We start from the raw sequence: 144,179 nt of genomic DNA on the forward strand, positions 1-144,179 counted from the left end.
AAATGCCTACATCTTTGACTGAGTGCATGAGAGTCCCCCTGGTCCTGTAATAGAGTGTCTCAGCTGATCTACAAGATAGTGCATCAGAACTTCTGTGTGACTGTGACTATGTGCATGGCACTGAGTGGTTTTCTGAGTGACTGCATGGAAGTATGATTGGGTCTGTGAGCGAGTGTGTAACAATGTAGGTTTGTTTCTGAGTAAGTACATGAGGGTCTGAATGGGTGTGTCACTTACTCCATGTCACTCTCACTGCATCTTTGAGAGGGAGTTAGTGTGCAACAGTCTGATTAGGTCTCTCGGTGAGTGTGCAACAGTGTCAGTGAGACTATGAGTGAGTGCATAACACTCTGGGTTTGTGAGAGAGTAAGTAATCATCTTGGTGGGTTTGTGAGTTAGTGCTTGAGAGATTCACTGGTTGTATGAGTGAGTACATAAAGGTGTCAGTGAGTCTCTCACTCAGTCCATTAGGGTCTGAGTGGATAGGCGAGTGAACACATGAGACTCTGAATCAGTCTTTGAATGTGTGCAAACAAGTTTGACAGTCTCATGACCGACATGTTCGTGGTTGTACCGCCAACAGTCTGGCAGGGGAGACTGCCAAATTATGACATAGCGGTCTCCCCAACAGAATACAGCCAATCCACCACTGGTACCGCCAGTGCTGGCAGGCTGCCACAGACGACAGTAGGCACCTTCAGGCCAGCAGAGACCATGTTCCCGCTGGACAGATTACAAGGCTGCATACCACAAATGTTTCAGCGGCGGTCGCACCACCACGGAAACCATGGTGGAAACCGACTCTATAAAAGGAGACACTCACATTCAGGAACACATACCAGTCTCGAGCTGCCGTGGAACCTGAGCTGCACATCTTCCCGCTGCTCCTGCTTGCCCAATGATTCCGGAACCACCGACGACGACAGCAACCGTGAGTACGCACACCTACCTGTCACCTTTGCACAATGACAATGTATCTAAGAACATACAACATATACATCCTAAACGTGTGGCGATGGTGCACACATGTACCCTCATACTGACACACACATACATACTACACACACTCCAGCCAACACACACACACACACACTACAAAAACACACACCAACACCCAGATACACAGCACTGGCACAGTCAAACACTATAACACACAACACAACCAGATGACACAGCAATACTATAACCACAATACCTCAAAAGCACTGTCATTCATCCACAATACATACCTCCACTGGACAAATCATACATACACCACAAACTTAAAACACCAGAGAACCAACACACACAATTACACATCCATACACCAAGGCATACATCATACCCCATCAACACACAACACAACAGATCTGACATACCAATTACAAGACACACACACACAGTACAACTACACAAGGGCACACAACACTCCAAGAACACATACATGCCCATCACACAATACACAGCCATCACATCTGGACAAAAGCAATGCACACACCCACACATGCTGGCATGACACTAGTAGCACAACCACCAGTCATGAAATGTACTCACACAAACACTAAAGCAGCCAAGACCTAAACAGCCATAAAAAATGAAGGGCAGGACAACAATGTAACTTTGGAACCAACAACATGTTGGCCCAAATGTATGGCAATAAATAAAGAAATAGATTTGTAGAACTGTGTATAGGAGGCCATAGGCCAGTACAAACACATATGTTCTTCAGGCACAAATGGCACATTCCAGTGCCCCTACTTGACTCCTTACTGCAATACAACCTCCACAGGTAGGGGCATCAAGAGGGCAGACAGGAACCGCAAGCAATGGGGGGATAGAAAGGGGGTTTGGTTTGGGTTTGGGAGGTAGATCTTTGGGCTTGGGAGGGAAGGCTTAGGTCGAGGCTTAGGGGATGGCTGGGAACTCTTGGGAGGGGTTGACTTACTGGCGGGGGAAGGGCATGGCTACCTGCTGAGGGCCTGGGGAGGACTTGGAGGTGGAAAGGGAGGGACACAGATCTTTTGGGGGTCAAACGAGGTGGGAGAGGAGTGGGGAAAAGGGACAACTCAGAGAGGAAAAATGTATTTGACACATGGGCACGGTCATGGCAAAAGGGTTTGGGAGTGGAGAGAGAGGAAGTGGTTTTAAGAGGTGTTTTGGTGGATGTCTTGGGTGCATGTGTGTGCGAGGTATGCTTATGTGTGCTGGGTGTCTGTTGAGTGGGTGAGTGTGGGCGTTTATGTGTCTTGGGAGGAGGAGGGGCAGAGGTGCTGGAATATGCCGTGGTCGATGGGTGAATGTTGGGGTGGTGACTGCAGGTATGGTGGATGTGCTGCATGCAGGCCTGTCTGTGGCTGTGGTATCTGTAGATGTGGTGATTGGGGTGGATGTCTGCAGGTCTGCTATTGTGGTGTCTATGGGTAGGATAGGAGTTGTAGCTATATCGGTGAATGTTGGTGTGGTGTCTGTGCAGTTAGGGGTGCTGGGGGAGTCAGTGCAAAGAGTGAGTGTTGGTGTGTCTGCAGGTGGGTGTTGTTTTGTGCATGCCGGTGGTGGGTCTTGTGGTGCTTTTGTCTGTCAGAGCTACCCTTGGATGTTGAGATGGATGCTTTGGCTCAGATGAAGAAGAGGGGTATGAGATTGGGAAGAGGAAGGTGGAGGGGGGAGGGGGGATGGAAGACAAATGGTGACTGGCTGCCATCAATGTGGAGGCCAGAGCCTGAAAAGAGTTGTGTATGCCAGCCAGTTCACCGTGAATGCCCTCAAGGAATGTATTGGTCTGCTGGACTTGAGTTGCCAGTCCCTGTATGGCATTCCCAATGGTCGACTGACCAACAGAGATCACCTCAGGTGGTCAATAGCCTCCTCACTGAGGGTAGCAGGGCTGACAGGCACAGGGGCAGCGGTGCATGCAGTGAAGGAGATGCCCACCCTCCTGGGTGAGTGGGCACGGACAACTGGGTGGTCAGCTACAGGGAAGGGGGTGGGAGTGGACAATTGTGGTTCTGGGGTGGTTCCAGAAGGGTCCACCACCACCAGGGAGTGCCCACTGGAGAAGGATTCTGAAGATGATGATGCTGATCTAGTCTCCCCCATGGCACTCCCCTCGTCATCTGGGCCACTGGGTCCCTCGCTATCGGTGGTATCAGCACTCCAGGTCCCGTGGCCAGCAGCATCTCCACTCACCTCTGCACTGTCTCCTTCGCCTGCTGATGCTGATGCACACAAATAGAGAGAGAGGAAGGGAGAAGAAGAGAGGGAGGGAGAGTGTCATCACATTCTTCACATACACACATTATAACATGCCCAACTGTAGGTATACATCTCCTGGCTAGGCCATGCCATTTAGCCATCCACATAACGTACATCATGTCACAGCATGTTACTCCTATCCACCCCTAATGTCTTCCCTCTCACTCACATCATGATCCAATGAAGGTAGTATGACTGGAGCATTCCAAAAATTCACCTGTAAAGCTATGTCAGCATGCTCATCATGCCCTGGCTGAAGCAGAAAATCTGTCCTAATCAGTATCATAACTCTCCATACTCCTATAACTTTTAGGAAAAGCAGTTGACTGGTCACAACATAAGATGCATGTACTAATCTACACCTGACCAGTCCATGTCCATAAGTAATGTCCCATGAAAGTTAAGAAAAATCAATTCACAGGCCACACAGCACCTGCCATTATAATCACATGTCTTGCTGAACCCTCTGTACATATATGCCATAATGGATACAATCACTGATGTTGCAACAACATGAGGCACTTCATTACAGGTGACATCTGATGTGTTGAAGACATGTCTGGAAAACAGCAATGTCACTACATGTACCAAATCCCAGAGGAACATCTGCAGACACTGAACACAGATACACCACATCACGTTGTACATGCATGTGCTGCTACAGTGGGCTAAATAGCACACATGAGATATCCGCTGGCAATCACTGAGTGAAGTGTAAGAACACCTAAACATTAGCCAGCCACGAAATACATCATAGGACATCTAACATTCCACCTGACATGCTGGTACAGTTCTACCACATGACTACATGAGTAATGCATCACCTTTCCTGACAAATGATTACCTATACCCATGTCTAGACAACACACATACTCCACTGAAAAGATATGCACACATGATGTACACATGGAACCGCACAACTGCCATTGCAGTGTCAACATATCCCACACCAACACCTATATCTGAAAGGGCAGTACAGCTAAAACATTAAAATCTGAAATTAGAAGTCATTCAATAACAATTGCAGTCCAAACTGCCCACATCAGCTAGGCTAAGGGTAGCAATGACTGACCCACTCTATTACATGTGCCCCCAAGTAACCATTGAGACATGATGTAGGCAGATAATAACATATGTGTCACTGTTATTTGGTAGGCCATTGGCACTCATAGCATGGAAATTGCATATTGTTAAAGGGTAGCTCTGCCTAGCCTCTCACCACCTAAAGAACAAATCCATTGGGATAATTGGGATTTGCCTATATGACAATGTGATTGAAATGCATGAAAATGACAAATAGACAAAACTAAACACCCAAAGTAGCTTAGCTACCTTCACATACCCCATTGTATGAAGATGATGGGACAATGGGAATACATCTACAAACCTATACGTACTGTCCTACACTGGCCAAATTTGTGGAGTGATTGAGATGCCTTTCTCACATGGAGTCAATAACTGTACCAGGACAAATGTTACATCGCCCCTGTTAAACACCCAGACCCCAGTTGCAAATACAGGTGATCAAGACAGATGGGAGTGCCCAGACACCTTAGGGCTACTAAAGCACATTTGCTGATGGATGGAACAGGACATACTCTATGGGTAGGATGAAACAGCAGCTCACATCCATAAATATGTCTGGATGGAGTCACACATGTTGCATTCATCTGTGCATCTCCACATGCAGTCATATCTATGTCTTGAAACAGGAGATCTAAACGTACACATAGCAAAACATGAATGCCATATCTACATCTAATAGTCAGGTAATGTGGATACTACGTATTCCCACTAATCGACATACATGTAGCACCTACAACACTCTCACAGCTGCTACAGTGTCACTGCAAACAACATACAACCAGAGCCAAGTACAAGGATACAGTCAGTACTTACCCCCTTGGGGCTGCTGTGCTGCCCTCAAACACCCATCCACCTCAGGATAGGGTCCAACGAACACTCCTGCCTCATTGGGAGGACATCACCAGCTGGGCCTCTGAGGTCTTCCGGGCCCAGCATCTAAGGTCCTCCCACTGCTTGGGACAATGGGTGCTCCACCAGCTGTGGACCACCAGGGTCTGCACTTGCTTGGCAATGGCATGCCAGATACCCTTCTTTGACCTGCATGGATGACACAGACAAAAGGCATGGATATATGCACCATACCAATAGGAGTGGTCACTACACATCTGTCATTGCAAGTAGGCACACATACCTATCCTCTCTGCTCACATACCTTCATAATATGCCATCTGCATGCATCTACACCCTATCCAGTTCATATGCCCAAATAAATGTCACACACAGCACCTATCACACATGGCTAGGTCATTGAACTTACCTGCTTCTCTGGTGTCCCATACAGTTGTCCATACAAGGGTAAGACCTTCTCCACTAGCTTATCTAGTTCTTCAAGGGTGAAGGCAGGGGCCCTATCCCCTGCAGGGCATGCCATGAGGGCTCTGAGAGGAAGTACACAGTACCTCACATTGTGTAGGTCTTTCTGGCAACAGTGTCAGGAGTAAAGTGAGCAAAACTGCAGAAAACGGCGGTCATGGACACCACCTACCGGACCGTCACTGCCGATTGCCATGCCCATTGGCCCCAGTCCGCCAAAGGCAGCAATGTTAACCAATGTGAAGTTGCACGCTGGTTACGACTGGCTACCACCATGAGGACTTCCGCCAGTGGACTTAGTCACTTCCAACTGTCCACTACAGTAGGTCAGGTACCTGCCATTTTGCGCACATGTAATCAATGGATGTGCTAAAATATCAGCGTCAGTCACTTTCTCCCCCTATTTTCAGTGTAACCGTATATTGAAACATCCTGGTTATGCAACAAAATGTCACAATCATTACACAATGACGTGTTCAGGCTGTCTATATGTTGAGTACTAAGTAAAGTGACTCTGAGGTACATAGGCAACAGCTAGGGGTAGGTATAGGTAGAAACCAAAACATATGTGTAATGAGTCCATGACAGCAAAGTCACCCGCACATGTACGATGATATATGTTTCATATGTACATTCCAATTTGCATGTAAGCCAATGTGGAGCAATAAGGGTGCATTAGGTAAATATCTATTATTTGTATTTTAGATGTCAATAGTCCTATGCCACCTCTACAGATGTTAGGTGTCAGGTAATACAGAATGTGTTGGTGATGTGTGCATACTGCATAACACATTGTACATTCTCTCCTCTCAACATAGTTATTTTGTCATGAGAGTGAGACAATCACCAGTGTACTGTCCACTAGTTGACCTGGCAACCATGGAGGACAGAAATGTCATCCAGACTTCTCGTCTGAATTGTCATACCATCATGGATCTGTGTACACAGTTGGAGCCAGATCTGATGCCAGCCATTTGCAATCCTCTTTCCGTTCAAGTATTGTCAGTGCTACACTTCTTTTTCACAGGGTCCTTTCAGAATACTGCCACCTTGACATCAGGGATGTCTCAGCCAATCTTCAGTTTGGTGTTGAAGTATGAAATGTGTGCATTGTTGAATTATCTGGACACATATGTCAGGTTCCCCCAAAGGGAGGATTTGGTGTTTGTGAAGGCAGACTTTTATGAGAAGGGACACATTCCTCATGTGGTCGGAGCCATGTAGCCATTGATGGCATTCCAAGTGCGAATGAACAGGTGTATAGGAACAGGAAGAACTACCACTCAATCAACATACAAGTGGTTTGTCTGGCAGACCAGTACATCTCACAAGTCACAGCCAAGTTTCCTGCATCAGTGCATGATTCCTAAATGATGCGGAACAGCAATGTCCCCCATCTGATGGTACAACTACAAACAGAGAGGGCCTGACTGCTTGGTAAGTATGCATTGCATTGTGTGTTTCAGTGTTACGTCACCTGTCATCACATAATAGCCAGCCGCTGAAGCTATTTATGTTTTGTTCTACCATTGTGTTCACAGGTGACTCTGGCTATCCAAACCTTCATTGGCTGTTGACACCAGTGAGTTACCCAGCCATGCCATAGGAACTCAGTTTCAACGAGGTCCACAGGAGGATAAGGCATGTAATCAAGCAAACATTCTGGCTCCTGAAGGCAAGATTCAGGGGTCTGGACCTTTCTGGAGGTGCACTCCTCTACTCATCTCACAAGGTATGCCAAATAATTGTTGCCAGCTGCATGCTCCACAATGTAACCCTTAGATGTCAGAATCCATTGATAGCAGATGAGGGGGAGGCAGCTGGACCAGTGGCCAGTAATGCTGATATGGCAAGTGATGAAGAGCCAGGGGAAGAAGGAACAGCTGACTCTGGGACAGACCTCATCAATCATGTGAAGTGGACCTTTACTACTGTTGAATCTACAAAATTTGATGTTTGATGGCTTCTATAACACCTCCTGGCCTGATTCATTAGTGGTGGTGTAATGAGCTCCAATGCCTATATGTGAGTTATGGAGGCAGATTGGTAGATTGCAAGGTTTACAGTAATAGAGGATCAGCTCAAACATGTATTGTAACATTTGATCCTAATGTTCACTTCTGGAAAAGACTGTTTAATATTGAGATATGTTTCTTGCATTCTCCTATCCTCTTTTCCTTCTACTCATTGCAATTGCAATTTCCAGTTTTCCTCTGCAACCTATGGCTTGAGGTATTCATTTTCAGTAGGCAATGGTAGTAGATGACAGACATGAGAGTTAAGCACAGATAGCAGGTACATTTGATATGGTTATAGTGGGATTAATACTTGTTTCTACTCCTTTCAATAATGATGAAATGTGACAGCTTTGTCCTTTCCTTTTACCAGTGGGGTTGGGGAGATGTTAAATGGTATAATTTAGGTCAGTTAAAGTATGTGGCACTGGTTTGAAGAATGGATCATGGCCTCTGGCTACACAGTGGGTAGAATAACTTGTGATGACCATGGGGCCTAGCTGTGTTTGTATTCTGAAATTGTTGTCCAAGGTGCAGATAACTGTATAGTAATAAAGCAGTAAGAACGTTACTCCAGGTATAGGCTCAATGTTTGTGTATGGCTAATCTAGTGGGTCCCCTGCTTTGTAGGTGGGTTGCCATGACTTCTGCTACCTGTATTTGTGCATTGTGTGTGACCAAGCCTTTCATCCTGATAGTACTCTCTGTCATGCTCTATTTGCAGATTGAAATACTGACTATATTATGGTGTTGGTGTGGATTGCAACATTTGGCAAACATGGCAATTATTGATGCATTATTAAAGGCACATATACAGTAGCTGTGCTGAATTGTGATTTATTGTGCATATCATGACGAATAAGGTCAAAATCAAAGTGGTTAAAAAAGAAAAGGGGTGATGAGTTGGGTCATGGTAGATGGATTCATAAGAGTAGCAGCTATACAAGTTGATTACACAGGTCCACTGTCCTTGTACCATGGGAAAATTGAGTCATGTCTCAGAACAGTCTACAGGTTGTCTCAGTGGCACACAAGAGTGACATATCAGGAGAGGTTCACTTCTTGGCATCTGCTCCAGCCAGATGTCTGGGTGGATGTCCATATTTGCGGGGGTGGGTTATTCAGCTACAGAGGGAGGGGTGTCTGAGGCTTGTGGTTCCCCTGGCAGGGCCTCCATTCCACTAGCTGCCACAGATGTATATGGGGAAGCTGTCAGGTTGCTAGTGTAAGGGGCCTGATGGTGTGTTGAGGAACCAATGAAGGTGTCATTGATGTCCCTCCTGCCCCCTTCACTGGTAACCATAGTGACATTATGTGCCTTCCACTGCTGCATGACATCCTGGTGGTATTCCCTGTACAGCCTTTGATTCTCCCCAACAGGGTGATAATTTGGCGGATCCTGTCCTGGAAACTTTGATATGCTCCCAGGACTTAGGTGATAGTTTCTTGGTCAGTGGAATCCCTTTGAGACTCCATCCTCTGGCCCACAGCATCTCTCCCATGGACCCTAGCCCCAGCTGCCTGTGCCCCTGGCATGGTGGGTCTACTCCCAGTGGTTGCAGGGCCATCATTGTCAGGGATGTCAAGGTTCAAGTCAGGTCCCTGTACTGTGGGGCACACAATAGATTGAACAGACCTTTGTACACATGTTTGGGGGTAAATGGTTGCTTTTGATGTGGTTGTACCAGGGATGGGGTATGTTGATGTGGGCAGGGGGAGGCAAGGAGTAGTTGACTGACCAGGTGTCCCAAATGGGCCAGGTTGTTGGGGCCTTCTTCCTGCAGGGGGGCTGGCAGTGTCTGGTATCCTCTCCATGGTGGCAATGGCCGGGTTACCTGTGGAGGGAGTGAAACACAGAGTGCAGGTTGGAATGTGTGTTTGATTACCTCTTAATGACATACATGACAGTGGCTCTAGATGATTCCCTGCAATCACATTGACAGATGCTGCACAGCATAACTTTGTTATACATACTACTCTGTGACTTGATTGCCATACTCCATGTTGGGAGCTCTCAATCAGGTTTGGTACAGATTGCACTGCAGATGTGTTCAGTTATTGTCTGATCATTGACATTACTGTTCACCTTTGTTACCTAGTCATGTATGAGGCTTGCTAGATGTCACAAATTATAGCTGTACAATGCACAATTGTGTCCTAGTGGGAACACAGTATGTGAGTATGCTAGATGTTATGCATGTGCATCGGATCAGACATCTTACTTTCCACCCCAGGTCAGTCTATTCCTGGCTTGGGATATTTGTTCTGTGGCTATTAGGAATGGTCACTCAGCTGTAGCTGTATGTTGTTTTGTGTGCTAGTGTGAGTGTGCCATTGCATTTCTGTCATTGCCACGTACTTGTCCTCACTAGGTCAATCTAGATGGCGTAGCTAGTACTTTAGTTGTACATACATGAAATGTGATGTGTTGTGCAGATTCAAGATATTCAAAAAGTTGTGTTAGTGCATACTGGGAGCCGCAGTGATTTGATTTGCCAGTCGTTAACCTGTCATTGCCAAGGGCTGTGGGGCAATTGGGCTGGGTGGAGTGGTGGCATGTACAAGAGGAGAATTAGGTGAATAGGTGGGAGGACCATTGGGGAATTTAGTTAATTAAGGAGTATTTGGGTGGTGAGGAGTCATGCAGGACACTACAGTTGTGTGGCATGACTGTTGTGGGTACTTACCAGACTCCAGTCCACCAGGTATTCCAGTCAGGTCCTCAGGATGTAGTATGTCCAAAACCTTCTCCTTCTTGATGTGAACTGTGCAGAAGGAGGTGGGGGCCCACCGCCAACCACTAGTCTTGTGCACAGGTATCTGGTGGCGTGATGCCATGGAATCCCCAGTAGGGCATTCTATCTCTTCCTGATTTCATCCCTTTGGCATGGCTGTCTGTCTGCTGAGTTGACCCTGTCGACTATCCTTTGCCACAACTCCATTTTCATGGAAAGCTATGTTTCTTGGACCTGTGCTCCAAACAGTTGTGACTCTACCCTGACAATTTCATTCACCATGACCCTCAAATCCTCAACAGGGAAACGTGGATGTTTTTATGGGGACATGGTGGTGGTTGTGTAGACGGTGTGGGGGGTGTTGTGAATGTAAGAGTGCAGTGTTGGGTAATTGGTGAGGTGTGGGTGGTGCATTGTGAGGGTGAGACTTGTGGTGTATTGTGTGTGTGTGCTCATTATGTGTGCAATGTGTTAGTTGTGCTGGTGTGTGGTGTGTGCTGAGTGAGATGTGCATGTGCACCTACGGTGTAATAGTGCTATATCTATCTTTTTTGGCTTCCCTGATTATGTGTGTGATGTTTTGTTTGCAAAGGATTGTGGGTTGTGGGAGGTATGTTTTATAGTGCAGTGCGTAGGTTTGCCAGGTGTGTGGATGTGTGTCAGGTGTAGGATATTCAGACTATCCAATGTTGTGTGGTGTTATGTCTGATGTGAGTTTTGACTGCAGTCTTCCGTAAAGACTGCCAAATTCATAATGAGGCCCTGTGAGTGGGTTTCTGAGAGAGGGCATGAGCTGCTGAATCAGTGTGTGAGTGAGTGTGTAAAAGTCTAAGTGCGTCTATCCTTCAGTGCATACGGGTATTAGTGAGTGTCTGAGTGAGTGCATGATCATCTTATACAGTCTGTGAGTGAGTGCTTGAGGGTCTGACTCAATCTGTGACTCACTGCATCAGGGTCTTAGTGTGTCTCCCATTGTGAGGATCAGTATCTGAGTACATCTGTGAGGGCAAGCATAAGTGTCTCACTACTGCTATCACTAAACAAAACTATTTGACACTTCACAATTTTTTTATTGTTGTCGCCGTTATTTGTGAATTTGTTGTGACGTTACACAGGGGCAAGCTGAGCATCACAACATATTTGCAAATATTGCATGGCATCCCCAAAAACATTTTATCACATAATAACTTCACCTACAAACACTTCCATATTATGGCCCAGAGGTCAGACTAACTCCACTCTCCATTATCCATTATTTGAATTTTCAAAACCACTTTCTTAGCCCCAGGGACTGTGCCCCAGTATATAAAATGGTGGCCATAACATTCTGGTCAGGTTGCAGCCAGCCAATCAGAGAACTCCCTCGGGCACGCATATTCGCAAATACTTCAGGGTCTCAATAAAATAGTTGTAAAGTTGCAGCGGCCAGAGATATACTAATTTAGTTTTCTTTACATTTTCTTTAAATATCTCAATAACTACTGAACAGATTCAGACCAAATAACCAAAAGTGTGATTGCATTCCGATAGCTAACTTTCTGCCAAATTTGGTGTTATTCTGTTCAGTGGTTCAACCAGTAGTCGTGTCTAAAGAATCCTACAGAAAGTAACATGAGAAACACAACCTTTTTTGAGCCCCCTTTTTCTCTGTCCCTGCCTGATGGATCAACCCAGAACCTTTCCATGCACAACAAGATCACCACAACACTTTTTTGGGAAAATGTTGTGAAGATTCATCAAACGATGGCAAAGATATAAGAAAGTGGAAAAACTCTTTTCCTATGCAAATATAGTCCTAGCTATAACAGCCTACGGGTGACCACCAGTAGGTTTTGTATATATATATATATATATATATATATACATATATATATATGTCAAAGCAAATTGGTCAATGCCTCAATGCATATATAAACCATGACGACAGCAATAAATGGAGAATGACAGCTGAAACCGATTGAAAAAGATGGATTGTCGAAACGCGTCATGGCATGCTGTTAAACCAATAAATGGAGTTTATTATACAAGCTCAGGGAGTGCAGCGGTTTCGCCTTGGATTACATATTACGAGGGTTGTGATCTCAACTCTATCGCTGGCACCAGCAGTGTGAGTGCATCGCTTCTTTGACCAATTCAACGCCTCAATGCATATATAAACCTTGACGACAGCAATTAATGGTGAACGACAGCTGAAACCACTTGATAAAGATGGATTGGTGAAACACGTTGCAGCATATTGCTAAATCAATAAATGGAATTTATTATACAATAAAGTACAGCGGTTTTTCTTTGGATTATGTATATATATATATATATATATATATATATAAATATATATATATATATATATATATATATATATACATATATCCTTTAAACATTGTCCAAACACCACAAGATATAAATCCCGCGATAAAAAACAATGAGCCGTGACTCCAGGCAAAAGCGTGTTTTTACTTAAACAAAAGAAAAGAAATCCTAACTAGTATTTGGGAGCCCTGAGTATTGGCCACTAGAAAAAAAAAAATATTCTCAATTTCTCTAACAATAGGAATGATTGTGTTTCATTCACTTTGGCCTTCATATGTAGCACAATCCTACTATAAATAGCAATGGAGCCCAAAATAGAAATTAAACTGCATATGTAAAGTTTAAGATATACTACATGACAAACTGAAAGACCCATTTATGGTCAAATGCTAATGGAAACCTATAAACACATAAATAACAAACAAAATACATCTTAACCCCTTCGCTGCCAGGCCTTTTCACATCAGGAGCCAGGCCTTTTTTTGGCTATTTGGGGCAGTTCTTGCTTAGGCACTCATAACTTTTTGTCCACAAAAGCTACCCATGCCAAATTTGCATCCCTTTTATCCAACATCCTAGGTATTCTAGAGGTACACAGACTTTGTGGGTTCTCCTGAAGGAGACCAAGACATAGGCCAAAATACAGTGAAAAAGACTTGTGTTTTTTTCCCCCTGAAAATGGAATCAACAAAGGGTTTGCATTGCTAAAATCACCTGCTTCCCAGCTTTCAGGAACAGGCAGACTTGCATCAGAAACCCCATTTCCAACACAATTTTGGCATTTTACTGGGACATACCACATTTTTACAATGTTGTGTGCTTTCAGTCTCCTTCCAGTTAGTGATATGTGTGAAACTAGTGCTGGATCCCAGAAAGCTAAACATTTATGAAAAGTAGAAATAATTCTGAATTCAGCAAGGGGTAATTTGTGTAGATCCTACAAGGTTTTCCTACAGAAAATAACAGCTAAAATAAAAAAATATTGAAACAGAGGTGAAAAACTCAGCCATTTTCCTCAACGTTTTACTCTGTAACATTTTCCTTCCAGGTCAGATGTTTGAAAGCAATATACCGTTACGTCTGCTGGACTCTTCTGGTTGCTGGGAGATATAGGGCTTGTAGGTTCATTAAGAACCCTAGGAACCCAGAGCCAATAAATTAGCTGCACCTTGCAATGGGGTTTTATCCTATACCGGGTATACAGCAATTCATTTGCTGAAATATAAAGAGTGAAAATTAGGTATCAAGAAAACCTTTGTATTTCCCAAATGGGCACAAGATAAGGTGTTGATAAGAAGTGGATATTTGCACATCTCTGAATTTCGGGGTGCCGATACTAGCATGTGAATTACAGGGCATTTCTCAAATAGACTTCTTTTTTACACCCGGCTTAACATTTGAAAGGAAAATATGAAGTGAAAGACAAGGGACAATAACACTTGTTTTGCTATTCTGTGTTCCCCCAAGTCTCCTGATGAAAATTATACCTCACTTGCGTGAGTAGGCCAAATGCTCGCGACAGGAAAAGGCAACATGGACACATCGCATTTTTACATTGAAATCTGACGTGTTTTTTGCAAAGTGCCTAGCTGTAGATTTTGGCCTCTAGCTCAGCCGGCACCTAGAGAAACCTACCAAACCTGTGAATTTTTTTAAACTATACACTAAGGGGAATCCAAAATGGGGTGACTTTTGGGGCTCTCACCAGGTAATGTTACCCAGAATCCTTTGCAAACCTCAAAATTTGGCCGCAAAACCACGTTTTACTCATATTTCCGTGGTAGAAAGTTCTGGAATCTGAGAGGAGCCACACATTTCCTTCCACACAGCGTTCCCCCAAGTCTCCCAATAAAAATGGTACCTCACTTGTGTGGGTAGGCCTAGTGCCCGCGAAACAAAATGCCCCAAAACCACATGTGGACACATCACATTTTCCCAAAGAAAACAGAGCTGTTTTTTGCAAAGAGCCAAACTGTGGGGTTTGGCCTCTAGCTCAGCCAGCACCTAAGGAACCCTACCAAACCTGTGCATTTTTTAAAACTAGATAGGGGAAGCCAGGATGTGGTGACTTGTGGGGCTCAAACCTGAAAATTCGGCAAAAAAACACTTTTTCCTCACATTTCTGTGACAGAAAGTTCTGGAACATGAGAGGAGCAACAAATTTACTTCCACCCAATGTCCCCCAAGTCTCCCGATAAAAATGGTACTGCACTTGTACGGGTAAGCCTAGTGCCCGTGAAAGGAAATGCTCCAAAACACTATCTGGACACATCAAAATGATCAAATACAAAACTACCTGTTTTTGCGTGGGGCACCTGTGTTTTTGGCCCTGGGCTCAGCAGCCATATAGGGAAACCTACCAAACCCAGACATTTCTGAAAACTAGATACGCAATGGAGTCCTGGGAGGTGTGACTTGCGTGGATCCCCTAATGTTTTCTTGCCCAGAATCCTCAGCAAACCTCAAATTAAGCCGAAAAGCTAATTTTTCTCACATTTCTGTGTGGGATCACCACACCAGGACAAAGTTTCTACCACCCAACGTTCCCCGCAGTCTCCCGGTAAAAATGATACCTCACTTGTGTAGGTGGGACAATGGGGTTGAGAGGCAGAGACTGTATGGACAGAAGAGAACTCGGTGATTCGGGAACGTGCAATTTTATGGGTACAGTACATTGAAGACCTGTTTTCCATCTGGGAAGGAGATCAAAGAGTCTTGAAACTGTTTATCTCCTTACTCAACAACAACCCACAAAAACTTAAACGTACCCACAAAATAAATGCAACAAGATAAACTATTTGGATGATGGCACTTATATAGAAAATGGCTAAACATGTACTAAGATTTATAGAAAACCAACCAGTTGCAACAGTATCTTTCATGCAAACAGTGGACATCCACACGCAGTCAAGTGGAGTGTACCATATGGTGTACTCTTGAGAGCCTGGTGCATCTGTTTTGAGGACAACACAAATGAAGTACCGGCTGAAGACATGTACACAAGATTTATTCATAGAGGCTACCCCAAATCTTTATTAGATGACACCCTAATGAGAGCTAGAAAGTATAAATGAGAGGTACTGTTAGTACCCAAAAACCCAAGCTCAACAATTGAAGCCAAAAGAGATATACAATGCAATTTGATGCCCCTGGCCAACAAACCAGCCAACAAAGTAAGGAACTCCTAAAAGAATTGGAAATTGTTGTTAATGGATGATACTCTCAAGTAGACCTGTCCTTCGAAGTCATAATCGGCCCTGTAGTCTCTATGTACACCATTAATTTACTTTGCACATTTGTAGTGTGCAATTTCCACATAAGTGCCTATTATTAGCACTTTGTAACACACAATTTGCACATAGGCAGATGCACTGTATAAACCTCACAATTGGGCTGGACAGTCTGGAAGGGACTGAATTGGCAGGGTAAAAATAAGTGCTTTAGCGATGACGCATTAGACACTTTAATGACAGCAGGGAAGAGGTCATGCTTTGCTTGAAATTGAAAAAAATTAAATATTTACATACAGAGGCATTTTTACCTGTGATTTTAACTATGTGGATGTATCTTTAGCAACCATATAAACACCAGCACTTTATCTTTTTGACTTTTGCACAATGGGCTCTGTGATTTAACATCCACCCTTGGAAGTGCTTGGGTTGCTCATTCAGTAACTATACAAGTACCATCACTTTATCCTTGCTGTTTCTGCACACTGTGATTTGTGTTTAACATCAGCCATTGGAGGTATTCGAAATGCTCAGAAATGTCTGTTTTCCATAATTTTTAACATTTTGAAATAGAACTTTGGGAACAGATGTGTAGGGTAAAACAAGTGATTTATAAACAATGCATCAGCCATCCATTTTGTCTGTGCTAACCAACGTGGCTCTGTATGAAATATTATGAGCTTAAGCATTTACTTACAGGGTTACCTTACCAGGCATTTTCATCATCTGTTCAGATGCATTCTCTGCAATCCCCAGGATTGAACAAAGCACCTGCACTTTTTCAAACCTTTTGAATGATAATGGTGTTCAGTGAACGTAATATGTGAGATTTGCTTAACTTCTCACTTCAGGGCTGAGGTACAAATATCCTTACCCAGTGTTAGTTGTACTCTGTGCATTTTTTTCAAATGCAATCTCTGATCATACACAGATGGTATTGAGCACAAGAACTTTGACAGTGAATAGAAATATGACAACATGCAGAATAAATATATTGTTATTAAGATAAAGATGTTGTTACTAAGAACTCAGATTTGCAAGTCAAAGAAGGAATGTTAGTGCATAATGAACATTAGGGATGAAAACAACACATGATATGGTCACCCTTAGAAAATGATATATCACAATATGAACATCATTTGCATCAAATTGTACAAGGTGGTTCAGGCAGCCTTTACAGAATTATGTGCTGTGATTTTTTACATTTGTGTTATGAAACATTTGGTTATTGAAAACTGTTCTGCTCTGTTGTTACTTTATTGGATATTATTGTTTCCAGTACTTTACCAATATATCAGCTCTCTAGAATGTTATGTGTTTGCATGTTTCATGCTTCAAAGTTTTTGATGATGATTATTGTTTTTATAATGAATGAAAATGGTGACAATAATGGAGCACAATGCCTGCAAAAGGTTGCAGTCTAGTCTTTTAAGATGATGGTGGTAGGTATGGGCAGTTTCATGTTTGTAAATGAAAACTCTACAGCCAGTTGAAGGCTCCAGCGGAAACATGTTGCCATTATTGCACTCCACACTATATGGGCTAAAAACTAAAATAAAACTTATTGCATCCGAGGGCTTGACAGTGCTTCCTGCTTTATCCATTGCCTCCAGTTTGACTGTTACTGGAAGAGTTGGCATGGATGAGCTCTTGATTGTCCATCTCCTCTTGGTAAGTGTGTGAGATTGTCTGTAAGGGTGTGAGTAGGCTCCTTAAACACATAGGCGGTGATTCTAACCGCCGCCGCCCGCCATGCGGTTACCGCCAAATGACCGCACCGCGGTCACAAGACCGCGGCGGCCATTCTGGCTTTCCCGCTGTGCTGGCGGGCGACCGCCAAAAGGCCGCCCGCCAGCACAGCGGGAAAGACCCAGCAACGATGAAGCCGGCTCCGAATGGAGCCGGCGGAGTTGCTGGAGTGTGACGGGTGCAGTAGCACCCGTCGCGAATTTCAGTGTCTGCTAGGCAGACACTGAAATTCTTTTCGGGCCCTCTTACGGGGGCCCGCGGCACCCCCTACCGCCATCCTGTTCCTGGCGGGAGACCCGCCAGGAACAGGATGGCGGTAGGGGGTGTCAGAATCCCCATGGCGGCGGAGCACGCTCCGCCGCCATGGAGGATTCTCACGGGCAGCGGAAAGTCGGCGGTACACCGCCGACTTTCCGTTTCTGGCCGCGGCTGAACCGCCGCGGTCAGAATGCCCAGCGGTGCACCGCCAGCCTGTTGGCGGTGCTACCGCGGTCATTCGCCCTGGCGGTTTTTACCGCCAGGGTTAGAATGACCCCCATATTGTACCTGTGCACTCTCAAAACATATCTCTTTATTTATTTTACCTCCTGCAAATCTTCATCTCTAAGTGAGTGCATATCCCAATCTTCGACCCAATTTCATCCGAAGTGGAGCTTGATACCAGTATTATACCTTTCTATGTTCTTAATCATTAACTACAACCCATTTTATATGAATATATATATATACATATATATATCTACTGAGTTTTCACATCAATAATTTTACAGCAAATGTTGCAGTTGTAACATTAATAATGTCATAGAAGATGTTCTGAGTAATATAATATGTAATCACATTAATGCACAAGTTATTTTTACTTAAGATAACTCTAACTCTGCTGGTAAATGTGAGTATTTTTTAGAGTTTAAAACGTAACTTTGTTACTGAACATTTCCCCTAACAATAATGTTATTTCAACCTTTGTTTTTTTTCCAGTGAATTTCTAAGGTTTTTTTTAACGTAAAGTAATATTTAATTACCATACGTAAATCAAACTCCCCACTAAGCATGACTTCCGGCTATGTGTGGTGGGGGTTGTCTGCTGGGTGTGGCCTTCGGCTAGGCCCTGCAGCCAACCCCCCACTTTCAGTCAACATCTGTAAAGGCGGCCAATACCACACTGCACAGGGAGTTCAGTTGTACATGGCGGTGGTTAGCCACAAGGCCTACACCAATCCCCACACATGCATAACATTTGGCTGGGCACAGTGATGGGGCTGGCCAGAAGGCCTGGACTGTGGTCAGGGCCCTCTTGCCTTCCCACCAAAGGCAGCCAAGCCCACTCTGCACATGGCCTTTGGCTGTGTGTGCAGGAGGTTGGCTCATGTCCTGATCCTGGAGACCACATTGCCCAGGGCCTTTTTTTAAAAAAGAGGAGGGAGGTTGTGTGCCCCCCCCAAACCTATTCTGACCTTTGAGATTGTATCCCCAGGGCCATGTATATTTTAAAGGGGAGGTGGGCCATATGGCCCCTTACCTGAGCCTCCTTAGGCCCTGGGTACCATATCCCCCAGGGGCTTGCATATTTTAAAGGGAATGGGCCAAGTGGCCCTCCTCCATAAACCTAGGGGACCCTGTCCCCCAGGGCTAATTTTTTAAATAAATGGAAGGGGACAAGCGCTCCTTGGGGCTGATTTCTGCCCTGATAACCCCATCCCTTAGGAGCCAGTGCATATTGCCGGGGTGGGGTCATGTGGCCTCACTCTCTGGTCTGCTTTTGGCTTTGGGGACCCAGTTGCGAGGGCCCTCAACCTTTAACTGTGGGTGCCCTGATACCTAGGCAAGGCACCCACCGTACTGTCTTTAGGGGTCACTGGGAAGCCTCAAGCCTCCTCCAACCCCAGAAGGCTCTGTGCATGCAGCTTGAGCCAGCACTGCTCCCTCCCACAGGTACCAGTTCCTAATGCTACTCCCAGCGGGAGGGAAAAATATTTAGATCACTCCATGACTACGGGCAAGTAAATAGATCTAAAGTCACTCCCAATGGGAGCATTTTTTAAAGCTACAGCCAGCTGGGAGTGGACTTAGGCGGTCATTCCGACCCTGGCGGTCATTGACCGCCAGGGCCGGGGACCGCGGGAGCACCGCCAACAGGCTGGCGGTGCTCCCAAGGGCATTCTGACCGTGGCGGTACAGCCGCGGTCAGAAACGGAAAACCGGCGGTCTCCCGCTGGTTTTCCGCTGCCCTGAGGAATCCTCCATGGCGGCGCAGCTTGCTGCGCCGCCATGGGGATTCCGACCCCCTCACCGCCATCCTGTTCCTGGCGGTCGTGACCGCCAGGAACAGGATGGCGGTGAGGGGTGTCCTGGGGCCCCTGGGGGGCCCCTGCAGTGCCCATGCCAATGGCATGGGCACTGCAGGGGCCCCGTAAGAGGGCCCCTAAAAGATTTTCAGTGTCTGCATTGCAGACACTGAAAATCGCGACGGGTGCTACTGCACCCGTCGCACTCTTCCCACTCCGCCGGCTCCATTCGGAGCCGGCTTCCTCGTGGGAAGGGGTTTCCCGCTGGGCTGGCGGGCAGCCTTCTGGCGGTCGCCCGCCAGCCCAGGGGGAAACACAGAATAACCGCAGCGGTCTTCTGACCGCGTAGCGGTATTCTGTTGGGGGAACTTTGGCGGGTGGCCTCCGCCGCCCGCCAAAGTTAGAATCACCCCCTTAGTGGTTGTTCCTGCTTGTCATAAGTTCTAAAAATGCTCCACTGTGGGCAGGGAAATAGTTGTGTTCTTCAGGTGCTCTCTCCAGGACATAGCTTGCGAGTCGGCATAGGGGGGTGGGGTCAGGGAGGGAGCTGCATGGCCCCCTTCCTTGACTTTCATTTTGCAGCCCCTGGGGTGGGTTCCCCAGGACTTTTAGAGGCTTGGGGAGGGATACTATTCAGCCTCTGGTAAGAAATATGCCAAACATAAGAATGGGATCCCTGGGGCAAAATGTAGCCTGGGGATGGAGAACAGTTGCAACACACCCCGTCAAAAATACACCAGACCTTGAAGGATGGGTTCCCTGGGGCCAAAAGTGGCCAGGGGAGGGGGACCACAAGCATATATTTTAAGTCACTGCACTGAGGCATTCTACCAGTCACTAGAAAACCAATATTGTGGGTAAAATAGACAGGTGTTGACAAAGCCATTTGGCTTTGGCTCTAGAATCCTTTGGGTTTGCCAGTTTTTTTTTTTTAAAGCATAAGTATACATTGCTAACAATCATGAAATGTGTTACCAGCTAAAACAATGGGTTTACTATCTAAACACATCCCATTCCAGGATGGGTGCTGGTGTGCACATATGTGTCATGACCCCCTCTTGCTCCCTCTGGACAGTGGGTCTAGAGCACAGGGCTCATGTTTTATTTCCCCTGTGGCATTTCATGGCCTCCTGCAAACCATTATAAACACCCCTCATGCCTCATGGTCCCACTACACTCAAACTCCTTGGCAGACCCCTTCCCAGACCAGTAAAACATTCTGGTAACATTGTTTGTTTTTCGGTTTGCACACATGCATCAAATAGACATATGTTTCCTGTTCGTTGGTTCAAATTGCTATGCACTATTGACTTCTCCTGCTACTATTAATTGATGCCACCTGCTTCTGTTTATTGTTTCCTACTGCTATGACCTATTGACTCCACCTGCTAATGTTAATCGATTGCATCTGCTTGCATTAAAAGTCAAAACCATTGGAACCTTTTTTGTCTTCCATATGAGCCACGTGCCTTTGAGGAGACAAAAACACCTATAGAATATTTAAACCACACCCAAATCATGAGTTGTTGCTTGGCCTCGTTCCTGGCCAGAGCAATCATCATTCCTGCACGCACCTCTTCAGTCGACAGGATTCCTCCAGCACTCTAGTCTTCTTCGGCCTAAGCCTCACTGCAGCTCCTGTGATCATGACGCCATTGATGCTTTGGTCATATTTGCTTCAATTGTGGTGATTCCTCTTCAGCTCCCTGTGCTGCAGCTACAAAGACTTCCTCATCATTCCAGTTTTAATTAGGAGAGACAAGGCTAAGTACTTGATCACAGGTTAGTAGGCACTAATCCTTATTTTAAGCCTAAAACTATCTACAAGAGCTAGTACTGAATAGAGAATGTTTGCCTTTTGAAACTCACACACTACCTTTGTTTCAACAGCTTTAGCACTCTCAACTCTTTTACCTCTAATCCTTGTCTTGCTTGACCCCGGTATCGAAGTCCATTATGTACACTAAATTGGACCTGCATGGTGCACACCATCTTATTCACCAATAGAGGATGATGAGTGGAAAATGGCCTTCTGAGCCAAGTGCAGACTATTGGAATACACAGGCATGCCATTTGCGTTATCTAATGCCCCAACAGCATTCCAGTAATTTATAAACAAAGTTCTGCAAGATGTATTGGATAGTTGTAAAGTTGTATACATTGATGACATCCTAATGTGTTCACAAAACATAACAGAACCCATGGTCATGTCACCGAAGTACTACAAAGACTCCAGGTACACACTCTTTTTGTTAAGTTGGAAAAATAAAATTTCATAATTAATCTGTAGAATTCCTGGGATACATCTTGGCTCCAGAAAGGGTAACAATGGATAGAAAGAAGGGTCAGACAATATTAGAATGGCCCACACCAACCACAGTTAAGGAGGTACAAAGTTTCATGGGTTTTTCAAAATTTTACAGACAATTTGTCACTCATTTGTTCTGACATTGTAAGTCAAATTACTATACTTTTAAGAAAAAAGATACTGTTTGTGTGGTCCCAGGAAGCCAATGATGGATTCAATCTACTTAGAGAAAGAATTAACATGGCCTGATACCCAGACATACAGTTCCCATACAGCCTTACTTTGAAGAGGCAGATGCCTCTCAGGTAACAGTTGGAGGTATTCTGTTGCAACACAATTGCACAACTGGGCACATTTCACAGTCATGCAGCATTGTTCTGGCAGCTGATACCTGATAGCGGAAGTCCATTGCGGGACCACCTCAACATTGTGCAATGTCTGTGGCCATTGGATGGATGCATGCAGCACACTCTTGATGTACATTGGCCAATTGTGAACATCTGCATACCACACTATAAAATATACTCCATTTTAGACCATGATCCTTTGCCATTCTACTGCAGAATACCATTTTGCTGCTGAATTTGCCACTCAGAAGTCAAGTTATTTTATAATTTCTAGCCCCTCTGTTAGTTTTCCTTTGTCTCATTTTGTAATGCTTTTCATTAAGTTGTGGCACACTATTTCAATTATTTAGAGTTACTCATAAAGGCAGGGAGGAAACATTCCTAGAGGAAGAAATGCTAGTCATGGTGGGTGAAGTCAATAGAGTAGCCCAAGTAAAAAATACAAATATGTCTCAGAAAAAGAAAAGGTAGGCCAGAATAGTTGGCAGAGTGAATGCTGTAACAAACAACCTTTGCACGCAGGAGACAATTATGAAGAGGTGGAGTGACCTGTGGGAGAGAGTGCATTCACTTGCTTTGAAGGTAGACTAATGTATGTCTCACTAGACATAAAAGTAGCTTTTGCTCTTACATTAGCTGTACATAATGTATATTCCTACTTTGTAAAACATATAAGTACACTTTTTAAAATCACAAATCTATTTTCATCATCTAATTATTAGGATTATAGCACCATCACTCCTTTTACTACTGGTCAGTATGAGTGATCAATATATGTGTTGCTCTTCACTGATCATTTCTTGTATCTGATTGTTTGCTTGAATGTATTTTGTTGCAGTTAAGATAACAGGTTCAAAACCCCATCCACCAGGTATGGTGCTTGTAAGTCTGTTTTCACCTTTTAACAAATTTCACATATGTCATAATGTTGAAAATGTGTGTACATCCTCACTGCATATGTTTTACTAGAAATGTTCAACTTACAATTTTCCTAGTGTTGGCAATGTCAAATTGAAAGGACTAATACTACCTAATGGTGCCTTGTTTTTTCCATCTGGAACATATGTTTTCAATGTGATACTGGTCTTTCCCTCTTTACTTGCATATATGCACATATGTCAAGTTGTCAAGCACTTCTCAAACCACATTTTATGAAATGATTAAAAGGTATATTCATTCATGTAATTTTGCCTGTTGTCAATTTAGTGTCATTTCTTTAAATATATGTAATTGGTTTCACAACTGAAAGTATGTTGACGTAAAGATTTTATATAATTGTATGTTGTATGCAGAATATAAGTAGCAATGAAAATAACTTTAGTTTGTATAGTCCATTTGATCACTAATCCCATTAATCCTACTAAGCTGCATAATAGTCTGAATTTTTGCCTGTTAGGCCTTGGAATGGTTAACTTCTCATTTCTCCTCTATTCTGAGTTGGGTTGAATATTTGGTTTTATTTATGTATACTTCCTAAGCAATCTTTTTTTCTTTTCAGGACATCTCTTCACATACTTTTTGTTTTAAATTTTCATGTGTGTAATTTATAATGATTGGTTAAAAACCAAAAACTACTGAAAGGTCTAAATCTACTATAAATACTAATTTATTCATTTGAGTTTGAGACATTCGTAGCTGAAAACACATTTGATGCATCCAGACTCTGACAATTTTTTTCTTGTAATTCATATTATGTCCTACACCCAGAGTACATGGACAACGATCTGCCATTGAGAATACCTCCACTCCGGACCAGGATCAAGTCTTCAGTGAAGACTCCTCTCCTTCAAGTACAGATGGTGAGGAGCAGCCTGGTCCATCTGGTCTGTCTGGGCAGACTGCTTCAGTGAATCTCACTTGGCCCACGCCTATACCTCCCATGGCAGCTGTTACAACAACTCAGCTTATGGACACCTCAACTTCTTGTGTCCAAAGGAACATCACCACCAATCTTGTGTCCCCCAGTCCTGCCTGCTGTTGAACAATCACCACCACCTCCAGTTCAGCCAGAACCCATCGGGATGGGGCACACTGGCTCAAGGGACAAGGGTAGTGGGGATAGAGTACAAGGGAGGGAATCTTGGGCCAACAACATGAGGCTGCTGCCCAGACCACAACTGAGCAATCTTGCGATCCTTCTATCAGTCCTGAGAAATTATGGTCAAGGTCCATTTGGAACTCCAAGACATCAAGCAGTTGCAGAGGGAGCAAAATGTAGAGATGTAGACTCTAATCTGAAAGATGAACTCCCTTACTGGGGTGGTGTTTGTCATTTATCACCATATGTGCGGGGCTTTCCCATCACCAACAACCCCTTTCTGTGGCCCTACACCATCTAGGCCCAATACATCTCCCTCAGCCACAGAAAGGGAGGCTATGCCATAAGTACAAACTCCTGCAACCACCTCAGTCCCTGAAACTCTGGAGGGGACATTCACCCAAACCAACAGAAGAGGATGGCAAGACCTCCACCAGCAAGAGACGAAGAACCTAATTTCCTCCAGGGTGTAACTACTATTCACTCGGTGGACTAGATTCTAGACACATTTACCTTTTAGATGCCAGTTGTATTATGTACATTGGACTTCAAACAATTGTGCCCTAAAATAATAGTTTCATTCACCATGATTGACTCTTTTTCTGGTTTTCCACTTTGTCATTTAGTATACATGCTGTATCAGTTTGTGTTTGTAAAAATAAATTCTAAAAACACAAAGTCAAGGACTGGTGTTGTATTTCCTGTGGTATTTACTTTTTTATTTCTTCTTTACATCATTATTTTCAGTGTCTGGTGGTATGTTACAACCAACTTTGAGTGGTGTACTAGAAAACATTATTTTTAGAATGATGAGACACATCAACAGCTTCATTCACTTAACACAAAATGAGGATTTTGAAATGGGAATGGAGCTGAGTATGCTATGGGTCAACTTCAAAGATAGTGAGAGGAAGTTAAGCAGCACCTGTTGCTGTGGTGGCAACATTCATCAGAAAACAAGCTAAACTTCTTTTCAATCGCTCTGCAAGGTGTCTTTGTACAAGTTATGTACATCCAAAGTGAATGTGTTTTTTACAGGACCAACCCATGTTCCCTTTGTACTTTGCAACAGCAACATATAACAGCAGATGATATGACTTTGGAATGTACAGATGAAGATGACATGGGAAATGATACTAAAACAAAGAAACAGAAAGAAATGTATTAATTTGCACGGCAAAATAGACAAATTACAAATAATGATGACACATTTACTCAGGACAATCAAAGATAAACAATGTAAATTAACACAGTAGTCAATGTGTCAGTAATGTCATCAACAAACATTTTTGCCCTAGAATTTCCTATATTAACCCTTCCTAAAAATATGTCCTATGCAGACTGATATCCTCTTTATATTACAAGTTCTTTGGACTTTGAATGTAACATTAGGTAGAGATATACTTGCACTCAGGTGAAGACGTTGTCAGTGACACCTTGACGTACATGAGCTCCTTCCTCTTCACTACTATCATCTTAATTTGGCATTTCAAGATCCTCACCCAGTGGCTCATCATGTTCTCCATCCTCATTAATGTATGGGATATTCAGTTGCAGGGCTCTGTTGGGCAACATGCAGCAGACCATGGTGATTTTGCACACCATATAGGACGAGTAGAGGAGAGCTCCACCTGTTTTATCCAGACAGTGAAATCTGACCTTTAGGAGCCCAAAACCTGCTCCACTGGCCTCTGTGTTCTTTCATTGGCCTCATTGAAGCAGACTTTCCCTGGCCTTGATGGATTCTTCAGCAGCGCTAACAACCACAGTCATTTAGGATAAGCTGACTCTCCTATCTAAAATAAAAAATATATGGAGCAAAACTGACTAATCCCATTGTACATTCTTAAACTAGAAATCAAGTAAATAATCATATTGACAGATTACACTTGCTAACAATCTAGGCCCTCTCAGGTCCACGTTATGACATTTGCAGGTCTATGCTGCCTGTTGTACTTTAAATTTCGGAACCACACTGGAGGCATGGCCCTATCATGCCGATTTTAGTATCAGAGAGCCGCAAATGGCAAATACGATATGTACGAGTGTTTTTATCGCGTTTCATCAATGGAATGACCTTGTATATGATACTGCATATTGTTCCATTTAAACGACAGCCATTTTATGATTGCCCTCACATAGGCCAATGTCTAATGCTGAAAACGAGTCTGAAGGACACGTACATCTTTGCTGACTCCTCTGTGACCTGGGCAAGCTGACTCCAGTGCCTGAAGCCAAACCTGTTCGGCCAGTTTCTTTCCCAGTGGCCGAATGAGATTAGTATCAAGGCACAACACATCATAAACCTTTCATCACACACAAACCATGCCTAATCTTACACACACCTGTCCCTGTTTCCTGCTTTATGGCTTGCTTTACGAGGAGGAGGTGCCCGGTTTTATTGGGGTCTGCTGATATCTGAACCCTCGTGGGTAAATAATTGGAGGCTGTCCTAGCTGAAGTGTGGGAACATCATCATGGCTCTGTTTTTGTCGTTTGTAGTGAAATATGTGAATGGTCAACTGTAATCCTGTTAAAACCCCAAAGGCTACTCACATGTTGCCTCTCTAGGTTTTCTCATTTGTTTAGGAATGTGACTGGTACAGCCCCCTTGCATGCCTAGGGCATAATAAATGATATAAAAGGTCTGAGCTAAGACCATTTCGGGAGACTGCCTCTTTCAGTTGCTATAGGTCAGCTTCTGGGAGACGTAGTCTCACTCATTTGAGTTTAATAAAGATGTCTTTTCATATTTCAGCTTCTTTGCCAAGTTCTTTGTTATATTACCCTGAGAATGAAAATCTCTAGTACTTCAAATGGCGCAGCCAACGCGGGGCTCATCAGAGAAGTGACTTTCTGTGGGAGTGATCTTGTCAGGAGACTGAAATCTACTGAGGAGGACAGAACAGGATTCTACCAAGAAGGTACTCTGTGCGCAGGGATTCTGGAGATTCTTTGATTATGCAGCCCAGTATATTTCTGATCTTCCTGATTTTGATCCTCCACATGAGGTCACCCCTGACTGAGAACCTTTTTGGCGTAAGTAAAAAAAAAAAAAAAAAGACTGTTAGGTCATTTAGAACTTGGCAATTAGAATTTGGACAACTATTTGTTTGGTATAGCTTTGATAGGTTTGTATAGGTTTGTATACGCGAATTGCAATTTGTGTAGGCAGGTAATGAAGAGACTTTTTCTCCATCTGCTTTAGTTGAAGTATAAGTGGGTCGCTCCCAGTCCTTAGTTCTTTGGTCCTTTGGTTCTTAGTTTTTGGTTCTTGGTTCTTAGTATTGGTCCTTAGTTTTATTTGAAGATTGCAATTTTCAAAAACCAAGGGTCTCGTACATTTGCGAGTGTATCGATAGAGATAGCCCCTTGAAGTTTGAAGTTTCGGTTAGTGAGCGAAGATGCCTAATCGTAGCAAATTTGGTACTTGGTTTGGTTTTTGGTGGCAACAGGGATTCCCGATTGGAGGATTCATGTCTGATACCTCCGATTGGAACTCCAACTTATGAGTTCTATTTTAAACACGGCATGGGCCCCATCACGTTTAATAAAGTATGGGTCCGCTATTCTTGGAAATAAATGTCTGTGAGGCTGTTTTTGCAGTTTTTTGGAACACTATTGAGAAAAGTTTTCTTTTCTCTTGTAAATATGACTTACAACTAGGATCTGCAAACGGTTCTGTAAGTAAATTGCTACGGCGCTATTTATGAAAAATGGCTAAAGCGCGCTGTATTGTGTGTCCTGAGTGTTTTCTGTTTATATCTGAAATGAGCTCAATGTGTGTTTGTGGGTCTTCTTGATGTTTTCAGTTTGTTAAGTAAAATGTTGGTTAATTAATATTAAGTAGAAACTTAGAAAAAATCCAGAAATGAACCATGTGATGTGCTAACATAGCTATATGTTGCTCTTTAATTTATAGAATGAGCAATTGTGCACATATACAAAACTGCCGTTAAATGCATAATAAATTAGAAAACACATTCAATAGATATAAATAGGGCCCCAAAAAAAACAAAACAAAATTATCTATTTTTGCAAAAAAATAAATACATTTACAGCATTTTTCTTAGATGCATTGTATTAGATGTTCACAAGCAAACTTTTCAGCTGCAGTATATTTGATAGGAATGTTCAATTCAGCCAGCACTTTCCCAGTTAAACACGGGTGGAATTTTGCATAACCTTCCTTTTAAATGAAAGTGGCGCAAAAATGTGACGCATTTCAAGTTAGGCTTATGCGCTTAGGCTTGTGAGTTAATGTATCCCAAATAATAGGCAAGGGATGCAGCTTGCTTTTATATGTGGAATTATCACAAAAAAAAGAATAATTGGGTTTTTTTTAAAAGAAAAAATTATTAATTATGGAAAAATTATTTAAAAAAATAAGTGCCTTTCAAAATCGTTTTTTAATATTTATAAAGCTTAATACCTATACTATGACCTCCTAGCATTAAAATTTAATTTAAGTTATGTTGCACCGCTAAAATGACATTTGTATGTGCAATTTTCCCTTGGCGCAGGAGCAAACAAGCTCATTTCTATAAAGTACAAGTTAATATTTTTAATGGCTGACTCATGGATTGTGTAATAGACATTCTGGTAATGCATATTATGCAAGAAAATTGTAGGATATTGATTTTTTAATGCCTAAAATATCAAAGTCGATTTTGGGCAAAAGCACTGTTTAAACTGCATTTTCTTTCATTCGGAGTACTTTTTAAAGTGTCTCAGGCTTCAGTAAATGCATACATTTAGGTTTGATATATATTTGCAGGTTGTGCCTTCTTATGATTCAATGAGTCAATGTGCCAGTACAAAGGCTTGTTTTAATATCAAGGTTGAAGGTTCTAACTTCAGCTGGGCCTACTGAGACGTTCATTCATTCGAGGTTGATGAAATATCTACCATTGCATGGGATTGCAACAAGCATTTATTCTAACAACTGGTATGTGTGTTATTAAGGTTTGTGAATTATTCACAGTAAATGTAGTTTAATAATCTGGAAATAGAGATAAAAAAGTTTAGCGCCTAAAAAGGAAAAAATTTTTTTTTAAATAGAGTGAATTATTGCAGGTTAGAAGGAAAATAGGAAGGCCTACTGTCTTTGACAGATTCAGCGTGGCAGAGGCTAGGAGAGCTACAGAGGCTGGCTCAAGTCATGCTGCTGAGATGCTATCTTTAGTTTTCCCATAAACAATGGAGGAGGCTGTCATGTTGACACTTGTGACCTTTTAAATTAGGGCCTTGTCTCTGTGAAATGCAGAATGACCCTAGGGCCTCTAAAAGTGGGATTTCTGGTTTCTCCAGAAGAACATCAATACAATTAAAGAACTTAATTCCAAAGGGAAAATATAAAAAAAAGGGGTTTCTTCTAAGGTCCCAACATCATGTTAAATGCTCTGCAGAACTGATACATTTGTGTCTCCGCTCTAAAAAAATAAAATGATGCCTGCTAGTTGCTTTTATTTGACAGAAAACGAAGTGTTGCATTAAGTCTTAGACAGAAAATAAGATGCAGCCCTTTTCTAAAATTTTAAAGGCTACATGCTTAATGAGAACGATTTGCCAATTAAGACTTATTTTTCACAGTGGAAATTGTAGGTGCCAAATTAATTGGGAGTGTCAGTGTAACAATTTTTACTTTTAGAAAGGTAAAACTAAGGTGGCTTGATGTTGCGAAGTAACTGACAAGAGGGTAACAGTTAAGTAATGGAAATTTATTTTCGTGTATTTGGTCCTATCATGAATTGTTCTTGCTGGTCCTGTATGTTAGAAGAGAAACAGTAAAGTTATATTTGACAGCAGATTTCCATTGCCTGGTGATCTACTGTCAAAAGGAGGGTAAGGATTTTAAACCTGACAAATTAAACAGGCCCAAATATTGGGTTTTGGGCTGCAGGTTTACAGTGCATAAAGTACATGACATGGTGTTGTGTGTCACCGCTTATTCACACATGCTATTGTTTTGTCTATGCTTTTTGTGCTTGATACACAGCAAGTATATCTGATGGCTTGACGTTTTGTGCGTTTTTATTATTTTTTATTTGTTTTTTGCATGTTTGTTGCTGCTTTTGATACTATTACAAGCTCCCCTGTGTTGTGAGGGGATGGTCATGACGATGCCCATCGCTACGCAACAGTTGGTTGAACTTGTTCTGGTTACTAAATTCCACAGATAATGATATTTCATGCTGTGAACATAAGAGACAACACTTCACCAGTGCATGGCTATTTGGCTATAATGGTATTGAAGGAAAATAAAAAGAGATATACAGGATCAAAGTGCGTCACCTGCAGTTAGTCACGTTACTGCCCCTTCCCTTAAAGGAAAAGGCAGCCCTACATTTATGTAGCCTTGATTGGACCTAAGGATGAAATTATAGATCTGTGACTCAAGGTGGCCTAATTTCTATATTACATTAGTTAATGATGTTCTGTTTCCTAAGTAGCATATGGCTTTTGTTCCTTAAAAGAAAACCAGGTTTTCATTTTTTCCTGAAGAAGGAACTGAAACATTAGCTAGGAGTACCGTATATGGTGTAGTCGCCAACGGTAGAGTTAAAATTTGTGTAACTTTGGCCTTTGTGTATCACCCGTACTCTCGGTGTTGTGTCACATGCCTGACTATCACCCAAATAATTTTTTGTTCTTCCTATAGATTTTTTCTTTTGTTACTTCCCCTGACCAATGTCGCATCATGCTTAGTTATTGAGATTTTAGCTATGTCCTAGTCCCATTTCTCTTTTTCGAATTCCTTTCACCAGTCAGCCCTTTTATTATTATTGATGTATTGTTCAGGTTCACATTTCCAGACTGCAGTGATGTACCAGGGATCCCCATGTTATGTATAATTCCCTTTGGTATGACCAGACTGGTTTTCTAGAATTTGCCTTAGGCCTGCTTCAATGTTTTCCAGCCTGACTGTCAGGGTAGCGATAGACTGGTTAACTGACTCAATATTATAGTAAGACAAGTTTTCCATCTCAATAGGAGATATCTTATGTTTACCTTTTTGAACATGACAAATTTTCAATGTCTATTTTAATTTGGTTTTCGGTTCCCTTCTGTTCCTGCTACTTTAATTTTTGGTGGGATCAGATGTGTCCTAATCATGCAAATATCAGGACCCTCTAGTTCTTGTCTTTTTGTTTGCACATTTGACTATTAGCCTGTGTATTGCATAGTGCACCTGATGCACAGTTTTTAAAGGAAGGTTTCTACATGTCCCTGATAATCGGTATCATGTGATTTCTCTATTGAGATGTTTTAAGATAAGGAGGAACACCTAGACTTAATCATTGAGGAAAATATGTGTTTACCCCATTAGACAATGCCACTGTGTGAGGAAATCCATTCAGATAGAATTCTCATGTAGCTATAGATGGCAGAGAATAATGGAAAGAACCCAATTAAAGATGCTAGAGACCCTGTTTTGCCCTTCTGCCTTTGTCTTTGTATTTTATGCCCATGGTGTATGGCTACTCCTTTGAAGATTGCAGACCACCTGCTTGCAGTCCCCTTGTTAAAAACCATGAACTGTTTTTGTACTAAATTGAAGGAAACTAACAACTGTGGCACATTTCCTACATCACTAGATTCTGCGGGTATCAAGTCATAATAACCTGCAGGACATTGATTTAAGCCTAATTCCCATCAGTGACAGCTACAGATGAAAGACGGACGTCTTGGCCCTACAGTCTCAGCACCCAGAAAGTAGCAAAGCTGGACAGCGATCGCCAGCGCAGGGTATCGTACTTGCTCCATCAGATGGCGCTGGACATCACAAAACCAAAGTTTCAGTGTAAAAGAGCTAAAGAGAAGGATTCCTGTTGTTGATGGCAGAGCTGTTTTGAGGTTTCATTTCTCTACCTGTCATGTGCTGGTAACCTCTGACAGTGTGCAATCCCTTGAGCCCCTTGGCCTGAGTTTTGGCCAGCCCCCCCCCTTTTCTTTGCTCCAACGGAAGAAGGGCAGTGCACCGGAGATTTCAAGTTTGGAAAAAGGCACTATATTGTGGTGCCCATGAAAGAGCAGCTTGAGCGTCCTCTGACACTAAATAATGAGTGTTGGAGTCTGAAAGTGCTGCTGAGCTTGAGCTATTTCCCAATTAATGGTGCTTGGGTCTGCACGAGATGATTTGTGCCCTTGATCAATGAAGAGCACATTGTTTGTAGTGTCTGCCACAGAGGAGAGACACTGGTGCATTGCTTTAAGACATTGAGACTTTCGAGTGAGCTGTGGGTGTTTGCCAGGAGGGCACTCCAACTAAGCAGTACTTTTCTCACGAAGAGGCCTGAATTGAGAGGCCCATGCGAAAGAAAACAACAAAAGAACATTTGATGGACAATAGAAGCCTGCCAGAGAGGCTTTTTGAACGGACTCTGGGCATAGTTGGTTTCACAAGAGGTTTCCGTGTGATTGTATAGACTAGGTGTTAGGAGACTGATTGTTTTGCTGGCATTGTTTTAAAGTACTATTCTGTTGAGTAAAAGCAGAATAAAGTCCATTTTCTGCGGAAAGAGTACCCCCTTTTCACCTTAGAGCATTGATGAGAGTCACCACTGTTCCACCTGAACATACAAAAATTACTGAAATGCAGAGGAGCCCTAAAAATGTTACTAGATAATTTTAGGATTTGCTTTTTGGTTAGGGTTGTGAAAAATTATTATTTCATTTGTAATAGTGGTCACTACTTTCTCCCGTTGTCTATGTGTTCTTAATAACGTGTTTTCTAGTGTCTTTTAAACATGACGTTGTCATTTATGGGTGGGATTGTTTTTCTCTACTCAATTGACTTCTGCACCCACTTCCCAACCTATGTCTTTTCCTACTATTGTTTCTTTGCACTCTTTTCACCCTTTTCCTGAACATGAGCAGGTTAGAAGATCAGAATTCGTAAGCAATTCTTTTGTACAGCTTCTGCATCAACACTAGTTAGTAGTGAACATCACTAATTGTTGGGTGTGTGATCTTATGCCACCTACTGCAGATAGAGGTATTCCTTATTTTGTCCTGCCATATGTGGCCGTTTGTGCTACTTCATGTTCGAGGAGACCTGTCCGGAAGAGAGTTACCAAGTACTAGAATTTTTCTCCAGCAACATCTCCATGGCGTTATGAATATAGACCTGGACTCAGATTAGTATGAGTATAGTTGTTGCCTATGTAAGGGCAAAAGGAGGGTCTGTGGTACTTTAAATTTCGGAACCACACTGGAGGCATGGCCCTATCATGCCGATTTTAGTATCAGAGAGCCGCAAATGGCAAATACGATATGTACGAGTGTTTTTATTGCGTTTCATCAATGGAATGACCTTGTATATGATACAGCATATTGTTCCATTTAAAAAACAGCCATTTTATGATTGGCCTCACATAGGCCAATGTCTAATGCTGAAAACGAGTCTGAAGGACACGTACATCTTTGCTGACTCCTCTGTGACCTGGGCAAGCTGACTCCACTGCCTGAAGCCAAACCTGTTCGGACAGTTTCTTTCCCAGTGGCCGAATGAGATTAGTATCAAGGCACAACACATCATAAACCTTTCATCACACACAAACCATGCCTAATCTTACACACACCTGTCCCTGTTTCCTGCTTTATGGCTTGCTTTACGAGGAGGAGGTTCCCGGTTTTATTGGGGTCTGCTGATATCTGAACCCTCGTGGGTAAATAATTGGAGGCTGTCCTAGCTGAAGTGTGGGAACATCATCATGGCTCTGTTTTTGTCGTTTGTAGTGAAATATGTGAATGGTCAACTGTAATCCTGTTAAAACCCCAAAGGCTACTCACATGTTGCCTCTCTAGCTTTTCTCATTTGTTTAGGAATGTGACTGGTACAGCCCCCTTGAATGCCTAGGGCATAATAAATGATATAAAAGGTCTGAGCTAAGACCATTTCGGGAGACTGCCTCTTTCAGTTGCTATAGGTCAGCTTCTGGGAGACGTAGTCTCACTCATTTGAGTTTAATAAAGATGTCTTTTCATATTTCAGCTTCTTTGCCAAGTTCTTTGTTATATTACCCTGAGAATGAAAATCTCTAGTACTTCATGCCGTTCTGTAGTACAAAGGAATCACGTGTTGACCGTGGAAAAGGGGCACAAACGCTTGATATGTACAAATAAGGTAAACAGACAACTTGCACATTGATTAAATAGAAATTCTTTCGATTATGGAAGACCTGTTCCCTGGCATGTATTGGAGCTAATTGGCCAAACCTACGCCCCCTAAAAGGGCTGGGCTTTCCTTTGCCGCAAACACCTCCCCCCTGCCCCTGTACCTCCAGGTGCATTCAGTGAAGAGGCTATTTATCTCTTATGCTGCATCTCTGTAAGCCAGACAGTGATTGTGAATGGCATCCAGGGGCTTGCTTTCCAAGTGCAATAGCTGGTTACATTCCTGGATGCCATTCATGGTCCAATGTCTGGTATGCAGGGATTTTTAGTGAAAATAGCCTCTGCACCAACCAGAGCTTTCCACCCAGCCCAACCTTGTGCCCCTACTCCGGTCCCTTCCTCATCCCAAATCCCACGATCCACCCCAACCCCAAGCACACTCACTTCTTTGTATGCACCCACTCTAACAGACAAAAGCAGCACTCCCACACCCACACATAAACACAAACATACCAAGAAACACAACCATACGCCTATCCAACAGACATACACAACTGAAACTATACTGAAACTATACTCACAGATACCACAACAACCACTACAACCACACACACAAGTACTACCACCACACCCACAGCCACAACCTCCAAACCCACAACCACAATACCCACCACCCACCACCACTGACACATGTACGACCACAACTGCCACCACATACACAACCACCAGTGAACCCAGACGTACCATAACCACAATTTCCACCTCAACATCACACTCATCCAAACACAGTCACAGACACCTACATGCAAAACAACACCCACCAATCCCACATAATTACAATAACCTGAATACAAAAGACATACAAAACCACACACATCCACACATACACCAGACACACATCAACAACAGAAACAGACATGTTGTGGGTTCCAGTTAGTGCCAAGATTGGTCACCCTTATATTAGCTCTAGCCCCAGAGCCTGTGTCTTTAACATGCATACACATTTTATTCATTGTATTATATTTTAGCACAGCTCACTTTTCAGCTTGTTTTATATTTCATCAGCTGCCTTTCAGATAAGGAACAGTTGATCACTTATCAGTCCTTAGCACACATTTCATTTTGTGCCCTGCTCAAGGCTGTTATGTTCTGTACACAATAGTTTACCTAGTATTGTCACTCCTAGAGTTGTGGAGCTAACCCTCAACCATTGACATTTTATCACTTCAGGCCTGTTCTTAGAGCACAACATGTTTTGTTATATAAGCACCACAAAGGCCTAAAGAGGGTGGGGTCCTTACAGCCATGCCTGTCTGAGGGTGTACACAATTTCATAGACAGCTTGGCTGATCCTGGCCTTGTCTTTCCAGTAAACCAGGAGTATTGCCAGCAGACAGCAGGCAGACCCTTGCCTGCTTTTCAGGTATAGGGTTGGGTCTCCTCCCATAGGCTGAAATAGCCAGAAGGGCTAAAACACCTCTGCTCTCAAATTTAGATATTATGGTATAGGTAGGTATGACTAGATCTTATGATTAGATCATGATGGTGAGACTATTCACATGTTTTACTCTTATGTTCACAATCATCATTTTGTTGTGATTCATCTGCCTAATAATCACAGCTCATGCTTTTCATAATTGTATGCAATTGCTTCAATAACTATATTTAAACATCCTGCATCTCTTAGTCTGCCTTAGCATGTGTGAGACTTTGTGCAACAGAGAGAAAGGGGCATAATCTATTCCACAGCAACTTCCCAAGTAATCAGAGTGTCATTTCTCTGGGCTGCCACAAATTATCTTTACTTTCTAGGTTTGGGTGAGATGCTGCTAGCAAGCCAACAAAGTCAGGCTGACAGCTTCCAGTCGGTGTGGAATCTATTCAGTAACCCACACTCAGTGGTGCTGCCACCATAAAATAAGCAGTCTTACCCCAAAAGTAAGAGTCCTATGACATGTACCACAACCACACCAACCACCTTAGCAGCACACTCATCCAAACAAACACACTCACAGAAAAGCACACACACACCAACACCCACCAAACGCAAATGCACACACTCACCTAAACACCACACACCTTCAAAGAAACACACATCCAAATATATATCAGACCCTCAAGCACCTGCAAAAGAGACAAACACATAACACCCACTCTACCTCCCTCTACCTCCCAAACCCAATCCTCTCCCACCTCTTCTTCCCTTTTTGCTTCACCCACTTTTACTACTTACCTGTCCCTGACCCCTAAGAAACCAAAACCTACCCCTCCCAAGAAAGATCATTGAGGTCCCTGCTCTGCCCACTAGATGGCCCTTACTGAGGAGGTTGTCTCTTGGCAGTGTCATTAGGAGGCAAGTTCTGTGTCAGAAACACAACTTGTGCATCCCTACCTATTTTCTGGACATTTATTATTTAATGTTACAAAATGTTATTATGAGAGAAGTATCTAATTTGTAAATAAAGTATCATTTCTTTCCAAATATTCTGTCATGACATTATATTTAATTAAAACTAATAGATTGATGACAATGTTATTCATGCAAATGTGATTAATCATTAATATGCACAGAAACAATGTCAATGTACACCATGTTATGTGCCAGTATAACAGTATAACAATAAACTTGGATTACTAGTGTCAATTCCACCCAACATGACCTCCCTATCAACCCCGCAGTCAAAAGTATGTGGTTAGGCAAGCCCTGTGACCTACACTTGAGGCAACTGATTGACCGATCACAGGTGGGTTGACATGTAGCCCATAGACAAACGCACAAACAGGAAAAACCCAGAGCAATTCCCCAGATGGGCAGCAGCGCCACAAAGGTTCTTTGAAATTGGTCCACAATAAAATGCATTTGGCTGGAGAGGTGGGTGTTCCCAAAACACCACAAAGTTAGATGCCACATAAAGTTAGGAACACTCAGCAAATCAGAACACAGCACACACAATACATGCAGTGATAATGTGCTCCCCATGCTGGACATCTGGACATGCTAACTACTAGTCCACACAATGTCCATGCAAGGTCATGGCCCACCTGAGCACTTCATCAGATGGTCAGATTTACGGCCTTGTGTCTAGGCCTATATATAATTGTTTTACAAACCTTCAAGAACCTTTTAAGAGAACACTCAAAACTCTGTAACTTTGAGAGACAATCATCAGACCCCCACTCAGTACTGCAGTCTCCAGGCCGCTGCGTTTAACGAAACCAACTGTTCCTGATTTGCCAAACGCCTCTTGTATCTCATTTTTTTAAGGTAAATCTGCATTCAAGGAACAACATGAACTTAATTTATTTAATGTCACTGACCTAAACAGTTTGTATTGTTTACTTATTTGTATAGTGCATACATTGTGGATTATGCAATGGACATGTTTACTTTGGTGCAAACATCCATCATCATATTGTACACTTACACCAAAATTAGAGATGTTTATATTTTTGTAACTTGTGAATCCAGGTGTGTTTCTCTAAAAATTATAAGTGTTAATAATAAACACATATGTATTACATATACAAAAACACTTCAGAATTAAATGAAATGTAAAGATTAATATAAAATGCACTAGACAAGGGAAAATGTGAAATTTATACATATTTGAAATGATTGAGGTTTAGAGGTGATATTGAATGTCCATTTCTTGAAACCCACTTGTTGCATTGTGTAGTACACTTACTACATCTTATTAGATTATGGAGTTCAAATAATGTGTAAAGCATATGTGTCTGATTTGGTAGTTTAGGAAAAATGATTAAACACACCTGTATGGACACATTTTGATTTTTATTTGATTGTGACTTTTTGTGTAGGTGTCAATTAGCATGAAGGCAGCTTGGGCCAAATTGGTGAAGGTATGTGAAATATACAGGTGAGCTTCTTTTACTTTCTTAAACTACCACATTACACACGTATGTACTGGACATTATTGTACTATTGCTTGCAGGTAATATTTTTATAAATGCACAAGTCCAGAGCTCATGTGAACAGACAATTCCAATGGTAACAGGTACAACAGTCACTCATCTTCGGTTCCGGCACTGACTGACTTAATTTACATCATGGTCCAGTATCAGCAGCAAAGGCAGGAATTGTATTATCTGGTCCATGACAGCAAGGGAAGTGAAAAGAAGAAAAAAGATAAGTTTCAAACGTTTATCTCTTCCAATTTGCCAACTCCGATGTGGAGGCTTAGCTGCCACATTTACATCAGTGGTAAGGCACATCTTGGTTGACTCAGCAGTGAAACTGACTGTGGTCCTGCCATTTTGCCCTTAGTGCCGTGGATGCGGGTGTAAAGTTATGGCAGGAATGGAAGTTTGCCGAATGACTTTCGTCTATGGGCCCGCCGGTATCTAAATAAAGCATTTGGACCCCTTAGTCAGCTGACAGATTAACCAACAGAAAAATGATGGAGGAACCAATTCTGCCAAGATCTAAATCAGGCCCGATGTTTCTAAGAGTGGTGGGAGTATTTACTAGGTGCTCAAACATCATTACTTTATACTCTGATCATAAGAATCTCCAATTCCTTAGGTCATTAAAAGCATTGACCCCTAGACAAATAAGGTGGTTATTGTTTTTCAGTGAATACAATTTTATCATCACCTATCAACCAGGCACACAACCGATCAAGGCTGATATGCTACCTAATTGGAGTTACACAAGTCAGGGCTCTCAGAATAGATACCACAGAAAACATCATAGCCCCAGAAAATAACATAGGAATTGCGAAAAACGAATAATTTCTAAACAGAGTTAGCAGAGCATGAATCAGGATGACATGGCCTCATTGGTGGCTTGGTGGCTGGAAAAGATAATCATACACATAATGAACTTCTCTACCATGGAACCACCTTATATGTTCACACAGAAGAATTGAAACAAGAAGCATTAACCTGGTGTCATGATATCCCGCTAGCTGGAGACCCTGGAATTCACAGAACTCTAGCTGTGCAAGATGATCTTGGTGGGCAACATTGTCTAAAGATGTGCATGATTTTGTTCAGACTTGTCCTACATGTTCACAAAACAAGGCATCTTATTCTGCTCCTCAGGGTCACTTATGAACCTTTCCTGTGCCCCCACATCCCTGGCATAGGATTAGTATGGATTTTATCACAGACTTACCCAACTCCAGTGGCTATAATATTAGTTGGTAAGTAGTACATTTCCTTTCTAAAATGGGACACTTTATTGCCTGTGAACAGATACTCACTGCCAAGACTTTTGCCATGTTATTTGTCAAAAACATCATGCGGTTACACGGTCTTCCCTCTGTCATCATTTTGGACAGAGGCATGCAATTCATTTCCCAGTTTTGGAGCAGTCTTTGCACATCCTTGGACACTGACACTAGATGCTTGTCTGTTTGTCACCCCCAAACTGATAGGCAGGCTGAATGGATGACTCGGGTTTTGGAACAGACAAAGCAATGTCTTCTAACTTCTACTCCACAAAGGTAGTTATCCTTATTACCATTTGCTGAATTTGCGTACCATTACTCACAGCATTCTGTCACTGGGGTATACCCCTTTTATTGTGAAACAGACACCCATCCACATGTTTAAGAGAAAATGTACCTCCCATGCAACACTTTTTACAACATATCAAACTCACAACAACAGGTCTTAACACACTTACATCAGGCTAAAGCGAGTATGGAGAAATATGCTAACAAAGACCCATATCAACAACTGCACTGTAGAATTGGAAACCAGGTTTGGGTGGCCACAAAAAACCTGAGACTACAGGGTCCACATAAATTACAACCCATATCTGTAGGTTTCTTTCTAATAAAATGAATCATTAACCCAGTAACAGTCACATTAAAGCTGCCAGAAGATCTACTCATTCACCCATTTTTTCATATATTCCTCCTGAAAATGTATGATGCATCAACCATTCCCGCTCCACATCCACCACCTATAACACTGGATGGCCATTTGGAATTTGAGGTACAGAGAATCCTAGACTGAAAATATTTTAATGGCAGTTTGTTTTATTTTATTGATTGGAAAGGCTATGGCCCATGAAGAACTGGTTTGGGAACCAGCTGGAATGTTCATTCCCATCTCCTGATCCATTCCTTCCATGCTCATCACGCAACGAACCATGTACCACAAGTCATTCCTTGTGGGGGGGAACAGTCCCAACCTCTTCTTGCATCCTCTGTACACTGGGTCTGGCACTGAAGCTGTGTTTCCCCTGTGGCACTCATGGCCTCTTATGATACCAGGATACACACCCCTCATGTCCCACTACACTTAACACCTTGGCAGGCCCCTTCCCAGACCATTAGAACATTTAAGTAGCATTGTTTAATATGTTTTTGGTTTGCAGACTTGCGAGGAATAGACATGTCTTTCCTGTTTATTAGTTCCTATTGCCTAGACCTATGGACTCCACCTGACCATGTTATTTTCTTCCGCCTGCTACTGTTTATTGGTTCCAGCTGTCATGACCTATTGACTGTACCTGCTAAGGCTAATTGATTCTACCTGCCTATGTTTGTTGGTTGCAATTGCCATGGCCTTTTGACTCTACCTGCTAATGTTAATTAATTGCGCCCACTTGCATTAAAGGTCAAAACCATTAGACTGATAGATGTTCTCTCCCAGGGCCCATTGGAACTTTCCTGTTTCCCATGTGAGTCATGTGCATTTCAGGAGTCAGCCACACCCATAGAGTATTTAAACTGCACCAAAAACCTGAGTCAATGCTTGCCCTTATTGCCTTACTGAGCAAGCATCATCCTGCACTCACTTCCTGAGTTGACAGGATATCTCCAGAGCTCTAGTCTTCCTTAGCCCAAGACTCCATGCAGCTCCTGTGATCCCGATGTAATTGGCTCTTCTGTTGTCTTCACTTCCAGTGTGGTGATTCCTCTTCATCTTCGCTTCCCTGTGCTACAGCTACAAAGACTTCCTCTGGATTACAGTTTTAAGTAGGAGAGACAAGGCCAAGTACTTGATCACAGATTAGTGTGCACTAATCCTTAGATTAAGCCTATAGTTATCTATAAAGCTGAGTTCTGAATAGAGAAAGCTCACTTTCTGTAAATCGGACACTACTTTTTTTTCAAGAGCTTTACCCCTCTGAAATCCTTTACAGTGGGTGCTCTCATCTTGAATTATATCAGAACTGAGTTCCACCCACCAGCAATTCTTGGCAATTTTTTATATTAAGAACGAGAGGACTTAGTAGAGCACATTATTTATGCATACAAACTAGTTTTGAGAACTGAATGTAAAATATTTCTTGGGAGTGCCACAAGCTCCAGCCTGAAATCTTGATGTGTACCTGCTCTCATGCAGTACTTGTGGCAAAGCCTGTATGCGTACAATATTGTGAAGAACTACTTATTTTTGTATGCTGAGAACTGTTAGTAAACTATTGTTATTGTTATTTCTGATGCACTACATCCACACCAACACAAAAGATCCAGGGAGTGCAGAATCTCTTACACAGTGTTGCATGTCATCAGAGCAGGACTGGTGGCGCAAGTCTATCTTTTCTTATTTTGTCCCAACTCTGCTTTCCCTCGAGGGCAGTGTATGATTTAAGGTTTATAGTTCCTTTATCTTGGGCTGTTCTCTGGGGGCTTCAGAGGATAAGCATCCCTGAACTAGGTGAATGTGTGACAATATGTATTGTGGTGCATGTGCTAGTGTCCCAAGTGAGGCACGTGTTGTGAAGCATGTGCACATGTGCGTCATGATGTAGGAATTTGAATGTGTAGTGACACAGGTGGCCATTTTTAATTTGCCATTCTAACATGGAGAGCAACCATGTTAGAAAGGTGCATTTACATAATGAAAAAGTCTAAGGAAGTATGAGCAATGTGCAATAAAGGGAATGAGGCACTTAGTGGTAGACTGCTGTGGCCAGGCTTTTGACACAATAAATAACAATTGATGAAAAAGATATCATCTGAATTCAAGTGTGATGAGGAGCAGGGTAGCCAGCACTGGAGAAGAGGGGAACATAGCAGAAATGAAAAGAGGACAAGCAGGATTTAATTTGTGTTTTAAATGTAAAATTCATTTTTGTTTTCAAATGCTGATTTAAACATGGGGGTCAGAATGGGGATGGGGTGGGCAGCACTGTGTAGAGGGTGTAAAAAAGCAAGGCGCACATGAGGAAACATAGCTAGGAAACACATGCACTCCATTGAGTGCTAAATCTAAAATAAAAATAATCTCTTTAAGTATGGATACAACTCATTCAACCAGAAGATGGTTAGACCAAAACAGTGCCCTAGAGCTGAAACGACTGGACACAAATGCATGTTGTTGCATGGGGTCACTGTGTATTGTATGGTCCCATGAATACGAATACTGTATGTTCCTGATTTTGCTTTCACAACCAAAAATAAGCACCGCATCTTATCCACCTTAGGACATTAATTATATTGAAAGTTCGTGGTATGAGAGAATATTTGCCAAAGGATGTAAGAGATTGTTTTGCCAAAAGAATGATGGGCCAGATGAACTGAGCATTATAACTTTTGCAAATGCTCTGCTTCACCATTAAAAGATCGTTCTCCTCTGAGTTCAGTTTGAGCTTATTATAGCTCATCCATAACTGAACAGCAGAAAAAAGTAGTTGAGATGATTTTGAATTTCTCCCACCTCCACTGAAGCTGAAAAATAGCTGGGTGTTGTGTTCATATGATACTCTGAAAGCCAGATGAATGAATCAAGGAAATCAAAGGATACACATATATGTTAAGCAAAATAGGAGACAATGATGAGCTCTGTGGAGCGCCAGAAGTGAGTGTCCTTCTTGGATCTGAAGGTACGAACTGCAAGAATTAAAAATGAACTTCAAAAAAGGAGAAAGACAAATCAACTGCAGGACTGTCTAGACCGATAGCCACCAAACACTTGCATAAATTGGAATACTTATTTACTTACTTACATATGCCTACTGCCCCTCCTGGAGTATAGACCACCACCCAGAACTCTCCACCCATCTCATTCCTGTGCTTTCCCTTCAATTTGACTCCAGATGTATCCCATCTCTTTGCAGTCAGCGGCGAGGCCTCAGCACCAACTGTTTCTCGGTGTCAGAATACTTTTCAGGGAGCCATAGGACACACATAGTTTGAGGCATTTTACCTCTGATGTCCTAGGGCCCTCCCAAATATGGACCCTGCTCAACTGGGCCAAGATCCCACTTCGGCACCTGACTCTCAGTTAGTAGCGTAGAATGAGTAGTCAAGGGTCCCTCGGAGGGAAGTGTAGAGACAGATTAGTGAACACGACTCACAACTGAACATACAAGTACTGCACACAATAAATAAATGTCCAGTCAAATACTTATTTTGAATAAAATAAGTATTTTATTCCAGTTCCACACATGCAAAGGCACACAACATTCAAAGAGCAATAACATAGCCTCCCTTGTGGCAGGCACACTAGTCTTCATCAGACCACTACTTGGCTACCTAATTCCACTGTAACAAGTGTGCTGTGATTGCCCATTTACAAGTGGCAACATCACTGGAAGGTAAACCATTAGGTCCTGTTCACTTGGTATCCCCTTCTCAGACTCAGTTAGAAAAGTGCAGTCACTTAGAGTCAAGGAGAGTTGCAAAAACCAAAGGTGGTGTATCCCCCGGGGGCCCCATATGCCCAGTTTTCAGCTTACCCTATCTGGCGGTACAAAACCTGGCTGCGGGTCAGTGTGATCCAGCTCACACTTGCAGCTCCTGGCAGGCGCCAGATCTCTCCACTGTCCTGATGATCAGAGTTGCTCTGGCTCCAGCCATATGAGGTAAGTCCTTTTTCTACTGTGCTCAGGGTTGGGGGCAGTCTCCTTGCTCCAGAGGGGTTCCAACTGTCTCTTCTGTGTCTTCAGGCCTCCTCAGATTCAAAGGCTCCTGTGTCTTGGATGTAGCCGTAGTTTCTGGTCACAGGCAATGACTTGTACCACCAAGTAGCTAGTCCTGGCATAAAGAGTTGCCCCGACGAACCACATTGTCAGGTCACACTGGCCTCAGGCTGCCTCTCCACAGCCCCTCCTGACGTACAGGGCTGCAGCACTTTCCCGCACATGGGCAAAGGCCCAAACAATGTAATACAGTTCCTTGACACACAGTGGCCCCTCGTGCCATATGGGGTCACCAACTTTAACAACGGTGCACACAGGTGATGGCCAAATTCATGCAGTACTTGTCCTTGGTGCACAACAGCCCCTCCTGGGTTACGGGGTCACCTAACTCACAACACTGCACACAGGTGATGGCCCCGATCAATGTAGCACTGCTCCTCATTCTCGCTCAGGAGTCCGACACACCTAGGCTTCCCTCTAAATTTCACTCCCTCCAGCACGCTCCTCTCCCTCACAGGCATACTAGTCTTTCTGAGCAGGTATGTACTGGTGCTTCAGACTCCAGGACAGGTTGGCTTGTTTTACCTGAGTGATGTATCCTCACCCAGCAGGAAGTCTAGAAGGCTGTTCAGTAGATGACAATGAATGAGGTCTCAGAATCATTCCCCCACTTATAGTTTTTTTCCAGACACAAAATATGATTTAGGGTCTTAACATGTGAAGTTTTTTGTTAGGGTTCTGCTTCTTTGAAATGGATATCTCTCCCCTTTATCCTTCTTCCTGAAAGATGTCTGGCATAGTGGCAGAACTCTGAAACTGATTACCCCACAACAAGATTCATGAGAGTGACCAGAATTCATACTTTGATGTCAGCCACAGTGCTATGTGCAGCAAAGGTTAATCCTGGACCCTCAGCTCTCCCCTTTATGATCCTCTTATCAACCCTATCTCCCTCGTCCTGATATGTGTCTCTTCTTTGTAATCTGTCAATGAATCAAAGAGCCCTTAGAAATGCACAGGGACAGTTTGGCCTCCCTTCATCCAGTGTTTGTCCCACACAGCTTACAGGAATGTAGCAGTAAACAATTATGTCTGGGGAAGATTCATCTACTCTTAATGATTTCACTGGGTAGGCTGGGTTTTCAAAATTGGATCCCAATGTCCTCCATGTAATGCACCAATGAAGACCATACTGTACTCAGTGAACATTCACGGCACACTCCACTGTCTAATACTGTTGTGCCCATGCACCATGCTACCACATGCAACACACATACTCAGTCTGTGCACACTGTTCAGTACTACAGTCTCTCTGTACTGCACCAGAGTGTACCACTTTAAACAGACACTGCAGGCTCACATACATTTACCGTGTGCACACTGTTCCACACTGAATACTCTGTATAGTGTAGGTCCTGTGTGATCACATGCACTCACCACATATTTTCATCACGCATGCACTTCCATATCAACCTGATGTCAACCAACAGTGAGTTAAATACACAAACAGTGGAACTTTTAAAAGGTGAGTGAGCTTGCAGGTCTCACTCCAGTGACACAGGGTAAAAAGAACCTGTTTACTACTACTCATCAGTACATGGTATGCTGCCACCACCATACTTGTGCTGGTTAACTCCTGGTGAAGGCAGTAGCCTTCCACCAGTATGTGGGTAGCACATTGGGCACCCCTTGTGGTCCAACAAGACTGCAATCCATGAGACAGGCCTATGTCATGACACACACATGATTCATGTGCACCTATGACAAAAAATCACCATTAGGGATGCAGAAAACACTACATTTGGGCACTCAGGCAGAGTACTTTTCTGTCCCAACACTTGGCCTTCTTCTGTTCTTATATCCCAGAGGGTTCCAAGTCAGGGCTTGCTTGATGGTGTTTGATGTGGGCTTGTGGAGGGTGTGACTTTTGGAAGATGTGATCTAACTAGCCCCATTGTCTTTTCAGGATGTCTTGACGAACAAGGAGTCGGAAAGTCTGCTGCCCCAGGTTGTTACTTCTGATAGTGTTTTGCCTGTGGATTTGGAGGATTTGTCCCAGACAGGTGTTTATGAAGGTCTGGACTTTTTTTAGTGGTGGTCACTATTGCCCTTTAAGTGTCTGCTCCATACAGAAGGACCGATTTTACATTTTAAAAAGCCTGATATTGGTTTGCAGCGTTAGGTCCTTGTAGCTCCAGGTTTTCTTTAGCTGAATGAAGGCAGCCCTTGCTTTGCCAATTCTTGCCTTGACATTAATGTCAGTGTCTCTCTGCTTGTCTGTGACACTGCCTTGGTGGCTTATGTTTCCTGCCACATTGTGGGTCTTCTCTTGCATCTGCAGATGGGTATGGGAGAGTAGGACCAGGTTGTCTGCCAGGTCCAGGTTGTCGAGCTGCATTCAAGATATCCTTGGGGTCTCATTTATTCTTCTTGCTGCTCATATCTTCATGATCTAGTCTATGGCCAGCAGGAAGAGAAAAGATGAGGGCATGCAACCCTGGCAGATTCCAGCCCTCACTTGCAAGGCTTCTATAAGTTGTTCTCCATGGACTACCTTGCAGGTCATTTCCTCCTAAGAGTTCCTCATGATTCTTACAAGTTTATCTGGCACACCATGGCAGAGGAGTTTCCAAAGGGCTTTCTATCCATGCTGTTGAATGTCTCCTCATAGTTTATTCAAGTTTCCATGGCTTTCTGGGCTTTTGTGACTAACCGTTGATGGATCTTCGCTTGTCTGCTATTAAGCTTCTTTTTGCTTCCTTGTTGGTTTTGGTTGATTTGCCTTGAGTTTTTGCTTTTTCTGCTCTTGCTCTGCGAGCGTTGACTGCAGCGTTCCTCTCCTTTCGCTCTTTTTCAGAGTCTCAGTGGAGATCCATTCCTTAGCTGTAGTTTCTTGGGATCAAGTACCTCCAGGCAAGTTGATGTCACTGTTACTTTGATCTTCTCCCACTGACTTTCTACTGGGTCTCTTCCATCTTATAGTTCTTGCAGAACTTGAAACTTGTCACTGAGGGTGACTGAGTATTTTCTCCATTTCTGCACATCTTTGAAGACGGTGGTGGTACATCACTCACAGTGGTTTGTCGATTTTATCCAAGCTTTCCTTAGCTTTTCCCTGGCCTTGACAAGGTAAAGGTCTCATACCACGTCCACTCCTCTCAACACTCACATTCTGGAGGGACTTCTGAAACTTTTTGGTAATGCAGACATGATTGATCTGATTCTCTATTGAATGGTAAGGTTACACCAATATTGCTGTATGTATTCTTTTGTGTGGGAACACACAACCGCTTATCACCAATCTGTTCAGGGCACAGGGATCCACAAGCCTTTCACCATGGCTTCTTCATACACATATTGTTGTTCTTCTAATCTTTTCATTGAGGCCCTCCATCACTATTGTGGTGACTCTCTCAAAGTTTTCTCCAGGATGGATTGAAATCTTTTGTAAAATTGTTCTTTGTTCTCTTCTTTGCTGTCATTTGTAAGTACATAGCACTCAATAACATTCATGTTGGTCCTCTTTTTCTTTGTCTGGAAGGTCTCTATAATGATTCTGGGAATGTAGGCTTCCCATCTAATCAGAGCTGTGTTGGCTGCTCTTTTTAGCATCGGTGCTACTCCCTGAGTATTTGGAGCATTCCTTGCCTCATGTCCAGAATACAGCAGCAATCCTCTTGGACTAGTCTATCCTGTTCAGACTATGTCCATCGGATCTCACTGATGCCAAGAAGGGCAAGGTTGTATTGATTCATCTCCTGTGCCACTCGGGCTGTCCTGCCTGTTTCGTATAAGGTCCTCACATTCCATGTCCGATGGTCATGGTCCTAGTCAAAAGCAGGTGGATCAGCTCTGTGATTTCCAGGGATCTAAGTTTTTTTTTTTTTAAGGCATCATAGTTCTCTGTGAAGGAGATTCCTCTCTCCACAAGGTCAGGATGTTTTTTGTTATTTTGGTTGATATTTGTGTAGCTAGGATTTCTTTAAATGACTGGGGTAGCTGTCCTCACGCATATTCATCCCCCTTTTGCAGCTGAGCATGGGACTGGTCATGGCAGATTTCTAAAATGGAATAGTTGATCAGACTGAATGTGCTCAAGTGGTGTCAAAACAGGAAGCCAACTGGGTGACCCATGTCAGCACTGAGTATAAGGTAATTTAGTACAGACACTTGAACAGCCTGTGCCACCTTTTTTGGGACTAACCCAGTCTGGGCAGAGCTTAGCATGCTATGAGAGTGAAGGTTTGAAAATGATCTTGCAAGACAATTTTGGCTCTTTACACCAACATAAGAAGCAATAAGATTGGTCTATATTTAGTGATCTGAGAAGGATCAAAATGGTATTTCTTAAACACTGATTTAACAATAGTTTCCATCCAGGAATAATGCAACTTTCCTGAAGTGACAGATATGTTCAGAATATCATTTGGAGTCGGGGTCACCACTTGGACTACTTTATGTAACACTTTATGGGGATATAATCTTTGGGAGAGCCAAATCTTTTGACAAAAATAACTGCGGGTTATAGCTTAATATATATGTGGTATATTTTTTATGATAGGGGGTCCTAGTTCCTGTGTCACTGACGTTACAGTGTTATAAGTGCCGGAATGCTGTCATCATATATATTTTGAATTTTATTGAAGAAGTAATATTGGATTAAGCCACAAAAATCCTGGGATGGAGCCAAGGCGTTGATAAGGCAGCATGACCATTAGAAATGTTCAAATGTTTTCAAGAGATATTAGGCTTCTGCAATCATGAAATCACAAAAATCTGTCTTTCGTTAGTTGAGAAATTGTTCATATTTTTTAAGTTTTTAAGTTGAAATTTACAGAGCTTTAGTGTGTAATTCTTATAAGATTGGTGTCAATCCCTGTCCATTTGCCTCAACTTCAGCCTCTTTAAATTTCAAATGGAGAAAACCAAGGCTGTGAATGGTTCTTTGTTTGAGCATGCCTCCTGTTCTTTGGGACCATATACTTAACAGAAGAAAACAGATAATTGTTGAGGTTCATAAGCAAATGTTCTATGTCAGATTAACATGACTTGTTTGCTGTTAGGACTGTCATTTGCTAGCATTTGGACTCTGTGTACTTTATCGCTGATAACCAGTGCACAAATGTGTGTCCTCTCTACCGAACATGCTGAAATTGGTTTACACCTGATTGGCATATTTAATGCATATATAAGCCCCTAGTAAATGATACTACTGTGGAATCACGTTCTCCTGGATCCATTTTGGGCCTAGTGGGCCCTGTGATACACAATGAAAATACAAGCCTGTTTCTGTTGAACACCTTACAATGTTGAATTAGCTAGGCCTTCAAGAAATGTCTATTGTGCTTGAAACACATTATGTTGCAAGGCTTGCTAAACTGACGGCCATCACAAGACACCACCGCATGCTAGCTTGCGAAATCCTCACTGCTAAAAGTACTAACTTATGCACTTTTGGTTCCTCTTTCTCCACTTTCTCCACTCCTCTTTCTCCACATATAGATGTATCACAAGACATTTGATTCAGAGGACATTGTGCAAGCTTCTTGTCTATGATTCTAACCCTTATATGGAGCATCACATGTGCTATATAGAAAAAAATTAATCATACGTCAATATCAAGAACCAATGAAATGTGTTAATGTGTCTGCGGTTTAATGCTATAAAAGATCATGCATTAATTCCTTGTGCAGACTGTTCGACCTGGATTTAGGCTGCTCAGTCTCCATGTACATGTATTTCTTATTATGTCTTATTAGTTCTTATTAAAAGTTATCTAAGGAAGAGCGGGCTGGTCTTGGTTTGTTTCCTGAATTGTCTGGATCTGAAATACTCCGACTTGGCTTCGACATCTGGTGGAGGACTGCGGTTGGATTTACAGTTTCACCGGCACGGCTCCTGCCTCTCTGCGAGGGGGGGCAGAGCCATTTTGGGCTGGTCGGGCCCTCTCCGGGGCAGGGTGCTGGTGCTGTCGTGAGTATCTGTCATTTCCTCGGTCCCATCTGTTTCTGTTTTGCTTTTTTTTTATTCTCTCTCTCTCCTTCTGTTAGCAAAGGGTGTTTGGCTTGTAAAGGGGGAGGTGGCGGGGTGATTTACGTCTGCATTTCTCAATGGAGTTGTGGATAATTGTAATATATGCTATACCTATTAGCCTGCTGTTCTTTCTTGTTATGTTTTTTCTTTGTTTACGCTGGCATGTAGATGTTCCTGTCCCCATTATTCCAGGCTCCTCTACAGTACCTCATTCAGACATTCAGATGGTGGCCTATAGTTGTACACAGCGTGCTGGAGTTTTTTGTTAATATTATCGTTTCTGCCTTATTGCGCCATTTCCTTCCCTCTTTTGTTCTCAGTGCCTAACGAATTCATGGTTCAGTAGTTCCTGTAAATATTAGCCAAGGGTTTCTCTTTATCCAGTGAAGCTACATGTGTGAGACTGTTGATGGTATGGTCTCGGTACACAGCGGGAGGCGCTGTGTGGCCACAGCTTCCAACCTGAAAGGGTTGGTGCAGCATTTCCCAGCCGGAGGGGCTGGGGAGGAATACTCTGGCCGTAGGTGGTGGTGATTGTCCACCCCAGCAGGAAGGGCAGGTGGTGCCCAGTGATTATGGATTATCAAGTGGTAGTTGTCCACTCCAGAGGAGCAGGCAGGCAGTGCCGTGTTCTCACATATTTTTCTGCTCTGATAGCATTGAAGTGTTGTGCTCAATGGGGGTGTCATATTGATTTTTTTCTCTCCTGCTGGTTACATGGAGAGTTGAGTGAGATGAATGGATGAGGAGTAAGAAAAGGGTGTTGGAGAAATCGACGGTGTACATGACTTCTGTGTTAGGACAGTAGTGTGAATACAGTGAGGTAGGAGTGTGGGGTACGTACTGACATAAAATAAGAGGGGTCTACTGACATGTGTATTAACTGACTGACTTAAGCTGCTATTCTACCAGAACTCAGGAGAAGTACGCACCAATACCGTTACAGTGACTGATTACTACAACTGACAGGGTCTGCCTGTGCACCACACTCTGCTGTCACCACGCACCAGCACAAAGGGTGGGAGGCATGACCATCACTTAGGGCAAGTAACTGTTTTTGTCATATTGTTATCGTATTGTACTATACGTGATTTAGTGCACTGTTCACCATTGTTGCATTACCTGTGTCACCCGCTATGGATCTGGTCCGGGTTCTAATCCCATACAGCCGCACCCTGCATCAGGGCAGGAATGCAAGGGTGTGGGATCTTTGCCTTTCTCTCTTGACCTTTCTGTCATCATTTATTCGCTAAAAGGACGCCGGTGTACGCCGTCACCAGCACCTTGGCACTGTTTTCATTCCAACTTGTGCATGCTTGCGGTGGACAAGGCTGCGTGTACTGTTGTGTGATTGCAGACAAGCTCTCCGCTTCACTAATAACAAATGTGGTTGGCAGTGCTGATTTGAGTGTGGGTTTTCCTCATGTGTCATTTGATATGAGCGGCAAAGATAGCCGACTCCCTGGTGTTTCCAGGTGTGAACAAACTGTTTGCGTGAAGTGGTAAGGGAAAGAGGTGACCTTTCATTTAGCTATGGGGAACCCCTTTAGCAAGGAACATTTGAACACACACCAGACCACACCCCCTAGGGATAGTCCTGCCTACCAATTAGCCATTAAGCAAGGACTACATGCATTAATGTTTCTTGAAAAATGGCATAGACTGACGGCCAGGCGACCCGACTTACAGTTTCCAAGTAATGGAACATATGACATAAATAAGTTGTCATACTTGAGACAAATGCTGATTCTAAAGGGACGTAAGATACATAAACTCGAATGGGACTCTTTCTATTCCTGGGACTTTTGCCTACCGGAACTCAGAGCAATGAATGACATCAAAGCTAAAGTGTGCAAGGAATTGGTCGTGCTGAAAGACGGATTTTATTCTGAAAGACAGAGGAATGACAAAAGGGAGGAGCGGAGGGATAAAATGCTTGATGTGGCAGGAACATTCCCATGTCTTCCTGTGGTAGGTGCACCATCACAGGAACACAGTATGCAGGGAACAACGAAGGAAGAGACCGAGGACACACTCATTCAATCAATCAATCAAGGCATTTATAGAGCGCGCTACTCACCCGTGAGGGTCTCAAGGCGCTGGGGGGGTTACTGCAGCTCAAAGAGCCAAGTCTTGAGGCATCTCCTGAAGGCGAGGTGGTCCTGGGTAGTTCTTAGGCGAACGATAAGGGAGTTCCATGTCTTGGCTGCCAGGTAGGAGAAGGATTTACCTCCAGCGGTGGTTCTGCAGATGCGAGGGACGGTGGCGAGGGCGAGGCTGGCTGAGCGGAGCTGGCGGGTGGGCGTGTAGAGCGAGAGGCTTCTGTTGAGGTATTCAGGGCCCTTTTGTGGAGGGCTTTGTGTGCGTGGGTGAGGAGCCTGAAGGTGATCCTTTTGTTGATGGGGAGCCAGTGCAGGTGCTTCAGGTGGGCGGATATGTGGCTGTGGCGCGGTATGTCTAGGATGAGGCGTGCTGAGGCGTTCTGTATTCGCTGGAGACGATTCTGTAGCTTTGTGGTGGTTCCTGCGTATAGGGTGTTTCCGTAGTCCAAGCGGCATGTGACGAGGGCGTGGGTAACAGTTTTTCTAGTATCGGTGGGGATCCAGCGGAAGATCTTTCGAAGCATGCGAAGGGTGTGGAAGCAGGTGGACGAGACGGCGTTGACTTGCTTGGTCATGGTGAAGAGGGGGTCCAGGATGAATCCGAGGTTGCGTGCGTGGTCTGAGGGGGTTGGTGCGGTGCCCAGGGCCGTGGGCCACTAAGAGTCGTTCCAGGCGGACGGGGAGTGCCCGAGGATGAGGACCTCCGTCTTGTCAGAGTTCAGCTTCAGGCGGCTGAGCTTCATCCATTCTGCGACGTCTTTCATTCCATCATGCAGGTTGGCTTTGGCGGTGGCTGGATCTTTGGTGAGGGAGAATACCAGCTGGGTGTCGTCGGCGTAGGAGATGATGTTGATGTTGTGTTTGCGAGAGATGTTGGCGAGGGGGCTCATGTAGATATTGAAGAGGGTTGGGCTGAGCGAGGATCCTTGGGGTACGCCGCAGATGATCTCGGTGGGTTCTGAGCAGAAGGGAGGGAGGTGGACTCTCTGGGTTCTGTCGGAGAGGAACAAGATGACCCAGTCCAGGGCCTGTCCTAGGATTCCAGTGGTGCGGAGGCGGGTTATTAGGGTGTGATGGCACACTGTATCGAAGGCTGCCGAGAAGTCCAGGAGGATGAGGGCGCCTGTTTCTCCGTTGTCCATCAGGGTCCTGATGTCGTCGGTGACTGCGATGAGGGCGGTTTCTGTGCTGTGGTTGGCTCGAAATCCAGATTGGGATGGGTCGAGCGAGTTGTTAGCCTTGAGGAAAGCGGTCAGCTGCTTGTTGACGGTCTTCTCGATGACCTTTGCTGGGAAGGGAAGAAGAGAGATGGGGCGGAAGTTCTTCAGGTCTGTTTTCACAATGTTGGTTTAATACCAAATTTCGGCAATATGCAGAACATTTATGTAAGAGATGCACTGTTTGTGCACAGTACAACATGGGAAAAGGTACACCAACTGCTTCAGGCCACTTCCCACCGCCACATGGACCCTTTGAAAGCCTCCAAATGGACTTCATTGAGATGCCCCCGGTATACAAGCTAAAATATGTTTTGGTAATAGTTTGTATGTTCAGCAAATGGACTGAGGCATACCCCACCAGGAACTGTGATGCACAAACTGTGGCTAAGTGCCTTTTAAAAGAGTTAATACCACGTTTTGGGGTACCAATTCTTTTAAGTTCAGACAATGGACCAGGATTCATTTCGCATGTTATTCAGGGCCTTTGCAAAGGGCTGGGAATAACACAAAAGTTGCATTGCGCATACCATCCACCCGCAGCAGGGGCAGTAGAGAGGAAAAATGGGGTGTTGAAAAACAGAATTGGGAAGATATGCGCGGTGACTGAACTATCTTGGATTGATGCATTACCATTAGCGCTCCTTGCTGTGAGAAGTACCCCTGATAGAGTCACAAAATTAAGTCCCCATGAGGTGCTATTTGGGCACCCCATGAACATTCCAGGCCACATGTCAGTTGCCCCATTGGCAATAACAGATGATCTTTTGTTACAATATTGCAGGAAGATAACACCCCCAGGTACTGCAGGCCTTGCCAGAAGGAGGAACGCCACCAGAACACGGACTACTGCCTGGCAACTGGGTTTGGGTCAAGGTCTACACTAGACGCCATTGCCTTCCACCACGGTGGAAAGGGCCTTACCAAGTCCTAATGACAACAGCCACAGCGGTCAAGTGTGAGGGTCTCAAATATTGGATCCACAGCTCACACACCAGGAGAGCAATTGGACCTGAGGTCATCCAGCCACCACCTGCGGTACCCATAAAGATCACACCTGCACCGCAGGGGTGCAACCTTCTATCAACAAGCAACACCAGACAACACTGAGAGGGCTGTTCGTGCTGCACTCCTACAGGAGTTAGGAGGTGCAAGCGGGTCCTGCGGTGAGACTACTAGGGACTGCTCGTGCTGCGCTCCTACAGGAGTCAGGAGACGCAAGCGGGTCCATCAAGGAGTTCTTCATAGACTGCTTGTGCTGCACACCTCAGGAGAGGGATGGGTGCAAGCGGGTCTTACCTGAATATCTACATATATCACGAAAGTGGTTTCAAGTGCTAGTAACCTCTGACACTACTCTGTGACGTGCCAACAAGAAGATACAGAGAATAAGAGAGTAACAGACAATGACTAAACAGTGCAATTTGTGACACCTGGAGTATAATAATGCCTAGAAGAAGAAGAGAGGAGAAAAAGTGGCCCACGGTTCTAACTGCCATATGTACCTCGGTCCCAGCAATAATTATCACCATAGTGATTAATATATATTAAGAAGAAATATGAATCCCATATCTGGACCAAGAACAGTATATCAATAACAGTGTAAATGAAATAGGGATTACCATTGCTGTGAAACAAGAACAAGGGGAGAACTCTAGTGTGGGAGAAAGGGTGGGGAACAGGACACAGTGGATAAAATATACCAAATGGGAGGAAGATGGGAACAATTAAAAGGATAATGCATTTGTGCAAATGGTGATTTTTTTTTAAGGAATTGGCAAATGTGTTGGATTGCTATATTTTTTACACATTTACCCACCTCCGCCCAGGGAAGGACAGATTGCGCTCAGATTCCTCTTCCCCAGTATGTTTCATGTCACATACTAAACAGCATGTTTGCAACGGAAGTGAATGGGACTATAAAGAGAAGGCAACCTAAAAGGAAGAGGAAGGTTGGAAAAGGGAGATTAAAGCAGGGAAACAGTAGGGGGGGAAGAGAAAGTAAAGGAGGAGGTAGGATAGGTTTGTGTGGACAACTAGTACTGGAAAAAGGTGAAACAGAGCTGCTGGAAGCATTCATCATAGGAAGAGATAAGGGTTATGCACAGGGGGAGAAGAACATAGATATATCACAAATGTCCCTTTCTATATATAAGGAGAAAAAGGGGTCATGGTGTTTTCGATACCTCAAAGGCAGCATCCCAAGGCCTAACACGTTTTATGATAAGGTGTGTCAAATGGTTACATCAGTAATGAAATGCCCTAATATACACCTCCCTGACCATAATAATAGCAGCATAAAGGTAGGAGATAGCACCTGCTCCAAATACTCTGATTTGGATAACATATGAAGGGCCCAGAAGGTTTGTCTATAGGTCTCTCAGCTCCAAGGGGAATATACATAGTATGCAGGACATCTATATATTTTAGACTGCCTGCAGGGTGGCAGGGCTCCTGCTACCTGGCGTTCGTACTACCCTGAATGTTGCATATAACCAATTTGACCAATGCAACACAAGGGGCACCCGGAAGGGTACAAAGAAGGACACCTACTTGGTTGCATAGGTTCATAGCAGTGGAAGGAATATTTGTGATGCCATTAGGGATAAGCATTCAGAATATCAAATACACAAATTGGCAGAATTGTTGGAAACATTAGCAAGTTCTACAGCAGCAGTCCTAGGTGACATTACTGGATAACTTACAGACTTAAGAGCTGTTGTAATACAGAACAGACTTGCATTAGACATCATTTTAGCAAGAGTCGGTGGTGTATGTAACGTGATCCATCAGGAATGCTCTGTTTATATACCGGACAACAGTGGGAATGTGAGGATGGCAATAGGGAAAATAGAGGAGGTAGAAGAGGGAGCAAGGAAAGTGGCGGATGTGACGGAAGTAGGAGGAATACTAAATGACATTGCAGCATGGTTCCGTGGTTGGGGATCCTGGCTGATAGAAGTACTGGTGGTGGGAATAGTGGAATTAATAACACTATGGTGGTCATTACAACCCTGGCGGACGGTGTTAAAGCGGCAGTAAGACCGCCAACAGGCCGGCGGTAAATAAATTGCAATTACGACCGCGGCGGAAACCGCCAACAAAGACAGCCACTTTAACTCTCCGACGGTGCAAACAAACAGCACTGCGGTCACCGCCAACAGACAGGCGGAGGACAATGTACCGCCCACACTATTATGACAGGCCCATCCGCCACCTTTTCCAGGGCGGATTTACCGCGGATAAAAACACGGCGGAAACAGGAATTTCGAAGGGAAAACACTCACCTCTACACACTCCACGAGAAACTAGGACACCATGGACCCGGGACTCCAAATCCTTCCTGCGATAGTCTTCCTGCTCCTGTACCAGGAGCACCAACGCCGGCGGCGAAGACCAAGGTGAGTACTGCACCTACGACACAGGGGAGGCAAAAAACAGGGACACACACACGCAACACCCCCACCCCCACCCCCACCCCCACTCTCACCCACTACAACACACACACTAATACATATATATACATTATAGTTACATCCCCCATCCCCCCCGGAAGAATGCAAAGACTAAAGGAAATGAGTGTAACCATTGTAATATATTAAAATCCAGTGCACAAAAATATACATATATACACTATTAACAAAATATACACCAAGAATAGTAGTCCAGGTATTGCACCATTCATAGTCCGTGGACTACTGGGCCCAAAATGCATTGGCGAGGCCAAAACTCGATACCAGATCAAAACAGAGAGAACACTGCAGGGGCATCAGATAGAAATACAACAGGCACCTCAGGAGAAGGGAAGGGGGGGCACCTCAGCCGGATGAGTGCACGACGCCAGATCCACGAGGGGGCTCCATGCCCATTGATGTATCCTGGGGAGTGCAAAGCCACAGTCTCTCAAGTCTATACAGTGGGTGGTTTGCCCACTGCTGCATCCTGGGGAGTGCAAAGCCACTGTCTCTCAAGTCTATACAGTGGGAGGTTTGCCCACTGCTGCATCCTGGGGAGTGCAAAGCCACAGTCTCTCAAGTGGATAACAGTCTCCACTGGTTCTGAAGGGGGACTGGTGCCCAGAGTGCTTCATCCTGTGAAGGACAGAGGTAGTGGATACATGTCTCTACTGGTTCTGGAGGGGGACTGGTGCCCAGAGTGCTTCATCCTGTGAAGGACTGAGGTAGTGGATGCATGTCTCCACTGGTTCTGGAGGGGGACTGGTGCCCAGAGTGCTTCGTCCTTTGAAGGACAGAGGTAGTGGATGTATCTCTCCACTGGTTCTGGAGGGGGACTGGTGCCCAGAGTGCATCACTCACCCCGTGACGGTCCCAGTTGCGTCAGTGCCCCTGCTACTCATGGGCTAGCGGTGATTGATTTGGCAGTGCCCTGTTCAGCAGTGCTTGATTTGGAGGTGCCCTGTTCAGCGGTGCTTGAGTTGGCGGTGCCCTGTTCAGCGGTGCTTGATTTGGCGGTGCCCTGTTCAGCGGTGCTTGCCCTGTTCAGCGGTGCTTGATTTGGAGGTGCCCTGTTCAGCGGTGCTTGAGTTGGCGGTGCCCTGTTCAGCGGTGCTTGACTTGGCGGTGCCCTGTTCAGCGGTGCTTGAGTTGGCGGTGCCCAGTTCAGCGGTGCTTGCCCTTTTCAGAGGTGCTTGAGTTGGCGGTCCTTCATTGCCCAGCTGGGCTGGGGCTGGCGGTCCTTCATTGGGCACCTGGGCTGTGGCTGGGGAGGCCCTCCTGGCAGCTGAGCTGTGGCTGGCGGGGCCCTCCTGGGCAGCTGGGCTGTGGCTGGCGGGGTCCTCCTGGGCAGCTGGGCTGTGGCTGGCAGGGCCTTCCTGGGCAGCGGGTATGGAGCTGGCGGTGGCCTCCTGGGCAGCGAGGATGGGGCTGGCGGTGGCCTCCTAAGCAGCGAGGATGGGGCTGGCAGTGGCCTCCTGGGCAGCGAGGATGGGGCTGGCGGTGGCCTCCTGGGCAGCTGGGTTGTGGCTGGCGGGGCCCTCCTGGGCAGCGAGGATGGGGCTGGCGGTGGCCTCCTGGGCAGCGAGGATGGGCCTGCGGTGGCATCCTGGGCAGCGAGGATGGGGCTGGCCGTGGCCTCCTGGGCTGCGAGGATGGGGCTGGCGGTGGCCTCCTGGGCAGCGAGGATGGGGCTGCGGTGGAATCCTGGGCAGCGAGGATGGGGCTGGCCGTGGCCTCCTGGGCTGCGAGGATGGAGCTGGCGGTGGCCTCCTGGGTGGCTGGAGTCTTCTCCCTCTCCCGCCGGGCACTGGCCAACTTCTGGTGCTTCACGGGGGGGACTGGCTGTGCTGTGGCTCCGTGCCGCACTAGCTGTCCTGGTGGCCGGTGCACTTCACATACCTGTGACTACAGGCACCACTGGTCCCGGAGATGTTGTGGCTGAGGTGCTAGTTCAGGACCTATGAGATGGACATGGGGTGGAATAGGTCAAGGCTGGACAGGAAATGTTTTTTGGACACACTGGACGGGTAGCTGGAGGGGGTTTGGGAGGTGGTGGTAGGAGGAGGTGTACGTTTGGTGAATTTGGGTGCAGGTGCATGCGCTGGAGGCTGTCATGAGGTGGATGGCTGTTGGGTGGGTGTGTGCCTGCGTTTGTGTATCTTCGGAGGGGGCGTCACAGACACACTGGGAGAGGACACAGGGGACGTGTGAATGATAGTGGGGGTGGTGACTGCACGTGAGCGGAGTGTGCTGGTGTGTGTGCTGGTGAGGGACGTAGTGGCTGTAGAGGTAGTGCATGCAGGTGTGTGCGTAGACGAGACTGGGAGGGAGGAGGGAGACGACGAGGAGGGGGACACAGTGGAGGCAGTGGATGTTGGTGTGTCTGCATGTGTGTGATGCTTGCATGAGTGCCTGTGGGATGTGTGGTGCTTATGTTTGCCTGAGCTTCCCTTGTGTGGTGAGGTGTGTGCAGGCTGGTCTGATGATGTGCTTGGGATAGGCAGAGGTACAGGGGATTGGGTCTGGGTGGAGGAAGTTGGAGGGGGGAGGCTAGACACAGGGACAATGGCTGCCATCAGTGCTGAGGCCAGAGTTTGAAAGGCTCGGTGAAGGGCCACCTGACCAGAATGAATGCCCTCCAGGAATGCATTTGTTTGTTGCAACTGCCTTTCTACACCCTGGATGGCATTCAAAATGGTAGACTGCTCAACAATGAGTGACCTCAGGAGGTCAATGGCCTTCTCACTGAGGGCAGCAGGGGTGACTGGGGCAGGGCCTGAGGTGCCTGTGGCGAAGGTGATGCCCACCCTCCAGGGTGAGCGGGCATGGGTTTGAAGGCTGAGAGGCTGCTGGGAGGGTGGTGCTGGTAGGGGGGGTGGCGGCTGTACCTGTAGATGCGGGGGGCACATATGCTGCCGCCACCAGAAGGGAGCTCCCATCAGAGGACGAGTCTGTGTCGCTGGTGTCAGCTCCTGTCCCCGCCGTGGAGCTCCCCTCGCCCTCCGTCCCACTGGTGAATTCTGAGTCCGTGGTGTGGCCCTCCATGGCCATGTGGGATGCAGCTCCCTCGTGCTCCGGTGCCACTGCTCCTCTGCCTGATGATGCTAATGCACACAAGAACAGGGAGACCACAAAAAAGAGGGGGAACAGAAGAAAGACATGTTGAGTGCATGGATTACCGCTACCGTTGGCGGACAAGACAGACACAGAAGCTCCCTGCACTACGCCACGCTCTTGGGCTTTACAGTGCAATTCCTGGGAAATGGCCTACAAGGCTATGGACGACATCTGCACACATAGATGACACAGGGGCATGAATAGCTGTACTTGGCACTCTAGATAGGTGGGCTGGGGGGCCACAGGGTCATGCCTTATGGAGGGGCCTAGCCTACGGAACTCGCCCTGGCCTAGGGAAACCCACAGCCCTCCTCCCCCACCCAGACAACTCCACGGCGCGCAAAGTCAGCTGAATGAGAGTGTACTCACCCCCTTGTGTCTGCTGTGATGCCCTCAAGCGCCCATCCAACTCCGGGTACGCCACCGGCAGGATCCTGAACGTCAGGGGTGTCATGGTTCGATGGGCACCCCTCCCACGTTGGGATGCCATCCCCAGCTGAGCCTCTGCCGTCTTCTTGCTCCAGCTGCGAACGTCCACCCATCTTTTCCGGCAGTGGGTGCTCCGTCTGTGGTAGACTCCCAGGGTCCAGACGTCCTTGGCGATGGCACGCCAAATATCTTTCTTCTGGTGGGCGCTGACGTACATGAAATGTACAGGGGAAGAAGAGAAGCCATTGCAAACTGCACCGTCAAAGTGAGTGGCCCCCATCCCTACCCTTGCCATGTGGCACATGCACCCACCCTCTTTCATGCACGCAGAACTCTGCCCCCTTCCTTCTTACAACCAGTCCTCTCCACACAGGCATAGCCAATACAACATGCTCCCTGTGTACTTACCTGTTTGTCTGGAGGACCGTAGAGTAGCGTGTACTGGGGGAGGACCCAATCGACGAGCTTCTCCAACTCCTCCAATGTGAAGGCAGTGGCCCTTTCGCCAGACGCACGAGCCATTGTCTCTTCCAGACCGAGGTCACAGCAGCACTTGCAGTATAGGTCCTCTCCTGTCGAAGATCAGGTATCGAGTGAATAAACAGATAGAAAATGGCGGTCACGTCCGCAGCGGTGCGTACCATGACCGCCGGCGTACATCGTCATTGGCTCCTGGGACCCATAGGGTCCAATGTTAACCAATGCAGCATTGTGTCGCGGTCTCCGACCGCCTACCGTGACGGTGTACAACGCCAGCGCAGTTACCTCACATCCCATTGTCACACTTTAGTGATCAGGCAGCCGTCATTTCAGGGACCCACATGGCCTAATTTCCAACTGCGTCACACATACCTAGGCCTAGGTCTAGTCTCAACACACATACAGGCCACATTTTGTGTATGATTGGTGTTCTGTGTAAACTGTGGGTACATACCTCTGAGTTGACTCTGTGGTCGCTGTTGTCCTTCCTAGGCACCGTCCGCTGGGACATGTTAGGAGATGGCGGAATCCTCCGGTGTTCCGACCGCTGGTGGATCTGTTGACAATGGAGGAAAGAAATTTGATAATCACCTACAGGTTTGACCGTGCCACAATCCAGGAACTATGTACCCAGTTGGAGCCAGACCTGATGTCAGCAATCCGCCATCCCACAGGAATCCCCCCTCAGGTGCAGGTGCTATCAGTGCTCCATTTCCTTGCAAGTGGGTCTTTTCAAACAACTGTGGCCATGGCATCAACGTATTGTCCAGAGTGTTGTCTTCCCTGCTGAAACACATGCGGAGCTACATCGTTTTCCCTCAGGTGGAGGATTTGCCCACAGTGAAAGGTCACTTCTATGCCCTTGGACATATCCCCAACATCATAGGTGATATTGATGGGACCCATGTGGCTTTGGTCCCCCCCCACAGGAGTGAACAGGTGTACAGAAACCGGAAGAGTTATCATTCCATGAATGTACAGATGGTATGTTTGGCAGACCAGTACATCTCCCATGTGAATGTCATGTTCCCTGGCTCAGTGCATGACGCCTACATCCTGCGGAATAGCAGCATCCCTTATGTGATGGGTCAACTCCAGAGGCACTGTGTGTGGCTATTAGGTGAGCCCCTGGAAGCAAGACAGTGGGAATGGTTGTCTGGGGTTATCCCTACAGGTTAGTGTGTGTCTAACAGTTGTCCCTCACCATTTGCAGGTGACTTTGGGTACCCCAACCTGTCATGGCTACTGGCCCCAGTGAGGATTCCCAGGACCAGGGCAGAGGAACACTACAATGAGGCCCATGGGCGAACTAGGAGGGTGATCGAGCGGACCTTCGGCCTCCTGAAGGCCAGGTTCAGGTCCCTGCATATGACAGGTGGATCCCTATTCTACTCACCAAAGAAGGTGTGCCAGATCATCATGGCCTGCTGTATGCTTCACAACTTGGCTTTGCGACGCCAGGTGCCTTTTCTGCAGGAGGATGGTCCAGGTGGCGGTGTTGTGGCAGCTGTGGAGCCTGTGGACAGTGATGAGGATGAAGCAGAGGAAGAAGACATGCAAAACAGGGACTCAGTGATCCAGCAATATTTCCAGTGAAACACAGGTGAGAATACATTCCTGCCTACTACATGTACTTTTACACTACTACCTCTATCCTGTCTGTCATTTTCACCCAGTGTATGGTCATTGAGTTTTCACTTTCCCTTACGGTTTCACAGGTGTGGGTGCCAACGTGTGTCATCTGCTTAGATTCCTCATGGACTAGAGCTGTGTGACATAGGTATGTTGACATTACTATATCATGAACATTTTGTCACTGTAATTGCAAATACACTATTTCGAAATCACAGACAGACTCCAGATCTTTTGGTGCTTTAGGTGTGTTTATTTAAATGCAAGATATTGGAGGGGGAAGTTAAATGGTGAGGGGTGATGGTGGAGGAGTGTCCATGGCAGAGTCCAGTCTATTAGTCTCACAGGTGCATTGCCCATATGGGCATAGGAAGTGGAGCTGGGGCAGTTTAAATATGGACAGGGTGACAAAGTGGGACAGTGGGATGACAATCAGGGTGGTCTCATTTCTTGGCGGGGGTCTTGGCATCGTGCTCTGTCTTGTTCCCGGATCTCAGGGACCGTTTGCGGGGTGGTTCTCTGTCTGCAGGGGGTGGGGTGCTGGTGTGGTGGTCCTGTGGCGGGGCGTCCTGTCCAATAGTGCCGGCGGAGGTGGTGGGCAGTTCATCGTCCATGCTAGTGTCAGGGCCCCCTGTAGTGCCACAGTGTTCCTCCTGGTGTTGAGTACTTCCTTCAGCACCCCTACGATGGTGCCCAGGGTGGAGCTGATGGTTCTGAGTTCCTCCCTGAAGCCCAAATACTGTTCATCCTGCAGCCGCTGGGTCTCCTGAAACTTGGCCAGGACCGTTGCCATCGTCTCCTGGGAGTGGTGGTAGGCTCCCATGATGGAGGAGAGGGCCTCGAGGAGAGTGGGTTCTCTTGGCCTGTCCGCCCCCTGTCGCACAGCACCCCTCCCAGTTCCCCTGTGTTCCTGGGCCTCCCTCCCCTGGACCGTGTGCCCACTGCCACTGCCCCCAGCTCCCTGTTGTTGTTGGCGTGGTGGGTTATCCTGGGTTCCCTGTAGTGGTGGACACACAGCTGATTGACGTGTCCTGGGGACGGAGGTATGGGCCCGCTGGGTGGGTGCTGTGCTGGTGTTTCCAGAGGGGGGAAAGTCTGTGGTGGCCTGTGCCTGTGTGAGGGGAACCGACTGTCCCAAGGCCCCTGATGGTCCGGGCTTGTCATCTAGATCCAGTTGGACAGAGGTGCTGTCATCACTGTGGGCCTCTTCTGTGGGTGGAGTGGACATGTCTGTACCCTCCTGTCTGGTGACGTTGGGTAGTGGTCCTGCAGGGGTGGAAAGGCATGATTATTGCATCTGTGTGTGGCATGGTGTGCAATGGGTGGGTGACTGTGTACCCCAGTGCTGGCATTCCTGTGTGTGAGCTTGTGTGATGATGGTTTAGGGAGGTGTATGGGTATGTGCAGTGGGCATGCTTTAGTGATGGGTGTCGATGCGTTGTTGTTGCATGCAGGGCTTGGTGTTGGGATGTGTGGTTTGTGATATTGGTACATTTGTGAGGAGTTGGAGTGATAGGGGTGAGGGCGAGGGTGGGGGTATGTGATAGCATGCAGGTAGGGTGGGGGATGTAATAGTTAAGATTTGACTTACCAGAGTCCATTCCTCCACCAACTCCTGCGAGGCCCTCAGGATGCAGAATCGCCAAGACCTGCTCCTCCCATGTTGTTAGTTGTGGGTGGGGAAGTGGGGGTCCGCCGCTAGTCTGCTGAACCGCCTGGTGGTGTCTTGAGACCACGGAACGCACCTTCCCCCGTCGGTCATTCCACCTTTTCCTGATGTCCTTCCGATTTCTTGGGTGTTGTCCTACTGCGTTGACCCTGTCAACTATTCTTCGCCATAGCTCCATCTTCCTGCAAATTGAGGTGTGCTGCACCTGGGATCCAAATAGCTGTGGCTCTACCCAGACGATTTCCTCCACCATGACCCTGTGCTCCTCCTCCGAGAACCTGGGGTGTCTTTGCCATGCCATGGGATGGTGTAGGTGATGTGTGGGGTGGTGTGTGTGGTGATAAGTGTGGTGATATGTAGTGGTGTGTTGTGTGAGGTGCGTGGAAGTTGTGTGGGTGATGGTGTTGTGTGCCTGTGGATGCTAGTTTGTTGATGGTGGTATCTCTCTCTGGCCTTCGGTCGTGAATTGTGGTCGTAGGGGTTTGTGGGTGATATGGGTGTGTGTTTTATATTGTATTGGGTGTGTGGGAGTGGTGTGTGTATGTGTATCAGGCCTGTGTATTTAAAATTGTCCAATATGGCTGTGTTTTGTTAATGTGTGTGTATTTTGAGCGCGGCGGTGTGTACCGCCAATGGAATACCGCGGTTGAAAGACCGCTGCGTGGATTCGTGTGTCGTGATAGTGTGGGCGTATTTCTGTTGGCGTGATGGTAGAGGTTTTGTTTTCGCCAGTTTCTCACTGACCTTTGGTGTGGCGGACTTGTGTGGGTGTCTGAATTTTGGCGGATTCCAAGCAGTGGATCATAATGACCATGGCGGAATTCCACAGCCGCGGTGGTGTGTTGGCGGTCTTCTGCGCGGCGGTAAGCGGCTTTTACCGCCAATGTTGTAATGACCCCCTATGTGTGTTGATAAGGTTGTGCCCTTCCTGTTTGACCATGCTAATGAAGAAAATGTGTCATAAGGACACTGAGCACCATCTTAAGAGAAGGCATGAGGATGACGCCAGGAAAGATGATGCTAATGAAATGACACCTGTCCATCAGGATAATTAAACTGTCAATGAGTGTTTTCATTGGGTATCAGAGGGCAAAATGTGGAATCACGTTCTCCTGGATCCATTTTGGGCCTAGTTGGCCCTGTGATACACATTGTAAATACAGGCCTGTTTCTATTGAACACCTTACAATGTTGAATTAGCTATGCCTTGAAGAAATGTCTTTTGTGCTTGAAATGCATTATGATGCAAGGCTTGCTAAACTGACGGCCATCACAAGACACCACTGCATGCTAGCTTGCGAAATCCTCACTGCTAAAAGTACTAACGTATGCACTTATGGTTCCTCTTTCTCCACATATATATGTATCACAAGACATTTGATTCAGAGGACATTGTGCAAGCTTCTTGTCTATGATTCTAACCCTTATATGGAGCATCACGTGTGCTATATAGAAAAAAAATAATCATACATCAATATCAAGAACCAATGAAATGGGTTACTGTGTCTGCAGTTTAATGCTATAAAAGATCATGCATTACTTGTGCAGACTGTTCGAGCTGGATTTAGGCTGCTCAGTCTCCATGTACATGTATTTCTTATTATGTCTTATTATTTCTTATTAAAAGTTATCTAAGGAAGAGCGGCCTGGTCTTGGTTTGTTTCCTCAATTTTCTGGATCTGAAATACTCCGACTTGGCTTCGACACGACTTGAACCAAGGGCCTGTAAATTAAATTTTACTAGACAGCATGCAGTACTCTTTGTTCACTGACTTAGGTAGCGCCTTAAACATGTCTCAGGCCTGCTAAATGAGCCTGTAGTGCAGTTTTAAAGCTGCTAATAGATACTGGCAAGATATACTTTTTCCCAAGCATAAGCCTTCCTTCTGAAGACATATAAGTCATGTCCTACACAGACCGCAGGGCAGAGTGCTTTGTATTTAAAAAGTAGGACATGTGATTTTAAGTTTTAAATGTCCTTGTAGTGAAAAACCCTAAATGTGTTTTTTACTACTATGAGGCCTATATCTCTCATTGGATACCATTGGGCTACCTTATTACAAGTAATAGGTACTAACTTTGATTGGGAACAGGTAGGGATGTCAAGTTTGGACTCAAATGAATTGTAATTTAAAATCATCTTTAATGGTAACATTGTAATTTAGGTCTTAATTGTGAAAATGTCACTTCTAGAAGTTGACCATTTCTTGTCCTAACCATTTGGTGTCTGCTACATGTGTCCTGGGTCACTTGACTGTAAACAGCTTAACTGTGAGCGTTTGTGTAGTTATCCCAGTCAGTGAGACAAAGGGGGACTAGGTGGTGACAGGATAGGCCATCCTGCCTTCAGCAAACACACAAAGGGACATGACACCTGCCTGTTGTCACCACAGACTACTTGGAGCCTTGGGAAGGGAAAGGAAGAACTTTCCAGAACCAGAGGTAAAGGTATCCAGGATGTAACTCCCACTTCAAAGGCTGGCACCAGGCATAACTTTTGGACCTCCTGAGCTACCTCGTCTATGCACTCCTGGACCTGTGGAAGACTTCAGAAAGTCTGCTTTGAACTTCAGAGGACCTACCTGCTGCTTGAGGCATGTTTTGTACTTCAATGCAGAAGACTGGACGCTGCTTAAAGGAGGGAAGACCACCTCCTTGAACCCAGGACCATTAGAGTAAATCCAAGGGATAGGTTGCTGGCCAACTCCAGAGACCTAGAACCTTGACCTCTGCTGAAGTGAGTTCTAACCTCCAAAGATGTGACTGCAGTTCCTGGACCTTGGTACTAGAGTTGCTAGATCATCATGGCTGTTCATGCCGAACCCTAAAAGTTAAGACTTAGTAAAATGTTCCCCAAAAAGCATCAGAAGAACAGACAGAAGACCAGGACCTACCTGCCAGCTGTTCTGCCCAATGTGCATCACCAGTTGGCCTGCCTTCAAGGTAGCTCCCACTATACGTTTCTCCACAGTAGAAAATCCTGTTCACCCGGGACCTTTGGGTGATGGTATCTGGCCTCATGGAGCCCTCTTCGGCTTGCAGCTTCATCCTGCTGGTGCTTTTTAACTGCCAAAAATGTTAGAAAGGTAAAAATCTTTCCCAAGCTTGATGGTAACTGTTAGACCTGACATGCCATAGGGTGGTCACCCCTAACTTTTTGCCTGCCTCCCTCCACTTTTTGGACTCTGTTTTTACTGGCTTTTAGACTCTGTGCACTTTACCGCTGCTAACCAGTGCTAAAGTGCATATGCTCTCTCCCTTTAAACATGGTAACTTAGGATCATACCGAATTGGACTATTTAATCTACTTATAAGTCCCTAGTAATGTGCACTGTATGTGCCTAGGGCCTGTAAATTAAATGCTACTAGTGGGCCTGCAGCACTGGTTGTGCCACCCACTCAAGTAGCCCCTTTACCTTGTCCCAGGCCTGCCATTGCAAGGCCTGTGTGTGCAGTTTCACTGCCAATTCGACTTGGCATTTAAAAGTACTTGCCAAGCCTAAAACTCCTCTTTTTCTACACATAAGTCACCTCTAATGTGTGCCCTAGGTAACCCCTAGAGCAGGGTGCTGTGTGGGTAAAAGGCAGGACATGTACCTGTGTAGTTTACATGTCCTGGTAGTGTAAAACTCCTGAATTCGTTTTTACACTACTCTGAGGCCTGCTCCCTTCATAGGCTAACATTGGAGCTGCCCTCATACATTATTGAAGTGGTAGCTGCTGATCTGAAAGGAGCAGGAAGGTCATATTTAGTATGGCCAGAATGGTAATACAAAATCCTTCTGACTGGTGAAGTTGGATTTAATATTACTATTCTAGAAATTACACTTTTAGAAAGTGAGCATTTCTTTGCACTTAAATCTTTCTGTGCCTTACAATCCACGTCTGGCTGGGTTTAGTTGACAGCTCCTTGTGCATTCACTCAGACACACCCCAAACACAGGGTACTCAGCCTCACTTGCATACATCTGCATTTTGAATGGGTTTTCCTGGGCTAGGAGGGTGGAGGGCCTGCTCTGACACAAATGACTGCCACAACCCCTACTGGGACCCTGGCAGACAGGATTGAACTGAAAGGGGACCTGGTGCACTTCTAAGCCATTCTTTGAAGTCTCCTCCACTTCAAAGGCACATTTGGGTATAAAACAGGGCCTCTGCCCTACCACCTCAGACACTTGCTGGAGAAGAAACCTGAACCAGAACCTGCATCTTGCCAAGAAGAACTGCCTGGCTGCTCAAAGGACTCACCTGACTGCTTTCTACAAAGGACTGCTGCCTTGCTGTTGGCCTGTTGCCTTGCTGAACTCTTACCTTGCTGCAGAAGTGCTCTCCAAGGGCTTGGATAGAGCTTGCCTCCTGTTTCCTGAAGTCTCAGGACCAAAAAGACTTCCATCTTTCAACTGGACTCCTTGTGCGCCAAAAAATGTGACGCACAGCTTGCTCCGCGGTGAAAGATTCACCGCACGCCGATCCGGAAAGATGCCGCTCGACCCCGCAAGGAAAAGATCGACGCCTGCGGTGCGACCGGAACTTCAACGCATGGCCCGCCTGGACAACGCCGCCCGACTTCCAGAGAGGAAATCGACGCAATGCCTGCTGTGAGGGAGAAAATTCCACGCACAGCCCACCGGAACGATGCGCAGCCGGATAACAAGCCTAGGATTCCACGCACAGACCCAGGGACATCTGGTAATCCCGTGACCCAAGAAGGAGACTGTCCGCATGCCGAAAAACAACGCACGTCTTCCCCGCGTGAAAGATAACAACGCAAGTCCGTGTGTGAAGGGGCGAAAGCGACGCACACACCATTTTTCCACGCATCTCCTCCTCTGCACCCCTTGTGGAGATTTTCCACTCCAAACCAGGTACTTTGTGCTTGAAAGAGACTTTGTTTACTTTTTAAAGACTTAAGACACTTCATATCACTTTTCACTGATATCTCTACAATTTCTTATTGCATCTTTTTATCATTTCGACCTACAAATACCCAGATAAATATTATATATTTTTCTAAACACTGTGTGGTGTATTTTTGTGGTGCTATATTGTGTCATTGTATGATTTATTGCACAAATACTTTACACATTGCCTTCTAAGTTAAGCCTGACTGCTCAGTGCCAAGCTACCAGAGGGTGGGCACAGGATAATTTGGATTGTGTGTGACTTACCCTGACTACAGTGAGGGTCCTTGCTTGTACAGGGGGTAACCGGACTGCCAACCAAAGACCCCATTTCTAACATTGGTGATCAGCGGTGAGGATAGGACTTGTATTTGTGCAGTGACATACAGTAGCTAAGTATTTTACTACGTACCCACAGTTGAAGGTCAGCTTGATTTTTATCTCTTTTTGCAAATTCATTCTTCTTGACAATTTTCAAAAACTAAATCCTCACTCAACTGGCTGGGTCTCAAACAGGAGATTTGGACCTAGCCCTGTTGGAGACATATAGGGGGTGATTCTAACCCTGGCGGTCGGTGATAAAGCGGCGGCCAACCCGCCAACAGGCCGGCGGTCCAAAAAATGGAATTCTGACCCTGGCGGGAACCGCCAACACAGCCCGCCACATTAACACTCCGACCGCCACGGCGGTACAAACAAACAGCGCGGCGGTCACCGCCAACAGACAGGCGGCAGACAATGTACCGCCCACACTATTATGACCGGCCAATCCGCCACCTTTTCCGGGGCGGGAGCACCGCCGATAAAAACACGGCGGAAACAGACTACGAACGGGAAAACGCTCACCTCTACGCACTCCACGAGGAAGGAGGACAGCATGGAACCCGAATTAAACATCCTACCTGCTCTCGTCTACCTGCTCATCTACCACGAGTACGAACGCCGGCGCAGACGACAACGGTGAGTACTGCACCTACGACACACGGGAGGGGGGAGGAGGAAAGCTTACGGCACACACATATGCGACCCCCACCCCCGCAAACTATGTACACACCAATGCAGAGCAACAAGTCACAGTTACACCACCCAAACCCCCCAGAAAAATGCAAAGACATAATTAAATTGTGAATAAAAATTTATGTACAAAATAGGCTCTGAAAAGTAATGGTCAACTAGCCAAATAATCAATATCAAAATAAATCCATACACAGTGCAATGAATAACCAAGGCAATTAGTCCTGCACATCAAAAGAAAACCGAAGTGTCCGTGGGCCAAAGTGTAACAACACAAGGGCAAAGCCCACACAGGAGACCTGAGTCCTCTGGAGAGAACACTGCAGGGGCATCTGATGAAAAAACTACAGGCACCTCAGGGGGAAGGAAAGGGGGGGGCACCACAGCCACATGAGTCCACGACGCCAGATCCACGAAGGGGCCACCATGCCTACTGTGCCATCCTGGGGAGTGCAAAGCCACAGTCTCTCAAGTCTCTACAGTTGGTGGGTTGCCCACTGTTCCATCCTGGGGAGTGCAAAGCCACAGTCCATCAGGTGGATTACAGTCTCCACTGGTCAAGGAGGAGGCATGGTGGGCACAGTGAACCGTTAACAGTGCATGCAGGAAGGTCCCAGCGGGGCGGTGCTTGAGACGGCGGGGCCCAGCGGAGCGGTGCTTGAGACGGCGGGGCCCAGCGGAGCGGTGCTTGACAGGAAGGGCCCAGCGGAGCGGTGCTTGAGACGGCGGGGCCCAGCGGAGCGGTGCTTGAGACGGCGAGGCCCAGCGGAGCGGTGCTTGACAGGAAGGGCCCAGCGGAGCGGTGCTTGAGACAGCGGGGCCCAGCGGAGCGGTGCTTGAGACGGCGGGGCCCAGCGGAGCGGTGCTTGACAGGAAGGGCCCAGTGGAGCGGTGCTTGACAGGAAGGGCCCAGCGGAGTGGTGCTTGAGACGGCGGGGCCCAGCGGAGCGGTGCTTGACAGGAAGGGCCCAGCGGAGCGGTGCTTGACAGGAGGGGCCCAGCGGAGCGGTGCATGAGACGGCGGGGCCCAGCGGAGCGGTGCTTGACAGGAAGGGCCCAGCGGAGCGGTGCTTGACAGGAAGGGCCCAGCAGAGCGGTGCTTGAGACGGCGGGGCCCAGCGGAGCGGTGCTTGAGACGGCGGGGCCCAGCAGAGCGGTGCTTGAGACGGCGGGGCCCAGCGGAGCGGTGCTTGACAGGAAGGGCCCAGCGGAGCGGTGCTTGAGACGGCGGGGCCCAGCGGAGCGGTGCTTGACAGGAAGGGCCCAGCGGAGCGGTGCTATACAGGAAGGGCCCAGCGGAGCGGTGCTTGAGACGGCGGGGCCCAGCGGAGCGGTGCTTGACAGGAAGGGCCCAGCGGAGCGGTGCTTGACAGGAGGGGCCCAGCGGAGCGGTGCATGAGACGGCGGGGCCCAGCGGAGCGGTGCTTGACAGGAAGGGCCCAGCGGAGCGGTGCTTGAGACGGCGGGCCCAGCGGAGCGGTGCTTGAGACGGCGGGGCCCAGCGGAGCGGTGCTTGACAGGAAGGGCCCAGCGGAGCGGTGCTTGAGACGGCGGGGCCCAGCGGAGCGGTGCTTGAGACGGCGGGGCCCAGCGGAGCGGTGCTTGACAGGAAGGGCCCAGCGGAGCGGTGCTTGACAGGAAGGGCCCAGCAGAGCGGTGCTTGAGACGGCGGGGCCCAGCGGAGCGGTGCTTGACAGGAAGGGCCCAGCGGAGCGGTGCTTGACAGGAGGGGCCCAGCGGAGCGGTGCATGAGACGGCGGGGCCCAGCGGAGCGGTGCTTGACAGGAAGGGCCCAGCGGAGCGGTGCTTGACAGGAAGGGCCCAGCGGAACGGTGCTTGAGACGGCGGGGCCCAGCGGAGTGGTGCTTGAGACGGCGGGGCGCAGCGGAGCGGTGCTTGAGACGGCGGGGCCCAGCGGAGCGGTGCTTGACAGAAAGGGCCCAGCGGAGCGGTGCTTGAGACGGCGGGGCCCAGCGGAGCGGTGCTTGAGACGGCGGGGCCCAGCGGAGCGGTGCTTGACAGGAAGGGCCCAGCGGAGCGGTGCTTGAGACGGCGGGGCCCAGGGGAGCGGTGCTTGAGACGGCGGGGCCCAGCGGAGCGGTGCTTGACAGGAAGGGCCCAGCGGAGCGGTGCTTGAGACGGCGGGGCCCAGTGGAGCGGTGCTTGACAGGAAGGGCCCAGCGGAGCGGTGCTTGACAGGAGGGGCCCAGCGGAGCGTTGCATGAGACGGCGGGGCCCAGCAGAGCGGTGCTTGACAGGAAGGGCCCAGCGGAGCGGTGCTTGACAGGAAGGGCCCAGCGGAGCGGTGCTTGAGACGGCGGGGCCCAGCGGAGCGGTGCTTGAGACGGCGGGGCCCAGCGGAGCGGTGCTTGAGACGGCGGGGCCCAGCGGAGCGGTGCTTGACAGGAAGGGCCCAGCGGAGCGGTGCTTGAGACAGCAGGGCCCAGCGGTGCGGTGCTTGAGACGGCGGGGCCCAGCGGAGCGGTGCTTGACAGGAAGGGCCCAGCGGAGCGGTGCTTGACAGGAAGGGCCCAGCGGAGCGGTGCTTGAGACGGCGGGGCCCAGCGGAGCGGTGCTTGACAGGAAGGGCCCAGCGGAGCGGTGCTTGACAGGAGGGGCCCAGCGGAGCGGTGCATGAGACGGCGGGGCCCAGAGGAGCGGTGCTTGACAGGAAGGGCCCAGCGGAGCGGTGCTTGAGACGGCGGGCCCAGCGGAGCGGTGCTAGACAGGAAGGGCCCAGCGGAGCGGTGCTTGAGACGGCGGGGCCCAGCGGAGCGGTGCTTGACAGGAAGGGCCCAGCGGAGCGGTGCTTGACAGGAGGGGCCCAGCGGAGCGGTGCTTGACAGGAGGGGCCCAGCGGAGCGGTGCATGAGACGGCGGGGCCCAGCGGAGCGGTGCTTGACAGAAAGGGCCCAGCGGAGCAGTGCTTGAGACGGCGGGGCCCCGCGGAGCGGTGCTTGAGACAGCGGGGCCCCGCGGAGCGGTGCTTGAGACGGCGGGGCCCAGTGGAGCGGTGCTTGAGACGGCGGGGCCCAGTGGAGCGGTGCTTGACAGGAAGGGCCCAGCAGAGCGGTGTTTGAGACGGCGGGGCCCAGCGGAGCGGTGCTTGACAGGAATGGCCCAGCGGAGCGGTGCTTGACAGGAGGGGCCCAGCGGAGCGGTGCATGAGACGGCGGGGCCCAGCGGAGTGGTGCTTGACAGGAAGGGCCCAGCGGAGCGGTGCTTGACAGGAAGGGCCCAGCGGAGCGGTGCTTGAGACGGCGGGGCCCAGCGGAGCGGTGCATGAGACGGCGGGGCCCAGCGGAGCGGTGCTTGAGATGGCGGGGCCCAGCGGAGCGGTGCATGAGACGGCGGGGCCCAGCGGAGCGATGCTTGACAGGAAGGGCCCAGCGGAGCGGTGCTTGAGACGGCGGGCCCAGCGGAGCGGTGCTTGAGACGGCGGGGCCCAGCGGAGCGGTGCTTGAGATGGCGGGGCCCAGCGGAGCGGTGCTTGAGACGGCGGGCCCAGCGGAGCGGTGCTTGACAGGAAGGGCCCAGCGGAGCGGTGCTTGAGACGGCGGGGCCCAGCGGAGCGGTGCTTGACAGGAAGGGCCCAGCGGAGCGGTGCTTGACAGGAGGGGCCCAGCGGAGCGGTGCTTGACAGGAGGGGCCCAGCGGAGCGGTGCTTGAGACGGCGAGCTCAGCGGCCCGGTGCTTGACAGGAAGGGCCCAGCGGAGCGTGCTTGAGACGGCGGGGCCCAGCGGAGCGGTGCTTGACAGGAAGGGCCCAGCGGAGCGGTGCTTGACAGGAGGGGCCCAGCGGAGCGGTGCTTGACAGGAGGGGCCCAGCGGAGCGGTGCATGAGACGGCGGGGCCCAGCGAAGCGGTGCTTGACAGGAAGGGCCCAGCGGAGCGGTGCTTGAGACGGCGGGGCCCAGCGGAGCGGTGCTTGAGACGGCGGGGCCCAGCGGAGCGGTGCTTGACAGGAAGGGCCCAGCGGAGCGGTGCTTGACAGGAAGGGCCCAGCGGAGCGGTGTTTGAGACGGCGGGGCCCAGCAGAGCGGTGCTTGACAAGAAGGGCCCAGCGGAGCGGTGCTTGACAGGAGGGGCCCAGCGGAGCGGTGCATGAGACGGCGGGCCCAGCGGAGCGGTGCTTGACAGGAAGGGCCCAGCGGAGCGGTGCTTGACAGGAAGGGCCCAGCGGAGCGGTGCTTGAGACGGCGGGGCCCAGCGGAGCGGTGCATGAGACGGCAGGGCCCAGCGGAGCAGTGCTTGAGATGGCGGGGCCCAGCGGAGCGGTGCATGAGACGGCGGGGCCCAGCGGAGCGATGCTTGACAGGAAGGGCCCAGCGGAGCGGTGCTTGAGACGGCGGGGCCCAGCGGAGCGGTGCTTGAGACAGCGGGGCCCAGCGGAGCGGTGCTTGAGATGGCGGGGCCCAGCGGAGCGGTGCATGAGACAGCGGGGCCCAGCGGAGCGGTGCTTGACAGGAAGGGCCCAGCGGAGCGGTGCTTGAGACAGCGGGGCCCAGCGGAGCGGTGCTTGAGACGGCGGGGCCCAGAGGAGCGGTGCTTGAGACGACGGGGCCCAGCGGAGCAGTGCTTGACAGGAAGGGCCCAGCGGAGCGGTGCTTGAGACGGCGGGGCCCAGCGGAGCGGTGCTTGAGACGGCGGGGCCCAGCGGAGCGGTGCTTGACAGGAAGGGCCCAGCGGAGCGGTGCTTGACAGGAAGGGCCCAGCGGAGCGGTGCTTGAGACGGCGGGGCCCAGCGGAGCGGTGCTTGACAGGAAGGGCCCAGCGGAGCGGTGCTTGACAGGAGGGACCCAGCGGAGTGGTGCATGAGACGGCGGGGCCCAGCGGAGCGGTGCTTGACAGGAAGGGCCCAGCGGAGCGGTGCTTGACAGGAAGGGCCCAGCGGAGCGGTGCTTGAGACGGCGGGGCCCAGCGGAGCGGTGCTTGACAGGAAGGGCCCAGCGGAGCGGTGCTTGAGACGGCGGGGCCCAGCGGAGCGGTGCTTGACAGGAAGGGCCCAGCGGAGCGGTGCTTGAGACAGCGGGGCCCAGCGGAGCGGTGCTTGAGACGGCGGGGCCCAGCAGAGCGGTGCTTGACAGGAAGGGCCCAGTGGAGCGGTGCTTGACAGGAAGGGCCCAGCGGAGCGGTGCTTGAGACTGCGGGGCCCAGCGGAGCGGTGCTTGACAGGAAGGGCCCAGCGGAGCAGTGCTTGACAGGAGGGGCCCAGCGGAGCGGTGCATGAGACGGCAGGGCCCAGCAGAGCGGTGCATGAGACGGCGGGGCCCAGCGGAGCGGTGCTTGAGACGGCGGGGCCCAGCGGAGCGGTGCATGAGACGGCGGGGCCCAGCGGAGCGGTGCTTGACAGGAAGGGCCCAGCGGAGTGGTGCTTGACAGGAAGGGCCCAGCGGAGCGGTGCTTGAGATGGCGGGGCCCAGCGGAGCGGTGCTTGACAGGAAGGGCCCAGCGGAGCGGTGCTTGAGACGGCGGGGCCCAGCGGAGCGGTGCTTGAGACGGCGGGGCCCAGCGGAGCGGTGCTTGAGACGGCGGGGCCCAGCGGAGCGGTGCTCCTCTGCACGGCGGGGCCCTGTTCAGCGGTGCTCTTCTGCACGGCGGGCCCTCTTTAGCGGTGCTCTTCTGCGCGGCGGGCCCTCTTCAGCGGTGCTCTTCTGCACGACGGGGCCCTGTTCACCGGTGCTCTTCTGCACGGCGGGGCCCTCTTCAGCGGTGCTCTTCTGCACGGCGGGGCCCTGTTCAGTGGTGCTCTTCTGCACGGCGGGGCCCTCTTCAGCGGTGCTCTTCTGCACGGCGGGGCCCTGTTCAGCGGTGCTCTTCTGCACGGCGGGGCCCTCTTCAGCGGTGCTCTTCTGCACGGCGGGGCCCTGTTCAGCGGTGCTCTTCTGCACGGCGGGGCCCTGTTCAGCGGTGCTCTTCTGCATGGCGGGGCCTTCTTCAGCGGTGCTCTTCTGCACGGCGGGGCCCTCTTCAGCGGTGCTCTTCTGCACGGCGGGCCCTGTTCAGCGGTGCTCTTCTGCACGGCGGGGCCCTCTTCAGCGGTGCTCGTCCAGTAAGTCAAGGGAGCCAGACCTGGCTTGGACTCCCTGCTCAGTCGCCCTCCGACCGTGCTGTTGCTGGACCCTTCGGTGACGGAGTCCTGGGCCCTTTGGTGTTCTCCCTAACACCCAGGATGGGGCTTGTGGGCCCCTCCTGCTCCGCGCCCCTGCTGGCTTACTTCTCCGCACTGCTGCCCTCTCGCTCCTTAGATGGGGCTCTCGGGCCCTTGCCTCCCCTAGATGTTGTGGCTGGTGAAGTGGGCGAACTTTGCTCCTTGGGGGCAGCCGTGTCAGTCCTCTCACGGCGGCCCTTTAGTTTCCTGGTCCTCTTGCCTGGTGGGGGGCTGGCTGTCCCCTTGCTGCTGATTGAAGTGTCACTGCTGGCAAAGGGTGGACTCCAGAACCCATGCACCACAGTGACACTCGAAGCTGGGCTGGTGGTGGCTGAGGTGCTCTTGGGACTCTTTGCAGATGGAGGGGGTGGGTCAGTGGAGGGAAAGAGGTCAAGATTAGCGAGGAAAACTTTCTTAGGACCAAGGTAAAAGGTAGGAGAAGTGGTGATGGGAGTGGAGGAAGAGGATGTGGTTGTAGGAGAGTCAGGTGTGCTGTCTTTGGGTGCAGGTGCTTGTGCTGGAGGCTGTCGTGAGGTGGATGGCTGTTGGGTGGGTGTCTGCCTGCGTTTGTGTGTCTTGGAAGAGGGGGTGACAGACACAGTGGGAGAGGACACAGGGGACGTGTAAATGGTAGTGGGGGTGGTGACTGCACGTGTGCGGACTGGACTGGAGGGTGTGCTGGTGATGGAAGCACTGGCTGATGGTGGTGTGCATGCAGGTGTGAGTGTAGACGTCACAGGGAGGGAGGAGGGAGACGAGGAGGAGGGGGACACAGAGGTGGTAGTGACTGTTGGAATGTCTGCATCTGGGTGTTGCTTGCGTGAATGCTTGTGGGTTCTGTGGTGCTTGTGTCTGGATGAGCTGCCCTTGGGTGTTGAGGTGTGTGCAGGCTGGTCTGATGGTGTGGATGGGATAGGCTGAGGAACAGGAGACAGAGACAGGGTGGAGGCAGTCAGAAGAGGGAGGCTGGAAACAGGGACAATGGCTGCCGTCAGTGCTGAGGCCAGAGCATTGAACGATCGTTGATGGGCAGCCTGACCCGAATGAATGCCCTCCAGGTAGGCATTGCTCCGATGCACCTCCCTTTCTACCCCCTGGATGGCATTCAAAAGGGTAGTCTGCCCAACAATGATGGTCTGAAGGAGGTCAATGACCTCCTCACTGAGGGCAGCAGGGGTAACAGGGGCAGGGCCTGAGGTGCCTGGGGCGAATGAGACACCCGCCTTCCTGGGCGAGTGGGCACGGAGCGTAGACTGAGGGGCTGCTGGGAGGGCGGGGCTGGTGCGCTGGGTGGCGGCTGTACCTGTAGAGGCGGGGGGCCCGGATGTTGCCGCCACCGATAGGGAGCTCCCATCCGAGGACGTGTCGCTGTCGCTGGTGTCACCACCGGTCCCCGTTGTGGTGCTCCTCTCGCCCTCCGGATCACTGGTGCCCTCGGTGTCTGTTCCTGGTCCCACCGGGGCCTTGTGACTTGCAGCTCCCTCGTGCTCCGATGCCAATTCTCCTCTGCCTGATGATGCTAATGCACACATGCACAAGAAGATGAAGAAGAAGGGTGGGGGGAGAAAAACGAAGACCAGGTTGAGTGCATGCAATGTCAACACCGTTGGCGGAGAGGACAGACACAGGAGCCTCATGCACTAAGCCGCGCATTCGGGGTACACTACTCAGTACTTCTGACTAGGACAACAGGTCTAGAGACGACAAACGCGCACATGTGTGATGCTGGACCATCGATAGCTGTACTTGTCACCCTACAGAGGTGGGGGCCGGGAGCACAGGGCCATGCCTAAAGGAGAGGGCTACACTACAGAAAGCTCCCTGGCCTAATGTCACCCACAACCCTCCTCCCCCACCCAGACGCCTCCACTGCGCAGAGAGATAGCAGAATGTGCTGATACTCACCCCCTTGTGTCTGCTGTGATGTCCTCAAGCGCCCATCCAAATCAGGGTAGGCCACCGCCAGGATCCGGGACATCAGGGGGGTCAGGGTACGACTGGCACCCCTCCTAGGTTGGGAGGCCAACCCCAGCAGTGACTCGGCGGTCTTCCTGGTCCCGCGGCGGATGTCCTCCCTCCTCTTGCGGCAGTGGGTGCCCCGTCTGACGTGGACCCCCAGGGCCCGGACTTCCTTGGCGATGGCACACCAAATGTCCACTTTCTGATGGGCGCTGACCTATTTGACATGTACAGGGTGGGAAGGAAAAATTCTTCAATTTTCTGCATGTTAGATGCGATTGGCCCCCCCCTCCCCAACCTTGCCATATGGCACATGCTCTCATCTGTCGTGCGTTGCACTCCTCATTCGCCCCCCACCCCACCACCTTACATCCACCCCACTCCACACAGGCGTAGCCCATTCAATGTGCACCCAGTGTACTTACCTGTTGGTCTGGAGGACCGTAGAGTAACGCATACTGGGGGAGGACCCCATCCACAAGTTTCTCCAACTCCTCAGACGTGAAGGCAGGGGCCCTTTCCCCAGTCGCAGCAGCCATTGTCACTTCCAGACCGAGGTCACAGCAGCACTTGCAGTATAGGTCCTCTCCTGTGGATGATCAGGTCTCGAGTGATTAAGCAGATAGAAAATGGCGGTAACGCCCACGGCTGTGCGTACCGCGGTGGTGCGTACCGCGACCGCCGGCGCACCTCGTCATTGGCTCCTGAAACCCATAGGCTTCAATGTTAGCCAATGCGGATTCGTATAGCGGTCTTCGACCGCCTACCGCCACGGTGGGCCACGCCAGCGCATTGACCTCACATCCCATTGTCCCACTTCACAGGTCAGGCAGCCGCCATTTCAAGGGCCCACATGGCATAATTTGTACTGCGTCACACAGGCCTAGGCCTTGTATTGCCACACATACACGCCTTTCAATACATAGATAATCGTGTGCTATGCATGCTGTGGTGAACGTACCTGTGATTTGCTTGACTCTGTGCTCCATGTTGTCCTTCCTAGGCACCGTCCGCTGGGACTTGCGAGGAGAAGGATGAATCCTCGCGTGTACCGACCGCTGGTGGACCTGTCGACAATGGAAGAACGCCATATCATACTACGATACCGACTTGACCGAGCCACTATACATGAACTGTGTGCCCAGCTGGAGCCAGCCCTGATGTCCCCCATCCGCCAACCCACAGGAATTCCCCCTCTAGTGCAGGTTCTGTCAGTCCTCCATTTTTTGGCAAGTGGCTCATTCCAGACAACAGTGGCCATGTCATCTGGAATGTCTCAGCCTATGTTTTCAAAAATCTTGTCTAGAGTGTTGTCTGCCCTGACGAAACACATGCAGAGCTACATTGTATTCCCTGAGGAGGTTGATTTGGCCACTGTGAAGGGTGATTTTTATGCCCTTGGACATATCCCCAACATAATTGGTGCCATTGATGGGACCCATGTGGCTTTAGTACCCCCAAAAGACGATGAGCAGGTGTACAGAAACAGGAAAAGTTACCATTCTATGAACGTCCAGGTGGTCTGTTTGGCTGACCAGTACCTCTCCCATGTGAATGCCAAGTTCCCTGGGTCAGTGCATGACGCGTATGTGATGCGAAATAGCAGCATCCCTTATGTGATGGAACAGCTACAGAGACACCGTGTGTGGCTAATTGGTGACTCTGGTTACCCCAACCTTCCTTGGCTATAGACCCCAGTGAGGAATCCCCGGACCAGGGCAGAGGAACGGTACAATGAGGCCCATGGGCGAACTAGGAGGATCATAGAAAGAACCTTTGGCCTCCTGAAGGCCAGGTTTAGGTGCCTGCATATGACAGGGGGATCCCTGATGTACTCACCAAAGAAGGTGTGCCAGATCATCGTGGCCTGCTGTATGCTTCACAATCTGGCATTGCGACGTCAGGTGCCTTTCCTGCAGGAGGATGGTCCAGATGTTGTTGTTGAAGCAGCTGTGGAGCCTGCGGAGAGTGAAGAGGAGGAAGACGAAGAGGACGACCCAGACAACAGGGACAGAGTTATCCAACAGTATTTTCAGTAGCACACAGGTAAGAATGACCCACGCCATTTAACATTTACTGAAAGCCCCCTGCATCTTTACTTTGTGTATTTCCCCCCAGTTCTTTTAAACTGATGTTTGATTTTCCCTTCCCTTTTCAGTGCTGTATGACCCACTGCGTGACTTCTGCTTGGTTAGCCCATGGACTAATGCTTATTGACATCGGTATGTTGTCATCACAAAAATAACAGAACATTATTGATCAGTAATGTGTTATACATTTGTAAATAATACAGGCTGACTCCTGAATGATTTCAGTGCAATGAGTGATTTATTTGTAGTGCTAGATATTGGTACATGATATTAAAACGGTGATGGGTGAGGGTGGAGTTATGTCCATGGCAGAGTCCAGTTCTCGGTCGCACAGGTGCATTGTCCATATGCCTGTGGAAGGATGGAGCAGGGGCAGTTCAAGGTTGGACAGGGTGACACTGTGGGACAGTGGAATGACATCCGGGGGGATATTAGGCTGGCGGGGGTCTTGGCATCCTACTCTGTCTTCCTTTGAGATCTCAGGTTCCTCTTGCGGGGTGGTTGTTATTCAGCAGGAGGTGGGGTTCTGGTGGGCCGTCGTTCTGTGGGGGCCTCCTGACCACTAGCGCCGGCGGAGGTGGTAGGCTGTTCCTGGCTAGTGACAGGGGCCCTTTGTGGTGCCACATGGTCCCGCAATGTGGTTTCTATCCGGTTGAGGGCCTGGACTATGGTCCCCATAGCGGTAGCGATGTTCCTGAGTTCATTGCTGAACCCCATGTACCGTTCCTCCTGCTGTGCCTGGATCTCGGTGAACCTGGCCAGTACCGTCGCCATCGTCTCCTGGGAGTGATGGTATGCTCCTATGATGGTGGTGAGGGCCTCTTGGAGAGTCGGTTCCCTGGGCCTGTCCTCCCCCCCCTGTCGCACAGCAGCCCTCCCAGTTGCCCTGTTTCCCCGGGCCTCTGTCCCCTGGACGGTGTGCCCATTACCACTGCCCCCAGGTCCCTGTTGTTGTTGGGGTGTTGGGTCAGCCTGGGTGCCCTGTAGTGGCGGACACACCGCTGATTGACGCGTCCGCGAGACAGAGGCATGGGCCCGCTGGGTGGGAGCTGTGCTGGTGTTCCCAGAGGGGGTTGGGTCTGCTGTGGCCTGTGTCTGTGTGTGGGGAACCGACTGTCCAGAGGTCCCAGATGGTCCGGGCTGGTCATCAGGTTCTAGGTCGACAGAGCTGCTGTCCTCGCTGGGGGCCTGTTCTGGGGGTGGGATGGACAAATCTGGACCCTCCGTGGCGGTGTGTTGGCGTTCGGGCCCTGCAGGGGTAAAGGAGTATGGTTATTGTTTCTGTGTGTGCCATGGCGTGCATTTTGAGTGCCCTTGTCCCCCAGTGCTGGCATTCCCTTGTGGGAGGTGTTGTGAGGGTGGTGGGGGGGGGGTATGGGTATGTGCAATGGTCATGCTTTGGTGGTGGCTGTCTATGGTTTGTGTTGGCATTCAGGGGTTGGTGTTGTTTAGGGTGGGTTGTGCTGGTGAGACATTGGCAGGGAGGTTGTGTGCTGGGGGGTTGAGATTGGGGGTGGGGGGGGGTGGGGGGTTGGCATGCTGGTGGTTGGGGTGGGGTGATGTAGTTGAGATTCGACTTACCAGAGTCCATTCCTCCGTGTACTCCAGCGAGGCCATCAGGATGCAGGATGTTTACCACCTCTTGCTCCCATGCTGTGAATTGGGGTGGAGTGGGTGGGGGTCCGCCACCAGTCTTCTGCACAGCGATGTTGTGCCTTGAGATCATCGAGCGCACCTTCCCCCGTAGGTCGTTCCATAGCTTTCTGATATCTTCCCGATTTCTGGGATGCTGTCCCACAGCGTTGACCCTGTCTACGATCCTTTGCCATAGCTCAGCCTTCCTTGCTATAGTGGTGTGCTGCACCTGTGTGCCGAAGAGCTGGGGCTCAACCCTTATAATTTCCTCCACCATGACCCTGAGTTCTTGGTCCGAGAACCTGGGGTGTCTTTGGGGTGTCATGGGGCAGTGTGGATGAGGTGTGGGGTGGTGTTTGTGGTGATGTGCGTGGTGATATGTGGTGATGTGTGCGTAGATGTGGTGTGGGTGATGAAGTTGGGTTTCTGTGTGTGTTGGGGTTTTCTATTGCTGTGCTCGCTCTCTCTATCTCTATCTCTATCGCCTTCTCTCCGATTTCCAACTAGTGGGGGTTTGTGGGTGATGTGGGTGTGTGTTTTATAGTTGATTGGATGTGTGGGAGTGTTGTTTGCATGTGTCTCAGGTGTGTGTATTTCAAATTGTCCAATGTGGCTGTGTTTTGGAGCTGTGTGTGTATTTTGAGCGCAGCGGTGTGTACCGCCAATGGAATACCGTGGTTGAAAGACCGCCGCGTGGATTCGTGGGTCAGAATGGCATGGGCGTGTTTGTGTTGGCGTGACGGTGGAGGTTTGGTCATCTCCAGTTTTCCGCGGCCTTCCTTGGATGTCGGATTGTTGCCGGTTTCACAGTTGGTGGTCAGAATGACCGTGGCGGTTTACCGCGGCCGCGGCGGTAGAATGGCGGACTTCTGACCGGCGGTAAGGGCCTTTTACCGCCGAGGTCAGAATGACCCCCATACTGTCAAACAGCTAAAAGGGTTCTGCAGGGTGATGAGAGTACCCACCCAAGGGGCCTCCAGAAAAGAGGTCTTTCAAGTGGCGCTGAGGGCCAGGCAGAAGCCCATTTAGAGGAGGATGATGAGGAAGAGGAGCCAGAAAATGGCCCCTCAGAGGATTTGTTGCCATCAGTGGGTGATGTTACCACTGCAATTGTGCCCCCTTCCAGACCAGGGAGCAGTGTCTCTGAGCAAAGCCTGACTGCAGAGGAAAAGAGATAAGAAAGGGAGTTCCAATTGCAAATGGCAAAACTGAAAATTGAGGCTCAACAGGAGGAAAGAAGGGCACAGAGAGAAGCCAAGGTGGCTGAAAGAGCAGCCAAACAGATGGAAGCTGAAAGAGCTGAAGCTGCAGCCGATAGAGCTTTGGCTGAAAAGAAACTATTGTTGGCTCATGTACTGAGTCTCAAGGAGCTGGAGATCAAGGCAAGACAGTCTCAATCCAGCAGTAATGGTGGCAGCATACAGACAGGACCTGCTGGAGAAAAGAAGGTTTGTATACCCAAAAATGTGGTGCCCAGTTTTGTGGTGGGAGATGACATAGATAAATGGTTAGCTGCTTATGAAGTTGCACTATGGGCTCATGAGGTTCCTGAAGGGCAATGGGGTACAGCTATGTGGGGTTATGTGCCACCATTGGGGAGGGACACACTTCTCACATTGGATAAACCAGATCAAAACACATACCCACTTCAGAAAGCCATTTTACTTGCCAAGTTTGGGCTGACCCCTGAGGGATACCGTCATAGGTTCAGGGACAGCACCAAACAATCCACACAACCATGGGTAGATTTCTTTGACTTTTCCAGTAAGTCACTGAATGGATGGGTGTAGGGCAACAAAGTACATGATTACAAAGGGTTATATGATTTGATTCTGAGAGAGCATATGCTCAATACTACTTTTACAGAGTTGCGCCAGCACTTAGTAGATAGTAATCTGACTGATCCCAGGAAGCTTGCTGAGGAGGCGGACCTCTGGGTTAGCACTGGAGTGTCCAGAAAGGTATCTGGGGGGACACCCACAAAGGTGGTCAGGGTTCCCAACAGAAGAAAGAGGGGGAGATAAACTTACAGATAAGGAACTCTCAAAAGGCCCCCAAAAGAATCCCCAGGGAGGGGGTGGCAACTATTCCTCTTCCAGATTTGGGAAAAAGCCAGGGACTTATGAAAATTCATGAGGGAAATTCACCTCCAAATGCTTAGAGTGCTACCAGAATGGTCACTCTAAGGGCGACTCCCAGTGTTCCAAGAGAGCACCGTCCACTACCGGAGAGACACCTGGGTTGACTAGTGTAGCGTTCGGGGGGAGATGGACACAGATAGCTTTGGAGAGCAGGCAGAGGTTTCCCTAGTGTCCCTGGGAGAAAGAGAAATGGTGCCCAAAGCCCACATGCCCCAAAATACGTCCAAGTATTGGCAGTGGGTCAGCATTGATGGACAAAAGGTGGAGGCTGTGCGTGACACAGGAGCCAGTATGACTACTGTCAAGAGTCAGCTGGTGTCAACAGAGCAGATAGTCCCTAATACATTCCACCAGGTCATAGTCGCTGACAATCGTGAGAGTCACCTACCGGTGGCTCTGGTTCCCTTTGAGTGGGGGGGGTCTCTGGTACTCTGAAAGTAGCTGTGAGTCCTGCCATGCCTGTAGATTGTCTGTTAGGCAATGATCTTGAGCATACTGCTTTGAAAGAGGTAGAGCTCAGATCCCACCTGGAGATGTTAGGTTTGCCTGAGTGGGTCTGCATGACCACCCGGTCCATGGCTGCCCGGGAAGGGAGTCAAGGGTGTCTGGAGCCTGGAAAAATGGCCCAGACAGCTGCAAAGAGGAAGGGCAAGAGGTGCGGGAAACCCCCCCCAAATGGCCCCTGAGGGGAAGGAGGCCCCTGAGCCAACTGGGGAGGACATAGCTGGCCTGGGTAACCTACCTGAACTTGCTGGCTGGCAAGTAGAGGGGGGGCCAACCAGGGCAGAATTCTGCAAGGCGCAGAAGGAATGCCCCGCCCTTGAGGGTCTGAGGCAACAGGCCACAGCCCAAGCAGCAGGTGACGCCTCTGGCAAATCGCCATATTTACTGGGAGAATGATCTCCTTTACAGTGAGCCTAAGGTTCTAGGTCCTGGGGCAGCCCGTGTGCTGGTGATCCCCCAGTGTTACCGGACCTTCCTACTGGGTCTGGCTCACGAAATCCCCCTGGCAGGACACCAGGGCCAAGACAAGACTTTTAACAGGCTTCTCACCCACTTCCATTGGCCCAGAATGAGGCAGCCTCAGATAACTTCTGCAGAGCTTGCCCCACCTGCCAGGCTAGTGGGAAGACAGGGAAACAGCTTAAGGCTCCTCTGCTCCCACTCCCAGTCGTTGGCAACCCCTTTGAAAGGGTGGGCATTGACATTGTTGGTCCATTGGACCCCAAAGCTGCCTTGGGCAACAGGTTTATCCTGGTTTTGGTGGACCATGCCACCCGCTATCCAGAGGCAATCTCTCTGAGAACAGTGACTGCACCGGTAGTGACCAGAGCCCTGTTGGGAATATTTACCCGTGTGGGATTCCCTAAGGAGATTGTGTTTGACATGGGCACAAACTTCATGTCTGCATACATGAAGTCCATGTGGGATGAGTGTGGAGGTGACCTACCAGTTTACCACCCCTTATCATCCTCAATCCAATGGGCTTGTTGAGAGATTCAACAAGACCCTGAAGGGCATGATTAGTGGCCTGACTGATGCCATGAGGCGTAAGTGGGACGTCCTCTTACCATGCCTGTTGTTTGATAACAGAGGGGTGCCCTAGAAAGGGGTGGGGTTCAGCCCCTTTGAGCTTCTCTATGGTCACCCTGTCAGGGGACCCCTAAGCATTATTAAAGAGGGCTGGGAGAAAGCTCCCAAGTCACCTCCCCAGGATGTGGTCAGCTACATGCTGGCCCTCCACAACCAAACCCAACGCTTCTGGAAGCAGGCCAAGAGTAACCTCGAGTTCAGTCAAGAGGTGATGAAGGAGTGGTATGACCGGAAGACCACTCTGGTTGAGTTCTCACCTGGAGACAAAGTTTGTGTGATGGAGCCAGTAGAGCCCAGGGCTCTCCAGGACCGCTGGACTGGCCCCTTTGAGATCAAGGAACGTAAAGGGGAGGCCACTTACCTAGTGGACCTCAAGACCCCTATGCACCCCCTAAGGGTTCTCCATCACAAGCGGCTCAAACCTCACTTTGAGAGGTCTGAGGTCACAGATGAGGGCACGGAAGAGGAGAGTGAACCTCTCCCCGACCTCCTCTCTGTCAAAGAAGGGGATGGGTCAGTGGAGGGTGTCATTCTCTCTGACTCCCTGACTCTAATCCAGAGAGGAGACTGCTATGAGCTGTTAGAGCAGTTCTCCCCCTGTTCTACCTTACTCCTGGACTGACCCACCTCTGTGTTCGTGACATTGACACAGGTGACAGTCCCCCGGTGAAGAACAAAATTTACAGGTTATCAGATAAGGTGAAGGCCAGCATCAAGGAGGAGGTCTCCAAGATGTTGACTTTAAGGGTTATTGAGAAATCCAGTAGTCCCTGGGCCAGCCCTGTGGTATTGGTTCCTAAGACTACTGCCCCAGGTGCGAAGCCAGAACTCAGGTTCGGTGTGGACTACCGGGGTCTCAACTCAGTCACCCGGACTGATGCTCACCCCATCCCCGAGCTGATGAGCTCGTTGACAGACTAGGCGCTGCCAAGTTCCTGAGTACGTTTGATCTTACTTCAGGGTACTGGCAGATCGGCCTGACTGAGGGGGCTAAAGAGAGATCCACATTTTCTACCCCTGATGGCCATTACCAATTCCAGGTGATGCCATTTGGGTTGAAAAATGCCCCTGCTAACTTCCAACGGTTGGTTAACGGGGTCCTAGCTGGTAAAGATGCCTACTGTGCAGCTTCCCTGGACGACATAGCTGTCTGCAGTTCCAGCTGGGAGGACCACCTGCTCCACCTCAAGGAGGTGCTTCAGGCTCTGCAACAGGCAGGCCTGACCATCAAGGCCAGTAAGTGCCAGATTGGGCAGGGTTCCGTGGTGTACTTGGGACACTTAGTAGGTGGTGGAAAGATGCAGCCACTCCAGGCCAAGATTGAAACTGTCAAGGCCTGGCAACCACCTAGAACACAGACTGAGGGGAGAGCCTTTTTAGGCCTCACTGGATACTACCGCAGATTCGTCAAGGGCTATGGCACCATTGTGTCACCCTTGACAGAACTCACTTCCAAGAAACAACCTAGGTTGGTGAATTGGACAGAGGCTTGTCAGAAAGCCTTTGATTCTCTGAAGGAAGCCATGTGCACGGCCCCATGCTCAAGGCCCCTGACTACTCCCAGGAATTTATTGTGCAGACAGACGCTTCAGAGCATGGCATAGGGGCTGTTCTAGCACAGCTAAATGAGGAGGGGTCAGACCAACCAGTAGTCTTTATTAGCAGAAGACTATTACCATGGGAACAGAGGTGGAGTGCTATTGAGAGAGAAGCATTTGCTGTGGTCTGAGCACTGAAGAAGCTAAGACCCTACCTGTTTGGGACTCACTTCCGAGTTCAGAAAGACCACAGGCCCCTCAGATGGCTCATGCAGATGAGGGGTGAGAATCCAAAACTCTTGAGGTGGCCCATTTCCCTACAGGGGATGTACTTTACGGTGGAGCACCGCCCAGGGGTTGACCACGCCAATGCTGATGGTCTCTCCAGATACTTCCGCCTTAGCGATGAGAGCTCCCAGGAGGTCGGGTAGCTCTCCCCACTTTCAGCTGGGCGGGACACATGTTAGACCTGACATGCCTTAGGGTGGTCACCCCTAACTTTTTGCCTGCCTCCCTCCACTTTTTAGACTCTGTTTTTACTGTCTTTTAGACTCTGCGCACTTTACCACTGCTAACCAGTGCTAAAGTGCATATGCTCTCTCCCTTTAAACATGGTAACTTTGGATCATACCCAATTGGACTATTTAATCTACTTATAAGTCCCTAGTAATGTGCACTGTATGTGCATAGGGCCTGTAGATTAAATGCTACTAGTGGGCCTGCAGCACTGGTTGTGCCACCCACTCAAGTAGCCCCTTTACCTTGTCCCAGGCCTGCCATTGCAAGGCCTGTGTGTGCAGTTTCACTGCCAATTCGACTTGGCATTTAAAAGTACTTGCCAAGCCTAAAACTCCTCTTTTTCTACACATAAGTCACCTCTAATGTGCGCCCTAGGTAACCCCTAGAGCATGGTGCTGTGTGGGTAAAAGGCAGGACATGTACCTGTGTAGTTTACATGTCCTGGTAGTGTAAAACTACTAAATTAGTTTTTACACTACTCAGAGGCCTGCTCCCTTCAAAGGCTAATATTGGGGCTGCCCTCATACATTATTGAAGTGGTAGCTGCTGATCTGAAAGGAGCAGGAAGGTCATATTTAGTATGGCCAGAATGGTAATACAAAATCCTGCTGACTGGTGAAGTTGGATTTAAAATTACTATTCTAGAAATGCCACTTTTAGAAAGTGAGCATTTCTTTGCACTTACATCTTTCTGTGCCTTACAATCCATGTTTGGCTGGGTTTAGTTGACAGCTCCTTGTGCATTCACTCAGACACACCCCAAACACAGGGTACTCAGCCTCACTTGCATACATCTGCATTTTGAATGGGTCTTCCTGGGCTGGGAGGATGGAGGGCCTGCTCTGACACAAAGGACTGCCACACCCCTTACTGGGACCCTGGCAGACAGGATTGAACTGAAAGGGGACCTGGTGCACTTCTAAGCCACTCTTTGAAGTCTCCCCCACTTCAAAGGCACATTTGGGTATAAAACAGGGCCTCTGCCCTACCACCTCAGACACTTGCTGGAGAAGAAACCTGAACCAGAACCTGCATCCTGCCAAGAAGAACTGCCTGCTCAAAGGACTCACCTGACTCCTTTCTACAAAGGACTGCTGCCTTGCTGTTGGCTTGCTGAACTCTTGCCTTGCTGCAGAAGTGCTCTCCAAGGGCTTGGATAGAGCTTGCCTCCTGTTTCCTGAAGTCTCAGGACCAAAAAGACTTCCATCTTTCAACTGGACTCCTTGTGCGCCGAAAAATTTGATGCACAGCTTGCTCCGCGGTGAAAAATTCACTGCACGCCGATCCAGAAAGACGGCGCTCGACCCCGCAAGGAAAAGATCAACGCCTGCGGTGCGACCGGAACTTCGATGCACGGCCCGCCTGGACAACACCGCCCGACTTCCAGAGAGGAAATCGACGCAACGCCTGCCGTGAGGGAGAAAATTCCATGCACAGCCCACCAGAACAACGTGCAGCCGGATAACAAGCCCAGGATTCCACGCACAGACCCCCGGACATCTGGTAATCCCGCGACCCACAGAAGGAGACTGTCTGCATGCCGGAAAACAACGCACGTCTTCCCCGCGTGAAAAATAATGACGCAAGTCCGTGTGTGAAGAGGCGAAACTGACGCACACACCATTTTTCCATGCATCTCCTCCTCTGCGGCCCTTTGCAGAGATTTTCCACTCCAAACCAGGTACTTTGTGCTTGAAAGAGACTTAAGACACTTCATATCACTTTTCAGTGATATCTCTACAATTTCTTATTGCATCTTTTATGGTTTTGACCTACAAATACCCTGATAAATATTATATATTTTTCTAAACACTGTGGTATATTTTTTGTGGTGCTATATTGTGTTATTGTATGATTTATTGCACAAATACTTTACACATTGCCTTCTAAGTTAAGCCTGACTGCTCAGTGCCAAGCTACCAGAGGGTGGGCACAGGATAATTTGGATTGTGTGTGACTTACCCTGACTAGAGTGAGGGTCCTTGTTTGGACAGGGGGTAACCTGACTGCCAACCAAAGACCCCATTTCTAACAGTAACATGCTTCCCACCAATGATGATTGCGTCCTTTGCCAGGAAATCCAGCTTCTCACACACAGAGCTATCATCAATAGCTTCACTGAGATCTCGTCCAGCACTCTCCGGCAATGACAATGACCCTTTCTTGGACACAGTCTGCTGCCTTGTCCCACAAAGCTCTACCTTCTGGTGGACCTTTTCTTCAAAATTTCTTATAAGCCTGAAGGTAAGCCAAGCTCGTGCCCAATCAACATAATATATCTGAAATGCGCTCCATCACAGTCGTTCTTAACTTTTGACTTTGCCCCAGTCCCACACGAACAGATCATCACAGTGGGCACTTTGATCTTTTAGGTGCTAGGTTTCATTAAAAACTTTAAAAAATCATAAACTCTTGTTCTACTAATTAGATTTAATTCATTTTGTGTTATGTTATTTATCAGAATGTTCTAAATGTTTCTACAGTGGTGTGGTGTAGGAAGCCGGCTCTGTATATACTCTCTCAAAGTGAGAGACAGTGTGCACAGAGTGCAGGGGCTCCCCTTAGAGGTTGATAGTGGCAATAATAGATAATACTAAGGCTCTATTTGTGGTAGTGTGGTTGAGCAGTAGGCTTCTCAGAGGGTAGTATTAATCATTTGTTCTGCACACACAGGCAATAAATGGGAACACACAATCAAAGACTTAACTCCAGGTCAATAGGTTTTTATATAGAAAAATATTCTTTTTTAAATTTATTTTAGAACCACAAGATTCATAATTCAAGCAAGTAAATAAATTTTAAGGTACTTGGCATTGGTAAATATAGAACTTTGAAGTAAAACAGTAATGTACACAGGATGGCATAAAATGGCAAAAAGCTATTTTTAAAAGTGGACACTGCAAAATTCAACAGTTCCTGGGGGAGGTAAGTAAAGGTTAGTTTGTCAGGTAAGTAAAGCACTTACAAGTTTAGTCTCTAGGGCATAGGCAGACCACCGTTGGGGTTTCAAGTCAACACCAAACACCCAGCACCAGCAACACAGGGCCGGTCGGGTGCAGAGTTCAATGAGGGGCCCAAATAACACAGGTGCCAATGGAGACTAGGAGTGCTCTGGTTCCAGTCTGCTAGCCAGTAAGTACCTGGGTCCTCAAGGAGCAGACCAGAGGGATTTTGTAGAGCACTGGGGGAGTCCCAAACAGGCACACAAAATACACCCTCAGCAGCACAGAGGCAGCCGGGTGCAGTGTGCAAACAAGGCGTTGGTTTTGTATTGAAATCAATGGATGGACCTGGGGGTCACTCTGACGACGCAGGCAGGGCACAGGGGACTTCTCGGGCCAGTCTCCAACTGGGTGAGGGCCACATACTGGTCACTGCTGCACTGTTGGTTGGTTCTTCACGGACCTGGGGGCTGCGGGTTCAGTGCTTCTTCCAGGTATCGGATTCTTTGTTACCGGGCAGTCGCGGTCAGGGTGTCCTCTGGATTCCATCCGCAGGCGTTGTTGTAGGGGTGCAGGGAGGTCGGCTCAGGGTGGACACATCATTCGAGTCACTGGGGGGTCCTCTCTGTGGTGTTGGTTTCTCTGGCCACAGGCCAGGGGCGTCAGGTGCCGAGTGGTGGGGATTCACGCTTCTGGGGTGAGAGTCCCTTTAAAGATGGTTTCTTTTTGTTGCTTTGAACAGAGCCGCTGTCCACGGGAGTTTCTTGGTCCTTTGGAGTTGCAGGGCAGTCCTCTGTGTTGAAAGAGGTCGCTGGGCCCGCAGGATGTGTCGCTGTTGCAGGTTCTTTTGAATCAGGAGACAGGCTTGTAGGGCTGGGGCCAAAGCAGTTGTTGTCTTCCTTCTTCTCTGTGGGGTTTTCAGGTCAGCAGTCCTCCTTCTTGTTAGGTTGTCAGGAATCTGATTTCCTGGGTTCAGGGTCACCCCTAAATACTGAATTTAGGGGTGTGTTAGGGTCACAGGGCAACAAGGACCCATTTTCCTACATGTGGGAATTTTCTTGTGTTGTGTTTTCACTTTATTACTGCTCATGTGGTGCACAAATACTAAGCACAGTGCCTCACAGTTAAGCCAGACTACTATTGTGCCAAGCTATCAGAGGGTTAAGCACAGGTGAATTTAGTGGCTTTTGTGGTTCACCCTGACAAGGACGGTGGTTCAAGGTTTTGAAGGGTTTCCACTTCCTTCAACCAATAATCCAATTTCTTCCATTGTCCATTACTTTTTGAAGAGAATGAAAACCTCCATCAATCTTATTCCAGCAATGGGATGAAATAACTGTAGAGTGCATTTTGCAAGATTTTTGAGAATGAGGGATATCAAGGTTGAATTTTACTTCCATGGAGGGATGGCAGCTGGCTTCTTGCATCCAGGTTTCAGTACTTACACATATATTTAACTTTGTATCATTAATTAATAACTGTTATGGCAATACCAGAGGCTTCACATTATGCTTGCACTTGTCTTGCTTTATTTTAATCCCCGCCGTCAAGAAATCAAAGAAAAGCACAATCCCCATGAGTCTTAGCAAGGAGCATCCAATGGGAAGATTTGAGTAGCAATGGCAAGAACCAACGCATAGTTGTGGATACGTATAATACCTATCTTGACTGCAAACAGTCCTCTTTTCCTGCGTGAGATGCGTAACTAAGGACTGGGAAATACTGACAGGATTAAAGTACATTACAAACAGCCAATATAAAAGTGAAAGGGTCCATACACATGTTTGTTGGTTTTTGACTTTTGCAGGAAATAACAACACTCTGGTAAAGGGCAGAACAGGAACTTGTCGATAAGTACATCCCAAAGACTTTAAAATAGTCCATCAGTCCTTTATGAGGCATTGCTTGGTTGGTTGGATGGAACCAGAGAAAAAAGGGAGTGACATAATTAAAACATACAATAAAATGATGGGATAATATTAATCTCAGTGTTTTTAATGAAACGTAGACTTTCCTTCATTAAGCACTAGAGAAATACATATTTTATGGCAAGACTGAAAGCTGCACATTATACCTTTTTAACGCATGTCAAAGAATAAGGAGTAGACCCAGGTTTACAATGGACAATACAAAACGAATTGTCATGAGACCAATCTGCCGATCTGAGAATTTCTTCTAAACATGAACTGGCCCAAAAGGCCTTGGAAATGGCTTCCAAGGCTTCCAATCTCCTCTATACCAACAATCTCCCAAAATGGAAGGGTCAAACCCATCCAAAGACATTATTCACTGAACACATCTAGTCAGAGCAGGAGAAAAAAACTGGTTTGTGTAGTTTTCTAAAAGAAAAGAGGAGTGAGGTATCAGAGGATATTCTGATATAAGCAGTCTTCTGGGCTGTTATAAGCAGTATTTTGCTCAAAACATTTTAACATAATGTAGGTTGATTTGGGAAATAAGGATTGAAAACCAAATTTGTTTTTGTGCGCAAAACCTATCATTCTCACAGTAATTATGAATATTATGCATGGTAGAACATTACAGTTTCACAGTTTCACCCACCCTTCTAAATATTTCCAACATAAAACATATATTTATGTATACATATATAAGTAATTATGAATATTACACGTGGAAAATAAAATTGTGGTTTTACATAGATATAGTTAGGACCAAGTTTCTGTAGCAAAATCCCTCTTTTGTTTTGCTTATAACTATGGTGCAGTTTGATGAATTTTCATGAAATTTTCCAAGAAAATACAATGCTCACTTCAGCATCTGTCTTGAAAGTTCGAGGTGATCCATCAAGTGGAGGCTGGGAAAAAGGGTGGGTCCCATAATGCTTTTTCCTATGCACTTTTCCATAAGGATTTTGAACAACAATAGGGCCCAAACCACAGGATGAAATTACACCAAATTTGGCAGAAAGGTAGCTCTTGGTCCAGAAAGCTCCCTTTTTCTGATGTGGTGTAAATCATTTCAGTAGTTTTCTAGTTATGAAATGAAAACCTAATTTGTATATATAGGGTCACAAATCCTCCTTGGACCCTCTTCAGGTTCTCCTTGGATCCTCCCCAGATTCAGAGGTAAAGCAAGGCTCTGATTGACTGGCCACACACTGACAGAAAAGTTGCAGCTGCCATTTTGTTTCTCGCATTGCCTAGGGGGTGGGAAAAAACGTGTAAAAACATATAACGGGTCAGGATACAGGTATCCTGACACTGATCAAATAGGACACATGGAGGGGTCCCTTAGGGACTCCTCATAGGAGAAAAATGCCCCTTTTTAATATGGCGGATCTGCGGATTCAAGGACCCTCCTTGGATCCTCTTCTGACCCTGGGAAAAACAAGGCTCTGATTGGCTAGCCACAACCTGACAGAAATATTAACGTGTGAATTAAAAAATTTATAGAAATTCACTGAAAAACACAAAGCTTATGGGGATGTTTCACCCATGCAAAACCATGGACAGTCAGCAGTTATAGTTATACTTACAGTTATACTGTTTTTTATGTGAAAAAAACTATAACTTGTGCCAGAAAGTAAGTTTTGGGCAGTGAGTTACAGTTTCTTAATATAAGTATAACTGTAAGTAGAACTATAACTGCTGAATTTCTGTGGTTTTGTATTGGTGAAGCGTCAACCTAACTAGAGCGTCCCTGTAACCTTTGGTATTTTTTTCATTGAAAATCGGTCTCAAGCATTATTCATGAGCATTGCCATTAATCTGATTTAGAATACTGAAAAACTACGTGAAAAGCTTTAGAAAAACAATATACTCTCTCCTCTGCGTTTCCTCATATGTGATCTTATTGCGCGAAGCAGTAATACTCACTGACACTATGGCAGGTAATCCTGCGGAGATATGTCCTCCCCCTTGGATAATGATGTACTACATTAGTGCGCACATGCTTTTTGGATGATTGTATTGTCATTTGTCCCAAAAATTGAGCCCAGGGACTATGATAACAACTATTTTTAGGATGTGGTTTTAGTAGTTGTATTTCTAAGCGCATACCTATTACTAGCAAAGTTCTCCTGACGGTAACAAGCCCACCCGCTGCACTAAAAGGGGCTTCTTACAGTAAAAGCTTAATAACGGGGAGCCTAGGCATCGGTCATTATGCCACATCTGACTTCACTCACCTTCCCTTTTCACAGCCGTTTTTTGGAAACTTCAATTTCTTTCCATGTAAGTATTTTGTCGCTCTAATATGCGCTCTTTGGAAATGCTTTTATACTCCCCTCCCAAGCGCTGGATGCTAGGGTTCACATGTGGTCCGTTTGTCTTATTGTGGCTAACAGTTTTCTGGTCAGGCTATCAAATTGCCGCTATTAATTCTCGAGTTACCGTTCCATTCAGATTTAGTTTCTTGAGTCAGCCCATTCATGCCTTTAAAGGGCCGTTGTGTTTGACATGAAAGATAATTAGGTCAAGCGGGAGATCTGTACAGTCCTTGCCTGTGAATGTGTTCGAGGGGCGTGCGAGGATAATACCTTCATTGAAACACCACAGAAAAACATTTTGACATCTAATTACTTTTAACAGCTAATTATTTGCACTAGAACTCCAAAGACTAGACATAGCGTTAGAACAGCACTACAATGCTTGTTTGTTACTCTCCTTTGCTACAGATTATCAGGGGGTATGCGAGACCTACATTCTTGATTAGCATTTTGGTAATGCACACACTCATTCAACGCCATATTTAATTGAGGCCTATTTTTTAAGACGTATTTTACATTATGTTTTGTGGCTTCTAAAGAACATAGACTGGCTTAGAGATGGTCTCACAAAGATGAAGACAATGCAGTACATGTATATCAAGTTATACTACTTCTTTTCTGAGGGACCGAAAAGGCTTGCCAGTCTGTCACTATTGCACGCGAGCTGGACTTGAACAGCAAAAAAGGAAGATTTCTAGAAACTGTTGTGAATATTGAGGAACAGAATGCAATCCTTAACTCACACGTTTATTCAATTCAGACTAACACAAATTACGATAAGGTTGCTGAAGTTCCACTGGCTGCATCTTACTCACCTTTTCCTCCAGCCCTTGTCTCTCAAGCCATTTTTGTCATCCAACTCACATTCCACAGAAAGCGCTCTGCATTCTATATATAACATTCAGCATAGTAAACGCCACACATCTCCCTTCTTCAAAACAATTACACTAGTTCAGAAACAAAATGTAAGAGAAATATAAGCTTTAAAGCATAAGAAAATATATTGTGCAGCACAACAATATGAACTTTAGCATGAACCATAATAATCGTACTGAAAAAGCTAAGCAGAATTAAGACAATATACAGTCATTCAGGGGCTTATTTACAAGCGGCCTGCGCCGCCAGAGCATCACTATTTGTGATGCACTGGCTGCTAACCCATGTCTTCAAGCCCACAGAAAGCCACTTTGCGTGGCTTTTCATCGCCTTGGTAGCACTTGGGCGTTTTGGGCTGCTGACTTTTGTCAGGGTAGTTTTGTTTCTGGTGGCCAGATAGGCAAAAAAAACAGACTCTTTCCCCTGTGAGTTGTTTTGGGGACCTTTAGAGAACTTCTTTTTATCTGACCTATCTTTCTTCTGATGGGAACCCTAACCACACTTTCAGGAATTCCTTCCAGACACCTTTGTGGACACTTTGGTGCTGACTCAGATGTCCACCTCCTCAGCAAGCTTCCTGTGATCAGTCAGCTTGCTATCCATCAGGTGTTGGCACAGCTCTTTAAAACAACTATCATGCATGTGCTCCTTCAAAAACAAGTTCTACAGCCCATCTAAATTATTAACATTGTAACCCTTCTCCCAGCTCTTCAGTGCCTTGCCCGTATAACCTGTAAAATCTACCCATGTTTCCGTGTTGAGTTTATGGTTAGCTCTGAACGTTTGCCTGTACTTTTCAGCTGTCAGAACAAACCTCTTGACTAAGGTGGCTTTCATAGCAGGGTACTTAGTCTGGTCCTCCACCTTTAAGGCAAGGAGGGTGCCTCTCCCCACCAGGGGCATGTACTGCCATAGACTACCTCCCAAGAACTCCTCTGAGAACCTATGCCTTCTTAAAGCCACTTCCTAGACTGCCAAAAACGTATCCATGTCATCCCCCATACTGCAACAGGGAACCATATCTTTTGGAATGTCGATTTTAGACTCACTTGAAGACACTGCAGGTCTGCTGCCACCTTTTTCATTGCTGGACCCCACTTCAAGGGCTCCTATGTCCAACTCTCACAAACTGAGCTCATGGGACAACTTCTTCTTCGCAAGGCCCAGTTTTCCTTCCTCACAAGCCTGTTCCAATCTAGCAAGCTCCAGCCTGAGTTTTCTTTCCTCCCTCCTATCTGCCAGGTCCTCTGGTGACTGGAAGATACACTGCTCCCTGGTCTGGAGACCAGTGTTGCTCCTGGAAAACTGTTGGGCCTTTCAACAGGTAGTTCCACATCCTCATGGAAATCCAGAGTCAGGTCATCATCCTCCTCCTCAAGATTTTCTTGCTGCTCCTCAGGGATATCTTCCCTTGCAACTTGGGCCTCTGCCCACACCCGCAAAGCTTTCTGCAGTTCCACTGTCCTGGTGAAACTCCTTGTAGTCACATGAAAGTCCTTTCAAAAATCCTTCAGCTGTTGCACAGTGTAAGACTCTAACCTGGTCAGCTTAAATTCGATTACTGTAGGTGCTGCTTCTCCAGTGCAAGACATATCTTAACAGAAACATTCAAAAAGGCCAACTAGGGAGAGTTGAAAAATCAAAAATGCCAAATGGTACAGGACAGGCAAACATTTTGCCAGTCAAGAGGAATAGGTTGAAGTTGGTCTAAGTGTAGAGTTATAGTCAATACTGAATTACTATATTACATTGCGCAAACACAAGTCTTATCCTCACCACTGATCACTAGTATTAGAAATTAAGGCAGTCATTATGACATTGGCGGTAAATGCCACCTTACTGCTGCAGTGACGGCTGCGAGCATACCGCTGCGGTGGTGAATATTCATCGCCATATTATGACACACACACACCAAACCAACAGAATACAGCCACATACACAAATCTGCCAGCCCAAAGGTCAGTGGTAAAGTGTTGGTACGAACACCTATACCATTACGCCAACAAAACAATGCCCATCACATTATGACCCACAAATCACCACAGAGGACATTCAATGGTGGTAAACCATTGGCAGCACATACCAGCGCTCTCAAAATGGCCACCTAATTACAAAACAACACAACCTTGGCCAATACCAGAAACACACACCTGACACTGGTACACACACCACACACACCTAACCATAACACTATACAACACAAACCCACATTACACACCACCCTTTACGAATACTAATAAGTGCCACGAGACTAACACGAAGACCACTGAGAGAACAACACATACACGCTACAAACACCCATCTATCCGTCACGCACCCACATCCCACACCCCACCACATCACTTTACACCCTCTGTACAACACACACCACACAACACCTATGTCCACCATAAGGCACCCGCGTTTCACAGCTGAGCATTTGCTGGCATGGTCGAGGAAATAGTCAGGGTAGAGCCACAGCTGTTTGGAGCACAGGTACAGCAAATATCCATTGCCAGGAAGATGGAGCTATGGCTGAGAAATGTGGACAGGGTGAACGCCGTGGGACAGCATCCAAGTACAAGGGACGTAATCAGGAAGAGGTGGAACGACCTAAGGGGGAAGGTACGTTCGGTGGCAGCAAGGCACCAGCTTGCCTCCCAGAGGACTGGCGGTGGACCCCCAACTCTTCCCCCACAGCTCACAGCATGGGAGGAACAAGTCTCGGTAATGCTGCATCCTAAGGGACTCACTGGAGTAGCTGAAGAACTGGACACTGGTGAGTCGATATTTACTACTTATCACCCCCATACCTACGTGTCATCTCATCCCCTTGCCCTGACTCACATCACTTCACTCCATCCCACACACTGCACCTACACTTCTGACTAACGCCAATGCCATGCCCTACATGCTATACCAATGCATGGACAGCCCTCCCAGCCCTGCATGGACACCCATCACCAAAGCATGTACAGCTTGGAGAACTAACAATTACACAATACATCACCATACACAAACAAAGGTGGCAGGGCAAAAGCAACAATAGATGGGAAGTAAGGGACGGACAATATGTCACAGACATGAAGTATAATACATCAATTACATCCCTACAGGCGTCCCAGCCAATCTCAGAGGCGAGGAGGTGCCACGACTAACCAGTCCCCCAACAGAAGATGCCCTCAATGATGACAGTAACTCTGGGTTTCAAGATCTGGATGAACTACCTGGCTCATCATGGACCACTGGTCAGTCGGCCACCCAGCCCACTCACAGTCCACCACAGAGCCTCCCCCATCAGTATCCAACACCATAGCACCCACCCAACGTCCCCACACCTCTGTCCCCAGGACACTTCATTCACCAGTGTGCCCACCTGTACACAGACCCCAGTCCACACCTCACCCCCTACACTATCAGGGACCTGGGGACAGTGGAAGTGGGCACACAGTTCATGGGACACAGGCAGAGGGGATCAGGGACACTGGGAGGACCGCTGTGCACCACGGGGAGGACAGGGCCTCACTATTGTCCTGGGGGCTTAGCAACAATCCTAAGATAAACTGGGCCAGATTCTTACCAACATGCAGGAGAACAAGCGGCTGCAGGAGGTACACCATCAGGAGATCAGGGAGGATTTGCAGACCCTCAACACCACCATGGTCTCCATAGCAGTGGTGCAGGCAGATAAGGCCAAAATCATGAGGGAATGGACAGCACACGAGCGGGCCCCTACCAATAGCCAGTCTACTAACCAGCCCACCACTTCTGCTGCAGCTAGTGGGCACGAGGCCCTACCACAGGACCCACAGGCCATCAGCACCCCTCCTCCTGCAAAAGGTAAACCACCCCACAAACATTCCCTGTGACCCAGACAGAAGTCAGAGACACTTGCCAAGACAAGACCACTGCCAGGAAATGAGACCCTCCTAAACGTACCCCTTGTGTCCCACCTTGTCACCTTATCCACTTTGAACTGCCTTTGCTTCCCTTCAAATGGCCCCTTGGACACTGGACCTGTGCTACAAACAGACTGGAACAATATCCTGGGCTTTCCTCAACCATCACCCCATTCCATTGCACCTTTTTGTCAATTATTTGCACTGCAATAAACACCCTTGAACACAACCTGAGTGAAAGTGTTTTATGTGATTAAAATGTGCATATATGGAAACAGTCACATCATGTGCAAATTATCTGAACACTGTGATAGCATACATTTAATGACCTGTATCTGTCTGTAGTCATCACATCAGTACACAGTTGTTATATCACCAACATCTGCAAAATGAGAAGGCATAGGTGACAGTAAGTAGAGATACAAAGGAAGTGAATGCCATCCTGCTATAGACACACAGCAAACATCAATAATTGGAGGAATGGTCAGTTCCATTGTCTCACCTGTGTGTCATTGGAAGTATTGACGTATAACTGATGTTCTATTGTCCACATCCTCATTCTCTGCCTCCTCATCCTCACTGCCCTCAGGGTCTACTGCTGCCACAGGGGCATTTTCAGTCTCCTCCTCCTGCAGATAAGGCACATGTCATCTGAGGGCCAGGTTGTGCAACATGCAGCATGCCACTACTATCTGGCAGACCTTCTTGGATGAGTAGCACAGGGATCCACCTGTTAGATGGAGGCATCTAAACCTGCCCTTCAGGAGGCCGAAGCTCCTATCAATAATTCTCCTGGTTCTCCCATGTGCATCATTATAACGATTCTCAGCCCCTGTCCTTCCATTCCTCACAGAGGGCAGGAGCCACGATAGGTTTGGGTAGCCAGAGTCACCTGCAAGTATTAAGGGACACAATGGTATGGGGTTAACACCAGAAGGCATACACTGACATACATTGGGTGGGGAGTTAGACTCACCAATTAGCCACACCCTTTGCCTCTGTAGTTGTTTCATCACATTTCAGATTGGCAGTGACGTGGGAGATGCACTGGTCAGCCAGGCACACCATTTTGCACATTGAGTGAGTGGAAACTCTTTCGATTCCTGAACACCTGTTCATTCTGGCGGGGGGGGGACCAAACACAATATATGTGCCTTCAATCACCTCAATAATATTGGGTATATATCCCATTGCATAGAATCCTGCCTTCACAGTGGCCAAATCTTCCACCTGGGGGAAAGCAATGTAGCTGGACATGTGTTTCACCAGGGCAGACAAAACCCTTGCCAGCATGATTGAGAACATTGGATGTGACATTCCTGCTGCCAAGCCCTCTGTCACTTGGAAAGAACCAGTTCCCAGGAAATGGAGCACTGATACAACCTGCACAAGAGGGGGAATCCCAGTTGGATGACGGATAGCTGATATCAGATCAGGCTCCAATTGGGCACACACCTCTGTGATAGTGGCCCTGTCCAGTCTATAGGTCAATATTATGTTCCTGTCCTCCAGTGTGGCCAAGTCCACAAGGGGTCTATACATGGGGACTTGTCTCCTACGATTCCTCCGCAGTGGTAGGTATCTAAGGGACACAAGGGTCAGTAGGCTTTCTCAATTTGAGCAATGGAACCACCACCTCAGTGGGCAGTAACGTGATGGGACAATGGGAATACCAATGTATGTGCAAATTATAGAAATGATGCAGTTCTCAATTACATGAATATTGTCCATCACCATAAAATGGAGACCGCCTGTCCTGTATGTAGGAACAGGTGGAAGTGAAGTAACTCTGCCGGCGTTGCACGTCATGGCGGAAGGCGGTCTTGCACCGCTGTGCTATTCCTCCTTGGATAACATGGGCTCTGTGGAGTACAGTGGCCAATGAAGATCATCAGCAGCGATGACGGTGTACACCTCTGCGGACATGACCGCCATTTTCTGTCTATATCCTCACTTGATTCCTGACTTTCCACTGGACAACACCTATACTGCGTGTGCTGCTGTGACCTGTGTCTGGATCCTGCCACGGCCCGTGTGACAGAGGAAAGGGACCCTGATTTCACTTCGGAGGAGTCAGAGTGTGTGGTGGATGGGGTCCTACCCCAATATGATCAGCTGTATGGTCCTCCAGACCAACAGGTGAGTGTACCTTGGGCATGACACATGTGACAAGGTTACATGGAGATGTGTGTGCAAGCATCGTTTCATTTGGTTGAGTTGTATGTCTGGTGGTAGTGTACATGGTGGGCGCTGGATGATGTGTGTGCCAATGGGGATGAAAGGGGATTTGTGGGCCATATGTGTGTGACAGGCTGGATTGTATGTATAATTTTGTCCTTCTGTCTGTGTTTCTCACGCAGGTCAGTGCCCTTCAAAAGAAGGGATTGTGGCGTGCCATCGCCAAGGGCATACAGACCCTGGGGTCTACAGTAGGCAGAGCACCCACTGTAGGAAGAGGTGGGAGGACCCGAGACGCTGGGCCCGGAAGACTGCTGATGCCCTGCTGGGGATGGCCTCCCAACGAGGGCGGAGTGCCTGTTGAAACCTGAGCCCCCCTGCTGGCCCGCATACCGTAGGCCACGCATACGGGCAGTGGCCTACCCAGAGCTGGATGGGCGCTTGAAGGCATCATACCATCCACAAGGGGGTGAGTATAGTGTGCGTTATAACTATGATTGGTAGGTGGAATGGGATCCTGGTGGTGGGTGTCAGTTAGTGGGTCCCCCTTTAATGCCAGGTCAGAGATCGCGGCATGATCCAGCTCAAGGGTAATGGTTGTATTGCTAAATCAGGCAACCTAGCTAGGCTGCATTCCATGTCAGACAGGGCTTAGTGACTCCCAGGAGGGGTGCAGTTGGCAGGGGTTGGCTCACATCTTGCTGTGGTACCTAGCCAATGGAATGCCAGTGTGATGCATGGTGCTCAATCCTGATCCATGTGTTTGACGGTAATGTGTATGCCATCTGTGGTGTTGGTGTTGCAATTGACCCAGTGCTCCCTTTCGCTCTCCCCCCTTTTTTCTTCTGTCATCCTGCCCATGTGTGCATTAGCATCATCTGGTGGAGGAGCAGGGACACCGGGGACAAAGGGAGCTGCTTCCCACAGGACCCAGGAGGCAGAGTCCACTGACACTGAGGGGACCAGTGGGATGGAGAGCGAGAGTGAGCACCACGGCGGAGACAGGAGGTAACAACACTGACTCTGATTCCTCTTCCGATGGACGCTCCCTGGTGGTGGCAGACACCTCTGGGATCACCCCAGCTACAGGTACAAACGCCACCCCCCCATTCCAGCACCGTCCTCCCAGTAGCCCCTCACCGAGTTGCCCATGCCCACTCACCCAGGAGGGTGGGCATCTCCTTCACCCAGGCACCTCAGGTCCTGCCCCATTAAGCCCTGTTGCCCTCAGTGAGGAGGATATTGCCCTCCTGAGATCCATCTCTGTAGGGCAGTCAACCATCGTGAATGCCATCCAGGGGTTGGCATCACAGATGCAGCAATGCAATGAATTCCTGGAGGGCGTTCACTGTATATTGGCAGCCCAACAGAGATCATTCCAGGATCTGGCCTCCTCTCTGATGGCAGCCATTGTCCCTGTTCCTACCGTCCGCCCCCCCCAACTACCACTTCCCAGTCCCAATCTCCTCAACCCCTACCCATTCCATGCACACATACAGACAAGAATGTACGGAAAACATCACACAAAGGTGGCACAGACAAACACAGGCAACACACTTCAGGCTACAGGCACTCACACAAACTACAGACAGTTGCACACACAACAACACCCACTGCCTCCACTGTCTTCCCCTCATCCTCCTCCCTCAATGTCAGATCCGCACTCACACCTGCATGCACTGCATCAACAGCCACCATCACCACACCAAGCAGCACACACACCTCACTTGCAGACCCCTCCACAACATCAATCCATGCATCCCCTGTGTCCTCTCCCACCCTGTCTGCCCCCCAAGAGACACAAATGCACACACACAGACACCCAACAGCCATCCACCTCACATCAGCACACTGCCCATGGACTTGCACCCAAGTCCAGCAGAGTGACACCTCTAACAATCACTTCCTCAACCTCCAATCCCATCCCTCCTCCCACCCCACCATCCATAAGAAGCTTTTTTCTTGCCCAACTTGACCTCTTCCCTCCCCCTCCACCTCCTGTTCTGCCCCTAAGAGCAGGGTCACAATGACCCAGCCCAGCACTTCAGCCAAACAGTCCATGGGGACAGTAGAGGCACCTCCTACTCATGGAGGCAAGAAAGGAAAGAATCCCACTCCACCACCCAAGAGGGGGAAGGATCCCACTCTACTACCCAAGAGGGGGGAGGTTCCCACTCCACCACCCAAGAGAAGGAAGGATCCCACTCAGCTACCCAGAAAAGGGAAGGTTTCCACTCCACCAACTAAGAGAGGCAAGAGGCCCCCTCCAACAGCCGTGGGCAAGGAGCCCTCACCTCCAGCAGAGGCTGGCAGGGTTTCTCCTCCAACAGCAGTGGGCAAAGAGCCCTCACCTTCAGTTGGGAAACAGCAGCCCTCACCTACAGTTGGGACACAACAGCCCTCACCTTCAGCTGGGACACAGCAGTCTTCACCTCCAGCTGGGACACAGCAGCCCTCACCTCCAGCAGAGGACATGTAGACCACCCTTCATGGACTGTTGTGCAAGGAGCCCCTCCTCCGGAACCAATGGGCAACTTCCCCATATCAGAGACTGTGACCTTGCACTCTCCAGCAAAGTGAAATGGGCATGGAGCCCCCTCGAGAACCAGTGGTCAAGTTCCCCAACTCAGAGACTGTGACCTTGTACTCACCAGCAAAGTGAAATGGGCAAGGAGCCCCCTCCAGAAACAGTGGGCAAGTTCCCCAACTCAGTAACTGTGACCTTGCACTCCCCAGCAAAGTGAAATGGCCACGGAGCCTCCTCCAGAACCACTGGACAAATTCCCCACTTCAGCTGAGGTGCCCTCCACCCCTTTCCCCCTGAGGTGCCTGGCCATTCCCAACACAATGGCCCTGCACAGTGTAGTGCGGATTACATCAGGAAACAAGTTGGGCCTTGGACGGTGCCCTGTGGCCATGTGAGCCTTTTGTACTTTGGACTGGCCATTGACCCTTTCTGAACAGCGACTCATGTATTTCTTGTTACATGGACAATATGGTGGCTGTTAGCATCAAATTACACTATCAGTTCTGGATAAATGTTGGCCTTGCATTATTATGACGTGTCCTGTGAGGCTGGTTTTCCTCTGCAGCTGGTTGTGTGTATGGTGTGTGTGCCTGGTGTGTGTTGTGCATGTGTGTGTGTCACTCTCCTTTTCCTCCCTCCTTCCCTTGTGCGCTAGGCGGCTGGTGTTCCAGGTGGAGCATGGCACAGAAGAGCATCAGGAAGACTTGAAGTTCTGGTTCCATTGCGGCGATGGTCTTCTCTGTGTCTCCGACGGTGAGTCTTTCTTCTTCTGTGCTCTGTTTCCATCAGGCCTTTGATTGCATTGGTACAGCCCCAGAACTCATAGCGGTTTGCTATCTCTTAATATGGTGGGCTGTACCTTGTCTTCCGCCGTGGTCAGTGGTGCTGACACCCTGGTGGTTGGTGTGTTACATCGGCTGTCTATGGGAGTTATCACTGCCATGGTCAGCCTGCCTGGTGGCAGTATTACCACCACTTTAACAGTCACCGCCAATGTTATAATGACCACCTAACTCTCTAGTTGGCAGTGTTATGCACCTTGGCCAAGTAGATACCACAATCCTAGTCAGCGAAAGTCAAATACACAACCCAAATTAACCTTTGCTCACCCTCTGGTAGCTTGGCACAGAGCAGGCAGGCTTAACTTAGGAAGCAATGTGTAAAGCATTTGTTGAACACACATGCATCAATAACAATGAGAACACCACAAAAAGACTCCACACAGGCTTATTAAAAATAGAGAATATTTATCTAAGTAGCTCATAATGAAAATGACAAAAATCCAATAAGTAAGTTATAAAATATTCACTCCTTAAAGCTATTACAGCAATGCTTTTAGCAAGATATGGGGCTCAACATGATGTGCAGAACCCTGTGATGGGAAGGCGCTTTCTTTAGTAGTAATATGTTAAAAGGTTTCTACTTGCTCTTGACTTTGGAGAGCGGTCAGGGGTGTGTGTTTGGATGTGAGCAACAAAGAGAAAATGCCATCAAGTTCCCGGCCAGCGCTGTCACAGAATTCAGTGAGTGCCCTGTAGTTATAGGAGTTCTCAAGTGCGGCAAGGGGAGGAAAGGCTGTCCCTGTCGCAGAGGTGCTGTCACAGCTGATAGCACAGCCCACTCCTGTCCAGCAGGATAGTCCATTGACAAGCACAGTGAGAGAAAAGGTTGCCCCATTTGCAGAGACGCGATCACTGCTAACTTGCAGCACGCTTTAGTCCGCATGGGAATCTGGTTCCCCAAACCTCTTTGTGCCTGCTGGAAGGCACCTGCTACCACCAAGGGTTCATTGTGTGATCCTTTGTCCCCCTGGAAAGTGGATGACCCTGAGGCAGTGTCCAGTAAGATGCACTTTGGATGTGGCTGCACATTGCTCGTTGGCTGGTGGTTGGGAAGTTCTCCTTTCCAATCAGGATGTGGCTTGGCAGGTACACACCATACCAGATGCAGGAAGGCATGAGGCAGTCCAGCATGCTTCAGCAAGCAGTCGTTTGGTACTTTGGCTGAGTCTGTGCACCATGGCTGATGTAAGAGTTTTACGGGGCAAGGTCTTTGATGCTCCTTGTCACTTGCAAGAACAGGGGGCAAGCCAGCAAGTCCTTGGAGTCACTCTGGAGGTAGATGTTGTTTTTTGGTTTGCAGGACAGAGATCAGCAGGCATCAACGCAGCACAACAAGGCAGAGCAGCAGTTCCTAGGAACAGTCAATCCTGGCGGACTGAAGATCCTAATACACAGCAGTCTTTACTCTGTTACTTGGAGTCCATAAGTGTTCTGTTTAGAGGGGGTCAGAAACCTGGCACTTATACCAAAAAGTGCCTTTGATGTGAAAACGACTTCAGAGGGTTGCTCTGAAGTGCACAGGTCCCCTTTTCAGCCCAGCCTGGGCTCCAGACTATCAGTGGGAGGAAATCAGCCCATTTGTGTGGGCTCAGCCCACTACCCTTTGAAGTATGTGAGCCCTTCCCAAACCTCCTAATCAGGAAGACCCATAAGTATCCAGATGAATGCAGATGCAGTTCAGTATCCTGTGTTGTGGGTGTCTGTAGGAAATGCACAAGTGTAGCTGTTACCTAGCCTGGGCCAGACATGTATTCGAGACAGGCTGTAGGCACACAGGGCAGCGAGGGCAGAGAAATACCCACTTTCTAAAAGTGTCATTTCTAAAATAGTAAAAATAAATCCAACCTTACCAGTAAAGAGGATTTATTATTACCATTCCAATAATACTAAATATGATGCAGGTACTCCTCCCTGATCAGAAATTGCAGCTTAAAAGTATCTCACTGAATCCCAAAAGCTGGCATGTGGGAGGGGCAGGCCTCACAGTAATGAAAAATTACTTTAGGAGTTTTTCATACTAGGATATGTAAAACTCAGATGTAACTGTCCTGCCTTTTACGTACATGGCGCCCTGATCTATGGGTTACCTAGCGTCAACGTTATGGGTGACTTATATGCAAGAAAAGGGGAGTTTAAGGTTTGGCCCAGAGGTTTTGAATGCCAAATCGAGAAGGCATTGTGATTGCACACACAGGCTCTGCAGTGACAGGCCTGAGTCATGTTTACAGGGCTACTTAATTGGATGGCACAATAGATGGTACAGGCCCACTGGTAGCATTTAATTTACATTTCATGGGAATACAGCATATAACTTTACAAGGAACTTATAATTAAATTAAATGTGCCAGTAGTGGATAAACCAATGTTATTATTTTTATGGGAGAGGCACAAGCACTTTAGCACTAGTTAGAAGTGGTAAAGTACTCAGAGTCCTACGGCCATCAAAATGTTACAGCAACAAAACACGAGGTATAGGCAAAAAGCCTTTGGCAAGACCACCATAAGGATGTCAGGTCTAACCTGTGGCTTTACACAAAGATGGACCATCTCAATTTGGAATGCATATGTGTGCTATCAGACCCAGGGCGTATAATGATGTGCATTTCTCCTGTGGGGAAGGTGTTCAACACTAAGGGAGTAATACTAGCTATTCACACTACAGTCTAATCCATTTTCAGTAGAATTAATAATTAAAATATAACATTTGAATTGAAATGAGCTTTTTATACAAACATACTTTAAAAACAACCCCAGCCTTTGCCCTATGAACCCAATATCCCACTACTAACACTTCTTTAAGCCTATATTGTACTTAGAAATTGCTCAATGAATACATTGTAAAATTAAAAGCAATAAACATTACAATTACATTCTAAAATAAAAATTCATGACACCAAAATAGTTTACAATTAAATACATTAAATACATTTAAAAACGAACATTAAATTAACAAAATACTATAAGAGAAACAATTATATACAAAAATATTTTAGTAAACAATATATTTTACAGTATTAAAAATGTGATGAAAGACTATGGCCTTCATTACGACTTTGGCGGTCATGGTACCGCCATGCCGGCAATGACGGTCGGACCGCCACCAGGCTGGTAGTGCAGACCACCATATTACCACCACGGCGGTCTTCCCACTGAAACATAGCCAGTTTGCCAACAGTACTGCCAGTGTGGTATGACCGCCGCCGCCGCCGGTTGCCATCTCCAGCCTGGCATCGACCACTGCACCACCCACCCTATTATGATTCTGCAGACCGCCATGATTTCCGGCCGGGCAGAAACAACAAGTATAAAAGGACCCACTCACCTCCAGGGACACAGACAACTCAGTGGAAGCCATGAAATGCCACTTTGAAGTCTTTCCAGAGCTCTTCTTCGCCTTCCTCCTCCATGACCACCAAAGTCGATGAAAGATGGCATCGGTTAGTACACCTGCAGAGCACACAAGGGGAGAAGGGGAGAGCTACACACCCATATACACACCATGCACTGACTCCAACACGCTCACACACGCTACACAACAACCGTTCCGAGACACACACACACACATACACACGCACAACACAGCCACATCAAACACACATGTTAGGTACACACACCCGGGATCAAAACTGCACAACCACACCAATATCACCAACAAGCTGAGACACACAAACCAATACAAATACACAACAACACAAACAATGGGCAAATACAATCACAAATTGCATAGGAATGCACTTTGTACAGCACATAACAGATGTATAGAATCTTACCCATAAAAAAAAAGACTCGACAAATGTATTGTCAGAATACCAACAGGAATTCTGTTGGCCAGATTTATGTAAGTTAAATAAATGATTCAAATAGGAAACAAAAACACCAAGTAAGGCCCTTAGGCCAGGCCAATGTCTAAAAGTCTGTAAGGCACAGTGTGCCTGGCAAAGGCCCCAACTTGACTCCTGACAGCCTAATGGCCTCCGCAAGGTAAGGGCATCAATGGGGCAGGCAGGCACCTCAAGGGTCTGTGGGTGGGGTGGGGTTTTGTGTTTGGGAGGGGGGGGTCCTTGGGCTTTGGCGTGGGGGGGTGGGGGTTTAATCTTTGATTTGGATGGAGAGGCAGGTGCTTTGGACTTATGTTTAGGGGCAGGTGATTACTTGGGGACAGCGGGGGCTTTTTGGCAGGTGGAGGGGCAAGAGAGGTATAAGGGGGGTCGTGGGAGGACTTGGAGGTGGAGGGGCTTGGCCTGGGGAGTGAAGCATGGCGGCGAGGGGCAACAAGTGGTGGGACAGGCTCAGGGAACAGGTCAAAGCGCGCAAGGAAAAGCTTCTTAGGACCACAGGGGATGGATTAGTCAACTGGTTCAGGAGCTGAGTTAGAGGGAGTGATTGTAGGATGTGTAGGTGTGCTGGGTATGGGTGCAGATGTATGCAGAGTATTTGTGTGTAAGGCAGAGGAATGTTGAGTGTCTGAGTGCGGGCATTTATGTGTTTTGGGAGAAGAGGGAAGAGAGGCTAGGAGAGGACAGACAGGTCGTGTGGACATATGTTGGGGTGGTGTCTTCATGTAAGGTGGGTGTGCTGCAAGCATTAGTGATGGTGGTTGTGGTGAGTGCAGATGTGGTGCATGGGGTGCATGTATGAGTGTCTGTTGTTGTGGTGACTGAGGGCAACACAGAAGTGGTGACAGGAACTGGGAGTGAGGATGCAGTTCTGGCAGGTGTGAGTGGTGATGTGACTGTAAGGGATGCGGTGCTGGGGAGACAGGGGAGGTAGTGGCTGATGTTATATTTGCTTTTGTGTGTTGAGTGTGTGCATGCTTGTGATGTGATTTATGGTGCCTGTGTTTGTATTTGCGTACCTTGTCTGTTGCTTGGGTGAGTGCATGTCTGTATGTGTGGCTTGGCTGGGAGAGGGGTCTGGGATGGGTCACAGGTAGCAGGAGGGAGCATGGAAATACTAGGGACACTGTCTGCAGTCAAAGAAGAGGTCAGAGCCTGAAATGATCTCTGCAGGCAGACAAGGCGCTGTGAGCCCTCCAGGTAGGCATTGCGCTGCTGCATCTGGGATGCCAGTCCCTGGATGGCATTCACAGTGGTTGCCTGCCCTACAGTGATGGACCGCAGGAGGTCAGTAGCCTCAGCATTGAGGGTAGCAGGGCTGACTGGGGCAGGGGCTGAGTTGAATGCAGCAAAGGAGACGCCCCCCTCCTGGGTGAGCGGGCACGGACAACTAGGTTGAGAGTTACAAGTAGGGCAATGCTGGTAAGGGGTTCTGGGCTGGTCCCAGATGGTTCTGCCACTGCCAGGGAACTTCCATCAGAGGAGGAATCTGTATCTTTTGTATCTGCTCCAGTCTTCCAGGTGTGCTCCCCTCATCCTCCAATCCATGTGTCTCCTCGGTTTCAGTGTTCTCTGCCTCCTGGGTCCTATGGCCTGTAGCCTCCCCACTTGCCGGTGCCCCTGCTCCTTCACCTTCTGATGCTAATACACACAAGAATAGGATAGAACAAAAAGTAGGGAGGGGGTAAAAAACATGGGAGCATAGGGTCAATGCAAACACCCTTTGCACATTTGAACAAATCAACAACATGAATCATTTCACATTCCTGCGTGTACCCACCACAACGTCACTAGACATTTCTACACACCTAGGGGCATATTTATACTTTTTGCACCAAAAATGTTTAGCATCGGCTTGCACAATTTCTGAATACCAGCCAGGCACCATATTTATGGAATGGTGCAAGCCAGTGCAAAGGGTAGGCTAGCGTAAAAAAAAATGACGTTAGTCGGGTAGGGCTGGCGGCATGGGAGAAGGGGGTTTTGAACCACAAAATGACATTATGCAGGTTAGAGTAAAAAAAAAAGACTCTAACCAGCCTAGAGTAATTTTCTGACGCAAAACCATTCATACCGCATGACTCCTGTCTTAGAAAAGGCAAGAGTCATCCTCACCACCCCAATGGCCAGCACAGGGGACCAGAATCCCTTGGGCATGACCATTGCACCCAGTGCCATGTAGGGGGGCCCATTTCAGGGCCCTCAATGTTACTTTAAAAAAATACTTACCTGTACTTACCTATACTTACCTGGGATGGGGTCCCCCACCCTTTGATGTCCCTCAGGTGTGGGTGGGGGTGTCCCTGGGGGCTGGGGAGGGCTCCTGTGGGCTTCTCCCATGGTGTTCCACCATGGAAATAGGATCACAGGCCCCCTAACGCCTGCCCTGACCCAGGTGTTAAAAAATAGTGCAAAGCAAGCTTTGTACCATTATTTAACCCCTCCTCCCCCTCTGTGCACAGGGGATAAATATGGCGCTAAGGCCATAGAGTTATTTTTTGCACGGGAACGCCTTGCATCTCATTAACACAAGGTAGGTTTCCACGTTCAAAAAATGATTTTAACTCCATAAATTTGGCACTAGACGGGTCTAGCGCCAAAGTATAAATATGTAGTTAGTTCTGCGCCGAATTTGCGTAAACAAAATGACGCAAATTTGGGGCAAAAAAAGTATAAATATGCCCCTACTGTGCATGCACTCTAGTGTGCATACTCAATCATAAAACCTCTACAATAACACTCAGGTACTACTCTACACTGTCATGGCTCTTGTATACAGGATAATTACTGTGAAAAGTCAGTCCATAAGTGACATTTGTACAGTGTCATACCTACCTGTGTCACCCTTGATGGACATGAATAGATAGATATTGCAATTAACTTAAGATTCTGAATATCACTGTCATATCCTACAATTTGGCACCTTACATATGCCATGGCAACCTGTTGCACAGATACTTACCTATCACAGCAACTCATTCTTACATCACATCTGTCTCCTACCTACATTATCTGTCATAGCTACACTAGTCATGTATTATCATATGGCCAACACACCATTTCCATTCTAAAGCAAACAGTACAGGAAATAAACTCTGTCACTCACCCCCTTGTGGCTTCTGTGTTGCCCTCAAGCATCCATTCAACTCTGGGTAGGCCACTGTCAGTATGCAGGCCATTAGGGGGGGTCAGAGTCTGACGTGCACCCCTTCCTCGTTGGGAGGCCTTCCCCAACTGGGCCTCTGCAGTCTTCCAGGCCCTGGGTCTCAGGTCCTCCCACCACTTCCTGTAGTGGATGCCCTGCCGGTCATGGACCCCCAGGGTGCACACTTCCTTGGCAATGGCTTTCCTCAACCCTTTCCTTTGATGGGCACTGACCTGCATGAGAGACACAGAAGGAAAAGCACATTATAGACCCAACAACCTACTACATTCTTAGGCCTACAAACTGTTAACATATATGTTGCTATGTCATAGAGGGATTCCAAGCCACACTGATAGGGCTCTCTAAGAGCTTGTCAGTGCAGTGCTGCTTGTCAGATTTGAATGAAAGCAGAACGTACACCTCTACGAGAGTTAAGGAATGCTGGTAAGGTGGTGGAGGTTGGTTAAGGATGACTTTTAAGAATGTTGGGGGAAGATTCTGCAATGATGATGGAGATGAGGAGAAGAGAACAATGATATGATGGCTGACATGCCAGGGGTTGTTGTAACTGAGTGGAATAAAAGTTCATCTTTATTTAGACAGCATCTAGTCACTTCTTAAAATGTTCAGAGTGAACCCAATGTTGATCGGTTACCCGCCACCCCAGGACTAATCATCCTCTCTTCCATTACCTAGTTCATAAGGGTACTACTTGTGCTTCAGTGATGACGGGCACGTGCTACTACCATGACCTCCCAAACAACCCTACTAAATTGGCCCTCATTTATCTCACCCTGCTGCTATGATCTCCCTAGCCCTTCCACAGAATCTTCCCTCCTCCATCCCCCTTTACTCATCCCAAGCCCCTGGGATGAGTAAATGAGGGATATACTCCCAATTAACACTTCTAGATTTCTTTCCTCCTCCACCCCTCCATTACTCCTGTTAATCTAACTAACAAACTCTCATATCCACGGCTCAAATTAACTCATAATAATACTAAAACTGTACTCATATTTCCCAATACTAATCCATAACTAATTCTTGTTGGGTTCCGGAGTAGCGTGCTACTCGCTGAAAAGCGCTTTGACGCCTCGTTAGGGGTAGTAAGCGCTATATAAATACTATTACAATACAATACAATATTATGATCATACACCAACTGCACTCTTGCACAACATTCTCAGCAGTCACATCCGAATCTACACCCTCCACTGGAATAACCTGCATACACATTGTAACACTCTTACATACCCATGTCCCAAAAATATTTAACATATTGCGACCTACTTGCTTTTCTGGAGCCCTATAGAGCTTTGTGTACAGAGGTAGGACCCCACCCACAAGTTTCTGGAGTTCTTCCATAGTGAAGGCGGGGCCCTATCCCCTGTAACACATGTTATTGTGGCTCCTAGGAACACGACACAGCAGCACATTTAGTGGAGATCTTGATGGCTGGAGAGTCAGGAGTCAAGTGAGATACACTGTAGAAAATGGCGGTCACGGCCGCAACGATCTGCACCATCACCGCTGGCAGTAATCATCATTGGTCCCTGTATGGCGTAGACATCAATGTTAACCAATGACGAGTTGCACGGCGGTTCCGAACACCTACCGCCATGACGGCATACGCAGGCGGAATGAGCTCACTGTCATATGTCCCCTGCATACAGGACAGACAGCAGCCATTTCACACTGTTACTATTAATAAAACATAATAAAAAATGCATCATTCATCTAATTCATTATCGGCATGATAAAAGTTACGGTCTAGGACTGTGTACAAAACAATCAGGCAGTGCAAACTTAGACAGTGCACAGAATCAGATGATGACATTATGACAGATTGAAAAAATGCAAACATGGTGATGGTGACTGTACACTAGCATTGACAGATAACCATCTTTCTGATGTAATCCTATGTAAATCCCAGCTGTACATGCAAAATGCATAAGTATTACAAAAGCTCTGCACTTTGAAGTCTGCTTTGTGTGAAGAAAATGGTTGCAGATGTGATGTTCATCCCCCATTTGTGACCATGAAGTAGGATGCATGAAGTGTAATCGTTGTCACTCTTGTGTTGTTTGCATGTGTAGATACCGACCACTGTGGAGGGTGAGACATGCACCTGAGTACTGGCCCCTGGTTCACTTAGCATCGATGGAAGAACACCACATCATCACCAACTATCGTCTGAATCGTGCTACAATCAAGGACCTGTGTACCCAGTTGTAGTGTGATCTGCTGCCAGCCATTCAACAACCTAGAGGCATTCCTCCAACTGTGCAGGTGCTATCCGTCCCCCGCTTCTTGGCCACTGGCTCATTCCAGGCGATAGTGGCAATGGCAACAGGTATGTCTCAACCAAATTTCAGCAACGTGTTGAGGGATGTCTTGTCTGCCTTACTAAAACATGTGAGAAGCTACATTAAATTTCCCCATACTATAGATTTAGCCATTGTTAAGGCTGAATTCTATGCAATGGGACATACGCCTCATGTGATTGTGACCATTGATGGCACCTTCATTGTATTAATACCACCCAGGGATACTGAGCAAGTGTATAGAAACCGTAAGAACTTTCACTCTATTAATGTGCAATGGTGACTGCAAAGTTTCCTGGGTCTGTACATGATTTCTACATTCTCAGGAATAGCAGTGTCCCATTGGTGAGTATGATGAGTGTTTGGGAAATTACTGTTACCCCAGCCTTCCTACTCAGTCTGCATATAACATATTGGATTGTAAAGGTTTGTTTCCTCTCTCCACAGGTGATTCAGGTTATCCCAATCTCTCCTAGCTACTGACACTGGTGAGGAATCCAAGGGCCAGGGCTGAAGAACAGTACAATGAGGCTAATGGGAGGGGGAGAAGGGTTATAGAAATGACATTCAGTATGTTGAAGGCAAGGTTCAGATGTCTGCACTTCCCTGGGGGTTACCTGCAGTACTCACCATAGAAAAGGCTCCAGATTGTGGTGGCCTGCTGTATGCTCCACAAGCTGGCACTAAGGAGGAATATCCCATTCCACGAGAAGGAAGGAGTTAGGGACAATCCTGTGACAGAAGAGGGAGAAAATCTGAGTGCCGAAGATGGGGACGAGGAAGATGTAGTCACAAGGACACATCTCATCCAGCAGTACTTCAGCTAACATTCTGGTAGGTACATCTCTACACATATCATGTGTCATGTTGGAGTAAAGGTTGGGTGTACTTTGTTATCCATCTCTGCTATGAGTGGGTTTTGCTCTTATTTGGGTATCAGATGACAGTATACAAGAAAGGTCTGTTGAGTGGGTCAACAGTCCCACTATGATGACATCTAATTCATCTGCCTATGGTGCATATACTTCAGACATCCTATCTACTTATTTACCCATTTGTGACTACTAAATACTGATATAATATTTTCATGTGCATAGGTTGCTGCTTATTGTAACTCAGTTGATGCATATACTTGGCATCCAAAGATGTGAGCTGTATAGTACAACTACAATGAGCGTGTATTACACAGTTCATTACTGGTAGAAGCATTGAAAATCTTATCTCATATTACCTGAACCGGATTGAGGTCATGTGTTCAATAGGCTTGGATTGTCTTTCTATGTGCAAATCTACTTTGTAATTGGTTTAAACATCATAATTTGCAGGTACATACTGTTGACAACTGTGCTATTGATATATAATGTACATTCTTTGCTATCTATTGCAGAAGTACTGTGGATTTGTTTGACTACTCTTCCCTCTCTGCTATCTGAGGACCCAGGGATGTGTGGACTCTGACATTGCTGCAGACAACCGGATGTCAGAATGATACCTTCACATCTCCACTGTGTATTAATAGTCACTTTCTTTAACATGTCACAATTTGGTTGCACTATTTCAATACTTAAACATAAAACACCATAACCTGTGTGTAAGTGTATTTATTGTGAATAACAAAGGGAAGGATAAGGTGCAAAGAAGTGGGAAAATGGTATTTGGATACATCAGTCTGTTAGGCCAAGCAGTGGGTAGCATAGGTCCATTATCCAAGTGGCATTTGAAAATGGGGCTATGACAGCAGAGTCAACAAGGTGTCTCAGTGCAACACAATGGAGACGGTTCCTGAGAGGCTAATTTCCCGGCAGTGTGGATGGTCTTGGCTTTAGTCCCTGCATGATGTCTGGCTCTATGACCACATTTGCGTGGGGATTCCTCAGCTACAGAGGGTGGCTCAGTAGCGGCTTGTGAGTCCTCAGGCATGGCCACCATCCTACTAGCTGCAGCAGATGTAGAGGGCCGGTCAGTAGTGTGGCTAGAGGAAGGGGCCGAGTGGTGGGTGGAGGACTCACGTGGGACTGTGATGAGCTCTTGCATCAAGCCTTTCATGGCGGCCATGGTGGCATTGAGGGCATGCCACTCCTGCATGGCCTCCTGGTGGTACTCTCTCTGCAGACTCAGGTTTTCCACCAACATGTCTAACATCTGGCGCATCTTGTCCTGGGATAGATTGTATGCTCCCAGGATTTATGTTATTGCCTCATGGGCAGCTGGCTCTCTGGGTTGCCCCACGCTGTGGCCCCTAGATGGCCTACTACTGTCCCTATCCCCCTGTGCCTTTGTCTCCAGCACAGGGTGCCCAATCCCACTTACACCCGGGCCTTCATCGTCTTGTGTGGTGGGTGCTGTCTCAGGTCCCTGTACAGGTGGGCACACTATGGACTGACGTGGCCTGGAGACACTAGTTTGGGGTATTGGGTGAAAGGTGTTGTGGTGGCTGAGGTTGTGGGGGAGCTTTATGGTGTCCTGGATGTGGCTGGTGGAGGTGGACCACCCAGAGTGACCAGGTGGGCCAGGAAGATCTTCCAGTTCCAGACATCCTGTGTAGCTGTCATCACTGGGGACTTCATCTGGTGGAGGACTGGCTCTATAGGGCACAGGTTGACTGATGAAATTCTCAGTGTCACCTGTGGATACTTGTTATTGACATCAACCTGATGTACTTTACAGGGGCTGCTAGGTAAGTGCTATATGTCACACTTCAGTACTCAGGTGTAGTTATAAGAGGGGAATGTGCATTGTTATGTGGCTAGAGGGTGATGTATTGTGGGAGTTGTACTGCTTCATGCTGTGCATGCATTAGGTGCATTTTGAAATGTAGACATTGAGATTGGTGTTTGTGGAGTAGGGTGGGCATGCAGGGATGAGGATACATTAATTACAGGTATACTTAATACAAGGGGATTATAGGTGACTTACGGGATTCCAGTCCTCTGGGGATTCCACTGTGATCCTCAGAGTGCATGATCGCCAAGACCTTCTCCTCCCATGATGTGATCTCCAGGGGAGGAGGTGGGGGCCCACTGCCAGTCTTCATGAGGGCAAGTTGCTGCCATGGACCGGACCTTCCCCCCTCAGATCGTTCCACCTCTTCCATATGTCCTCCCTTGTGCATAGATGGCTTCCCACTGAGTTCACCTTGTTGATTATCCTCCACCATACCTCCATCTTCTTTGCCATGGACCTTTGCTGGACTTGTGCCCCGAACAGCTGTGGCTCTCCCCTGATGATTTCATCCACCATGGTCCTTAATTCATCATCGGAGAATCAGGGGTGCTTTTGTCATGACATGTCGAGTGTGATGTTTGTGTGAGTGAAGATTATTTTAAGTGAAGTGAGATGTGTGAGAGGTGTGCAGGTGTCTGTGATGTCTGTGTGCAGTGCAATCTTCAGAGTGGCCATGCATTGTTTGGTAGTTGTTTGTCGTTGCAAAGGATTGTGGGTTATGTATGTGAATGTGTTTATAGTGGTGTGTCTGGGGGGATGTGGTGTGTGTATGTGTATCAGATGTGGGGTACTCGAATTGTCCAATGAGGTGTTGTGTTGTTGTGGAGGTTCCATTTCAAACCAATGTGTTCCAGACCGTCAATGGATTATAGCCGCGCTAAGACTGCTGTGCTGATTTGTGGGTCATGATAAGGAGGGCGGTCTTTTCCTGGCATGGCAGTGTGGGTGGTGGGACCACTGTAGTCTGGCGATTTTCTTTTTGTGAGTCGTAACAGGGCGGACGGGTTACTGCCGCCGCTGTGGTCTTTTGGCAGCTGCCAGCACAGTGGACTTCGAGAAAGACCGCCAAAGTCGTAGTGAGGGCCTATATACTTACCTGCAATATTTATGTAGATGACATTTTTGGCAACACAATATTCCGAAAAGGATATGTTTGTATTAGGATTTAAAAAAAATATTCTGTCCAAACACCAGAGAATATCAATGGAGATTATTTGTTCATTTCTCCATTGAAGGACTAACTAGAGTTTCACCACTTCCTTATAGGGCCACAGATTTCAAAGATATTCTGGAAGTCCATCATATCTGAGAGTAGGTGTTGCCAATGAGGTAGCATTTAGAGAGTCATGATAATAATGGTGTTATCATATTGTTAGGTGATACGCTATGACTTGTGTAGAAGACAGCAATCAGCAGCATAAAACGTTAGATTGCTGACATCCTGTGTCATTTTTTTGTCTCTTACCTATGCCCTTTCCATTCATCCACTGCTGAGCATCATATTTATACTGTCAATGACTGGACATTAATACACTGAAGTGTACAGCTGTTTATCACTTTCATTGGATCTGAAATTCAGGTTATTTCATTCAAATACAGATACAGTAAAATAAGAAACATGTTGAACTATATTCAGCATAAGTATGTAACAACATAAAAAATATGAACATTAAAACATTTCTATTAAACTTTGATGGATGTAGCATTTTTTACACAAACATAATTTTCTTGAAACCCAACATCTGATAAATGTTATAATTCATTTACCTTCTTAATTAGATCAATATTCAACTAACAATTTTGGTATCACTTGGCATTTTTTAATTTAGATGGTAAAGCCTACCTTCCAAGAGTAATTCTGCATTCAACAAATAGCCTCTGCCTGCTGGCGTTCTTGTGTAGCCATTTTAGCTCTAGTTTTATACATGTTATTTTAGCAAACAAGGCCTGTCGCTGTGCACTTTAACATAGATATGTTTTGTTTTAGCCTTGTTATAATATTTTAACAGTAGCCACATTTGTGGTCTTGTTTTATTTTCTCCATCTAGCTTTTCCTCGTCTAGGTCAGCACTACGTTCTTAAACAAGACATTTCTTTCACTCTGTGCTTTTCTCAAGGCTGCAGTAAAGATAGGTTGCCTGCAAAAGTGGTACGCTTTGTCGCCAATGTTCACAGAAACATACACACTCTTCTGTGGGGATCCTTTCTTGGAACGTCAGCTGTTTTATTATAAAAACACTACTTTGACCCATGTACGTCAGAGGAAGATTCCATTCAGATGACCACGACTGTATGCTGATTGCTGAATGCTTTGCTACAGCTGCTTATGAAGACTACAAATGCAAAAAGAACAAGTGATGGACGGAATGCTGAACAATGTCAAACATTCACCCCCAGTACAGAGATCTGGGCCTAAATCCATTGTTTTTTTACTGCCCATGCCATTCAAGTTTGGAACCAGCCATATGCAAATCAGTCTTGACCCTGTTCCCCATGGGAACAGTCCAGCCCAAACTGCCAGCCCAGGTCTTCCCTGGATTGGAAACAAGCATCCTGGAACCGGTTTCGGGGTTTCACCCCTCATCAGCCAGGCTAGCTTGAATCCAGTGGCATGGGAAGCACGGGACCCACATCTGGGCATACCTTTCCCACTTAGGCCAACAAATGCAAAAAGAACAAGTGATGGACGGAATGCTGAACAATGTCAAACATTCACCCCCAGTACAGAGATCTGGGCCTAAATCCATTGTTTTTTTTGCTGCCCATGCCATTACAGTTTGGACCCAGCCATATGCAAATCAGTCTTGACCCTGTTCCCCATGGGAACAGTCCAGCCCGAACTGCCAGGCCAGGTCTTCCCTGGTCTGGAAACAAGCATCCTGAATACTACAGGCCTCTTGCTCCGGTATGAGGGATAATGTCTTCCCAGGGAAACCTGAAGGACTGAATTAAAGCTTAACATGCTGTGCTCTAACGTAACCTAGTTAGGAATTATCCTTATAAACTCTAGTGACAATATGGTAGCGCTATTTTTTTGTTTTACTCTCCTTGTCACAATTTTAGTCTTATTGTGCTTCATCGTCCTAGTTATTGCAACACATGCTTTACTATCTAAGATGCAGTAACTTCAATAAAACCTTATTGTACTTTACTCTGCCTCTGATTGCCCTTGCGTATGTGGACTAATGTAACTGAGAGAAACGGATGAGGTCTGAGTGACCACGATTCCCCTGAGGAGTTATTTGTGTCATGCGCCCGGTTGACCCAATCATCTTTGCTCCTGGGTGGAGATTAAGCACTGCTAGTGAGCCGGAGTAAAGCCGGAGCCGGAGTAAAGCTGGATTAAGCCAGCAGGTGTCACATGGTGCGATATAAGACTCAGCCCCCCACAGTACAAGTGATTCTGCCGCCCAAATCCAGTAATTTTGAGAATGTACACCTTTGGTGTGGATATATTGATTATGTTTTTTTCATTTGGAAAGGGAACGAGGAAGAACTTAATTAGTTCCTTTTATGGTTAAATCTTTGTGACAGCAATTTGATACTCACCATTAAGTACAACCATGAACTGGTGGAATTTCTAGATGTATATGTGAAACATCTTGATGGGCATCTGGCGATGACTCTTTTCACGAAACCTAAGGCAAGAAATACCCTTCTTCAGTTTGATAGCTTTCATCCTAGCAGCCAAAAGAAGGCTATTCCGTTTTCACAATTTTTGAGATTAAGAAGAAACTGCACGGAAACAAGAGAGTTTCTGAAACATGTGGATGTGCTCTCAGAGAAAGTGGTTCAAAGAGGGTATCTGAAAAAGTCATTAAGTATGCGTTGAAGAGAGCAAGGTACTATAATCGTGATTCTCTCTTTCAAGCTAAAGAGCGTAGCAGTATTGACAAGCTTGCATTTGTAGTTCATCATTCCTCTCTCAATGATAGAGTGAGAAGAATTATCAACAGTAAGTGGCATATTCTTAACGTTAGTGTTGATGCAATACGCTTTGAAAGACCTCTGTTTGCCTTTCAAAGAAACAGAAACCTACAAAATATGCTCGTTAGGGCTGCATATAGTTCTCCATCTTTACAGGCCCAAGGTTGTTGGAGAAGATAAGATAAAGGGCAACTTTAGATGTGTCAGTTGTCATGCTTGCGAAACAGCTTTGGTTACCAAAGAGATTGCAGACAATGGAAAGAACATTCGGCTTACTGAAATGACCAATTGTAGATCTAAAAACTTGATTTATCTAATTTTATGCCCATGTGATTTGGGTTATGTGGGTGAGACCTCCAGAGAATTCAGAATCCGTCTTTCAGAACATAAATCATCGATCAGAACCCGTAAACCGAATGCCCCACACGTGGTGCATTAGGCCATTGAGAATCACCGGGAGGATGAAATGAGACGGGTGATCTTAGAAAAAATTACTGCAAAGAATGTACATGATTCTGAAAAATTAAGATAGAAAAAGACAATTTTTTTTTATTTTTTTGCTTGGTGCGAATAAGAGAGGACTCAATGAGGAGGTGCCATGGCGTAATGCTATGTAAGGTAGAACACAGACACGATTCCAGGTATGCATTTTCATTAGTTGTGTTCCATCTTTTCTTTTTACCTTTAGGTTGCTCTTTTATCTTGGTTGTATTATGAGCACTTTTCTTTGTTTGTGTTGGCTGACAGGTTGTATTTAGGTATTTATATTGAGTTTTAGTGATTCTTCACAATGGAATTGTTGGTATGAGAGGGTTTTTGTTTGCAAGTATTTGTATTTTCTTTGTAAAAACCACTTGTTGCAGTGCATTGTTGTTGGGGTAAATGAGAACTCTTTGGCCATTTCAAGATGGCCGCCGTGCTGAGTTAAGAGGACCTGATTCGTTCCGGTCCTTCTTCTCTTTTTATCAATTCTCGAGCCTGCCGCTTTTCCACGGCAGCATTTAATATTCGAGTAACGTGAAGGGCTCGTTTGATTTTGAGTTGTCCGAAACCGTATTGCTCGAACTACCCCCGTATTCGACTTAGTAAAGGTAAGTTAGTTACTGATATATTGGTGGCTTCTGCTCTGCCCTTGATTTGTTCGCTGCGTGTTAAGTTTTTAATGCTGAATTATATTGCTCAGTAGGTGTTTGTTTTTTCATTGTAGCTTTTATTTAAAGGCGTGACGGAGGATCGAGTAACCATTTGTGTTACCGGGTGACAGCTGGACATAAAATGAAGTTGCATTTGGCATTTACGCCTTTGTAGGTTGTTTTTAATTATTTGTGCTTTCCTTGGTTCACGGTGGTGTTGGTATTTCTGGTATTCTGAGGTTTTCTTTCTACACTTTTTCACGGTGGGGGCTGTGAGTGTGAATGGAATTTGAGTTAACAAATATTTTTTGTATCATTTAGATGGTGTAACTTACACACCTATATTTATTTGTATTAGATATCAAATGGCAAAGGAGACCCCATGTTTCATTGACTATTGAATGCCCTGAGGAAGGTGGAGTCAATCAATTTGAATATATTGTTGGTGCATGTCCACCGAAACGCGTGTCAGTGATTTTGAAGTGGCAAACTGGATGGGCCAATTTTGAATTAGAAAAGACACCTTTTTTTTTTTTTTTTTTTTTTAGCAGTTTAACAGGACATTTGATACAAGGAACAATATCTTGGAACCCATTTCATGTTAAGTGAGAGAGAGAGCGGAAAGGTCTCTCACATATGGAATATTTTCAATTGAATTTCATTTTTGAATTATTGTTTGATTATTATATGTAAATTCAGTTATCAAATTTGTGTACCATCTTTATGAACTTATATACAATTTTGAGTGTTGATTGTGTTATAATGTTTGAAATGTCAGTCTTGTGTTAAATGGCAAAATGTCTGGTGGGGTTTATTTGTGATCTGGATTTTTCTGTTTTGTCTTGAGATTTGTTTTTTGATATTGTTTGTGTTCATTTATGTGGTTTATGTTGTCTTTGTCCTTGGTGTGGTCTCTTTTGTGTCTTGGTCCTATGTTGGCTTGTTTCTTGTATAAAGGGGGTGATTGTATATAGTAATGATTTCTATTTTAATACAAAGTATGATATTATTGTGTTTACTATGAATAAATTAATTGATGTTTGACAATATTATTCTCTATGACAAAAATTATTTGCGTATGACATGATTCAAGAGAGGGATGTTTTTGTAACTTTAGTAATAAATAAACTGATACCAAAATGGCAAAATCCAGTAAATTGAACCCGAGTTAAGGAGTTGTAAAGTTTTAAATATAAATAGTACCAAAAAACACAATCACTGCTGTTTGGTCACACTAGACTGGGACAAAGTAACAAATTAAGGCCAACAGCAATGGAATATCAGTTGCAAGGAGGGACTAGATTCCGGTTCTTTAGAGCAGGGAAACCCTTCTTCTGATTCTTCACAAGTCCTGAAGTATTCTTAGGAGGGTACTGGGGATGCCAAATTTATGTCTGGTGCCAACTTTTGGGTGGGGGAAACTCCTGGCCACTCCCTAACCAATCAGGCTAAAGCTTCCATTTGTAACCTTTGCAGGCTTTCCTGTATGCTTTTTTTTAGCTATCTCATGGTTACCCTCTTTCCATAAACCGAACCTGTCAGAACCTTTCTTCTACTTGTCAGAGCAAACTGAGCACACCTAGAGATGTGGCTAAGAAAACTGGCAAACCTTCCCTTGTGGTCACTCCAACCTAGTTCTGAGACAGCTTCCCATTCCACTGGGGATGGAGGCAAGGTGACTAGCAAGACAAATGGGAGGCAGGCCTAGGTGGGAGCTACATCTGCCAGTTTAGGCATTGTTTGAAGCACAGGAAGGGGCCCCACAGACCATCCTGGCCAATGAAGAGAAACATCTCTCCTAACCCAAACCCTTTGTCCACAGTCCGGAAGCAATCCACAACTCACCACAGGGAAGCCATCAGCATTCAAGTGATAATGGAAAGTGCCATAAAGGTCCATTAGGCTGAGCCCCAAAAATGACAAATTTGTAAAGGTGTCATTTGATAATAATAATTTAAAATCCAACTTGACTACTGAGTAAGATTTTAGATTACTATTAAAATGAGTCTTTGAATAATAATTCTAGCAGCCCTCAAACTATAAATAAGTAGTATAAGCTGTTACAGTGTACTCCAGTGTTTTCAATGGATGAGCCAGCCTTGACACAATGAAAAACGCCTTTAAAGGTGTTTCACTGGCAGGACATGTAAAACATTCAATACATATGTTCTACTTTTTCAGTACTATTCACCTTGCCCAATGGGCATTTATGGTCTACCTTAAGGATGGCGGATAATTATTAAGAGAAAGGTTTAGGCCTGGCACAAGGTTTATTTTGCCAGGTGGAAATGGAAGTTTATAACTGCATACCCAGGCTGCAGGGTAGGCCTGGTGACATTTTAAAGTGATGCTTTAGTGTATGGCCCTAATGAGTGCTGCATCCCATTAGTAGCATTTCATTTTCAGGTCCTGGGTGCATGTAACACCATATAGTGCCAACTATGAATATTCCAGTTCTAAAATGGACAGCACAGGCAAGTTACCACTGTTTAGAAGGGAGAAAGTGTACACTCCTATGACAATCAAAAACTGGTTCAGCAGAAGACAAAAAATCTGAAGGAAAACCATGAAAAAGTCTGACATTTCTAATTAACAGGCATCACAAATATGCAGCGATATGCCCACCCTGCATACTGCATGATTCCTCATACATCACAGATAGATGTAGCATCAACAGAGAAAGCAATCAGTCTGTGACCATGTTAGAAATTGGGGTTCTAGTTGGTAGAGGTATGTACCCTGTCCAAGAAGGGACCACATTTTCAGTCAGTGTAAGTCAGATACACACTTTAACCCCTTGTGTGCCCAGGATGAGCCGGTCTCGCCCTCAGCAACGGTTGCACGGTGCTGAGGACGAGACCAGCTCATTCTGCTAACGGCCCCCGATGACCAAGCATCCCCCTCCCCTGGTTAGGGATGGAAAGGTAATTGTTTTCCCTTCCAACTTCACCCCCCTGCCCCCCTGTGGCTTTTCTCTTCTGATCACATGGAGGGGCTGAGAGAGGCATCAAAGGAAAGGAAAGGCCTTTCCTTTCCTTTGATGTCTTTCTTAGCATTTCTGCTGCCCGATCGCGATGCATTCGGGCAGCAGAAATGCCACTAGACACCAGGGAAATTGTTTGTTTTTTGTATATGTCATAATGGGAGCGGCCCCTTGGGCAAAGGCCGCTCCCCAGGGGTGAATTATTTTTAGGTCTTTTCTGCCCCCCCGGGGCAGATCTGCCTAATCTAGTTAGGCCAATCTTCCCCCAGGGGTGGCAGAAAACCCTAGACACCAGGGATATATATATATATATATATATATATATATATATATATTTTTTATGTTGGGAGATGGGCAAGTTGTGTTTAGGCCATTTTTGCCTCCCTAGGAGGCAGATCGGCCAATTTTTATAAGGCCAATCTGCCCTCAAGGGGGTCAGAAATGGCACTAGACACCAGGGATTTTTTAAAATTATATTTATGCATAAGGGGAGTGACCCCTTGGGCAAGGACCACTCTCGGGGGGGGGCAAAATATTTTTAGGCCTTTTATGCCCCCGCTAGGGGCAGATTGGCCTATTATAATTAGTCTGATATGCCCACGGGGGGCAGAAACCCCTAGACACCAGGGATCTTTTTTTTTTATTTGTGTTTTTATTTTTGTATGTGGGGAGCGACCTCTTAGGCAAGGGTCGCTCCCCTGGGGGCAAAATGAACTCTAGGCCATTTAGCCTATTTTTATTAGGCCAATCTGCCCCCAAGGGGGGCAGAAACCACTAGACACCAGGGATTCTTTTTTTTTGTCAGTTTCATGCAAGGGGAGCGACCCATTAGGGAAGGGTCGTTCCCCTGGGGGACAAATGTATTTTAGGCCATTTCTGCCCCCTTTGGGGGCAGCTCGGCTTATTTGTATTAGGCTGATCTGCCTCCAAGGGGGGCAGAAACCACGGGGCACAAGGGATTTTCTTTTTGCTCCAATTTCACACAAGGGGAGCTACCCCTAGGCAAGGGTCATTCGCTGGGAGGCAAATTTATTTTAGGCCATTTCTGCTCCCCTTGGGGGCAGATCGGCCCATTTCTATTAGGTGTATCTGCCCCCGGGTGGGCAGAAACCCCTTGGGCACCAGGGATTGCTGTGTGTGTTTTGTTTTGGGGGGCAGCCCCTTGGGCAAGGGTCACTCCCCATGGGGGCACATTACTGTTGGCCATATCTTCCCTCCTGCCCCAAAGAGGGAGAAAGCCCACTAGAGACCAGGGAAGATTTTCTTTTTTTTTTAAAGAAGATGGTAGGGGTATGGACATACCCCCAACTCAAATAATTAGGGGCCAAAGTTGTTCTGCCCACCGGTGGGCAGATGGGGCAATTACCCGCGATCCACTCCCCGTAGGAGGCAGAAAGCCTACTAGATGCCAGGGAATTAAAAAAAGAAATAGCGGGGTGGTGGCTACCAACCAGTATGGGCAGTCTTTCAGCTCTCCCCAACACACTAAAACATCTTATCCCATGTCAAGCAAGAGGACATTTGATTATTTTGGGTTTTGGTTTTACATTTGGGCCATGAGAGCTTGTCTAACTCTCAAAATCGTCCCACTTTGAATGGTGAGGGCTGCACTTTTTGGACTTTGGGCCGCTGCCATGTAGAACAATCCACAAGACCTAGACACATCTGAAAACTAAACATCTGGGTGAGTCCAGGGGGGTGTGCTTCAGATGCACCCTGCACCATTTTTTTACCCACAATGCCCTGCAAACCTCCAACTTTGCTGGAAATCACACATTTTTCCCACATTTTTGTGATGGAACCTTCCGGAATATGCAGGAATCCACAAAATTCCTACCACCCAGCATTGTCTCATCTATAGTGATGAAAGTTATGCCCCACTTGTCAGCCTAAAAATGTTTTTTTTGCAAACTGCCCTTTTAAACTCACTTTGGTTCCCCTCAATTTCTACATGTGTTTGGCTCTTCCCTGTCACAGGCACTTGGCCCACCAACACAAGTCAGGTGTCATTTTTACAGGGAGACTGAGGGAAACGTTGGGTGGTAGGAAAATTGTCCCAGTGCGGTGATCCCACACAGAAATGTGGGAAAATGTGATTTTTGTAAGCTACATTTGAGGTTTGCTGAGGATTCTGGGTACAAAAACACTGGGGGATCCGTGCTGTCACCCCCCGATTCCCTTGGGTGTCTAGTTTTCAGAAATGTTTGGGTTTGGTAGATTTCTCTATATGGCTGCTGAGCCTAGGACCAAAAACGCAGGTGTCTCCCCCACAAAAACATGTAGTTTTGTATTTGATCATTTTGATGTGTCCACATAGTGTTTTGGGGCATTTCCTTTTGCGGGCACTAAGCCTACCCACACAAGTGAGGTACCATTTTTATCGGGAGACTTGGGGAAACGCTCCAAGGAAGGAAATTTGTGGCTCTTCTCAGATTCCAGAACTTTCTGTCACCAAAATGTGAGGTAAAAGTGTTTTTTTTTGGCCAAATTTTGTGGTTTGCAAAGGATTCTGGGTAACAGAACCTGGTGAGAGCCCCACAAGTCACCCCATCCTGGATTCCCCTAGGTGTCCAGTTTTCAAAAATGCACAAGTTTGGTAGGTTTCTCTAGGTGCGGACTGAGCTAGAGGCCAAAATACAAAGGGAGGCACTTTGTAAAAAACAGCTCTGTTTTCTTTGGGAAAATGTGATGTATCCACATTGTGTTTTGGGCCATTTCCTGTCGCGGGCCCTAGGTCTACTCACAGAAGTGAGGTACCATTTTTATCAGTAGACTTGGGGAAACTCTGGGTGAAAGGAAATTTGTGGTTCCTCTCAGATTCCAGAACTTTCTGTCAGCGAAATGTGGGGAAAGGTGTTTTTTGGGCCAAAGTTTGAGGTTTGCAAAGGATTCTGGGTAACAGAACCTGGTGAGAGGCCCACAAGTCACCCCACCCTGGATTCCTCTAGGTGTCCAGTTTTAAAAAATACACAGGTTTGGTAGGTTTCCCTCAGTGCCGGCTGAGCTAGGGGCCAAAATCCACAGATAGGTACTTCCAAAAAACATGTCAGTTTTCAATGTAAAAATGTGATGTGTCCATGTTGCGTTTCCTGTTGCAGGCATTAGGCCTACCCACGCAAGTGACATACCATGTTTATCAGGAGACCTGGGGGAACACAGAATAGCAGAACAAGTGTTATTGCCCCTTGTCTTTCTCTACATTTTTTCCTTCCAAATGTAAGACAGTGTGTAAAAAAGACAACTTTTTGAGAAATTACATGTAATTCACATGTAATATGGGCACCCCGGAATTCAGAAATGTGAAATAACCACTGCTTCTCAACACCTTATCTTGTGCCCATTTTGGAAATACAAAGGTATTCTTGATACCTATTTTTCATTCTTTATATTTCATCAAATGAATTGCTGTATACCGGGTGTAGACTGAAAACCCATTGCAAGGAGCAGCTCATTTATAGGCTCTGAGTATCTAGGGTTCTTCATGAACCTACAAGCCCTATGTATACCTGCAACCAGAAGAGTCCAGCAGACGTAACAGTATATTGCTTTCAAATATCTGACATGGCCGGAAAAAGTTACAGAGTAAAACGTGGAGAAAAATGGCTGTTTTTTTATTACCTCAAATTCAATATTGTTTCATTTCAGCTGTTATTTTCTGTAGGAAAACCTTGTAGGATCTACACACATGATCCCTTGCTGAATTCAGAATTTTGTCTATTTTTCAAAAATATTTAGCTTTCAGGGCTCCATCCTTGGTTTCACACCTATTTCTGTCACAAACTGGAAGGAGGCTGAAAGCACAAAACATAGTAAAAATGGGGTATGGCCCAGTAAAATGCCAAAATTGTGTTGACAAATGTGGTTTACTGATTCAAGCCTGCCTGTTCCTGAAAGATGGGAAGATGGTGATTTTAGTACAGCAAACCCTTTGTTGATGCCATTTTCAGGGAACAAACCACAAGCCTTCATCTGCAAACCCTTTTTCCCAATTGTTTGAAAAAACTGAAATTGTTGCTGTATTTTGGCTAATTTCTTGGTCGCCTTCAGGGGTACCCACAAACTCTTGGTACCTCTAGAATCCCTAGGATGTTGAAAAAAAGGATGCAAATTTGGCATGGATAGCTTATGTGGACAAAAGCTTATGAGGGTCTAAGTGCTCACTGCCCCAAATAGTAAAACAAAAGACCTGGCACCTAAGGGGGGAAAAGGCCTGGCGAGGAAGGGGTTAAATTAACCAGTGCTCACCCTCTGGTAGCTTGACACAGACAAGGCAGGCTTAATGTAAGAGGTAATGTGTAAAGAATCCACACAGGGTCTGCTGAAAAGACACCCTATATGAAGCAAGCATTGTCATCAAGGGGAAAATGTAGAGGCGATGCAGTGATATTTTCCATGCAGTCAGGTTCCGCGTTGTAGTCGAGCTCCATAGAGATATATGCAATCTATCATCAAACCATCGCAGTGTCGTCATCAGGCTGTGCCGGCTGTGAATCTGCTGTTCTCGAACAGCCTCTTCATTAGCATCGAAGGGGCAATGTGTCACATCCAACTGGAGCAGTGGTGAAAATGAGTCAGTTTTAGCACAAAGCAGCTGCGAAATCCACTTCTGAGGCCCATATTTGGAGGGGGCACCTCAGGTGAGGTTGTGACTCACAGATGGCAGAGTTCAGCAGCACCAGGAAAGCTGCAGGCAATCTTTGATGTCTCTAAGACTGCAAAAGAACTGGGGGCATGCCAGCAAGCCCTTGGAGTCACTCTGTGTTCAAGTGAGATGGGTCCAGTCCTTGTTGTCAGCAGACCGGAGATCAACAGGCAGCACAGCAGCTCAACAAAGCAGAGAAGAAGCTCCTTAGAGCAGTCAATCCAGGCAGATGGGCAATCCTTACAGCACATCAGTCTTTACTCAAGCAGAGTTCTTCCCATGTCCAGTTATATATTGATTTGGTAGTGCCCCAGTACTTAAACCCATCAGAATGCATATGAATACAGATAAGTCATTTGTCACTCTCGGACTTCCTGTGTTTGTGACTGTCTAGAGGGAATGCAGAAAGTGAAGCTGTCACCTACCTCAGAATTATATTAAAGATAAGCTGCAAGGCATACAGAACTATATTATAGTAATGTTAAATCTGACTTTACTGATAAAGAGGTTTTATCATTACCATTCCAATTATTTGAAACATGATGTAGCTACTCCTTTCCTATCAGGGATTATAGTCTAAAGTATATTAAGGAATTCCCAGTGCTGGCCTATGAGAGGAGTAAGCCTTACACTAGTGAAAAACAACTTTGGGAGTTTTTCACTACCAGGACATGTAAAACTTAAAAATACATATCCTGCCTATTACTTACATGACACCTTGCCCTATGAGCTACCTGAGGCCTACCTTAGGGGTATCAGATATAATAAAAGTGTAGTTTAATGCTTGGCAAGAAGTTCAAATGTCAAGTCTAAGTTGCAGTGAAACTGCACACATAGGCCCTGCAATGGCAGGCTTGAGAAAGATTTGAAAGGTTATTAGTGTGGGTGGCACATTGGTGTGGGTGGCTATTGGTGTGGGAGGCTCACTAGTAGCATTTAATTTATAGGCCCTGGTTGTATGGTATACCACTTTAGAAGGTACTTACAAGTAAATTAAAAAGGTCAATTGTGCAAATTAAATATGGTAGTTGTGTATCCACAGATGTTACCATGTTTTAGGGGAGAAGCGCATGCAATTTAGTACTAGTCAGCAGTGGTAAAGTCCTCCAAGTCTGATGGCCAATGAAAAGATACAGCAAAAATGTGAGGCAAACAGGCAAAAAGATTGGGGTAAGACTACCATAAGGCTGTCAGGTCTAAGAGACCTATGCTTTATTTACACCAATTTAAATTCACTATTGCTTTTCATTTTAAAAACTAGAATGTTACGCTGACCACTGTCCCTTTGCTTTGCCCATACTCCCCTGGAGCTAATGTTATCATATATCCCTAGTGCTGCATAAATGTACTTTGTCCACACTGTGTAAAGTTGCTCACTTTGAATTTGCTAATGCTGCTTTTAACATGCTTAATGGTCTTTTGAGGATCAATAAAGGGGTCTACCCTAATAACCCTACTATACCTGGGTAGAAAATAAACTATAAGCAAAAATTGGTCGAATAGTAGGGAAAAATCTAAAGCTGATTTACATTCAATGAAACTCTAAATCAATCATTGGAAATGCAATTTGATTACATAATTATTTAATTCAGTATTTTACAAAAAGGACAATAAAAAACAAATATATAACAACTCATAATCTGAACACAAAATGTCACAATATTATTCCACAAATAAACATATACAAAAAATCCTTCATTGCTCTCCTTATTTAAAAGCAATGTGGTTATCTGCATTCATTATGCCTTAAATCCACATCTCAGAGATGGTTGCATTATCTATCACATCCCTGATCTTCTTTTACTTCCATCCTTATTAACAAAGAGATGTGGTCCACAATCCTTGTCCATCAAATAAATCTTCCTTGCAACCTCCCTAGTTATCAAAAGGTCGATGCGTTTTTGCCCCTTCAAATATGGGCATCTTCAGGACTACTGGAGAGACAAAAACCTTACAATACTAGCTCGAGAACCGTCCGCTGACAGAACGCCTACTGTATATCTCCCATTTTCTTCAGCTTTATAGAGATCTACAAACTATTGCAAGGGTGCTTGGCAAGCCACCTCTTGTACCTGCATTTCTCTTCTACCTTTATGGTAAACAGCATGGGTCTCTGATGTAATAATTGATTCCAGCTGGGTTTGTTATTGAACTATATTCCAGGAATAGTATTGACCCCTGTGGAAATACTTTGCAAATCTTTCTTTTATAATTTACTGTATAAATATTCATAACATCAAAATGTGGTTAAGAATAGGTATTTTAAATACAAATCATTTTTGCTTTCCTTCCCCTCCTATGTTCTGTCCCCCACTAACTCATTTTTACTGTATACAATAAAGTACAATACATGACTGTCAGTGATTTCCAATAGAATTTCTCACAGTTGAGATTAATATGTAAATGACAGGCCTCTTCTACCTATCTGTTGGAAAATGGGTTATTGGCAAGGGCAGGTAGGTACCTACAGTTAGCAATAGGCCACTAACCTCCACTTAGGTCCAGTTAGGTCGTAGTAAATTAAACCCAGCTCAACCCTTGGCAGCTTGGCAAAGAGTGACAAGGCTTAACTTAGGAGACAGAGTGTAAAGTATTCAAATATCACAAAACAGTAGTTAAATAAAACACAGGAAATAGTTTAAAAATCCAAAACCAATTTATGAAAATAGATTATATTTTTATCTTTAAAATGACACCAAAACGAATAAAATCGGATAAGGGGAACCGGAGATATGCATTTTTGAAGAATTATTGTTTTTTAGCGCCTAGAAACAAAAACCACCAATCGGGTCATCTGGTTGCACCTCGACTGAGGCAAAGTCAAAGTTTCAGGCCGACCGCGATGGAGCCCGGCTTGGCAACAGGCCGCGGGAGGCCTCGGTCAAAAGTTTACTTTCTCACTTAGTCGTTTTTCTTAAAATTTTCTTCAGCGGGACAAACCTGCCAGTCCAATCTGACCTCCTGGAGCCCTTCTCTGGATACAAGTCGCGGGAATCCTCGGTGGAGATTTTTACCTTCGGACTTAGTCGTTTATTCGAGGTGAAAATCCTTCGACCGGGGTAAACCTGGATCTTGATCCAACGTCCTTGGAGCCCTCCTCGGATACGCTGGCTGGGAGGTCCCGGCCAACTTTTTACCTTCTGACTTAGTCTCTTTTTTGGAGATTTTCTTCAGCGGGACGAACCTGCAAATCAGGCCGGGTCCCGGTTAAGGCAAGCCGGCTACAGTTGCCGCAGCAGTTCGGTCCCTTTATGGAGCTTTTTTCCAAAATTTCTCCAAACTTCTCCAAACTTCTGGGTCTTCTCCCAGATGTTTCTTTAAGGTTCCTTTGGGGTCCACAGCTCACCCCAAGGGTCCAGAAGCTCTGAGATGATCCTTGGGGGTGCGGACTACAACTCCCAGAATCCACCTGGTGCAAACTCTTTTTTGGCCACTGGGCAGTGGTCAGCTGGTTGATTTCTTTAGGAGTTGGTGCAGGGGACTCTGGTTAGCAATTTTTAACCTATAGCAACCAGGGAGTCCCTCCTTGAACCAGTTGAAGCCAGGCAAAGTCCTTCTTGTGGTGAAGCCCAAGTGTGCAGCTGGTGCAGTCCTTTTGAGTGCAGGTTCCAGGTGCAGGCCAGGGGTCCAGCAGGGCAGTCCTTCTTCTCCTTTGGTTCTTCCTTGTTGGAATCTGATGGGGATCTGAGGTGTGGGTACAGGTCTGACAGTTTTATCCTTGCTCCTGGGTGAAAAACAGGGGGGTCCTGGTTCTCCAATCAGGTGCAGGGTCCTTCCCCCTGTGATGACCACTTCCTGGGAAGTGTGGCAAAAATCAATCCCAGGAGGCAACATTCTTCAAAAATCCATCATGGCTGAATCTGATTATTGGAGGTTACATCTGGCTTAGCCCACCCACTGGTGTGGCTACAAATCATTAACACACCCCTCTCCTGCCCTCCCCTAATTAATCAAGGGGGCACCTAGTTGTCTGGGGTTGCAGGATGTGGGGGTGTTGCTGGGGTGCTCCAAAGGTCCTTCTCTGCCTTTGAAGACCAGTTTGGCAGCCCTCCCCCTTCCTGCCTCACCATCTGCTGAGGGGAAATTCCCTCCCACAGGCACATCTCTTTGTGTGAAGCCAGGCCACTCCACACCTCATCAAGGCAACCTGGCCAGGCTGCCAGAGGCTGGCCAATCAGGGCACAGCAGCAAAAACAATGCAGGGCTGAAATTGGCAACTTTTCAGGTAAAGTTTAAAACTCTTTACCTGAACAAGTTATACTAAATCCAACAACTGTAAGCGGTGGGATTTATTATAACAATTAATTTGATACCAAACTCTTTGTATCCATTACTTAAGGGGACTTTAAAATTAAAATAAAGTCCCCCCATTCTAGCCTATGGAGGCCATTCACTACAATGAGGGAAACATGAATTTGGCTGTTTTTACCTCAGCAGGGCTGATAAAACTATTTTTATAAGGTCCCTGCTTATAGTTACATGGCACCCAGCCATAGGGGCCCATAGAGCACACCTTAGGGGTGACTTACATGTAAAAATAAGATAGTTTAAGACTTTGGAACTACTTTTAATTCCAAAGTCGAATTTGCATATAACTTTAATTTAAAAGCAGCCAGCAAGGCAGGCCTGCCTTTAAAATGACACTGGGCACCTCAGCAGTACACCTATGGGTGCACTACCTATGCTGTCGTCCCTAAACCTACATGCCCCACCATATACCAGGGACTTATAGGTAGGTTGACTTAGCCAATTATAATTAGCCTAATTTGCATATTGAGTTTACACAGAGCACAGGCCCTGGGACTGGTTAGCAGTACCCAGGGCACCATCAGAGTCAGGAAAACACCAGCAAAAAGTTGAAAATGGGGGCAAAAAGTCAGAGGGCCTCTGAAATCAGCCCAGTTTTCTAACACTATCCTATTGACATTGTACCCACTCTCTGCATCCCCGTAACCCTAACCCACTCTGTCGTTCTGTTCATAGCTTCTAGCCCTTGAATTCATGTTTTAAATCAGTTTTATTGCAAAGTCTATGATAATGATGTGGATAACAAAGATGTTTGAGTATCAAATTCCTCTTAGAAGCTGTGCAGTAAACGTGATTTAACTGGAAATAAAAATCAGGTTAATTCAGCTTTGTTTGGTAACTGTTCTATTCAAAACAATGATGTGAATCACAGTTGCTTCACTTTTCAGTACTAAATATTTTGTTAATTGACAAGCTAAAGATAATGGCAGCCATTGTAGTTTTTGCTAACAAAGGGAGAGACAGCAACTATCCAGATTATAGGCCTGTTTGAGATTTAGGTGGACAGGTTACAACATCACAACAGTGATAGATAGCTCAACCACCTAAATATAAATCCCATTGTTTCCTATGGCCTGACAAGGGACACAATGTAAGCGTTCCCGCTGATCAACCAAGATGAAAAACCGGAGGCTCCACAGACACAAGAGTCCTCCCTTGTTCAGCTCAAGTAGTCCACTCAACCTCAGACATACACCGGGGCCTCACAAAGCCACTGGGGATGCAGTATTCTTTCTCATTTTATATAGGCTATCGATCAGCATGGCCAGGCAAGCTCCTTCCCTTTATCAATAGGCAGGCAGGCTTACATATGATAAAGAGCAGATCTACAGTTTTTCTAGAAGAAAGTTCATATTTCAAGTGATGTATCCTCAACTCTGGGAGACTGGCTAACATGCACACACTAGCCCTGATCTTTTGATTACTCTGCAGAGTAGACACTTACTTGGTCATAAAGGACTTGCAACTGGAGCAAAGTTGGATGGCATGAGTACCACCTTTATAGACAACATTTAGACAGGGTACATGGATCCAGTGTCTCAAACTTAAGAAACAAGTAAGGGAGATTCTTCTTTCAAGTGTCCTCTTAAGGCTGTTCTCCAGACACAGCCTTTATGTAAAGTAATGTTTATTACAGCAGGTAGCACTGAGCTGTCTCCATAATGGAGCATCCTCAACATGTCATCAGCTCAACTCAGTAACTAATCAGAGACAGACAAAAGAGCAGGCCACACCTAGAAACTTCCTCATATTTCAAAAGAGTCTGCAGTTCACCTTACCCTCTACCATCCAACAAATTGCAGAGTTCAGGGACACTAATCTCCTGCTACCTCCTCACCATAAATTCTCATATTTTCTCAAAGTAGTTTTTCTCCTTCTCACTTTCCTGTCTAGGACTCCTCACTCCAACATTGGCAACACACTTCCATAGGGAGGCTGCACTTCAGACATTTTTCCGCTCACTTCTCCAACGGAAGTAAACACACTTCCACTGTATGGGACCAGAATCTACAACCTTCATCTTATACGTGGCCCAATAAGGGGTATCCAAAGTGGATCCAGTTGGTATCCATTATTCTGGATCACTCACACACCATGCTTTTGTTGCACTACTTAAGCATGCATGCACACACTCTTGACATAAAAACAGGATTTCAGTGCAGGGTTTAGACATATACATAAAAGTAGAAGTTTACACAGGTAGTCCAGTAGGTCACCACAAACCTAAACAAGTCTGGTCAAAATGTTGATTTCTCTTACCCGTGGTGTGCTGCCACCACTGCTCACTAGTCCACTGCCATCAATGATGGCAAGCATAAAGTACCCCTTTAGGTCGCAGGACATCTAACACCTCATATATTCATAACATGCCTAGAACCCTGCACACTTTAGATTAGCATCATGCAAGGACTAAAATAAAAGTAAGGTTAGCGGATACATATGCAGTCGTGCACTTAGTGCAGGAAACATGCCTGTTTATCATTCAATATACATTTCAATACCAACACACACACTTGCAATTTGTATAGGGAATGGTGTAAAACCCATGGGTGGGAATCTGGAAAGATAGAGGTTTCTGTAAAGTAGAATAAATTTGGAATTCAAAATTTCTTCGAATAGATTGATCATGGGTTTCCTACACAAACTAAAGGTTAACATAAAAAACAGTGAAAGTAATACCATCCATTTATTGTTATGTAAAATTTATTAAATGTCAAATTTATATGAAGAAACAGTATGCATTTTTGTAAGTGTGTTTGTGTACACTGACCTAAAATTTAGAAGACAAAAATGTAGGGATATTCACTAGATAACAAATGTTCTACTGTTGTGAGTTCCCACAATTTTCCTGGCAAAACATTATCCCACGTGTGTGAGTAAGGTATCACATGTGACTGAAAGACATAAAAATATGCCACAGGAATATCAAGATTTTTTTCATTTGATTTACATCGAATTCTTGAAGGGAATAGCTGTGGTATCTCCATTAGGGTTGTCCAGCACCTATGGTAATGTACGAACACCAGACAAATCTCTAAATATAAAACCTTGTCTAAAGTAACAATGGTGACGGAATGCACTCTACAATAGGCATATTCTGATGACGGAGAATACATTTATTTCCTTTTTGGATTTTGTTATATTAACTTTATTTTAAAATGATTTCTCTTAGAGTGTGGAACTTTTTTAAATGTATTTCCATGTTCATGCATGATTTATAAAAATAGCAGTGAAATATGTCATATTACATATCTGCCAACACTACTGTGTGCCTATGGTTCAGTTACAGAGTTGCATTGAAAAGACATTCTTTAGTTTCCTATCACTTTGTCTCCTGTGTACAGCTCTGCATCAAATTTAGCACTTGCTTATCTATGCAACTAAGGTTCATCATGACAATTTTAGTGCTATTCTTTGCGAGAGCATAAAAGTTAAATGGCGATTCAAAAAAAAAAAGAATTGTTTCTCAATTTTAGTTTCTGAAGGAAATTTTGCTCACGCCTAAATTCAAAACTGCTGCACGGATGTATGCCATACCTGGCAAAACAGTAACAAGTTATTGAGTAAGTGTGCTTTTTGTGTTTTTAAGTAACACTGGGGGTAGAACTTCACCGCAGAGTTTGTGGAATTTGAGCACTCCGCACTACAAGAAGTAGTGCGGAGTTCCCAAATTCCACTCCCTGACACAGAGGAATGTTAGTTTGTGCTTGCGAGACTGGGTTTTGGCTCTCTGTCATGAGTGCGATGATTCTCCTGGGCCGCTAGCTGAAGGAGATTTTCTACTCCAGAGCCACTAAATCTAGTCCAAAAGAGCTTTTTTGACTAGATTGTCTTCTCCAATGGACCCTGTAATTTGTTTTTCAGAAGCCTTTTTATTCAAACAGGAAGGAAGTGTATCAGAGACTCTAACTTCCTGTTCCTTGTCCAGCAGGATCCTCCCAGTTCTTTGTCTATCCCTTGGACATTTTCACTTGGATTTTGAGGTGGAAGGGTCACTCTCTTAGTCTCCTGGAAATACTTTTAGATTTGAGGATTTAGTTTTTATGAAATCATCAGACAAATAATTTCTAAAACTATATTGAATAAGAGTGTTGTTGTGTGTTTGCTTTGGGAAGCACCAGTATTTCTTTGTAGTTTATCATGATTTAAAAATGTATAGTGGTGGTGAGTGCCCTGGAGTTTAAGTATGGGCCTAGTTAATATTTATTTTACATTTCATTGATTTTGTAAAGGAAAATGATTGCACAGCTCAGTACCTTTTCTACATGTTTCCATTTGCAGCATTATGTTACCATGTGTCCTAGATTTCCAAAGGGCCATTAAGTCAGTCGTCCCAGGCCAGTACTAATAGCCATCAGTGCATGAAATAAATGTTTCAGTGGCATGTTTGTAAAACTTCATTTAGGGAAGAAATGGCATTGGATTAATTTAAATTAAAATGTTGGCTATTGTTTGCATTTCATTTTTATGGAAAAAATGTATATATTTTGGGGTAGTAATATTTGAAGGCATTGGAGGATGTAGTTTGACCATGCAACTGGCTGGTAACCATTTTGTCCATCCAGCCAATGTCCTTTGCCATATGCTTGCATGTGTTCTTTGTTTGCCATGCCTTCTTGCTCCTTGTTGTTGTTTGCCCACATGGCTGACAGCTATTTTCTGCATGTAGCCAGTGCCCCTTTGCCATAGGTTTCCATGTGTTCTTTGTTTGTCATAGCCCTATGCTTCTTGTTGTTATTGTTTGACCATGTGGCTGGCTGGCATTCATTTTGTCCATGCAGCCAGTATCCCTTGCCATAGGTGTGCATGTGTTGTTTGTTCTCCATGCTTCCTCCTTGCTCCTTGTTGTTGCTGTTTGACCATGTTGCCGGCTGGCAGCAATTTTGTCCATCTAGCCGAGTGCCCTTTGGCATAGGCTTGCATGTGTTCTTTGTTTGCCGCACCTCCTTGCTCCTTGTTGTTGTTGATTGACCGGTGGCTGGCAGACATTTTGTGCATGTAGCCAGTGTACCTTTGCCAAAGGTTTTCATGTGTTCTTTGTTTACCATGCTTCCTTGCTCCTCGTTGTTGTTGTTTGACCATTTGGCTGGCTGGCAGACAGTTTGTACGTACACTGTGCAGCCAGTGTGTCTTTGAGTTGACATAGGCTTATATACAAACATTATTAGTTATTGATCATTTGTTTTTTAAATTTCTGTTTTTTTCATTTTTTTACATTTTCATTTCTAATTTTAATTTAATTTTTACACCATTTTCATTTCTTTTTTAATTAACATTTTTATTTTAATGTTTATATTTTAGTTTTAGTTTTTCTATATTGTTTTTACTTTTTTAATTTAAATTTTTAATATCTTTTTAATTTAAAATTTTATATTTAACTTTTAATTTTCTTTATTTTTATACTTTTTTATTTTGTACATTTTTCTTTTTGTATTTTTTATTCCTATATATGTAACTTTTTTTATATTGTTTTATTATTTTTATTTTATTTTATTCTGTATTTTGCATTGATTCATCCATCCAATCCATTCCATTTCTCCTTCCATCCATCCGCCAAAGCATTCACCCTGGACCACCTCGCCACCATAGGTTATTTTATTTAAAGGATTATTCTATTTATCCATGCACCTCTCTTTTACTACCCAAGGTGTCTCCTAAAACAGATGTAAATAAAGCAAAGAGCTATAGCTGCCTGTTTTGCAATGTCATTTTTGATGGTGTGGTGGTGTTGTTTGCCTTTACAGTAAATACAGGGAATGTTACATAAGTAATCAGCCATGCTAAGGTTGCATTTCTCTGTAGTATCTTCAACCTACTGCAGCAATGGCATGTCAAATTTCATAAGCAACATGTTTTTCTTGCCTGGTTGTTTTTAGGTATACATGAGAAGAGACCCTACATCACTCGCAGTACTGCCAAAGAGAAGGCCCTACAGTTTACTATGGATCAGAGGCACCAAACTCTTTAGCTTGTGCAGCTTAGTGCCACTGCCAACCTCAAGCAAGTTAAGGTGGCCCCAAAGAAAGTTGCTCCCTAGAAAGAGGCTGGTGAGAAGAAGCATCTTTCCTCTAGTGGAATGTCAACCACAACCTTTTGCAGGAGATGTGTGCCTGCTGCCACACCAGTCTCAAAGGAGGAACCTGGGAGCACTCCTCCCTCCTGCATCAGCAACAGCACCACCCCAACCCAAGCCTAAGACAATGTCTATCAGTGAGGCAGGCACTACAATCATGGCGATCCCAACAAGCAGTGATATTAAAATGGATTTGTCCCTTTCACAAAGTAGTAGCCAATCAGTTCAGGAAACAGAGCAAAGTGGACAGCAGACACAGCCAGATCTTCCCGAAGTTGGAGCAGAACAGGAGGTCCAGCTTTCTGTTGAGCATAAACATCCTCTCTTAGAATCAAGGGCTTCCAGATCTCCAGCAAGAAAAAGGAAGAAATAGGCTCCACCATCTTCTCCAAGCACCTCTTCTGATGGCAATGTTAGGGACATGGGGTGAACCCCGGCAGAGTCGGGGAGATGCCAGGAGAGGAAAGGGAAAAGAAAAGTTCCAGAAACCCTTAAAATCATAGAAGAGGATGATGTTGACAACGACACAGTCACTGTAGAACTTGGCACAGAGGAGTCCAACATTACTATCCAACCTGCTCTGAGGGTTGTGGCACAGACAGCAATGCCAGCTACCATATTTGTATGGTCCCAGAAGATACCTGCACCAACCTCTACCTCAGTACACGTATGCACTGCAGAGAGGCAATCAACTCACCCACGACCACCTACATCCAGTTCTTCTTCAGGCATTGGCAGTGGTCCAATAAGAAAGTATTTTTCCCCAGTTTGGGAATTTTTTACAATTTGCAAACAGGAGAAGAACATTACCAAATGCTCCATTTGCCACGCGAGTGTTCATCGAAGTAAGCATGGTTCACATTATGGTACTGGAGGCCAGACGACCCATATGAAAAAACATCACGCAATCCAATGGGAGTAGCACCTTAAACAAACGGCCAACCTGGTCACAGTGGTGAAGGGGAGGAGAGGCAGGAAACATCAGCTACACCAAATCTCAGTGCAAGTGAGGAAGAAGGTGACATCATCCTTAAACAAAGCATTCTCTAGCAGTGCACCAGAATCACCTACCTTTATGACCTCACAATGGCACAGGAAGAGTCATATAGAGACACCACAGCATATGATGGCTGCAGCACCACAATGCAGATTGATTATACCACTACCTACATCTGAAAGGTTGCCTGTGTCAGGGGCCCCACAAAAATAAGAAAATCCAGGCTACAATTACAAACATGTTTAGGCAGGAGGGACCATATGACTGCAACCACCCCACAGCATGTTTGAACAATGGCAAGTTGGCAAAAAAGTTAGCGCTGGACGTCCTCTCTTTTTGTTTTATGGAAGGAATGGGATTCTTAGAGTGTGTGGCAGTCCTCTGCCCAAAATTAAAGGTTCCAAGCCGGTCCCATTTTGCCAGAGTCCAACCAATTACAGCACATCATGATGCAATGTTCCAGCACTGCATCATGATGTGCTGTAATTGGTTAGACAAGCTTTGCAGCAAAGTGTTGTCCACACTATCCACCTGACGACAGACATGTAGACCAGTTGTCAGGTGACTGATAACATGTGCATTACTGCACACTCTATCTCTTTTCTGGGGGTAAAACAAGTACTATCATGTCTTGGCCTGATAGAACTTTTTAAGAGCGTTCGGCGGCATACAGCAGTAGCCATGTTCACTATGGGGAAGTCACACACAGATGCAAACATCTTGGAGGAATTTAATAGCAAGGTTTCTGAATGGATGCGACCCAGAGGCCTTTAAGTTGGATTTCTTGTCACAGAATATGGCAGTAACATTGTCAAGAGCATGGCAGATGGTGGCTATTTCAGGCTTCTATATTAGCAACACTACATCAACCTGGTTGTACATGACTTTCTTAAAAAATAAGACATAGTCAGCAACATACTGACCACCTACAGACGCATCAGCACTTATTTCAGCCATTCCTTTAAAACCTGGAAACAGTTGCAGATTATTCAGCATCATAACAGAGTATCAGTTAAAGCCCTGATACAGGAGGTGCCAACACGTTGGAACTCAACCTATTATATGTTGCAGCATCTGTTTGATCAGTACAAACAGATGAATGACTTTGTCATTGAAAGAGGAGCTGATGCAATTCGGAGAGCTTTGACCATGGTTGCAGACAAATGGGGCCTGGTCAAATGTCTCACACAGATGCTGCTCCCTTATTGCATCTGCTACAGAAGCAGCTAAAGAAGCTTTGCATTTGGAGGTGCGAACAAAAGCCCAGAAGCACATACCTTTGTTACTAGCCTAAGCTCCCGCTTGACTTGTAATTCAAGGCTAAAAAATGACATTATCTCATCCAAAGAGTACATCTGTGTCAGCCTACTTGATCCACGCTACAAAAACATTCTTCCCACTGTCATTCCTTTTTCTGAAGTGAATGTTTCACAATACAATAGGTGGATTCTTGAGAAAGCTGGAGAACTGGAAGAAGAATGGATGGAACTTAGAGTCCCACTCCACAGTTCTGGGGTGCTGCCTTCAACTTCCAGAGAGGGCAGTCTTGTCTCACATCCACCAACCCCACCAACAAGAAAACCAGTGACAACAGCAACTGAAGAATCAGACCCAACCTCTGCATTGGCTTGGTTTCAAGTAGTAGGTCTTAAGTCCAGTACAGAGGTGAAGGAAAAAGTGGTTGAGCAGGTGGCAGCACCAATGACCACACAGAGGATGCTCCAGGAGTCTCTGGATGACCCGAAAGAGGTGTATGTGGATCAAAACCCATTGGTGTATTAGTATGGGAAGCTGCACCAATGGCCAGAGCTCAGCAGGCTGGCAATAACATTTCTGGCTTGTCCTGTATCCAGGGTGTCTGCTCCATGTGTGTTCAGTACAGCTGCTGCAGTTGTTACAGTGAGAAGGACCGGTTTCTCTCCTCAAAAGTTGAAGAGATTGAGCCATGAACACAATGAACAAGCATTTCATACCACCTGATTACACCATTCTTCAAACACAACAGGAGGACGAAGAGGATGATTGGATCGAATCAAGCGTGTTAACTGACCAACTTCTGGGTGAACCACCAGAGTTTGAGGACAAACTCTATTTCCTGGATTGAGTATGCCAGTGCCACCACAGAACCTTTTCATTAGTTCCCATTCAGCTTCTTCTTTCTCTTTCTTTGTTTATGCTGCCCCACCATTGATTTTATTGTCACAGACAAGCCCGGAATGGAGTTGGAACCATGTGCAGTGAAGAAGCCCCCACATACCCTTCAGGACATTGGACATGTTGTCTGTCTCCCTCACATGACTATCCCATATATCACCTAGTAGGCCTTCCCT

The sequence above is a fragment of the Pleurodeles waltl genome, chromosome 1_1, assembly GCF_031143425.1.
Source record: "Pleurodeles waltl isolate 20211129_DDA chromosome 1_1, aPleWal1.hap1.20221129, whole genome shotgun sequence".
NCBI lineage: Eukaryota > Metazoa > Chordata > Amphibia > Caudata > Salamandridae > Pleurodeles > Pleurodeles waltl.